General features: G+C 38.1%; 1 long non-coding RNA gene across 2 annotated transcripts; it reads right to left on the bottom strand.

The window, feature by feature from the left end:
• Positions 1–32556: 32556 nt before the first annotated feature.
• LOC144379678 (uncharacterized) lies at positions 32557–111753 on the bottom strand. 2 transcript variants are annotated; one of them, XR_013443008.1, is made up of 3 exons: positions 111672–111753; positions 39646–39753; positions 32557–33089 (listed from the first exon to the last, which is right to left on the bottom strand). It is a non-coding gene; the product is annotated as an uncharacterized LOC144379678 (long non-coding RNA). The 2 variants fall into 2 exon arrangements; XR_013443007.1 differs by lacking the exon at positions 111672–111753 and adding an exon at positions 46926–47100.
• Positions 111754–144179: the final 32426 nt, after the last annotated feature.

Raw genomic sequence — 144179 nt, forward strand, 5'->3', positions numbered from 1 at the left:
GGACAACACAACATAAAACAGATTTAACTAAACTGAATCAACTTCTTTGAAGACTTCAGTAAATTTTATTTGATATATGAATACCAAATACCTTATCTGTTTCTCAAGCTGGGACTAAACTCCAATTTGTTAATTCTAAGACTTATTAAGACCAATATCTGGAAGAAGTTTCCATTGAACACCGACCCAGTCCCATATTTAAGACTCCTTTCATTCTGGTACCGAAAGCCACCCAACTTGCTAACCTGAGTCTGGTATTTAATCGCCAAATGCCATCTTTCCAATTCTATCACTAACTCAACCTTTGACAAAACAAAGCTTATTATTTATTGTGGTGAGAGAAAGAATACCACTTTGATAGAGTTTTGGCTGTGTTTCAAAAGGCAAAATCAAAATCTACCATTAACTGAAAACTGAAGTTTGGTTTAAAGTGAGTCTTTCAATGTGGAAGTCTGATTAGGATGGATAAGGATCATGATACAACAATATGCTCATTGTCTGTGAACTCTTTTGTACCTTTTTGTAAATTGCAGGTAACTGATGCAAATGCAAACTCTGTCTTGTGTTTATTTGAGATTTAACTGACTTCTTTCCCCACTTGGAAAAACTGTTACCTACTTTAAAGTGGACTGGATGCTGTTAGCTTGCACAAATGGTCAACCCTTACCAAATATGCAATTCTTCCAGTCACTTCACTATTTGGCTATAGCCCTCTAATTAATGTTTCCAATTTTTCTCCCTCCCTCCTGACTTGGCATCACTGAGAACAAAAACCTGACTGCGCAGATCCTTATGGAGACTCTAGGTTGCCTTCTTGCTGGCTCTTTCTCTCAGGATCTGAAGAAGCACTGTGAGCTAAAACCTAATGACATGGTATCAACCTTGAAGGACTCATTACCACAGCAGATCATGATTTCTCCATGGACAAGTCTGTCTGAGTCACTGAGGAAGTCCAGTGAAATGCTTGGGTCATGCTAGTCCTTATGCGAGAAGTAGCCAAGACTGGACAATATCACCAAGAGCATTGATGTCTTAACCTCAATGAGCAGTGATGCATAATCTAAAGATTTCTAACCACCAACTCTTGGAATCCACTGGACCGAGTCTTCTCAGGCTTTAACTCCTCGTTCTTCACTTTAACCTTTTATGTCAATATTTCTGTTTTTCATTTAAGGCATCCCTCTTTTAAGACAACTGACCTCCACAATTCTAAAAGAACTGACATGTGCTACTACCTCTCAAAAAATGATCCAATTAATTTTGCAAGTACAACTCCAGCGAGAGTCCTCACAAGAGTATTTCTTAGTCCCTGGTTCACCTTACTCGGGAGATTTATAGTCACCTCTGAGTTGTTCAGCAATTAATGATATTCATTTGTCTTGAACGAAGAGGAGAGAGGGAACTGACAATGTTTAATTTTACCTGACTGAACCTTGTGCTTCTAGAAAATAGTGATGGTTGAGAAATCTCCGCAACTTTTTGTTTTCTAAAATCCCTCATCATTTTTGTTCTAGGAAAACAACTTACCGAGAAGAATCCCCCTCCATATGTGACTTAGATAAGGTTTGCTGTCCACTCTTTCTCATGACTCCAATAAGACTCAAAGATGATTCCCTTGTTTGCCTGTGACAAAGCCAAACAGACTTTTCCCTCTTGCCTGAGACTGCTGATAAAGCCAGACACGTGCCTCCCCTTTAACCTGTACCCAACTTCCTGTTCTTTGACTCATAAGTGATTAGCTAATATTAGAATGGTTTGTCCTCCTGAAACTAGCCAGACACAGAGACAAACATTTCCTGGTCAGCTAATGATTGACTGTTCCCCTTATTGCAAACCAATCCCAACTGTAAATCTCCTCACCTCTACCATGTCTGCCCCTCCCTATAAAAGCCTAAGGCCAAACCTCCCTTCTAAGTCACTCGGATCTTCTCATCTGGGGGGCTTTCCCTATTGCAATAGCTTGAATGAAATCATCTCATTAACTGTCTCGTTCGTTTTGTCTTACACAGTATGGAGGGGATTCCCTGTGTGGCTTGGGGGGGACGGGTGCCACTGCCATTTGCATTCTCTGTCCTTTTCACTTTCCAGACAAGTAAAAGAAATAAAGGCAAAAAGCTATCAGCTTACAGTGCCTTCCTATAAGACTATGAGAGATATTGATATATTCTGTTTGCATAATTTCTACTTTTGAGATATGGATAGCAGGCAGTTATATGTTTTTAAAGAAATTTACATTGTTAAATTTGTAAAATAACATTTACAAAGTTAGAATGAATCTACCCATTGACAAAATAAAGACTGGTGTGTTATTTTTAAAAACAGCTGATTCTAGCAGGAGGGAAAGAATGAAGGGGGGGAACTCGGAGTGGGAGACGAACCATGAGAGACAATGGACTCTGAAGAATAAACTGAGGGTTCTAGAGGGGAGGGGGGTGGGAGAATGGGTTAGCCTGGTGATGGGTATTAAAGAGGGCACGTTCTGCATGGAGCACTGGGTGTTATGCACAAACAATGAATCATGGAACACTACATCAAAAACTAATGATGTAATGTATGGTGATTAACATAACAATAAAAAATTTTAAAAAATAAATACAGCTGATTCAGTGCATGCCTGCTAATTTTAAAAAACATCTCATCACGGAGTAGGGGAGTTGGGGGAAGGGAGAAAATCATATCGGCTGAGCATCCAATAAGAGCCAATCTGGGCTAGACATCTAAATTCACTTAATCCTTTTAATAACCTATGTAAGTTAAGAATTATCCTTATTTTAGAGACACAGAATCAAGGCCCCTAGGTGTTAATATCCCACTCAGGATCACACATCTAGTAACCAACAGAGTTTCAGGTTTTCTCAGTATCTGATATACCTTCAGAGCTAATTCTTCAGAAATCAGTAAACAATCTCTGAATCTAGAACTCACTCCTTAAGACCTACCTGTGCTTTCTATCTACATGGTAGATATTGGTAAGACTTATTAAGTATCCCAAAAGATGTCCATTCATTTGCCTTTTTGTCCCAAAATGGCAAATTTTTTTTCAGAAGTCAAACTTATTGCATACAACCTATTAAAAAAAAAAACTTTTCACTATTTTGAATATTCTTTGCACAAACCAGCATTCAGATTATTAAGTAAATATAAATGAGCAGTTGAATCAAAACAAAAATCTTCGATTGATAACAAAACTAAGGTTTTAATTATTTGACTTATTTTATCAGAAAATATCTTCTTCCAGAACAGCTCTGTGCAAAACAAATAAAAACATACTTGTGTACAAAGAATTTGGCTTTAAAGCATTGCAAAAACCCTGTGGTCAACTATGAGAGATCATCTGGTATAACTGTCTTCAAGAGACATTTTTTACTGTCTTCTTGAACATCCTTCTGGGCTTGACTGGGTGTGTCTCTGTGTTCCTCTCTCCTGTCCCCACCTCAGTCCCATCCTGCTGCCTGTACCAAAGGAGAGCCCATGCCAGCCCTGTGAACACTAGTCCTTCACATTCCCTTTATCCGTAACTTTGACACTTTAATTAAATAATAAATGAGCAGGAAAAAAAATCTGTCCTATATTCTAGTGGTAGTTATATACTCACAAACTTCAACTGTTTCATGGCAGGTCAGCAGTTTGGAAATTAGAAACTTTTCCAACATCAGCAAAAAGAAGGATTCCACTCTATTTGTTTGAGGCCATAATTTTCCAACCCACTTCCATTGCTTGCTTCACGCAATAAGTCTTAGAGTTAGAAAAACTATAATTTAATGATTCCTGATTATGTAGGCTGAAAAGCTGAGTTCAGTGTGACCATTAGCTTGTTTATCTGACTTTAGATAGGCACTTTACCTTCCATCAACCACTATTTCTAATTTTCTTGTAGACATTTATACATTCTGAAAAAATAAGCTTTTAAGGTACTACAAGTGCAGCCTTAGCAGCTTGGCAGAATGCTACTGAGTACAGTAATCATCATAAATGGTCCATAAGCAAAGAAGGAAAACCAGTTCTGGAGAAAAAAAAAAAAAAGTCAATGCTTAAATAGGTAAAAAAAAAAATGCACAATTTCCAGTGCTCTGTGATTTTTTTTAACATTGAAAGAAAAGCATTTGGTTAGGTATACAAAATGTGCAAAGTAATTTTAAAAATAGTTTTTCTTTCAGAAATGGAATATTCTACAATTTTAGGAAATGCTGAAATAAAATATCTTAGGATGCTAGTTTGTGGTACTGATATTTTAGATGCTTCTGGCGCCATCTAGTGACAGATATAAGCAATATCACCAACGTCTAGCCCACATGCTTGGTCCATCCAGGAGACCTTACTCTGAAGAGGACGACATAACCCCTACTTACATGATCAAGTATCTGAGACACTAAGAAAAATCATTGTGTAATTTTGATGAACATTTAGCGTCCTTTGAATAGGGAAGATAGAGAACTCACTGAACATTTCAATTGTACCTTTATCCTTGAAATATTTATCAGCCTCTGGTACAATTTTCTCTTGAAATCCATTTTGTATACATTTCCCACTGAAGCTATGGGAGGCTAGAATACATATTTGAGATTAGAAGTTGAACCAGAGTACATGTTGTAACATGGAAAATAGGAAGAAATTATTTTATTTAACTCTTTAGGACTATCATGCTGCAATACTTTCTGGTGGGAGAAAAAGGATGTTTTCTTTCAGAAAGCAGCCTGTTGGTATGTGTAAATGACATTTCTGTTAGAGGACAAGCAAAGTAAAAAGGAAGAAGTTGGCTTTGAGAACATGAGGGTCCGAGAAGAGGTGCTGGATGTAAAAACATCTTGTGTTTTGATTTCTAGTATCACAAACACCTTTTCTCAAGGACATACAGATGATACACAATATGTAAGACAAAAATAAACAGAGGTGTAAAATGCCTTCAGTTCTTTCTAGATCAGCTCTGTCTGTCACAAAGCAGCGTCAATGTATGGGTGGCCCTGCGCTGTTGGAACAGTAGCGAATCGCCTGAGCATCAAACACCTTCCATTTGTTCCATCTTCCAGAATAGGCTGTCAGCAACGTGCTATCTAACACATTTAGGCATTTATTGATGGTTTACTAATTTAACACAAATATAGTATTTTTTCTGGTGAAAGTTTGATCAGATAGGGACATTATGCCAACAGCTATACTATAAATTTAGACACATCTCCCCTTGTGTTAGAGGTACCCGTGAGTGGAGTCAAGTAAACCGATGTGAATTGGATAAAGCAATCCATCAGAGACAGATATGTGTAATCCAACCCTTGCAATACTCATGGTTTATAAAAACAAACAAACAAATGAAACTTCTGAAGAAAAAAATCCAGAACTTTGGAAATCAGAGAATAATTTTTCTATTAAATAAAGTCAAACTATACTACTAACATGAATTCAGCTACCCTTTGTAGCTTACAAAATTTTGGATTTAAAATAATCAGGGCAAATATCCCTTTGGAAAAGGCTTGCCATCCAGTAAATAGGTCATTTAATAGGAGGCTGCACCTTACCAACATGCAAAATGTTAGCGGCTTCAGGACAGTCTATTTGTCATTTTCAGATCTGGTGTTTATAATTTCTTTATTGGGGAGGATGTTGCATTCCAAAATTAGAAGTGAATTAACAAAATAAAAATATTTCAGAATGAGCTACTAATTGATGAAAATGTATTGCAAGGTGACAATGACATGGAAGACGGTATTGTGAGAACAGATTTGAAGTGGGAGGGACTGAGTTCCTGCTGGGAAGCCCCTGGGGATAAGTGGCAGAAAGGGAAGTGGAGGATTCCAAGATGCACTTCACCTGACTCACCATCTTCTCCATCAGCAGAGATTTTAGTCACATCATTACTAAAGTGAGTGAATTGGGCTCATGCCCTTTGATTGGGTCCTTTCATAATGCATGGTTGGCCAGAGTCCTATTCATATTTAAGTTTGTAACATTACAGCAATGACAAACTACATACGATTCACATTGCAAGCTTAACAAGTTGATGATCAAAAAATATGACACGACTTTATTTAATAAACATTTACTCTCACTCTTCTGACAGACTAATGTTGTAGATCAACACAGAAAAGCTAAAATACCCATCGTAGGGGCCGAGGGCAGGCCTCCACAAGATGGGTCACTTTGGCATGAAGATTATTCCGAGCTGACAGCAATCAAGACCCTATCGGCTCAAGAGAAACTTTTGCCCCTTACTTAACTACATCCACGAATCTAAATTGGGGGTCTTTCCTAGAATCAGGGTTATTAGCAAGATCTGGCCCACGCGTGGTCTGCTGTGGTGATGAGTCCTTCAAGGTTGATATCATGTCATTAGGCTTTAGGTCACAGTGCTTCTTCAGATCCTGAGGGAAAGAGCCAGCAACAAGGCAACCTCCATAAGGATCTGTGCAGTCAGGTTTTTATTCTCAGTGATGCCAAGTTAGGAGGGAGGGAGAAAAGCTGGAAACATTAATTGGAGGCCTGTAGTGAGATAGTGAAGAAGACTGAAAGTATTGCAAGCTTGGTAAGGGTTGACCTTTTGTGCAAATGAATAGCATCCAGTCCAGTTTACAGATAGGTAATAGAACTAGTTTTTCCACAATGGAGAAGGGAGTCAATTAAGTCTCAAACAAACACAAGACAGAGTTTGCATATTCATCAGTTACCTGCAATTTATAAAGAGGTACAAATAGTGCAAAGACAATGAGCATGACCAGAAGCTGATGACCCAGCAAGGTGTGTATAGTTTTCTACTGAGATAAATTTAAAAAAAATTTTTTTTAAAGATTTTATTTATTTATTTGACAGAGAGAGACAGCAAGAGAGGGAACACAAGCAGGGGGAGTGGGAGAGGGAGAAGCAGGCTTCCTGCTGAGCAGGGAGCCTGATGTGGGGCTTGATCCCAGGACCCTGGGATCATGACCTGAGCTGAAGGCAGACGCTTAACGACTGAGCCACACAGGTGCCCCCTGAGATAAAATTTTTATCTACAGTCACCAACCCTTGGTCAAAGGTAATCTCAAAAAAAAAAAAAAAGATTATTCTTATTCAAAATAATAGTGATCTCAGCTTTATTATATTTGGCCTGTTTATTCACATAGGTAGAATAGGATGGTAATTTACCATATAGATCTTCTTAAATATGCTTTGCTAGAAGTTACCATTAGGAACTCTAGATTTGACTTTTAATTAGGTTCTAGTTAGTGACATCAACTCTCTTCTCACTTTTAAAAAGTAGTCTTGGGCACCTGGGTGGCTCAGTTGGTTAAGTGACTGCCTTCGGCTCAGGTCATGATCCTGGAGTCCCGGGATCGAGTCCCACATCGGGCTCCCTGCTCAGCGGGGGGTCTGCTTCTCCCTCTGATCCTCTTCCCTCTCGTGCTCTCTGTCTCTCATTCTCTTTCTCAAATAAATAAATAAAATCTTAAAAAAAATAAAAAAAAAAAATAAAAAGTAGTCTTTATTTTAGAGAATGTTTTATATTTAAGAAGATAATACAGAACTACCACATACTGTGCACCCAGTTTCCCCTGTTGTTAGCATTTTACATTACTATGGTATGTTTGTTACAATTAATTAACCAATTACTTGAAGTCCACACTTTATTCAGATTTCCTTAGTTTTTACCTAATGTCCTTCTTCTCTCCAAGGATCCCAGTGAGGACACCATATTATATTAAGGCATCATTTCTCCTTGGGCTCCTTTTGGCTGCAACAGTTGCTCAGATTTCCCTGTTTTGATAACCTTGACAGTTCTTGAGAAGTCCTGGCCAGGTATTTTTGTAGGGTAGTCTCTATTGGAATTTGCCTGATGATTTTCTCATGATTAGACTGGGGTTATGTGTTTCGGGGAGGAAAACCACAGAGGTAAAGTGCCATATTCACTACATCATATCAAAGTACATGTCAAGGGTACAACATAATTTATTTCTATTGATGTTGACCTTGATCACCTGGCTAAGTTAGTGTTTGTGAGCTTTCCGCACTATAAATTTTATGTTTTTTCCCCCTTTCATATTGTACTCTTTAGAAGCAAGTTACTAGGTGCAGCCCAGACTTAAAGAGTGAAGAGTTATGTTCCTTCCTTGAGGGTCAGGTATCTACATAGATTATTTGGAATTCTTCTGTATGGGAAATTTGCCTCTTCATCCCCATTTATTAATTTATTCAATCATTTATGCATCTCTATTTGGACTCACTGATACTTATCTTGTATTTTGGGTTACAATTCAATGATTTTTAAAAATGCATTTTGTTCCTCAAATTTTTCCAGTTTTGGTCACTGGGAGCTCTTTCAGTTGGCTCCTTTGCCCCTTTTGCATCCCTCATCAGTGTGGTTTTTTTTCTTTTTGTTTTTGTATATTTTTGCACTTTCTGGAACTACATGATCCTCCACGGATCTCTCCCTGGCTGGGAAAGATCCTTCTTACTGCTCCACAAGCGGCTTCCACTAGCCCAGGAGGAGGGGAGTAATGGGGCAAGTCCTGACTTTCCATTCCTCTGACCCAGCCCAGTGGGAAGAGGGAGGCACTTCATCACTTCCGATGGGAATGCAAGTCTAGGCTCCCCTGTTGGCCTTTGTCAGCATAGATGGTGATGGAGTCAAAGTTTTTTCTGTGGCGTCTGACTGAAGTCAAGTGGTTGTTGTCTAAAAATTTTCTGTTTTTCTAGGATATTCCTTTCCTGGTCTTTTGGCTGGAAAGAACATGCTTCTGATTGTTATTTATTTATCTAGTCTGAACCTATTGGCATTTTCAGGTAACTAGCTTCTTCACCTATAAGTCCAGGGATATATGAGGCACTCCCCCCCTCCCCCCAAAAAAACATCCAGAAAACAGAAAAACCCAAAGGAAGTCATCACCATATTATTCTTTTTATCCTGAGGTGCCTATCTGGTCTACCTTCTCTCAAACTTTCAGAGTTTTCTTACATTTGTTTTCCAACTAATGAACAGGAGTTTTAGTTGTTTTTAGCAGGAGGAATATGTACACTTCATCTTCTAAGACGTGCAAGTCCCATACTTGCTTCCTAAAAGTCCTTTTTGGAAGCAATAATCAAATTCAGTGTCACTTCAGGAAGTTACTTTGTTGTAAGTGGCACTGTCTGGTTTTTCCACAAGTCACTAAATATTTCTCATCTTCCTTTATAAAACATATGAAAATCTCTGTTATATTTCATATGTAAACTTTAAAGATGAACAAAAGGAAATTAATCTGCCATGGAAGAGGAGTTTTCACTTAGATCTGCTTAGATTATAGTTTGGAGTTCTGTTTTGTTTCATTTTCTGAAGGTCTAGCTTTGGGACATCAGTATAGTTCTGGGTTGAAATCAACAATACCAATCACTGCACAGATCAAATTGGTTTCTGTCCTGATCAGAGAGTAAGAAATGTACTATACGAGACAGTGATGCCCAAGGAGTCACATTTCCAGGAAATGAAACATGAAGCTTTTGTTTTCTTGCAGCAGTGGAGTAATGCACAACTCACGAGAAGCTGTTCGTGAGCGTTCTGAAAGCAGTACCCAACATCTGGTAGAACTTGAAACTTGCCAAGGACAGTTACAAGTGCCAACTAATCTAGAATCAATTATCACCTTGCCAACTAAGTAAAGATGACTTGAATGCCCCAAATTCACTCATTCCTGTGGGTTCTCTGGAACAGTTAACCAAAACCTCAATTTCATAAAATATACATACCCCTTTCATAAGCATAATAGTCATACTCAGTCATATGATCATTTTGACCCTACTGAAAACACACTTTTTCCTCATGCAATGACTTTCAAGTTTTGTTTTATCTATTGAACCAAAAAGATTTTAAAGGTCTTATACAAACTCTTGAGAATGTTGAACATGGGCATAATTTTTCATTTGCATTGCTCAGAATTCAAATATGTACACATTGAGGTCAGAAATTAATTGATATAGCACAACATGTGGTGGTAAACATCTTCTAATGACAAGGATTTCTATATAAGAAAGCAAAGGGTAGGGCGCCTGGGTGGCTCAGTTGGTTAAGGGTCTGCCTTTGGCTCAGGTCATGATCTCAGGGTCCTGGGATGGAGCCCGCATCGGGCTCCCTGCTCAGCAGGGAGTCTGCTTCTCCCTCTCCCTCTGTTGCTCCCCCTGCTTGTGCTCTCTCTCTCTCTCAAATGAATAAATAAAAAATCTTCAAAAAACAAACAGAAAAGAAAGCAAAGAGTAAATAAACAGAAATGATCAGAATATTATCACTATTAATGTAAGACAATATTTATTGGTAGCCACTTGTTTTTTATTTTTTATTTTTAGATTTTATTTATTTATTTATTTGAGAGAGAGAATGAGAGAGAGAGAGCATGAGAGGGGGGAGGATCAGAGGGAGAAGCAGAGTCCCTGCTGAGCAGGGAGCCCGGGCGGGACTCGATCCCGGGACTCCAGGATCATGACCTGAGCCAAAGGCAGTCGCCCAACCGACTGAGCCACTCAGGCGCCCCGCCACTTGTTTTTTAAAGTACGGAATAGGCTACTAAGTTATGTGGGGGGTTTTTTCAGGCTACTAAGTTTGTTACAACAAAGGCAAAAGGAAAAAAGGAAGAAACTAAGATAATTATCTAAAAAATATCAGTGGTTCTCTGTGACCCCTGAATCAACAGCATCAGCATTACCAGGAACTAATTAGAAATGCAAATTATCCCTTCCCCCTCTACCACCCAGAGCTGCAGATTCAGAATCTCTGGGGGTGGGACCCAGCAATCTGTATTTTAAAAAGCCCTACAGTTGATTTTACATGTATATACATTCATTGATAGCAATATTTCATGTCGGGCGAGGAAGAATTTTAAATATTTTCTCAATGTGTTCATATAATTTGCTCCTCTTCATTATCTGGATTATCAAAATATCCAAGAGTCTATTCATTACTTTTCTTGTAAATGTATCTCTTTTTCTTAATGAATTATTGGTTTTGGTACAATCTGAATTTTTGGTTACAATTCACCTTTCAATGACAGATTAATCACTCTTGATCTCACCACTACTTATCTTTATGGCCTCTGCTTTATATTTTATTAATTTAATTTTTTTCTCATTTATTTAATTTAAATAAATAAGTTTAAAGATGTGTAAGGAAGTTATTCCTCGTATATAAGAAAATTAAGAATCTGTCATTTATAATGAGATTTACTAAAGCATTCTAGAATGCATTTTCAGATTGCGGTTGAAACGGCATACTCCCAATTCAACCTCTGCCTAGTTGAACCTAAAAAATGCCACAGCCTCTCCAGCATCTTGAGCAGGAAGGTGAGTAATGGTAGAGAGGAGGTCCCAGTAAAAAGAGATGGTCCTGGGCGCCTGGGTGGCTCAGTTGGTTAAGCGACTGCCTTCGGCTCAGGTCATGATCCTGGAGTCCCTGGATCGAGTCCCGCATCGGGCTCCCTGCTCGGCAGGGAGCCTGCTTCTCCCTCTGACCCTCCCCCATCTCATGTGCTCTCTCTCTCTGTCTCAAATAAATAAATAAAATCTTTAAAAAAAAAAAAAAAAAAAAAGAGATGGTCCTATTAAACCATCTATTAAGTTGCAGGTAAATATTTTACTTCAGCAAATTTTACATACAACCATGGGACCACATTCCTGGATTCATCTCCCTTCAGGCCCATTATAGCCTTCATGGGAAGCCTTCATGGAGGGAAGTGAATCAGATGAGGGGTCTCCACAGCTGAGGAAAGCAGCTCCTAGGTGTCAAACTCCAGTCAGACCGACCTAGAGGAACCACTAAGTCATGTTCTCTCTGGCAGCGGGAATCTTGCTCAACAACCTATTTTATATTCTAAAAGTATTTTAAGATATTCAACCGAAGAACAATCTAACTACATTTAGGCATATTCTGTTGATCCAGAAAATTCAACTTGTTGAGTGGTTAAATGACACCAAACAACTATACAGTTTTAATCCAGGAAGACATTCAATTATATTTTTGACACTGCTTTTTTTTTTTTTAATGAGGGAAAGAACATCTGAAATACCAAAGTACTGTAAAACAAATACATTTCATAAATCAGAAAAAAATGTCAAGAATTAAAATATGGAATAAAGACTATCATTTCACTAATATAAGTGCTGTATTTTCCTCTACATATGGCTTGCAGAATCATCAACTCTTAAAATTCAATGGAGACCAGGGAATTTTGAACAGAGTTTTGATCTTGGGGTGGTATGGAAAGCTAAAAAGTGGAGGACAGAAGGCAGGGAGGTTTACTAAATAATTTCCTAGGGGAAGCCACAGGACCAAGTGTAGCCGAGCAAAAAGTCATTTTCCAGGGCCAGATGCCTAGGTCACAAGGGAATCTTGTTTAGGGCCCTGTCATGCCTCTGAGTCACAAGACCAAAGAGTATTCGGAAAGAAATGTGGATGCCTCCGTTGTTCTTTACCTGGAAGGAAGGGAAGGGGAAAGGAGATGTCAACACCTCCTTTGGAAGCCTATACCTAGCCTACCACATGATTTTCACCTTCAGAAAAGAAATCTCTGACAGGAACGTATATTGTTGGTTCATAGGCTCCTCATTAAGGGAGGTTTTAGGGCATCCTTCTGGAATAGAGGAAGGATGGAGGCAATTGATATGTTAATGCACAAAATCTAACTATAGTTGGAAACTGAAGGAACTACATGTTTGGTTTGTTTGTTTTAACCAATCCATCCATCAACCAATTTTTTAAAAGAATATTTATTTATTTGAGAGAGAGAGAGAGAGAGAAAGCATGGGAGGGGTTGGTCAGAGGGAGAAGCAGACTGCCCGCTGAGTGGGGATCCCCATGTGGGACTTGATCCTGGGACTCCGGGATCATGACCTGAGCTGAAGGCAGATACTTAACTGACTGAGTCACCCAGGCTCCCCATCAACTGATTTTTTAACACACATTTATTGAGCATCTACTATGTGCCATGCATTTGTGCTAAGTTCTGGGGAAAAAAGAGTGCTGCACCTTAAGAAACTTCTAGCCCAGTAGAGAGAGTCTATATATAAACAAATAAATGCTAAAATTGGTTAGGTGATTAGGCAGTTGCAGTTGTCTGTACAAGGTACTAGGGGAATACAAAGGAGTGGTCAAATCTGTGTGGGGGTTGGGGGAGAAAGGGAATGTAGTCATTTAAAATAGAGCTTTCATTTCTTTGATAGTCTTCCCTTTGAGAGGTGGGATCTATATCTCTCCCCTTGAATCTGGGCAGGTTTGTGCCTGTTTGACCCACAGAGTTTGGGGAAGATGAAGTTATGTATCTTCTGAGTCTAGTCTTAAAAAGCCAGGAAGCTTCCTCCTGGTTCTTTTGTAATGTCTCCAGACACTCCCTTTTGCTACATTTCCCCTCAGAACCCCACTGCCATTTAGTGAGAAGCCAAAACCACTTGGAGAGGCCATATGCAGACTTTCTGTTTCCTAGTAAACCCAGCCTCAGGCTCATCCAGTCCCATCACCGGACACGCACATGAGCAGCCTTCAGATGGTCCAGCCTGAGCCACTTGTATCTCTCTTAGATGAGCCTCAGTCTTCAACAGAAACAAACCACCTGTGCCACGTGAGCCCTGTCAAAATATTCTGCAATACGTGACAGCAAGGATGAACCTGGAGGACATTATGCTAAGTGAAATAAGCCAGTCATCAAAGGACAAATACTGTATGATTCCACCTACAGGAGGCATCTGATCTAGTCAGATGCACAGAATCAGAGACTGGAATGGTGGTTACCAAGGGCTGGAAGGAGGAGGATCTGGGGAGTTACTAATCAATGGGCATAAAGGGTCAGTTAAGTAGAGTGAGCAAGCCCTAGAGATCTGCTGTACAACGTCAGAATGTATAGTTAACAATAATGCATTGTACACTTAGCAATTTTGTTAAGAGGGTAGATCTAATTTTAAATGCTCTTACTGCGATAAAATAAAATATATTTAAAAAATAAAGTATGAGGCACCTGCATGGCTCAGTCAGTTAAGCATCTGGCTCTTGATTTCAGCTCAGGTCATGATCTCAGGGTCATGAGATTGAGCCCTGCGTCAGGCCCTGTGCTGGGCATGGAGTCTGCTTCAGAGTCTCTCTCTCTCCCTCCCCCTCCCCTGCTCTTACTCTCTCAAAAAATTAAATAAACAAACAAAATAATTAATTAATTAAAGTATATTAAAGAAAAAAATATATTTCTGACTTACAGAATCCAGAAGCATAATAAAACTGTGGTTGTTTTATGCCACTAAGTTTTTGGTGGTTTGTTAGGCAGCAATGGATAATCAGAACAGGAGAATTTCAGGGAAGGCTTTACAGAATCTATAACATTTGAATGAAACATAATCACCCCTAAGAGCACAGACTTTGGTATTAAAGCAGGGTAAAAATCTCAATTCTACAATGAACTAGCTGTGCCATTTAGGTAACCTCTAATAGATCTGTTGTAAGTATTATGAGATAATAACTGACAGCGTTTCTTACACCGTTGGCACAAAGTAAGCAATCGGTGCTTAAATTAAATATGAGTAGAAGTAATAAAAGCAAAAACATTTAGTTGCACTGGTATGGTATCTACCATTCTAGTTAGGGTAAACTCATGACATGGTTTGCCCAGAACATTTCTCATTTATTCCATTGTCCTGGTATCCTTTCTATTTTAGCATAGATCTTGCCTTGTGGGGGTTTATTTATTTATTTTTAAAATGAAGTATCGACATTAATTTTTGCATTAAAACAAGCTGAGGTGGATTTGATAGACCTTCGCATGTACTTCCAGGTTCTGCTGTGCAGTGATCAGAACTCTCACTTCAACTTGGGCTTAAATCAAAAGATTTCTTTGCCCATCTCTTTCCAGAAAAACACAACGATCGCCTTCCTTTCAAGGACAACATGAAAAACACACTAATAAAATAAAGTGCATTAGCGGGTAAGCAACAAGGAGCAGGTAACTCCTTCCAGGGTAGAGTGGCATGGAAAAATATTCAAATCTTCTGCCTCTGCTGGCCACTTGGCAAATGAGCCCGTGGGCCAGAGCCTCTGCTTTGGCCTTTGAGATCTACAAACCCATGAAGCTGCTCATCTGCGGCATTACTGGGAACCACTGGAAACTATAAATTAGATGTGACTGAAGTAATTGGGAGAAATAGAGCCTGGGCAGTCATTCTATGGGGTGTATAAAAGTGGTCTGAATGCTTTTGCTATAGTGGTTTAGTCTTTTATTATGTAGGGTATTTTAGGATTTATTTATAATACTTTATAATATATATAATAGAATAAATGTAATCTTGTATTTTGGGATTAGTCTCTTTTATTTTGCACAAACCCTTTTGACAGCAATGCACTCAAAAAAAATTGATGATGTTTACGTCTAACCATGGAAACTTTGACAGCAATGCACTCAAAAAAAATTGATGATGTTTACGTCTAACCATGGAAATTGTAGTGATATCACTGAAAAATAAAAATATCCTTCAGATACATTAGCATCTACTTCAGAAGTAGGGGTGGGTAGTTATTTTAGGAAGACTGCGAATAACTTTTCATTAAAGATCACATGAGTCTTTTAATTCATTTCACTCATTTCTGATTTACATTATTTTAAAACATGTACAAAAAGTAAAACAATAGCAATTAATGTGTTGGCCCTGTCGGAACGTTTCAAACACTTAAATAAAGCCTCTTTATCGGTGACATCAGATGCTTCAAATAGAAAGTCAGGTAAACTAATTCCAATGGTTCAATTTTTTTTTAAGTTTTATTTATTTAAGTAACCTCTACAGCCCACATAGGGTTCAAACTCACAACCCCAAGATCAAGAGTCTCATGCTTTTCTGACTGAGCCAACCAGGCACCCCCTAGTGGTTCAATTTTTTAATTCAACTCAAGGAACCAAGGAAATGCTTCAAAAATTTCATTTAGTTGAAAGTGACATATCTGATGCTCTCATGACTGGTGAGATAGTGTTTGTTTACTAAAGAAGATTCATAGGTCCAAAAATGTCAAAGCTTATGGCTTTATGGTTTATTGCAGGGAAAAGATGCAATAAGGCAATAGCATTAAATAAGGCCATGCATCTGAACCAAAGGCAGCCTCATGGCAAGGTATTTGGAGAGACTGGGAACAAGTTTCAGTTGTCCTTCCTCTGCAAGTCTGTACCACAATGTACTTTTTTGCAATCCCTATCAAAATAACACCAGCACTTTTCACTGAGCTAGAACAAAATATTCTAAAATTTATATGGAACCAGAAAAGACCCTGAATAGCCAAAGTAATGTCAAAAAAGAAAACCAAAGTTGGAGGCATCACAATTCCGGACTTCAAGCTCTATTACAAAGCTGTCATCATCAAGACAGCATGGTACTGGCACAAAAACAGACACATAGATCAATGGAACAGAATAGAGAGCCCAGAAATGGAACCCTCAACTCTATGGTCAACTAATCTTCAACAAAGCAGGCAAGAATATCCAATGGAAAAAAGACAGTTGCTTCAACAAATGGCATTGGGAAAATTGGACAGCCACATGCAGAAGAATGAAACTGGACCATTTTCTTACACCATACACTAAAATAAATTCAAAATGGATGAAAGACCTAAATGGGAGACAGGAATCCATCAAAATCCTAGAGGAGAACACAGGCAGCAACCTCTTTGGCCTCAGCCTCACCAACTTCTTACTAGACACGTCTCTGGAGGCAAGGGAAACAAAAGCAAAAATGAACTATTGGGACTTCATCAAGATAAAAAGCTTCTGCATAACAAAAGAAAAATCAACAAAACTAAAAGGCAATCAACAGAATGAGAGAAGATATTTGCAAATGATATGCTGGATAAAGGGCTAGTATCCAAAATATATAAAGAACTTAACAAACTCAACACCCAAAAAATAAAAAATCCAGTTAAGAAATGGGCAGAAGACATGAACAGACATTTCTCCAAAGAAGACATACAAATGGCTAACAGACATATGAGAAAATGCTCAACATCACACATCATCAGGGAAATACAAATCAAAACCACAATGAGATACCACCTCACACCAGTCAGAATGGCAAAAATTACCAACTTTGGAAACAATAGATATTGGCGAGGATGCAGAGAAAGGGGAACCCTCTTACACTGTTGGTGGGAATGCAAACTGGTGTAGCCACTCTGGAAAATAGTATGGAGGTTCCCCAAAAAGTTAAAAATGGAACTACCCTATGATCCAGCAATTACATTACTAGATATTTATCCAAAGGATAAAGAAATAGTGAATTGAAGGGGCACATGCACCCCAATGTTTGTAGCTGCACTATCCACAATAGCCAAAATATTGAAAGAGCCCAGATGTGTGTGTTTATATATATATATATTCTTTTTGATCACTAATATTCCACTATATATATATATATATATATATATATATATATATATATATACATATCAAAAAGAATGAACTCTTGCCATTTGTAACAATGTGGATGGAACTAGAGGGTATTATGCTAAATGAAATAAGTCAGTCAGAGAAAGACAAATACCATATGATTTCACTCATATGTGGAATTTAAGAAACAAAACAGATGAAGGGATAGGGGAAGGGAAGGAAAAGTAAAATAAGATGAAAACAGAGATGGAGGCAACCCATAAGAAACTAACTATAGAGAACAAACTGGGGATTGCTGGAGGGGAAGTGGGTGGGGGATGGGGTAAATGGGTGAGGAGCATTAAGGAGGGCACTTATTGTAATGAGTACTGGGTATTATATACAACTGATGAATCACAAAATTCTACCCCTGAAACTAATAATACATTATATGTTAACTAACTAGAATTTAAATAAAATCTTGAAAGAAAAAAAAATGTACCTTTTCTTTCTGATCAGGAATGACCAATATGTGCATTTTGTACCTCGAAACCAGGAGACCAAATGGGGTCTAGGCTGGTCACATAGACAGCATTTTTCTGTGTAATCAATTACAGAGCCTTTTGGGAGGTCTCAACAAGAACAGGCATAAATCAGGGGCGCCTGGGTGGCTCAGTCATTAAGCGTCTGCCTTAGGCTCAGGTCATGATCCTAGTGTCCTGGGATCAAGCCCCGCATCGGGCTCCTTGTTCTGCGGGGAGCCTGCTTCTCCCTCTCCCACTCCCCCTGCTTGTGTTCCCTCTCTTGCTGTTTCTCTCTGTCAAATAAATAAATAAAAAATCTTAAAAAAAAAAAGAATAGGCACAAATCACCAATTTCACTATTTATCAAAAAATGATATGGATAAGTTTGTACACACTTTCCTCAGACTCATGATCACAAAGCAACACTATTAATCAGTACAATGCATGCCTTGCCTGGGGGTCAGTGATGTGAAGGTAATTGGGTAAAACAGCTCAACAGAACCTTTGGGAAACCTACTTAAGATAGTAGATGACTGTCTGAAGGCTTCAAGTAACCTCAGCACTGTTTACCCACACCCACCCCTCCCCAGCCTCGTTCCATCAAGCAGAGCAGAAACTACCAAGATGCTTGGACAGGGATGGTAATAGATGGCAGCAGATGTCATCAAGATATCAGTACCAGTAGTGTGTTAAGAGAGTAAGGCTAACCAGAGTGGTCAGCCTACAGTCAGCTTGTGTCTGAGGCTCAAGTCTTGCTCATATATCATCATTATGCTTGTTGTCTACAGCCACTTCTGCTTTTGCTCAGCTTCCACTTTCTTCAAATATAAAAAATACTTATGTTTTCCCAAGGTGCAGGTTTTTTTTTTTTTTAATCTGATACTTGTGTATTTATTGGAAGGAATGTTTACATAAAAGTCATGCCTAGCTCAAACTTGAGAAACAGGGAAACCATGTTCTGTTTAATCTTGGAAAAACTTATGTAAGCATTTTATAGTTAATGTTTGTTGCAGTTCCTTTTATTACCCCATATTACTTAAGAGTAAAATAGGAATTAGAGAAGTTAAATGATACACAACTAGTAAGGAGCAGATCTAGCTGTGTGATTTCAGAGCATGAGATCTTTTCCATTCACATGGTGCCTGGTGGAGGACATACTTAGCACAGGAAGCAACATGAAATTACATGGAAATACAGAGGGATTTCCAGGAATTCCAGATATTTCTTCGTGACTGGAGCTTAGGATATATATGGGATATATATGTGGGATAGGGAACCCAAAAGAAAGGATTAGTGGGGAAAAGTGGAAACTGGGGGCCTCATAATTGATTATTCAGGTAAAAAGTGGTCATTGAGAGTCTTACAAAATAAGTAACATACTCAGATTTGAATTTCCAGAAAAACTTTATGAATTCTCTAGGACCCCTATGGAGAATAGCGTCAAGGATAAGAGCTGAATAAAAGAATTTTTTGGTTATGAAAGTGATGATGAACATAAACTAAGCCATTAGTAGTAAATGTAGAGAACCTGGGGAACTTTGAGAGATGTTAAGGAGTGAATATGCATGAGACTTGGTCCTGATTGACCCTGGTGGGAGTGGGGTGAGGAAAAGGGAGAAATCAGGTGTGTCTCCATGGTTTTCTGCTTGGGTAGCTTGCCGGTTGGGTGGTTGGATGATGTGATAGTGATTTTCTGGATTGGAAATAGAGAGAAAGGACAGGTATGGAAGAAAAAAATGAGTTCAAAATGTCTTGTATATATTGTAAGTGTCTGTGGGACGGAAGGTAGAAATGCTCAGGAGGCATTTAGATAGATAGCTCTAAATTTCAGTAAAGTGTGTCCTAGAGATATAGATGTGTGCCTAGACCCTACCCTAGACCAACCAAATCAGTTTCTGGAGATGGGTCTATATGTCTCCCATTGAATCAGTCTTATATTGGACCACTTGAGAGAGATATATCAAGGACTATCTAAGAGAGAAGAGGCAGTATATGGCAATGGGGAGGAGAAGACTAATGATTTAAGGCTACACATAGGCTAATCAAATTCTTACATTCTTCAGGTTAAAAATATTCTATTGTGATTTAGTATTTAACTTTGTACATTTTTATTTCATTTTATATTTTACTAAAGAGGCATATTCAATCGATTAAAACATATTTTTGGAATTTTTTGCTAGATACAATGTGATCTCCAAAATGAAAATAACTTCTTTAATTCTATAACAAGTATTCAAATCTCTAATATAAGCAATCTAGGAGAGTTGAAAGAGTTGGTAGAATTTCAACTCTGTATATTTGAAAGAAGATTTGGTTGGTGTCAAGAGATTTGGCTCTGCTACTTCTTGTTTTGGTCAAATTACTTGATTGCCTTAGAGTGCAATTTGGTAAGTTTACTGAGTAACTACCATGTACATAGCACTTTGCTAGCAGTGTAGGGAATCCTGAGATATATGCAATACAACCTCTTCTCCTACAAAGCTTATACTCCAATAGTATACTCTTACACTCTAAGCTCTTAAGGAGCTTATTTCTGCATACCTTAGAGATGTAAATAACTTGGGCACAATCATATGACAAAGCAGAGTAGAATAAGTGTAAAAAAAGGGAAACAGAGTGTTACAAAATTTTAAAGAAGAGAAAAGGGAAGGGAACATTTATTGAGTACATACTACATGCTGCGCTTCTTTTTAAATCATATACTAGAATTTTGGAACATTCCATCTAAAAGCAGCACTGTCTGATATGTTTAATTTTAACTAATTATTTAACTTAAATAGGGCCATCTGGTATGAGACCTAAAATTAAGGCTCAATATTTTGTACTGTCTTAACATCTAGTGGAACCAGGATGACTTTGAACGGTCTAACAGCAAGTTCTCCTCCTCACTATACTATTGTGAATAAGGTCCCCTACTCAAAGAACCATCCTTATCAAGAGGACTAGGTGCCCTTTTTGCTTTTCTTTGAGTAGGGATTTCAGTTCTCTGCCAACCCATGGAAGCATTCAAATAAGCCAATCACATCCTCCCACCAGAACCACTTGGTATCAGTTTTGATACTACAAAGGTTGCCAGTCACAGCCTCTGCTTGTTCACCCTCTTCCTGAATGCAACCTGGCCCTGTGTGGTGTATGATTCTCTGCTCCCCCAGGCTGTGAGTATGCATGATAAATAAACTGCTGTTGATCTCATCTGTCCGGTGTTTGGTGTCATGTATCTGGCTATCTCATAACCATAGGGTGGGAGTCCTTTCCTCATCAACAGGGTGATTGGTCATAGGGGTAATTAAAAACAGGTCATGAGTAATTAAAAATAATAGATAATCTAACATAAACTTGACAATTTAGCAATTGCTTAAAAATCTGTAGAATTTCCTTAATTAAAAAACAAAAACAGGGGCACCTGGGTGGCTCAGTCAGTTAAGCATCTGCTTTTGGCTCAAATCATGATCCCAGAGTCCTGGGATTGAGCCCTGTATCAGGCTTCCTGCCCAGCAGGGAGTCTGCCTTTCTCTCTACCCCTCCCTCCAGGTTGTGTGCTCTCTCTCGCTCTCTCTCTCTGTCAAATAAATAAATAAAATCTTTAAAAACTAAAAATAAAGCAAAACAAAACAGAAAATCCAACACAAACAAAAAACAAAGGGTGAACTCCTTAAATATGTAAGAAATTCCATAGTCTTAGTTTGTGCCTACCTCTCTAATATTATTTTCCACAGCAAGAGTCTATCTCCATCCATTCTAAAGCATTTACTGTTTTTTTTAACTCTCTTTGTGGTGATAAATATCTGTGATTTTACTTTTTTGCTGTGTCTTCTGTCTGGTAAAATGTCTCTCTCATCTCCTGTTCAACTTGTAAAAAAACAACTCCACATCTTCTCTACAATGAGGCTTTTCTATATACCCCACCAAAAAGCTATCTTTATGCCTTCCTCACTGCACCGTTTACACATCACTGAAAACCCATATTACTTCATAATGCAATTATTTATTTATATACTTTTCTCTTTTATCAGCTGAAACCAGCTTGAGGACAGGATTGGTCATTTTCTTATTATTGCTTATGCTTCCTCGAACTTAACCGTAGTCGCTAGCATCAGATGAAATCAGTGTTCCAAAATGCTAGTTCAATAAATGCTGTTGAATGAATGGATCATTGTGCAATTGTGTCTAGCCAACATGGATTTTATAGCCACAAAACTCACTATGTAAAGAAATAGTTCAATTTCTGCTTCTCTTTCTTTCCTTAACCCTTCTAATGATCTGAGTGATGGGAGGCTTAAGTGTCATCCAGGTAAAGAAAACTCAGATCTTCAATCATCTCATGGTATCTGATGATCACCAGTGAGTCGTAATGGATCCTGTGGTCTTTGGGCATTGGCCTTAATACCTGATATACTGAGACAATTGCATTCCCAATATAGCTTCACATATGTCTGGTGAATTACTCTGCATTTTCTTCATCCTCTAATTAGACTCCTCTGCTATCTGCATCTTTTGTGCCTTTTTGGGAGAAAAGAAATCTTTGACTGTTCTCCCTGCCCACCTCTATGTTATGCAGACTGAGCCTTTCATTGGGTACCTCACTCATCATCCCTAGAGACTGCTGTTCTGACACCATGTTTCTACACTCCCTGGGTTAAACCCAGGAAACAGAACACACTTTCTCTCTGTTTTGGGTTCTCTCTACCATTCTGATCATTCATTTTAAAGTCCCAATCAATTCCACCTTTTTAGGTAAACTTTTCCTAGAGGGAAGATAACACTGTTCCCACCTGAATGTGAAGGGATCTCTTCTTCTGAACGTCTATTTTATTATCTGGCCATCTAGTTGGCATTTATCACATACAGCTGTGAAACAGCATATATAGGTATATATTTGTCCCAACTACATCATATATTATATCTTTGTTTTAGCTTTTCAACTACAGCCTAAGCTTCCCCTCCTCATTTTGGAAAGATTTTTTAAAAATAAGTGAAAACTGGGGCGCCTGGGTGGCTCAGTCATTAAGCGTCTGCCTTTGGCTCAGGTCATGATCCCAGGGTCCTGGGATCAAGCCCCGCATGGGGCTCCCTGCTCCGCGGGGAGCCTGCTTCTCCCTCTCCCACTCCCCCTGCTTGTGTTCCCTCTCTTGCTGTGTCTCTTTCTGTCAAATAAATAAATAAAATCTTTAAAAAAAATAAGTGAAAACTGCCCAACAAATGCTATTATTCTTTTAAAAATTACATATACTCTGATTATGGTATATTATTTCTGTGATCTCTATTGACCTGCCACTGTAAATTTAATATAGTGGCTGTTTAATGAATGGTTTCCTGGCTAACAAAAAACAGCAAACTTTACACAAAATCATATTTTTATTGTAAGTTAAACTCCACTAGAGCAACGAAAATTTCCAAATACCAAAAACTGTTCTTCAACTCTAGCTATGGCCCACTTATTTCAAACAATACTTAATATAATAGCATTCTAGTATGACAATAGAATTGAGACAATCCCTTAGAGTTAATGCTAATTAGGTTTGCAGATGGCTTTAAATCTTTTCAATTTTTTTCTTATTTAAATTTAAACACAACGGGGAAATGGATTAGATATTGCATGCCAGTTAACTCAGCTACATTGTAAAACAAGTATAATATCAAATTATATATGTCATCTATCCATGGGCTTACTCAACTGTCGGAAAGTGGTCTTATGTTTTGTCAAACAAGATCAAACTAAAAGATTTAATCCAACCAATTCAATATTTGATGAGTGATAAAAAGTGACATATGTTTGTTTAAAGAAAGACCTAAATGCCTGGACAAACAGATATGCCTCTAGGAATAGAAAGGTTTTATTTTTCTTTTGTTTAGACTGTGCCAAGTAGGAATATTGTCTCCATTACTGTGAACATTTTATTATCATGTCTCAACAGGAGTGCTCTGGTTGAGAAGGCCCTTTCATTCTAAGTTTCTTGTCCCCCACGGGCTCTAAGTTTCTTATTCTTACTTTCAGTGCAGAACTGATTTTTTTTCCCCTCTTGGAATGTTTGATAAAATTTCTATGTGGCCAATTTTGAGTTATTGGAGCATAAAAATGATAATTTTTTTCATCAGATAGGCAATTTTCCAGGTGCTTTGGAGACAGTTCACTTAAGAATTTATTTTAAAAAGTGAAACATTCTTCAGAATATAATTATTCAAGAGAAACAAATCTATCAGAAGTAAGACCAATGAAATAAATGAGTGGTAGATTGAAAGTTGGAAGATGTATAGAATCTGAAACCTGAAAAATAGCTTTGTTATAAATAGTTGAATCAATGAGTTCTCTTCTTTAGTGTGTGGGAGAGGATTAGCAATAGGTGGCTCTGTGGCTGGGCTGTTATTCCACTTCTGATAGGTGCTTTTCTACAGCCTCAATATCCTTGGGACCAAGTCCTGTCTTTGTGCAAACTCTCATGTCAGAAAAGACAGTAAAATAGGGTATAAGGATTTAAGAATGTTCCTCAAGACTCCGTCTCCCCTCCTCTACTCCCTTTCTGTATGTCTCAGAAAGTCCCAAGTACAATGGCACTGTTCATGGAGATTTGTCACTGCCCCATGTCACAGCAGGATCTCAGTTCGTTGCCCTACCTTTCCTTCACTAGTTCTGTTTTTGCCGAGATTCCAACAACTGAGATTATCCAAAAGAGTAACTTCTTTTTTAAACCATTCTACAGAGGTAGGATTGACATGCTGAGACATGCTGTACATAGACAATTCTTTCTGCCTTTTAGAAAGAAGCATAGATGCATCACTTTGTCCCTGAAGTTAAGACCTGGTGTCATGGAAGGAGAAGCAATCTAGCATATTGTAGAAAGCATTTAAGACTTGGGCTTGAATCCTGGCTCTGCTAGTTTCAGCTATATGATTTTAGGCAAATTGCTGAAGTCTCTCAAAAAGCTAGTCTCCTCATCAGCACAATGAGAATTTTGAACTTTGAAGGCTGTTTTGAAGATTAAAGATGATGTATGTAAAATGTGGCAGTCAGTAGCCATTTCACAAATACTGCTATTAATGTCCCTGTGACCTTGAGCTTCAAAGAGAACTCTGGTAAAAGGGCTCTGGCTTTCTTGGGAGGGAAGTTTGCCCCATGCCCTTGCATTGTTTGAAGTCCTTGCCTTACAAAGAATTTACTGATTCATTTGAGACAATGTGTGGTATAATGAAAGGAGTACCCAATTTGGAATCAAGGGACTTAAATCTTCACCCTCCTCTCTTGCTAATTAATCTCTGTAACCCTGGGCGGGTCCCTTAAATTTTGTGGGCTACAGTTTCCTCGTCTATAATAAAATGAGGGCAGTTGGATTGAGGATCCAAAGGTCCCTTTTAAAATTTTGTAATCCAGAGATTCTTTTTTGAAGAGCTCCCGCCAGACTTGGGGAGTCAGTGAAAGCAGATGAGAGTAACACAGGGGAGCAGCGCCCTGAGGTATATATTCCAGGACAATCTGAGAGCGAGAAAGGGAGAGAGAGAGAGAGACAGAGAGAGGGAGAAAATCCCATGATTAAAACTAAGCTCAACAAGAGAAACATAGTCATTGCTCTTTTAATGTATTTTGGAAATTTGGGTCCTCACATGATATTTTATAGAGCTCATTGGCATTAAAACCCTTGATGCATGTAAATTACATGTTTCTAAGATTGCTTCTAATGGCACTTAGAGCCCCAAATCTTTGAACCAGACAGCATTAGGTTGAAAGAAGGAAGAAAAGATGTTATGAGGGTAAGAGGGATTCGATTGGTTGGGGTCAAGGTGGTTAATGACACTATTTTTTTTTTCCTTTTGTACTTATGACCTCTACATTAGAGGCATCTATTTTCCAGGAGAGAGATTATTTTCATTATGATTCTGAGACATGTGCAAAGAGTTACTTCCAGCTGAGACAGACTTACCAGAGCCCCTGTTGGGAGACACAGCATTAAGATACATGCTGTGATTTCACCCCTGTGGAACTAAGAAAGTACGGAGAGATGACTGGCTTCAGACCAGCCCGCTGCTGTGTCTGTTGCCGGCCAGAAGAGCTGCTGCTACCTCAGTGAAAATGGATCCCGTTTTCATCTTTCATCTTCAACAGTAAAGGACATCGTACCTATGATGCACCGAACCTCAGCAATCTGGCTATGAATGCAACTATCTCCTTTATTTTCTATTTTATAGCAAATTCCAGAGAATTTGAGAACTATGCTATTTTTAAGAAAGGTACATTGGCATAACAGTTATTGTAAACATTTTGGTCAATTTTTATTGTTGAAATACATTTTCTATTAATGGGGAAACATAGGAAGCATAAGCAAGAAAATAAAAGCCACCTATAACAGAATCTTCCTAAAATAGCCTATTGATAATATTTTATGTACACCCTTTCAGCCTTTTTTATGTGCATGTATGGTCTCCCAAATTGGGATAACATGCCTATTATTTGACATTGAAAAAATAATTAAGATAATATCATGAAAATTTTCCATGACATTAAGTGTTCTTTGGGAATACGGTTGTGGGGATGAGTTAAGGGTGGAGGGGACAAAGAGAAAACATGGAAGTGGTGAGAGAAGAATTGGGAAGTCTTCTTGGGCTGGTTTATAAAGTAGCAAGGTCTTGCAGGTCATGCTCCAGCAGAGTAGGATGTGGGAAGCACTGATCCCACCTCTCTAAAACAGAGTGAATGAGATAGTTGAGCGGGATAACCTGAGATACTCGAGATTCATTTATCCATCCTAAAGGGAGTGCAGTGGAGAAGAACAAGCATGGACTTTGGACTCAGCCATTTGGGATTTGATTCCGCCTCCCGAACTTAACCGAGAATGCCACCAAGACAAGTTATGTCACACCTTGGTTTCCTCATCTGTAGAATGAAGACAATCATATACAGCCTATATGGAAGATTAAATGAGATAATACTTGTAAAACTTGTGTTTTTGTGCTGGCGTGTATTAGGTGCTCATTAAATTGTTCCATTCTTATTTTCAAAGTCAGGTTGTAGAGGGAAAGATCATCTGTTTTCCCAGAAAAGAAATTCAGTCATGTTAATGGGTCTGTCAAGGATACTATTTCTTAGAAGTGAGAACAACTTTTTGTGTATTTATTATTTCCCTTATATAGAGTTTTTCACAGAATTGGGGGGTTGAGATTGTTTCCATCAGTTTTAGCCATGAATCAAATATAAAGTAACAAGTATGAGAACTTAGTTTAGAGGGGAAAATATGGATTTAGTGAAGCCAATGTCCCTCGAAGATCTTTCCTCAAGATGATAGCCCTCAATGCATCCATCCTCTCCAGGGCTTTCTGCCCATTTTTCTTTGTTCTTCCTCTTCCTCACTCAGCTCACTGTTGCCTGCCTCCTGACCACGAAGCTCCATTGTTAACACACTCTCCTCTAGTCTCATCCTCCTCACCTATGATAAGATCCCCTAACTCCTGCAAAGGTAGAGTGCCTGGGTTCGCCTTTGGCTCTGCCCATGGCGAGCTGTGTGACCTGGTAAAATGAGGATGATAATAATAGTACCTATTATATACATATATGTATACATATACGCATATGTTACTTATATAATATCTTATACTATATAATTTAGGGTTGTTGTATAGAGTCACTAAATTAAGACTATCAAGCACTTATAAAAAAACTGATAGATAGTAAGCACTTATATATTAGCTATGATTTTTCTTATTTTGTATAAAAATAAAAATAATAACTGTGAATCAAACCTGTATCGAATGAGATATTATACTAAAAGCACTTAATCTTGGGACGCCTGGGTGGCTCAATGGGTTAAGCATCTGCCTTCAGCTCAGGTCATGATCTCAGGATCCTGGGATCAAGTCCCGCATCTGGCTCCCTGCTCAGCGGGGAGCCTGCTTCTCCCTCTCCCTCTGCCTGCCACTCCCCCTGCTTGTGCTCTCTCTCTGACAAATAAATAAAATTTTAAAAAAATAAATAAAAGCACTTAATCTTGAGCATGACCCCAAGTAGCCCTCAATGATAGTTATTAATATCTGTGTCCTAGCTGCAGTGAAACTGTTTCACTTTCTCGAATGAGTGATGCTCTCTTTCCTCCAGATCTCTGCATACTCTGTTCCCTTTGTCTGCAACACTGTTCCACTGTGGGTAATTCCTAATCATTCTTGAGGTTTTTCCTTACACATTGCTTCTCAGGGAAACCATCTTTGTCAACAGCACAGAAGGGCTAGATGCCCTTGCTATGTCTCCCCATCCAGCTCTAGCACCCTGTACTTCTCCATTCATGATACAATAATGTGCCACCCCCCACCCCCTGCCTTATCCATGGTTTTGCTTTCCGGGGTCTCAGTTACCCACAGTCAACTTCAGTCTAGAAGCAAATGATCTTCCTTCTGACTTATCGCCAGAAGACCAATACCAGACTAACACTACATCACAGTGCCTACGTCATTCACCTTACCTCATCTCATCATATAGGCATTTTATCACCTCACATCAACACAAGAAGCAGCATGAGTAGAATACAGTAACATATTGAGATATTTTGAGAGAGAGAGAGACCACATTCACATAACTTTTATTAGAGTATATTGTTATATTTGTATATTTGTATATTGTTATTTTATTATTACTTATTATTGTAAATCTCTTACTGTGCCTTACCTTAATATTATTATTAAATAATAATTTAATTTATAAATTAAACTTTATCATTTTTTGTGCATGTATGGAAAAAAACATAGTATATATAGGGTTCAGCACTATCTGTGGCTTCAGGCATCTGCTGGGGGTCTTGGAATGTATCCCCCGTGGATAAGCGTGGGGACTGCTGTATTTATTACCCTTTACAGTATTGCCATAGTTGCTGATTTTATTCTCTTTCCTCCCTACTTGTCAGTAGGCCCTGTGAGATAAGATGCATAGTTCCTGATATATAATATGCATTAAATAAATAGTAATAACAATAATAAAATTGTTTTTAAAAAATAAGGAGTAGTCTTAAAGTCATAAAAATAAGAGAAAAACCAGGACAGGGTAATTCCATGAAATTCAACAGACAAATGTGTTTCAACAAGGGATAATGAAACAGTGTCAAATGCTGGAAGAGAGGTCAGGGAAGCAAAGGATTGAAAGGTAAACACGGAGTTTGGCCATTAGGAAATTAGTGGTGACCTGAGAGAGTGTAATTTAATGATGTGGTGGAGCAGGGAGCAGATTGCAGAGGGAGGAGGAATGAAAGGGAGATGAGAAATTTGAGCAGCAAGTGCAGACTCCTTTTTCAAAAAGCTTGGCTGTGAAGCACAAGAGACGCCAGGGAGAATAGAGCACCTAGAGACGGAGTATGTGCGTGTGAGACCGTAACTCCGGGTGCTATCCCAGAGCACGTACGTGTGCGTGACCATGTGTGTAGGAGACACGATGTGCGTGTGCCTGACTACCTGTATCTGTATGTGGCCGTGTGTAAATGCACGTCTGTGTGTCTCTCTGGGAGTGCTGCGTAGGTGTGTGTTTGTGAGAGTGTAGGGTGTGTAAGATGGAAGAGACTCGAACGTGTTTCTGAGTTGAGGAGAAAGAGTCAGTGGGAAAGGAGAGGTTACCAGAAAACCTGTTAACCCCCAGGACGCGATTGGAGAAGGAGAAGCTCAGAGGACTGAGGTTTCTGTGATTTTTGCCTGTGAAGACCAGAATTAAGATGGCTTCTTTTTACTGTGTTTTATTTTTATTTTTAAATTTTTTTAAAAAATTTATGTTATGTTAATTACCATACGTTACATCATTAGTTTTTGATGTAGTGTTCCATGATTCATTGTTTGCGTAAAACACCCAGTGCTCCATGCAGTACTTGCCCTCTTTAATACCCATCACCAGGCTAACCCATCCTCCCACCCCCTCCCCTCTAGAACCCTCAGTTTGTTTCTCAGAGTCCATAGTCTCTCATGGTTCGTCTCCCCTTCCAATTTCCCCCCCTTCATTCTTCTCCTCCTGCTATCTTCTTTTTTTTAACATATAATGTATTATTTGTTTCAGAGGTACAGGTCTGTGATTCAACAGTCTTACACAATTCACAGCTCTCACCATAGTACACACCATCCCCAATGTCTATCACCCAGCCACCCCATCCCTCCCACCCCCTACCACCCCCTCAGTTTGTTTCCTGAGATTAAGAATTCCTCATACTGTGTTTTATTATTACCCACACACTTGGATTGTATATATTATTCCCTAATTCCTGTCCTTATGTCCCCCTCCTGTCACCCTTTTCCAGTTGATATGGATCTGGGAAACCCCAGTTACATTCCCCGTCAGTGAAAATATCTGAGTGTTCTAAAGACAACAAATCCTGGTCTCTGTTTTTACTTATAAAACACTTTTTGTGCTGTCATGTAGTCAGAGCCTGAGAGCAAAGTAACAAGTATTCACTGAAAGTATTAGCACACTCTAGATATGCTATACATAAATTTAGAACTGCTCAATTAAAAATGTACGAGGTGGGGCACCTGGGGGGCTCAGTCACTTAAGGATCCGACTCATGATTTTGGCTCAGGTCATGATCTCAGTCTTGTGAGAATGAGCCCCTTGTCGGGCTCCTCGCTGGGCACGGAGCCTGCTTAAGATTCTCTCTCTCTCCCTCTCCCTCTGCCCCTCCTCACCCACCTCCTCTCCCACTCTTAAAAAAAATGTGGGAGATAATACTGTTGAAGTCTCTGCTTCTCATTTTGAAACTTTGATATTTGTTCATTTAAAAGGACATTGGCAGGATTCAGCAGGGGATGTTGAATTTATATTACAAAGAATACTAAGAACAAGTAAATGAGTCAGCCACTGTTTGCAATTTGTCACCGTCTAAATTCCTGGATGAGACTGACTGAAAAAATGTATATTTTCTTAGAACACTGGAAAAGAGGGAAAACTTTGGGGCAATGGTTTTTAGAAAAAAATGTTTTTACTTTGAAAAATGTAATCACACACAGAAAAGGAAAAGGTTTTTATCTTTTGCTTTCATTGCAAATCCTTTTTCAATGGTGCTATTAGAAATATTCTGACCATAATTTTAAAAAAAATACTTGAAATTGAAAGAAAATATTTTTCCTGAGTATTCTTTAAAACTTCATTTTGATTAGGGAAGAACATACACATATAAAATACTCAAAAGGTACAAAATGAAATCGAGTAAAAAGTAAGTCTTCTGATTCCCCTTCACCGAGTTCCCCCCCAGAGGCAACCACTGTTATTAGTTCCTTGCGTTCTTCTGGATACGTTCTTTGCCTTTATACTTGTACATGTTTACATGTTCCCCTCCATTAGTAGCAGGTTATATACATGGTCATCTACTTTGCTTTTTTTCTGAATGGTCCTTGAACCATTCAGAATCATATCGGACATCCTCAGCAGCAGAGCATTGGCCCATAAGTTACTAGTGAGATTCCCTCCCAGGCAGTAATATGCATGGAGGCTTCTGTTTTGGACCGAGGCATGAGGGAAGAGAAGGAACGAATTTTTTGAGGGGGTGGGGGGAGTGTCTGTGGCTGGTGCAGAGCTAAGGATGAGGGCTATTTTATACCCTTAGACTGGGTTATATGCCCAAGGTCAGAAAAGCAGAGGATTTGTGGGAAGTAGGAGATGGTCAAAAGTTAATTTCTGGGAAGAAGAGCCATTTCGAGTCCTGGGGACCAAATGTGGCACACAATTGGAGAGGAGACCATTTCCCCCCACTTCCCCTTGGAAACTAGCAATAATCTGGCACTCCTCAAATCTGCAGGCAGAGAATGTGGAAAATTATAAGCCAGAGTAGCAAAGGAAGGAAAAAGTGGACACCATGTAGTTACAGACTGGTTTGTGGGCCTGTGTGTGGCATCCTTTTGGGGAACTCCCAAAAATAACTTGGGGACACTTGGAGATGTGCTAATTACTAGTCATCAAACCAGTTGGAACTCTTACCATCATAGTTTGGGCGTAAAAATAGACTGCACCTTGATTTTACACTCCCAATCTCATGGGGCTTAGAAGACTTGGATTATATGTAAAACTGGAAAAAACTAAATATATAATATATGCAATACCTTGTCACAGGATGGTGGGATGGAAATCTCGATTGCAAAACAACAGATACCTACTCCAAGTTGAAGTGCTGAACCAGGATTGAAAAAGAGACTGAGAACTAGTAGGTAATTTTTACACTCCTCACTCTTATCAGGAATATAGAAAGGTGGAGAAGAGTTTGAAATATAACTTCTTTTTAAATTAAGTTTGTATTTTAATTCCAGTATAGTTAACAGAGTGTTATATTAGTTTCAGATGTACAATATAGTGATTCAACACTTCCCTACATCACCCAGTGCTCATCACAAGTGCCTCCTTAATCCCCATCACCTATTTCACCCATCCCCCCACCCACCTCCCTTTTAGTAACCATCAGTTTGTTTTTTATAGGTAAGAATCTATTTCTTGGTTTCTCTCTCTCTCTCTCTCTTTCCTTTGCTCATTTGTTTTGTTTCTTAAATTCCACATATGAGTGAAATCATATGGTATTTGTCATTCTCTGACTTATTCAACTTAGCATTATACTCTCTAACTCCATCCATGTTGTTGCAAGTGACCATATTTCATTCTTTTTATGGCTGAATAATATTCCATTGTATATATACATATATATACCATCTATTCTTTATCCATTCAGCTATCAATGGATATTTGGACTGCTTCCATACCTTGGCTATTGTAAATAATGCTGCTATAAACATAGAGATGCATGTATCCCTTTGAATCAGTGTTTTTGTATCCTTTGGGTTAATACCCAGTAGTGCGATTGCTGGGTCACAGGGTAGTTCCATCTTTAACTTTTTGAGGAAACTCCATACTGTTTTTCACAGTGGCTGCACCAGTTTGCATTCCTACCCACAGTGCACGAGGGTGCCTTTTTCTCCACATCCTCACCAACACTTGTTTCTTGTGTTGTTGATTTTAGCCATTCTAACAGGTGTGAGGTGATATCTCATTGTAGTTTTGATTTGTAGTTCCCAGATGATGAGTGATGTTGAGCATCTTTTCATGTATCTGTTGGCCATTGAAATACAACTTCTTAGGAGGAATTCTCAGGAAAGCTCTACTGAGAGTCCATGCCATCTACAAGGGCAGGTTTAAAGGATGCCTGCCCCTCATCTTAAGCCAGGCCTTTAATTGGATCAGCAGGAGTCTGATATGTGTTCCCCAAGGTTGAAGGACACAGTGGACTGGCATCTAACTCTCCCAAGACTGGATGATAGGTTGGCTGGGTTTCTGCAACAGACAAGAGGAAGAAGTGGTGTACCAGGAGCCACCAGCACTCCTGGAGTTCACTGGGTTTAACAACAGGTGCATATTTCTTGTGAGTGTGCTTTTCTCACCATAGGTGAGAAAGCTTGAGCCTGGAGGCATCCTAGATTCTTTTCAAAGGGGCTGCAGAGAGAAATTGGAGGGGGGTATTGCCAGATTGCTAGGGGCTAAGGAAAGCATAAGAAACTAGGCAACACAGAAAAACCCAGGTCCAGAGAACTTCAGGTGGCTGTTTCCAAACAATTGGGTGGGTTTTCAAAATAACCCATAAACGTGTTCCCCAACAGAATCAGCTTTAAGCAGCAACCAAGCCTGGGTAGTGCTATTACTACATGCCTAGTGAGAGAACTCTCCACTCTCCCCTTCTCTCCCACAACATCCACTCCACCCTTGGACAAGCGAGGGGGGGTGTGTTTGTGGTAGGTAACACTCACCTGTAGAAATGGGGGGGGAACACAGAAGAAATCCTTGACTTCCCCTGAATTTTCTCTTCTTATCCCATTTCTCCCTTCCTCTCTTCCTACATTCTCTTCCTATAACCTCTCTCCCAGAGGTTCTTCAATTTTCACTTCCATTTAATGAATTTCTTTCTTGCAAAGGCACTAACACCTTCCTGTCACGGCTTTGGTATCATTTCTTTCCTTCTTTTATTCTCTCAGGCTTTCTTTTATTACCTTGGGCACTAGCCTGAGAGTCATTTGTTCTCTTCTCAGGATGATTTGTTCACCCCCTGCAGTGACAGTTGTCATCACTTTGGCATTTTCGTCCCCTTTCTGTAGAGGGAACATCCCAAGGACATTGCCCTTCAGCCCCTGTGGGCACTCAAGAGCTAGGGTCGCTGCACAATGACTGCCAGAGACAGCTCAACGCCTCACAATTCACTGGAGTGAATCGGCTACTTGTTGAAAAATGAAATACTCTTAGTTGTGTCTAACAGCAATCACTGTGGGTCCTTCCAACAATTTAAATCAGGCCATCAGTTTGGCAGATTTAAGGCTCCAGCTTATAAACACCTGCAGACTTATAAACACCAGGCCACTGACCCTGGAGGCAGGGTACTGCGCTTCCGCTTCTGTCTCCACTGCAATATATATTTATGCAGGCCTGAGATGACTGCCTCTCTGAATAAGGACAGTGACACCACCCTCTGTTAGATGAGATGAGAAGCATGGTGTGCTCAGCAAAATGCTTGTGATAAGGAAGCTTTCGCTAAGTATTAACTATTATTATGTTTGTAATCCTGACTCATTTTAATCCCAAATTTATCCCTCTTGGATTCCCAGGCTATTAGTTACTTCTTCCTCTTCTACTTTCTTTCTTTTCTTTCCTTCCTCTTCCTTCCTTCCTTCCTTCCTTCCTTCCTCCCTCCCTCCCTTCCTTTCCCTTCCTCTTTGTTTCCTTTTTGGTCAATGGCACTTTGATTTACACACATTTTTCTTTCTAGGACAGGGACGTCTTCTTAATGATCTGTACAGGAAGTTTAAATGGCTTGCAAATAATAATCCAGAAAACTATGTCCCTGATGCACATAAGATTGAGTTCCCTTCCAACCTACCTTAAGGCTAAAGCTATGAGATAGGAAAGAACATGGTTGAGTTATAGAATATTGGGTCAATAGGATTCCTTAAAACTTCTGCCTCTCTTGGTTGATGTTTCCCATTTTGTCCTCCTTTCTCATTGGTTCACTTCTGAGCACATGGAGAGGTTTAAAAAATACTGCTTGACATGACAGCTGCTTTGGACTTTCATTTCTAAGTCTTCATTGAATCCTTAATGTACTCCCTTCTCAAAGTCATGTAGCACTAGAATTTTTTTGGCTCCTGGGAAGACTACATTTCTCTTCATTCTAGGTAGAGTCAGTATCCCAATTTGCATATTATTGATATTTTTTGCTCCCTAGTAACTGGTGGAGGAAGAAAAAAACAGCATTTGGAAGAAGAATTAAGGTCTTCTGGGGAGGACCTTCACTGTGGGCATGGTGGATGGAAAGAAGAAGGTAGACCATGTACCTCAAGAGGATTCAAGAACAGACACCTTCCCAGAGATGCGAGCTGTACGATCATCAATATTTCTGAATGCTAACTGGCTCTATAATCATGTTGTCGGTTATTTGACTTCACAGTGTTAAAGTAGAATTTCTTATAAAGCAAAAATAGACCTATTAGGATTTGTAAGCCCTTTACTTTTTAAATGAGATATATCTCAAGGCAGGGGGGTTAGGCTGTCTGCTTGATGAATGGATGAAAATAATCACTTTGATGAGCAGCGGTCAGAGAAATTGTAGGCAGATGGAGAAATCATTACAATGTTGTGAGGTTTCTTTGCATTAGTCCAAGGCACTGTGTCTTTCTTAGCCCATAGTTTAAGTTTAAATTCTACTTTGGAGGGGCGCCTGGGTGGCTCAGTTGGTTAAGCATCTGTCTTTGACTCGGGTCATGATTTCAGGGTCCGGATTGAGCCCCAAGTCACATCAGGCTCCCTGCTCAGCGGGGAGTCTGCTTCTCTTTCTCCCTCTGCTCCTTCCCCCCACTCATGTTCTCTCTCTCTCTCTCACAAATAAATAAATAAAATCTTTGAAAATTTTTAAAAAATAAATTCTACTTTGGAGGAAAAAAATCATAAATTTAACAAATATAGATTAATGACAATAAAAGTTAAAAAAGCTCCCATACTTAATATTTTATTCAAATAGTTTTGCGTTAATTGACTTGCAGTTTTTGTTACTATTTCTCATCTGCCACACTTTGCAGCAAGAAAACTCATTAATATGCAATGTTCCTGTCCCTTTGATTGCATCCTCCTACTCTCCAAAATATAATCAGTTCAAAATCTGTTTAGTCAAGCAGACATGAGGAAGAAAGAGAATTTCTATGGTGTTTTTAAAAGCCGATTTGTGGCAAAATCATTTTATTTTTTTTGTTCACGCCCCAAAAAGGAGAGTGTAGAGAAAATTTCCCAGGGCCATGAGAGTCTCCCTGGGGAATTAGGGAGGTGAGCAGAGGGTGGCCTCAGAGCAGCTCCTCACAGACCCCCCTCTCCTGTCACAGGAGGGTCAAAAAATATTCCACCCAGACTCAGGTAAGCTGAGGCTCAAGCCTTCCCCTACAAAGACACCTCTGAGGTCGCCAGGGTGTTGTCATGGAGCCTCTCCCCTGCAACCTTCTTAGTAAACAAGCTAGGTAGAAGCTTCTTTCAGTATGACAGGATACATAGGTTAAATAAATTTTAATGAAACTGGGCCTTAGGTCCTCCTACTAGTGCTTTTTATGTTGTTTATAACTATGGTAACTGGTAATAAAATATTATCCATTCCTCCATCCTGACTCCAGTGTCATGACCAGATCAGTACTTGGAACTCTCCTATTCCCTATTCAAGTTTTCACATTAGTTATCATTGGGATTTTAAAATCTATGCTTTTTAAACATTTTAACCAAGATTAAGTTCACATAATTTTAAGTTCATAATATGTATTTCTACACATGCTACACCAGGTCAAATGTCAATATTCAAATGAAAAACGAAGAGTTGAAAGCACTTTAAATACAAGCAAAACCAAGTTCCAAGGTTCACAGTTTTTAACAGTTTACAGAACCAACCAATCTTTCTTTCCTTTGTAAACTGTTTCTTCCAAACCTTGATACCATAAGACAGTTAACCTGCAGACTAGTTTACATTTGAAGACACTACTACTATCCTTTTGTCATAGGATCACCTGATGAAGTAAGAATGTGTATTCCTTAACTGGCCAGAGCTGTTCATGTAGGGTGATTTGTATCCCTATTTTTTGGCTGTTGTTATACCCATTCTTAAATTAAACTTTTTAATGTTATCAACATTTAGAAACATGTACATAATTTGTAAAGCCCAATAAGGCATATTAGAAATAAGCAATGCCTGGCTACCTCTTTCCCCCAATCTGATTTTGTTCACCAATGAAGCAAACCCAAGACCACATCTTGACAACAGAAGGAATGGCTGCTTATTTAATCACAGCGTTAGGGGTGCTGAAGTAGACAAGAGTCCATTGGTCTCTTTCCTCTAAGTAGGTCATCAGTGAAATTACCAGACTTCTATTTTTTCCCTTCTATTTTTTCTTAAGTTTCTCATGGAAATTCTAAAATCTCTTTCTACATTTTTTGCAGTATTTTATTACCTGTAGAAGGAAAAAGAAGCTTTACAAAATAGTAATTGTTAACATGTTGTATTTGTAAAATCCATGATGGGTAGAGTCGGCAGGAGATGGCGGGCTACACTTTGAGATGGCCATGAGAATGGAGGAACTGCTAATTCTTCGTAATTGTTATAAATTTCCTGGCCCACATGGGTAATTCTGTCTTTAGTCATCAGTGCCCATACCACCCATTGAGAAGCCCTGCTCCAGGGCAGACACCCCTTAAGTCTGTTTTGAATAACAGTGGACTTCAGAGAATGGATGGAACATGATTTGAAGGGCCAACTGAGAACCAGAACTTCGGGAAACCACGGTGAATTATCTGGCAATTAAACGTATCCCATTGATAGAGCCTGAATCCAGAGCAGCCTCAGGCCTTTGCTTTCGGATTGGCAAAATAGCCCCTGGAAGCCCAAACAGTTTTGTTCTAGGGCCGTGGTTCCCACCTACTGCCTTTTCTATAATCCCCTCTCAATGGGAGGCGGTATCAGAAATGCCATTTCCGCTACCAGGCATTAGAAAGCAATAGAGTTCACGATGTTTATCCTGTGTCTTCTGAAACCATTCTAAGACTTTCACACAAAATTCAAAACAGTGGCCTTGGAGCAGAATTTCAAGGGAGGCCCCTACAAAGCCCGCCAACTCCATGGTTTCCAGTAAAAGGAACTCCTCTCCAGTCTTTTGAAACCTGGTTCAAGTAAAATACCATTCTCATACCAGAGTTTGAATCACATTTCCTCTGTCCACACAGCTTCTATATAGTCTTGCCAGAGAGAGCATTTACCCCTCTACTTCCTGATTAAAAAAAAAAAAAATCTGGCTGGCCTATTTTTAATATGCTAATTATCTCCATCTGTAAGTACTTCCTAGCCTCTTTGGCTTTTCTTGGCCCAACCTCAAATCCCAACATCTCTTCCAAGGGAAAAAAAAATGGGTATCCGCCTTACGGCCAGAAGCCAAGGTGCATAAAGAGAGAACTGAACTCTTCAAAAACTAAACATAAATATGGTGCAAACTGGCAATCAGAGTTTTAGCACTAAACCTTTTTAAAGATAATAAACTTTCCATGAACTTACTCTCTTTCACTTGGTTCCTATGAAGAGCAGTTCCCCAGGATACTGAAATCATAGAGACTCTTTCATATACTTCCCCAGATACATAAGAGAATCAGTAATCAGCCCATTTAAGTGAAGTGGTAGATGCCATGATGTTAAGTCTCCAGGCTTTCTGTGGACCATGACTGTTTTGTTCGCAAGTGGTATGTTTAGCTCTAAAAATTACATGGACTACCACATGAAACCTCATACTGTGTGATGAGGGAAATAATAATATCTTTGAAAAATGAAGTACACTTTCAAAATAATATGTTTTCTTTGGCCCCTGGGAATTTGTCTTTAAAATTGAGAGAGGAGGGATTAAAGCAACGCTCCACCAACGTTAGCAGAACTATCAAGTCATGCTTTCTGTTTGCGTAGGAAGTGGTTGGATCAAGGTCAAAACTTATATAATTTCCTGACATATGTGTAAGGACAATCATTTCAAAACACGTATTTTTAACCACTTCATGAGAAGTGTGATTTTGTTTTCCTCCAAATATTTTAGAAGTCAGAGAACATTTTTTTGAATGTTTTAACTGTTCAAAAATCTTCCAAAATCCACAAAACCCTTTTAAAATCTTCCATACCTTACCATTCTCACTCTCCCCACCAAAGACCGGTTTTGGCACTTAGCCAGAACAAATTCCTGGGGGGCAGATGCTATTGGTTGGAAGAAGAAAGTAAAACAAAACAGAAAATGGAGCCCAAAGTGACAGACTCGCTCCCTGACCGAACTACAGTCAGGCCCCTCTGAGACTGCTTCTTGGCTAGGCCTCGCCCTTGGCCTGCCTTTAGCAAGAATCTCGCTGAATCAGTTTAGTGAGAACCCCTCCCCTTGATATTTGATCAAATCCCGCATCCCTTTTCCTTGGCATTTAAGTATACATGGTGTCCTTGTAGCAACAGTCCTGTTAAGCCAGTCTAACAAGAATTCCCCACCTTAACTTCTCTCTGAGTGATTTTCTATCTCTTGCTAGCTGCCTTTGCTGTATTCAGAGTTGAACTCAACTTCTCTCCCTATTGTAATAGTCTTGCACAAAGTCTTCCTTACCATTTTTAACAAGTGTCAGAATAATTTTTCTTTAACAAGGGATATGAGTAGGAATTAAGACTGGCATAAACATCAGGAATTTAAAGGTCCCCAAACTACAAATTCTCACCCAAATAAATATTCACTAAGTAACCTTTAAAGTACAGTCTACTCCTTAAAATTACTGTTTTCTAGTATTTACTGTTTAAATAATCACTTACCTATGATATCTTCTTATCTCTGCACATTCTACCGCCATCCCGAATATAACAGCACTTGCTGGTATAACTTTCCCATACTTTTCGCAATTAACCATTTTCACGTCTGGCCTAAAAATATAACCAAAAAGTTATATTCAGTTATATGTATGCAGAAATATGTGTGCATGATTACCAGAAAGAAAATTAACAAGAAAAAAACCTTTAAAAGCAATAGGTAAGGATAAACAAGTTAAGGCATTTTTTTCTTTGAAAAGTTTCTTTTGTTAACTAGACTTATTGTAGTGATCATTTCACAATATATAAAGTTTTTAATCATTCTGTTGTATACCTGAAACTAATATAATGTTACATGTCAATCATACCTCAATAAAAAAACTTTATTTGTGTATGTGTGTGTGTGTGTGTGTGTGTATGTGTATGTGTGTGTGTATATACATATACAAACAAACAATAGATATGAGTAGCTTATGACTTGGGCAATTAAGCCCCTCCAAGCTTTCAATACTTGACTATGGAGTAAATCTACCATGTTTATTTTGTGTCTTAGAGAGAGCACTCTGGCACACCACTACCTACCACAATTTGAAAAGCGGGACACGAGATACATGCTGTAATGAAACAACATGCAACACCTGCTCTCTTGCAAAAATGTTATTCACTTTCAAGTTACATAAGAAATACATGAATATATACTTACTGCAGAAGCTCCAGTTAGCTGCTTTTTACTCCACCCCCCTTCCCAGAGGCAACCACTGTAAACAATTCAGTATTACTCTAGAGGTTTTAAAATTAATTATATATGTATACAGAATTTACTTTCTCATGCAAATAGCAGATTGAACACTATCTACTGGCTAATACAAAGTATTTTTTTCTTAGTCTTTCTGAAAGAATGGTCTACTGTAATACAGTGTCTTTCTAAAATCTAAACTGCCTTAACTTACTTTGATTTTCAATCCACATTTATGACCAAAAATTCACATTCAGAAGTAATAGGCAGATGAATTTAAGGAGTAAACGTTAACCCTGGCAGAACTTGTACACTTATTTCTAAGTATGCTGTGGTATCTAAATTTGAAAATATGAATGCCACCGTATTTCTGCTTTTATTTGACATTGTAATGAGAAACTTAAATGGATCTTTTCGAAATGAGCTCTTAATTGCCTTTGTTGCTTCCCCTTGCTCTTGGTAATAACAAATCCATTATTCTAAAGGCAGCAAAGATCATGGAGCTAGAATTGGAGTCCTGCTTTAAAACTGCTTGAAATTCTGTCCTGGGATATCTGTTTCCGTTTTTCCTTACGGCTATATTTTAAAATATTTATTGGACTTAAAAATTGGCTACATTGCCTGGGAAATCTGGAACCCAGAGATATCAGCCACCAAAGGAAGGAGGAAATAAGCAGCTGGCTGAGAAGCAGTGTACATGAACTGGGGGCCTCTGTTGTGTAAATAGTGGTCTTGCCTGACTAGACTTATATTCAGATTTATCCTGTCCTTTTTATTGTTCCTTGAATTTAGCAAAACAAAAGTTTCCCCTAGCTATAACCTGAATCATATTGAGCAGGTCAATTCGATTTGAGGCCATTAAAGACAGTGCAGCCATAATAGGTTTTTGCAAATGTACTGGATTATGTTTTTGTGACCATTGAGGGTTCTCAGACCAGTTAATTCATTGCATTTGTCATTGAGCTGAAAGAATTCTTTAGGAGCTCTACAATGTTTAGGAGCATTTTTTTTTTTTAAATATTAGCATACTTATTTACTTTTTTTTTAAAGATTTTATTTATTTATTTATTTAATTTATTTATTAGAGAGCGAACGAGAAACAGCATGAGAGGGGAGAGGGTCAGAGGGAGAAGCAGGCTCCCCGCTGAGCCGGGAGCTCAATGTGGGACTCGATCCCAGGACTCCGGGATCATGACCTGAGCCGAAGGCAGTCGCTTAACCAACTGAGCCACCCAGGCGCCCGTTTAGGAGCATTTTTTAAGAAAAAAAATATTTTTATTATAAAGTAATGCATGCTTATTGTATAAAATTTGAAAATAGAGAGAGAGAGAGAGAGAGAAAGTAAAAATCAGCTATAATTCTGCTATTTAGTGATAATTCTTCTTGGAAGATGTTGTTGATAACCTATCCAGTGGCCATTTCTATTTTTTTTCTCATCAAAAATAAACCAGATTAGAAGTAACAATATGCCCGGCCTCAAGGGATTACTATATTAGTCTACAGTAAGCATGAGCAATACCATTATTTTCCCCATGCTTAAGCATGTGACTCATTTCTGACCTAGGAGTTGCAGGGGAAGCATTATGAGGGCTGTGGCAAAATTTTGCTTCCTGAAAGACCACATTTTAGGGGAAAGCCTCTTTTGTTAGTGCCATTTTACTTCCTTTTTTGAATGTAGTCTTGGGAGTATGTAAGGCTTGGAGCTGCAGCAGCCATTTTGCAACCATGAGGCAACAACTCAAAGGCCAAAACTAACATGCCAAGAGCAACATAATAGAAGCCTAGAAAGAACTTTGATCATTGATAATAAAGTTGAGCTGTTGAACAAATACATTATAGCTTACCTCCAGACTTTATGTTAAATTAATAATAAATATTCTTCTGTTTTTAGCAGCTATTAACTGAGTACTCTTGATTAACCCTAACTCATTCAAACTCATGTACCTATTATAGCATTTTTGATGTATTTCCTTTCATATTGCTAAAGTAAAATAAAATGGAGACCAGGATAACAGACAACCCAAGGAGACAAAATCATTTAAGATACATAAGCAAAATATATTTTAGTGTATTTCATAGATATAAGTGAAACTTAGATTATTTCTTATAAATGCTTCTGATAATCATAAATGAAACTAAAGTCATTTTCCTAAAATGGGATAAGAGAATCACTTTTAACTAAACCCCTGCCATCTGGAAACCTCCATTGTAATAACCAATAATTATGAGTGTTAAACAACTTCCTCCTTTTTCACTCAAATAGCCATCCTGAAATATCAGGCCTCTGAACTTTATGCCACTTTTGGGTTTGAAGTCTCTCTGTTTGCAAACAGTTTTTTTTTCCCTGCTCAATAAAATATTCATATCAAAGCTCTCTGAATTTTCTTTAGACAGTATATAAGTACTTTTAAAATATGGAGTCATATGAAGCACAGTTTTTGTATTCTGCTTTTCCCCCCTGAATAGTATCCTAAGTCAATAAATATTCCTTAAAAACATAATTTTTAAAAATTTGATTACAATATTCCATCCTATTGGTATATACTTATGTTTAACCATACCTTTATTGTTGGAAATCTTGGTTGTTCTTTTAAAATATACATAATAAATATTCTGATCAGAAAATTCTTGCACCTATTTTTTTAAAAAATCAGACTCTAAATTTTTGCTTTACAACATATTCCTAGAAGTGAATGCTCTGCTCTTTGTTATGTAAGACCCTATTGCATTTATGATGTTTGAGAGGAAGAGTCTAAGTAGTAGATTGATTTGTCTTTTCTCTTGCTGAAACACTACCTGCTCATACTCTCCTCTCTGAAGTCACATTCATTGCCAACCTCTGCAGTGGCACAGCCCACAAACCTGCATTTGTCCTCATGGAAAGTTGCCTTTTGTTTCTAGAACACAAAGCAAGAGATATAGATAATTGTGTCTCAGAGGCCCGGATGGTGTTTATCATTAAAACAGGTGTTTAGAGTCACAGGTTGTGCTGTAGTGACACTGAACAATTCCCAGTGACAGTGGCACCCGGCTGTTCTTTTTTTTTTTTTTTTTTAAAGATTTTATTTATTTATTTGACAGAGAGAGGGAGCAGGAACACAAGCAAGGGGAGTGGGAGAGGGAGAAGCAGGCTTCCCATGGAGCGGGGAGCCTGATGTGGGGCTCGATCCCAGGACCCTGGGATCATGACCTGAGCCGAAGGCAGACGCTTAACGACTGAGCCACCCAGGCGCCCCCCAGCTATTCTTTAGTACGTCTACTTTTTTGTTTGTGTCTGTGTGATGCAGGACCACCTAAAGGACAGGATCCAGGGAAATATGCATGTAAGGATGCTTTGGATTAAAGGCCACTCATTGTTCAAAAGAAAGAAAAATGACATTTTAAGTTATAGTATTCAAGCAATATTTAATTGTAAGGAATTTTGTCAATGACCGTATGTGTGTGGAGGCACACGGAGATTGAATTCTTCGCTTTTTTATTTGTGATGATTGATGCCTCCTGTATATGTTCACCCTTTTGAAATGAATATCAGGAATTCATAATGGGTTCTCTTGATAGAAATAGATGTATGATAATTTATGCACACATATGAGTAAACATAAAAGAGAAAGGCATTGTGAATTCAAGCACCAGATGGATTCTATATGAAACCTCAGCCCATAACTGATTGATTTTGGAATGATACAATTACCAAAAGCATAGTGACACATTCCAATTTCTTTGCTAGAGCTTCAGTTTTCATAGGATTTGTTGTAGTCTTTGGTGCCATTACTCAGTACACATGATCTCATTATCTGTTAAATTGATCAAAACATTAAGACTAGTGTTTTGTATTACTACACATTTTTATGGAAATAGAATAAATTTAAATAACATCATGGTTATATATGGCCTGTGTTGATGGCATTTGTGGTTGGCTTGTAGAAAAATTCGTACTCAGTGCAAAATCAACTCCTTCTCTGTTAATATATTCCTGCTTGTTGATCTTGTGGAAAGTTTGTCATATTCACTCAGAGCAGGGAAGCTGAGTGTCAATGAATGGATATGGGGATCTAAGAATCAGAGAACTTGATTTTTAGTTCTGGTTCTGCCACCAGTTATGATTTGGCCCGAGTCTCTTCGTCTGTCTCATGAACTGCTCTAGTAAAGTAGTTTTCTGGAGTATGCCCCCGCGTAACCTGAATAACCAGGTTGTGTGGGAAGGAATTTGAGGGGTATGCAATCAAGTTGAGTAATAAGGAAATAAAAGTAATAAAAAACTCCTGGGTGATGTGCTGAGGGGCTGGGAAATCAGTCACAGTTTAGCAGGGGAGGTCCACCATAATCTGCCATCGTTATCAGATGTTCTTGTCCATAAAAGCAGAAAAAAAATTCAACCTTCTTCAATTCAGAAAGGTAGTATCTATTACCTGTGACAATGCTGCTAAGCATCCAACCTGGAAATTTATTTTCTATATGTGGAGCTGTCCTTGAACGTGCAAGCCAGTTGTTTCTTTTCACATCTTATTATAATTACCTCCACTGGGTGTAGGATGGATGTAGCATTATCTGGTTGGAAGATAGACTGAAAATTGGTAGAAAAATGTTCACCTATTGGAAATGATATAGGAAAATAAAATGGCAACTGTAACCTCTGGCACTTCAGGAATTATACACTTCATTTTGTTAGAGACAGACAGTAAAAATGACTTAGGAGCACCCCCAGGAAAATAAGTTAACAAGAAACAATGTGGGTCTACTGACCACTAGAGAAATGCAGAGGGATATAAGATGAGATCCAGGCACTTTGCTTCTAATCTGTTTGTTAGAGCCACATAGGTAATCATGGCACCATGATAGCTGAAGAAGCTTCCTTGTGTTAGCACAGATACACAACACAAATACTCTAAAACACACACAGTTTTAAATGTCAGATAATGAGAATGAACAATTATGGAGCACTGTTGCATACCAAGCATTGGGCTAAGCACTCAGACCAGCCTTTTGAAGGTTCCCTTATCCCCACTTCACAGATTAGGGCACTAAAGTTAGGAAGACAAAATGACCTGCCTAGGAACACAATGCGAATGAATTGTCAAATTGGGATTAAAAATCCAAGTCTGTTTGCCTCTAGATCTCTAGCCCTTAACATTTATAGGATACTGGTTCTAGATTTGCTTTCCAGAGAACCTGTATCTAAAATGCCATTTCCAGGGGCGCCTGGGTGGTACAGTCGGTTAAGCATCTGACTCTTTGTTTCAGCTCAGGTCATGATCTCGGGGTCGTGGGATAGACAGAGCCCGGAGTCAGGGTCCACGCTCAGTGTGGAGTCTGCTTCAGGTTCTTTCTCTACCTCTCTCTCTGCCTCTCCTGCTCATGGTCTCTCTCTCTCTAAGATACATAAATAAATCTTTTTTTAAAATGTCATTTCCATCACTTGCCATCCTCCTTAGCTTTATTTTCCTTCACTGCATTTCCCATTATTATATGATTTATGTTATTAGATACCATATGCTTTACATTATTATATATATTATTATATACAATTTACTATTACTGTATACCTATCGTTAATTCCCACCTCTTCTACTCTGTCTGCCTCCATGTTTTGTCCCCTGCTGACCTCCTGTGCTTTGAACGGCGCCTGGCACAGTGTAATTGCAAATACATATTTGTTGGGATACATCTGCACATAGCAACTTGTTAATATGAGTGTCACTATTTTCTTTCTATTTTTTTTCATAATTGGGGATTTTTTTCTTTATCTGTTATTTGCATTACTTTTAGCTATTGCAGTTATTTTTTTAACTTATTAACTTTACTTTTAATGTTAATAGAAGATTAGACAATTGACACCTAGAGAAAAAATGTCAGATAAAATACGTAAAACGTATTTTAAAAACAGAGGTTGAAAAATTTTGCCCTAAGTAGAAGCTAATAGGCTGACATTAGTTCAAAACATTTCACAGAATGAGCAAGAAAATGAGTAACTGGGCTTTGACCAGAGACACGGAAGGTCACTTTCCAAGAAAATGCTTTGCAAAACTTTTATCAGAAAATCGCTTTATCATTTTGAAATTTGAGGTGTTACACCTTAGCTTCTATGTTCCACTTCAGAAATAACTATCTCATCTTGCCATTCAGCAAAGATATTTGCTTTACAGCTTTCATTTATGTTGCCAGAAATATTTTTTTTAATGCTTTGTTCTGTGGCATCTGCACTCTTCAAGGTGATGAAACCAAAAAAGCACCTTTTTGTGTTTTCAACAGTATTGGAATTAGCCTCAAGAAAATTTAATAATTCAGGTACAATATAAATGCAACAATAATAATTTTTTTTCATTTACTGCTGTCTGCCCTGGTCCTGAACTTTTAAACCAGTCTGACTCATGTACCCCCAAGTCCTGTGGGAAATAAAAGCCGCTCTGTTTGCAGCAGATGCCTTGGATCCTGTCTCTCGGCCCCTCCTTTCTCTACACCCTATCTCCTGCCTACCGCCCCCACTGAGCATCAGTTCTGCTGACCTCTTTGCTTTGTCGAAAAGCAAATCTTTTTCTGGTTCCATGCTCACCTTTGGTTTTGAAGACTGCGTGACTTAAAGGAATCTGGACTTTGGGTGCTGTCTGCAGACTTGGCTCATATTCAAGATCAGGCTCCTCCTATGTTTAGTACTCTGAGCACAATACAGCGCCCCTTGTTGGTTCAGCTCCCAAGATCCAGACTTCTCACGGTGTCCAAGCAGAGCCCATTTGGTTCCTCTCTAAGGAGTGTTAGGTAACTACTCAGCTGGTAGGTTTGTATTTTTACACCAGGTACAGAGCTGTTTATCTGGAAAATGCCAGGCAGGAGTCTTCCTGATGTGAAAAAAGTTCAAGCCATAAAACAAGTCAGCTGCTGCAAGAATGTAATATCTGTGATCACACAGAGGGCTGTTTAGAGACAGAGAATGTGACTCATTTTCTAATCCTGTGAAATGCGTAGGCCAGTATGCTGCATGGCCAAGCAGGGACAAGGATTTGCAGAATTGAATTCATCAGAGCAGATACTCAATATTGCCAAGAGATGGCAGATGTGAGCATATCTCTTTAGTTCAAACCTTATTTACATAGTTCAGCTATGACATAGTCCTTGAGTTCTCTCTGCTCTAGTTCAGGCATAAAATTCAGCTCCGTTAACATTCATTCTCTGCATGTAATTCAGAGAGAATAAATAGTTAAGAAGAACCAATCCTGGTGTCTGTCAAGGGTATGCCATCTCACCACATGACACGTTAGAGCAAGGTGGGTCTTTTCTTGGTTCCCACTTGTATTGCAACCAGGCTTGAGATGAATTCCCCAATATCACGCACTGTCTGAGAAGGAACAGATTTTCAAAACTTACTTTTCAAAAGTATGCTCATCCAAAAGAGAGGGCATGCAACAATCTATCTTTTATTTTCCCCAGAGAGAGCCTGATTAGGTCATAGCTCTGCGGGACCGCCATAAGGATGTGTAACAGGGAAGAAACGCTGCCCCTCTGTATCTTGCTCTCCTGAAAGGGTGAATATGAGAGCCGTCTTGCCAGTGCGAGGACAGAGAGTCCACGTGGGTGGGAGGCAAGAGGGTTTAGGTGCTGGTTGTTTCTAAGTGTTGTCTGGGAGAGCCAGTTGCCTGGTGCTGGAAGAGCTTGGGCCTTACAGAGAGGTACAGTACCCCCTCCCGGAAGGAGGAAGCCCTACCAATCACATAGAAAGCTGAGTTTGGATTCATTGTTTGCACCAACAGCCTGAGACAGTTTATTGCCCAAGGAACCCAAAAGTGTCTCAGTAATTGCCAGACAATCCTGAGTGTTACATCAGACCACCTGTTTTGAAACATTAGTGATCATGCTATGTTTAATACATGTAAGAGCTGATTAGCAGGATGGTCAGACGTATAGGAGATCGTACAACAGAGGTAAATGGTTTTTTTGGGGGGGCATAAGGGGTAGTTCTGTATTTTCTATCGTATGCCATGTACGGAAGCCAAGACAGGGAAATCACTGTGTGAATTTGGTTTGAGCTATTCTGTGAACTAAATGTGGCTATAGATGGGAAGATGGTAACTGGGGTATAAACGTAATATGTCATTACTGCCGCAGTAGATGGAGTAACTGTGTGGGTCACAAATGATAAAGTACATGGAAGGTGAATATAGCACATATTTTTGGATATGTATTTATTTTCTCTGACCAAACTGTGGCAGGCTCCAATCAGTCATCACCACACACAAAGAATATCGCTCAGCACTTCTGGATCACAAATAACTAACACAAACTAGCTTGACTCAAAAGGAGAAATTTTTGTCAGGCAGCCAAATTAAAGGCAGGACTTCTGAGAAAACAGGAATCCAGGACTGACCGTCACATGGACTCTCTCTCTCTCTCTCTTTCTCTCTCTCTTCTCTGTGGTTTATGTTCATTTTCTCCGCAGCCTTCTTGACACATGAAGGCACGGCTGCCCACAGATTTAGAACTCACATCTTCCCAGATTTCCCACCACGGCGAAAGTATTTCGCTTTTCCTAGTTCTAATTTTTAAAACATCAGGGAAGGATTCTAACTGATGTCGCTTGAGTTTTGTGTGCATGTGGCTCGCGCAAGGTCATTAATGGTAGTAGCAGCCACGGCATAAACACAGGTTTGGAGTAAGGTGGGGGGGTGGGGGATAGAACAGAGTGGGTGCTCTCAGCAGGAGAGAGGAGGGGGGCTCCACACACAAAAAAAAAAACCCTAGAGAAGCCTGTGCAAGGTATTTACTGAGCACTTACCTGTGAATTCAGACTCAAGGGTAATGTCATTTAGTCCACCCAAGTCCATAAACGAAAGATTAATCTGCACAGAGTAGAAAGCCCCTGCAGAGGGGTGTTTCCAATGCAGGCCTTCCTTCTGTCGAGAGGGCTTTTTCTCCTCTCCTGTTTTAATCAACACATCTTTAGGGGTTAAATTTTTCTGTATGGTTTTGCTTTTCTAATTTTGTCATTCTGCTGGGTTGCCACTACTTTAATTGTATTTCCTGGGAATTCATCTAAATGTACATGAGTTCAATTTATGCTTTTCAAAAAAATGTTTCAAAACAAACTTCAATCATATTTTTACACGTAGACAGTCTTCTTAGCAGTTCTTGAAGTTAGGCAAGATCTTTCCACAAAAGAATTAAATTGTAGATTAATTTATGTCCCAAGTTTTTGGAATGAGAGGCTTTAAAAAAATAACTTGCGCAAGTGTTTTTAAATATGATGTTGTGTTAATTAATAAGATGGAACACACAGACCATGTCCAACACTGTCACATCCAGTTATTTTAATGGTAAGAGGAATAGGTGCTGCATGATTTTAAATGAGCTATACATTAGGGAAAAATCATTGTAGACTGCTAAAATCTGTCTAGACAAGGCAATATTTGCACCAGTTACTAAAATTCTGGACAAAGCAATATTTACACCAGTTACTCATACATTTTGGAGACTATGAGCATAGTCTAGTGTCAGGAGTGTTTGATATTATTTAGACACATGTCATAGCTTTTCCAATAAACTCTGGACAACCTGCCTAAATTCTGAATGGTGTGAATTTATCTCATAAGATCCAGGAATAAGCTTGGTATTCGCAACGTGAAGGCTAAGTTCATGAACACTTAAACTCAAAACAAAATGGATTCCATCAATTAAAACCACCATAACCCATTGTTTCCAAAACAACTGACTCCTGGTTTCTGTCTCTACTTCTGTCTCTTCTTCCCCCCTCCCCACGTCTCTTTCTTGAATTTTAGTGAATGTGCACTATAATTCATTTAATGCATTTGATATATTTCACCTGGGCATTTGGTCAACACTTTGTGTAACATTCCATTGCACTTTCTTGTTAGCAATATGTGTCAGTTAGAAAAGGCAGATGCCATGTCCATTGCTCTGTGGTCCCTGCTGTTGGGAGTTGGCTGTGTGAATGTGTGAGCCAGGCTTCCTTTATCAGAACTGGGACAGGGAGCTGGGCGTTTGTCTACTAGCCCATCTGCCAACCCCTAGCAAAATCACACAAGTATTTCCGAGGCTAATGCTGAGGCCAGTACTAAGATAATGAGCTCAGATAACGAGGCACCACTTCCTCTCAGATATCTTAGTTTTACAAAAGTGTTATGAGAAAGTACTATTTTGGCCGAATGGAAATATTGCTTATAAAATTTAACACAGAGACAATTCCCCTCAAAGAAAATACGTTCTTAAGCTAGAATTTTCTCATAGAAAGATACAATCTCCAATTTGGAAGAGAAGATTAATGGTCATTTGATTCAATTCCTCTGATATATAAATCACTTCTAGAACATTCCTGACAAGTGTTCTCTAGTCTCCGTTTGAAACTCTCCAGTGATAGAAACACAAGCAGTCATTCTTTTTTGTTAGGGGTATATTTGGAAAGGGAAGTAATCATGATGGCAATAACCACTTCAAATAAATGCTCCAGGAGAAAGAGGGTAACAGGAAATCCATCACCAACCCCCTTTCACCCTCCATGATTTAGGAGAAGCTCCTCTTTCCTTGACGTGGATGTTCTGACGAAAGTTTGGCACAGAGTTGGTTTTGGGGTTTTCTGAAAGCTTAAGGAGTCTAAGATATCCAACAGCTTCATCCTAAGATTTAAAATTAGGGAAATTTTTAAAATGTGGATTCAAATGGCTCAGATGAAGACCTAGGGATAGAATTTGGTAATAATCCTCCTGAAAAAAATTACCATAATGAAAAGAGCCAACCTGTGCATATGGTTTGGTAGCTGGGAGCTGGAATGTCTGTCCTGGGTCTGGGAGCTGTTTATTCCAGAACTTGCTTCTGATGAGCTTTAGAGCCAAAAGGAAAGCACTAATCTGGGCAGTAAGGGATTTGAGTACATTATGGGATACATCTGGCGATGGAGGGTAGGAAGGGTGGGGTGGGAGACACAGCGCACCCCAACTGGAGATATCTAAACTCTGGTTTCATTTACTTTAAGTCCTTGTTTTATATATTTTTTTGAGTCCACAAAGATCTGTCTGTACAGTGACAGTCATTCATGAATTTGATAATGGCTCTACACTGACTTCTATTCATTCCGAACTTTCTCCACTCCTTGATCAAGGACATTCTTTCCATTAAGTTGTCTTCTCAGTAAAATAGACCTTTTCCTCTCAATCCTTTTCTTAAATACCCTTATTTCAGCACTCAACATCCTTACTTGAACATTGTTCTACAGTCCAAATCACAACATGTGAAAATTATCTTTTGGTCATTTGGAACATTTGGAATGTGATTGGAGAACATGCTGTTTTATTTATATTCTAGCTTACTTAGCGTGGCAGATGCTGTCACTGCCCCCACTCATGTCCCTTGGCACTCACTTTTAGAGTTCATGTCCAAGAAGGCTTCCTTCTGCAAGCCCCTACAACTTTTACCCCAGGGCTTTGTCTCAGTGCAGGTGTGAGCAGGCCAGCAATGCCAGAACATGAATATCTCTGGGAGTAGTCCTCAGGTGATAATGAAGGGAACTGGAGGTTAAATATTCCAGCTTCCCCCAACTGAGGATGCAATTCTGGGTCAGGTGTCACATTTTCTTCCAAAGCTGCCCAGCAGGGCTAAGCCTCAGATGCCCACATGGTAAAACATGCTATAGGACACACCCTTTATCAGATTCCTTCCCTTCCCTGTCTCACTGCTCACACCCCTCCAATGTTCCTGGGTTACCTCCAAATTAATCAACATGTACTTAAATCCTCATTTCCAGGGCCTGCTTCTGGGGGAATCCAAACTAAGATACCTGAAGTAGTGCCTTAAAAAGTAAGGGAATGTGGATATTCATCAGGAAACCCATTTTCTCTCCTGTAATAAGAAGGAATTATGGTAATGTGTTTGAAGGGAAAGCACCCTCACCTCTCCCGACCTTGGGAGCAGGAAGAGATTCTGCTAACACACATCTTTCTCAATATTCAGAGTCTTCTAACTTTCTATACAACCTTGATAAGAGTGAGGGGTTAAGAGTCACTTATGACTTTTAGAACCCTCCTCTTTGCAATTCCTATATCATAACCTTGCACTTCACTTTGAAATAAAGTTTTCATTGAATTCATGTCTCAACTGACACTGAAACCGTTTTAATATCCTACTGTATAAGGCACACGTTCTCTCTGCTCTAGATTCCTCAAACTTTTGGAGGTCCTATGTTCACACTTTTCCAGTGTAAGTGGACATCCTAAGCACTCTCTGAAGTTATTAACAATATCTGAGAAATGCAAGCTGGGAGGGAAGGAATAACATAGGATCTGCCAACTGGCTAAGCTGAAGGCGGCATCAGCTTCAGGCAGAAATCCCGCAATGTTACAAATGCCCTTGTCAAACCAAATATTGATCAGACATTGAGAAACAATAAAAGGTAGAACATATCCCCTCTTGATTTTTAGGGCCTTCCTCAAGCACAAACTCTTCTCCATTTTCTCTCTGAAGCACTTCCCCTCTGTGGTGTAGGTAGGCAGTGTGAATGGAACAGCAAATAGCTTCTTTTAAAAAAAAACAACAAAAAAACAGGTGCAATAATGACAGTAATTGCCTTCCACAGATCACTGTAAGATTATTTAAATGTAGTACGGAAAATTTTAAGTTTCATGTTTTACTTCATATTTTGGATTAATTCTAATTCTTCACATTAGAGTCATAACATTTTAGAAAAGAGGGCACTGTGAAGGTCATTTACTCCAGTGTCCTACACAGTGTCTTATTGCACTTCGGCCTTGGCCCTGCAGCCTCTGCTTGGACACTATCACTGTGAGGGAAATCGTCATCTTCCCAGCCACCAACTCATGTCATGGATAGAAGGAATTCAGTCATCCGATGAATGATTGGACTGGCTGGCTTTTGGGGTGCTCTACTGCCCTGGAGTGTCTTTTCATATCTTTTGCATTTCCTGTAGGAACTTTACTAACTGAAAGATTATCTGGCATCTGCTGGACTTATTTTTACATTACTAATGATGGAATTCTGCTGTGCTACATACTCCCAAAGAAAATGTCACCGAAACATTCACATTCATTGAGGTCTGAAGCTTTGGGATATTCAATAACAAAGGACATCTTATAAGATACTCCCAATAGAAATTTTCTTCATTAATGGAAAACATTGCAATGTAAATACGTCACCTTCAACAATTGCACACATTCCAATATCCAAGTTTTGACCTTTAATTACAAACTTTGAAGTTCATAGTAAGCAAATCTGTCCTTGTGTCTCCTTCAGATATTTCATAAGGTAATAAATAAGTTTTAAAGATTTTATTTACTTAATTGAGAGAGAGAGAGAGCACAAGTGGGGGGGAGGGGGCAGGAAGAGGGAGAAGTAGGCTCCCCACTGAGCAGGAAACCTGACATGGGGCTTGATCCCAGGACCCCAGGATCATGACCTGAGCCAAAGGCAGATGCTTAACCGACTGAGCCACCCAGCGCCCCTATCTTTCTTTTAATCTGAATATTAACTAAGCTCCAAGATAACATCTAGGGCACAGAGAAAGACCAGAAAAGAGTCGCCAGTGTGATTAGGAGGTCAGGTGAGGAGTAGAAGAATGTTTTCCTGGTTATTCTCATTTAATCATTTTCCAATTGGCTATATCAGCATTTTCTCCACTGTGTTCTGTAGAACTCAGTTACTCCTCGAGTCATTTTTCTAGATGTTAACAGATACTTTATGAGAAAAGAATTCTATTGTTTATTTTGAAACAAATATGCATATCGTATCCTCACACCGAGGCAAAATGTCCGTGGCATATTAAAAACATTGGAAAGTCCTGCAGCAAAGAAATCTGTCTAATCCACTGGTTGACCACAGACTCTCTCCCCTCCGCCATAGCTATTAATGACACATGTTCCAATGGAATACCGTATAGGAACCCTGGCCTGCATCTTCTTTTAAGAACATAAATTGTGATGACTAGAGTAAACAGAATACAACAGATATAACCTAACCAGTAAAGACAAGAGTGGATTATTTAAGACACTGTTCTATGAATGTAATAAAATAACATATTCACTTTTTCAAGGCTGCGGTTGACCTGAACTAAGCGTGTTGTCTAATACAACTTCTAGGTCTTTTCCTTCACAGGTTGTACTGTGTGGTTCTTGTTAAATATTCGTAAATATATGAGCAGAAAATGTGACATCCATTCCTATTAAATTCCGGTTTACTGAACTTAGTGGATTCTTTACTTCAGCCACAGACACACACATTAAACTAAAGATGAAAAACACATTTATAGCATGATAGGTAATTTAATTATTTAATTATGAAAACTGTTCCATTTAATTTGTGCAGTCACATAATATTTATTTTTTAAAAGTGCCATGAAATGATATAAAACATTTAAAGATGAAATACTTTTCTTATTAAAAGAAAGAAATTATGTCCCAGAAAATTACCATAGTTAAGAACTTTATAGTTGGCAGTTACTCTCATAAAAGATGAAAGTCAGGCTCCCAGACTGAATTTGAGGAACAGCAGAAGTGGAAACGATAGCATTGGCTTATTGATAAACTGACTCTTTAATTTTCAGAATGTAACCAAACAGAAAATTCCAATTAACCCTAACTGCTATCTAAGAGCCACACACTGTTAAAGCTAAGACAGAGTTGACATTTCTCATTTGGAAAGTGACATGGAAATTAGGACATAAAACAAGAAGGTGAAAGACATTCAAATAGGCTGAAAAAAACTCAAGAAAAATGATTCATAATAATTAATTTACTTTTTTGCCACATATTGCAGATATAAGCAAAAGGATGTGGTGAGTAGGAAGTCTTTATGTTTAAATATATTAAATATTGGATGAATATAGAACAGAATTCTTAAGTTTGAGAAAATATTAGCAAATTATTTCCATATTGAGGATCCTTTTAAAACTTAATCCTCTGAGGACCTGGGTGGCTCAGTTGGTTAAGTGACTGCCTTAGGCTCAGGTCATGATCCTGGAGTCCCAGGATCGAGCCCTACATCGGGCTCCCGGCTCAGCAAGGAGCCTGCTTCTCCCTCTGACCCTCTCCCCTCTCATGCTCTCTCACTCTCAAATAAATAAATAAAATCTTAAGAAAAAGAATTTTAAAAATAAAACTTACTCATCTGAATTTGTACAACTTGACCTGTCTTTAGTGAAGAAATTACCTTCTACTGCTAGTTACCAAAATTTCCTCAAATTCCCCAATGATTGGGGCACCTAGGTAGCTCAGTGGGTTAAGCGTCTGCCTTTGGCTCAGGTCATGATCCCAGAGTCCTGGAATCGAGCCCCACATTGGACTCCCTGCTCAGTGGGGAACCTGCTTCTCCCTCTTCTGCCCCCACCCCCTGTCTGTGCTCTCTCTCTGTCAAATAAATAAATAAAATCCTAAAAAAATGTTTAAAAAACAAATAAATAAAAATTCTCCAATGATCTTTAATGGGGAAAGAGATAGTTTGTTGTTGCATCAGTACCAGTAAACTGCTCTAAGCTTTTAACCAAGGTGAGTTTACAATCACATTTTATATAAATGAAATGAAATTTTAAAAATCAGTTAATTTACGGGTGCCTGGGTGGTTCAGTTGGTTAAATGTCTGACTCTTGATTTTGGCTCAGGTCATGATCTCGGGGTCGTAGATTGAGCCCTGCACTGGGCTCCACGCTCGGTGTGGAGGCTGCCTAAGATTCTCTCTCTCCTCTCCCTCTGCACCTCCCCCTCTGCTTGCACACATGCACTCTCTCTCTCTAACAACAAAAAAATTAAATTAGATTTTAAGAAGCAGTTAATTTGATAAGCTCTATTTTAGTATTATTTTCTAGCTTAGTTGTCTGCATTTTAAAAATATGAACCTATTATGGTAAAAACAATCGGGTTATTTTGCACCCACAACTATTTAAATGTATGTCCTTTTGGTAGCAGTAGAGCTTGGTTTTTAGGTAAGCTTCTTATCTTAAATTATTATACTCAGAGCTCTCCATACAAAAATGTGTTACATGCACATTAAATAGGAATCTATGATTACTGTGATGCACAATGAAAATATGGAATTAAAGAAGAATAAGTTCAATGTACACTTGACCGAAAATATAGGGGGTGTTTATTTCCTTTTTCTGCAATAACCAAAGTAATGCTGTCATTAACACAATTATGTTTTCTTTTATTTTTTATTTTTTTTAAAGATTTTATTTATTTGACAGAGATAGTGAGAGAGGGAACACAAGCAGGGAGAGTGTGAGAGGGAGAAGCAGGCTTCCCGCTGAGCAGAGAGCCCGATGTGGGGCTTGATCCCAGGACCCTGGGATCAGACCTGAGCTGAAGGCAGACGCTTAACGGCTGAGCCACCCAGGCGCCCCTAACACAATTATATTTTCAATCTGAGCAGATAAAATTTATTTTTTAAAGATATACTTCAATTACTTGGAATTGCTGAAAAAGAACATGAGCAAAATTACTTTGTGGGAGAAAAGAGAAAAAAAGAATCTTTGCTTAATGGCAAAATGGGAAACGGAGAAAATAGGGGAAAGGATTAGAATTAAGGACATTCTATTTTCAGGTCATATGCTTCTGGTGTGGAAAAGACTGTGGAAAACAGAATGGGATTGTTAGGTTTGGGAACAGCATTATTGTTTAAAAGGCTAGCTATAAATATCTGCAGCCAGTATGCAAAGATAGAATACAAGTTACACATTAGCCCATTCATTCCCATTTAAGCACACAGGAAGTGAGACAAAAATTCTTCAACAGACAGTATCTTTAAATATTAGAAAAATGCATTTGATTGATTGAAAAAAATCTACTCACTTTCTGTGTTGCTAAATATCTGATACTCCATGTCCAGAAAGTACTTTATATAGGAAACAAAACTATATATTTTGGGGTGGAGGGTGGGGTATGGGGTAATACAAGACAGGGAGAAAGGAAGATCATTTTTAACTTTTACTCTTGCCTTTAGAGTGATAAGAAATGAAGAGAGAAAACAATTTTCAGGGCATTCTAGAACAATGAAGCAAAATGTCAAATTTTCCCAAATTTTTCATGCTGTCCTAGGAAAACAAATTCTTTACTGCAATGTCCTATTCAGAAATGTTATCCTCAGGAATGCAGCATTCTCCAAAAGCACTTCGCTAGGTTTATTGAAATCTTGTTGCATCCTTAGAAGACCTCAATTGATGGCTACTGTTTACCTCTGAAGTCTAGATTTGTTTCTCAGCTTTGAAGCCTCAGAAACTCCACTCTGTTTTAGCACTCCTGCCCATATCTCTGGGTAGACCTGTATTAAACTTCAAAACCAACATATAAACCTGATTATTAATTTTTTTAAATTTTTGGAGAGAAATAACTCATACAGGGGTCAAAAAGATTTTAAATGTATATGGCAAACACATTCTTTTCTTGCAGGAAGAATTTTATGGAAAGCTAAATAATAAGTCTGCTTAGTAAATATAGATCAAAGCCAAAGAAGCTGGCTAGGTGAAATGGATATTCAACAGAATCAGGGGCAAGTGGTCTCATGCTCTTAGCCCCACAGTAGAGATGATCTTGGGAATGACACCAAAATCCTTGGGGTCCTTTGGCTATGACACCTCCATTGGACAATGGTTAGATAGATAGCCAATGTCTGACTCAGTGCCTCTCTGACTGGTTATTCTGCTTTAAGATAAAGCCTCAAAGGCAGTAATGATTTAGAGCAGGTCTTTGATGAATTGAATGTAATATTTCTAGGGAGATCAGAAGAGGGCCAATAATCCCAGAAGGCAAGAAAGAAAAAAATTTTTTGGCTGATGACCAATTCCGTGACCTGCCAGAACTAATGAATTGAAATAAAAAATTGTAATAAGTGTGCAGTTGAACATCTACAATATGTCAGTCACTGTGTGCAAGGTGCTCTAGTTATATAGAGTATTAAAAATAAACATTAACCTTAATTCCCACAGTCTAAGAAGGAGACAGATCATTTCAACAAAAAGCTCAATAGAGGTAAGTACAAAGAGAAATTGAAATAGCAATAGTCTAGGGGCCCCTGGGTGGCTCAGTGAGTTAAGCATTTGACTTCAGCTCAGGTCATGATCTCAGGGTACTAGGGTCGAGGCCCGCATCAGGCTCCCTGCTCAGTGTGGAATCTGTTTGTCCCTCTTCCTCTGCCCCTAACCCGGGCTGGTGCTCACTCCCTCTCTCTTAAACAAATGAAAAAAATCTTTAAAAAAAGAAAGAAATAGCAATAGTCTATTATAAGAAGAAAATTCTTACTTTTTGTATCTATTAAATCCAAAATCCTCTCCACATGACACCAAGTTTGGGTTTTCTGAGTTTATCTTCACAATATTCCAAGTTTATGCTCTGCTAATTTTCAAGTTTAACAATTGAGGAAAGAGGACAGTACTGGGTAAACCCATTAGCTGTGTCTATAATAAACCAGTCTTAGAGGAGGATGAAGTCTTGTGGTGCTAGCATTCTGCCTCTCATCCACTTCTTTTTTTTTTTTTTTAAGATTTTTTTTTAAGTAATCTCTACACCCAATGTGGGGCTCAAACTCACAACCCGGAGATCGAGAGTCACATGTTCTTCTGATTGAGTCAGCCAGGCACCCCCCACTTCTTCCTTTTGAGCTTAATCGAGTTCTAACAAGGCACGCCTTCACGGTAAATGATGTTCTGGGCCCCATCACCTGACTTATTAAACTCCTGCTTTGGGATCTAAATAACTGAGTCAGAATAAGGTTGATCTAAAAGAAAACAGAGAAATCTATTTCTACTGAAAAATGTATTATGCAGGGATTCTTTAATTAGAGAAAAGTCTATGGCAGTGCTAGACAGACTCAGTGTGATTCACTTATGTATTCTGTGGACAGAAGGGACAAAGTTGCTCTCCCACCCCCCACCTTTTCCCCACTTTGTGGGAATATTGCTCAGAAGGCACAGCCATGACCTGCTGCCTCGGAAAACTGCCCAGTGGACTGACATCATGGGAATGTGCTGAGCCTGTTTTGTGGAGGTCATCTAATTCTCGGCATAAGGGTTCCGGGCAGGAAACCTTCTATATTTCTTTGATAATGAACCCAAAATCACCAGCCCAAGAAATTGAGACTGCATTTCATTAACACAGCTTCCCAGAAAATAGCCCGATGCCAGGCAACCGCTAGTATTGCCTTTATAGTCTAAGCTGGCTCGTATAACCTTTATGAAGTCCTGTCCCACGTGTGTCATTATCGAAAGCATACAGCCCTTCACTTGCAGTTTCAAGCAGTTTTCAAATTCTTCCCTAGAAAAATGTTGCTGTTTCTATATCTGTTATATATCACCTCTAAAGCCCTGAAATCAGGAAAACAGAGTTACTAGTCCTGTGAGAAAAAGCCAAATATTTAATGGAGGTAAAATGAAAATTGTGACATATTGTGAAAAATGTATTATTAGGGATGCCTGGGTGGCTTAGTCAGTTAAGCAGCTGCCTTCGGCTCAGGTCATGATCCCAGGGTCCTGGGATCGAGTCCCGCATTGGGCTCCTTACTCAGCAGGGAGCCTGCTGCTTCCTCTGCCCCTCCCCCCTGCTCGTGCGTGCGCTCTCTCTCTCTCTCGCTCTCACTCTCTCTGACAAATAAATAAATAAAATCTTACAAATGTGTATACATATATATATAATTAGCCATGAGTTTTGAATATGTTATTAATATTATTGTCATTACTATTGCTGTATTAATGTTATATTGTGGGTATATTTAGAACAACTCAAAATCCTTTTTGTAACGAGGCTGACTATATTATTTATTTATCAATAAATACATACCAGTCAATACTTTAACACTTTATATATATTAACTCATTTTATTCTTACTTTTTATAAATGAGGACACTGAAGAACAGATTGGTGAGGTAATCTGCCTACATCAAACAGACAGTTTGTAGCAGAACGAATTGGAACAAAGATAATCTAGTTATGGATTCTGTACCCTTAATCTCTGTTGTGATACTAGTCAAAGTTCAGCAAACACAGACTATACAACAGAAAGAAAGTAGTAAGTATTTATATGAGAAGTACAAATGAATTTAAATAATACTGATGATACCGACATCTTCTTTAATAGTTTCTTTTGATGTTGATATTTGAATATTTTTCCCTTTTTTAATTTGAGTATAGTCGACACACAATGTTACATTAGTTTCAGGTGTACAATTTAGTGATATGACAAGTTTATACATTATGCTATGTTTACCACAAGTGTAGCTACCATATGTCTCGTTACATCACTATTAAAATACCACTGACTCTATTCCTTATGCTGTGCCTTTTATTCCTGTGATTTATTCATTCTATAACTGGAAGGCTGTATCTCCCACTCTCCTTCCCCCATTTTGCCCAACGCCCCCCCCCCCACTTCCCCTCTGGCAACCATCAAATTTTTATTTTGAACCAATCACAAGGTTACAGAATAATTGCAAGTCTAGTACAAAGAGCTTTTATTTTTTACCCCTGAACCATTTGAGTTGGGATCTGATATCCTACCATCCTTGAACAATTTAGTGTCTACTTCCTTCATTCTCCACCATATGTACAATACAGCCATCAAAATAAGTAAAACAGTTGGATGCAGAAATGCACTAGTACTACATTTCCCAGACCCCATTCAAATTCTGCCAATAGTCCCAGTAAAGTCCTTCAGAGCAAAAGAGCCTGGTTCAGGATCATGTATTTATTTTAGTTGTCATATTTCTTTTTTATAGGACTTTTTTGTACCTATATTCACAAGTGATATTGGTTTAGATTTTTCTTTTCTTTACTTGGCTGGTTTGGGTGTTAAGGATTAAACTTAAATAAATCTGGTTGCTGGCCCTCTTGTCTAGTCTTTGAGATTTTAAATTTAATAAAAGGATGATTTGTTCCATGAAAGTTGGTAAAATTTATCTATAAAAACATCTTGGCCTTGTGTCTTTTGTGGTAAAAGACTTTGATTTCTTTCTTTTTTTTTTTTCTTTTTTTAATTTATTTGACAGAGAGAGAGACAGTGAGAGAGGGAACACAAGCAGGGGGAGTGGGAGAGGGAGAAGCAGGCTTCCCGCGGAGCAGGGAGCCCGATGCGGGGCTCGATCCCAGGACCCTGGGATCATGACCTGAGCTGAAGGCAGACACTCAACGACTGAGCCACCAAGGTGCCCCAAAAGACTTTGATTTCTACAAAGTGCTAGCTTTTTATTCTGTTGGCCAATTTTTCCTGTTTCTACAGCATTGATTTGTGCACTTTTATTACTTTCTTCCACTTTATTACTTTTTTGTTTTGTTAGCTTACTGAATAGAATGCTTTGCTTAGTTCAAACTGTGTTTTTGCTTTTGAGTATATCTTGCAATTTTTTCTTGATAGTTGGACATGATATACAGCCAGAAGGAAGTGCTATAAGGAGGCCTTTGTAATGTGATGGAAAGGCACGTGTGTGGGGAGAAGCGTTCTATAGTCTCATGATCATGTCTCAGTCTTTCTGAGCCTATGCCCCAGGCTCAGGAAATCACAGGCTGTCAGCTAGAAAGACAGAGATTTAATTTAATGCAATCATTCTGTCCACTAGGAGATATAGATTTAAACATTTGGTGTCTTCAGAGTTTATTTCTATAAGCTTGAAAAATATCATTTTAGAAAAAAATCAGAGGCAAATATTAATACCTGCTGTGCTAAAAATGCATGTCAGCCAGATTTAAGTGTTAACAAAAAAACTAGACATCTGAGAAGCAGTTGAAATTTTACATAATGAAGTAGACATGAAGAGACATAAAAGCAAGGCTGAATTCGATGAAAATATATCCTATAGACTTCAGAACTATATACCTCCACTTCAGTGCTATATGATAGGTTGGCAATTCTCTATAGTTTGATATTTGTAGTTAACATACAGGTTAAGTTGATTTAACAGAGGCCTAAAAATGAAGGAGCTTAAATAAAATAGATGTTGAGTTCTTTTTTATGTACCATCTCTGCTCCATGAGGCCCCCCAGGACAGATGGGATGTTCACCTTTGCCCCTCCTCCGCATGTGGCTCCTATCTCAGAAAGTGGCTCTTGCCGTGGTGCCCACACTCCAGTGCATAGGAAAAGGAAGAAAGGGAGAGCATGCAGGTGCCGGAAGTACCACGGCAGGACACAGATTCCTGCTGCTTACGTTCCTTTGGTGGGAATCTGGCAATAATGCCACGGCTAAATGCAAGTGAGGCCAGGGAATGCAGGCTAGCTGGGTGGCCTCGTGCCGGCTCAAACTTCTGCAAGGACTGTGTGTGATTGATTAATAAAAGGAAGAGCAGAGAATGGTTCGGGGGTCCAACTGATGGTGTTTGTTATAATAGTAGTACAGAACTGAGGAGTTAAGAATACATGCACGTAGGCGTAGGCACATGCATACACACACCCACACAAATAAATTCGGGGCTTGTTTCTACTGATTATTAGTAAGAGGAAGTATGGTGCTAAGCCTTGGAGATGATATAACTTTTAAAGGAACATAGATGGGGCGCCTGGGTGGCTCAGTTGGTTAAGTGTCTGACTCTTGATTTCATGAGATCCAGCCCCGAGCTGGGTTCTCTCCTGAGCATGGAGCCTGTATTAAGATTCGTGCTCTCTCTCTCTCTGTGTAAAAAAAAAAAAAAAAGGAACATAGAGAACATGTTGACATACAGCTTGAGGTGGAATAAAACAAAAAACAAAAATGGAAAGAAACAAAAATGACTTAGCCTCTCCTCTCTTCTTCCTGTTTTCCACATTCACTCCCCATCTCCAGCTCAATACAGAAACAAAACTAGGTCAGCAAAAATGTTTCCATGGTATCTGAATTTTCTCCTTTAAAGTAATACTGACCACTTTTGATGGTCAAGATATCCCCTACTTTAAGCAGAAATGGTGTCAGATTTAAATTTACTGACATGTTGGTAGAGGGGTCCTTTGATAATTAATTCTCCCCCCCATGTGTGTGTGCATATGTATGTGTGCATATGTGTGTGTGTCCTACAATCCATTTTATTGGATCAACTAAGTATCTTTGCATACAATCTACATATGTTTATGAATAATCCATTTCCCCCAGTCTTCGTGTTTCTTAGATACAGTAAAGTATTTCTCTGGCTCCTCTCTTATGTGCCTTTTTTTTTTTAATCACCAGTCTACCTTACATTTTTTTTCCAGGTAGTTCTAGGAGTTTTTAAAGCATTGGCAATGCATCTAAGTCTTTGTTTAATGGAAGTTTTTGAAGCGTGCCCTCTCCTAAGGGATTGTTCCCATCCTGTTACAACCAGTCTGCAGGTAGTACCAATTATTTTCCTCCCTGTAAGCTGAGGTTTGCAGTGGCAAGTGTATCTTTCCTAGACTATCACTAAGGAAAGATGAATCTGGAAGACCCTGGGTGCTCATTTTCTCCCCCATTCTAATAGCCTAGAAAAAAAGCTGGCTCAGCAGGTATGAGTTAGCTCAACTGATAAACAGGCTGAAATCAGCTACTGAACTCCAGAGATTTTCTTTTTCTAACAAGCCCTTTTCTTGGGTCAAAAAGCTTCTGTTGTAATATACTGGTCCAGATATGTTCTGCTCCTATAAACATGTAGTGTTTGATTGGGGTAGGTCCCTCAAGGAGACTTTTTCATGGTGTTCATCCAATTATGCCTGACTTAAGCACAGCGCTGTATGGGAACGTGATGGCTGAGGGGGTCATGTGTGCTCTGCTAGTTGCTGTTTTTAAGATCCTCCAGTAAGATCCTCTTCTATTTACACAAACTGGTATCAGTGGGATGTGTTTCTAAAGCTCCTTTGTGTGATAACCATCAACATGCGCACTATCTGCCAATGCCCATTAAGCACACTACCAATTTTCCTGGAAACTCCGGTCCAGGGCACTTTCCCTAGTGCAGAGGATCCTAAAAGCACCACCATTGTGCTGATGTACTTTTATCACAAAGAATGTCCCTGGAGACTACTGCTAATGCCTTCTACTCTCATATTGACTGAAGTTATGGAGGGGAAGCACATTTAGATTTTATTCATTGTTTTTAAATAACCTTTTACCCAAGAACACAGACTGGGTTCCTGAAAGGGCTGAACCAGAAGGATAATTGGGTAGACTCTTCGTGAAAGTTTTCTAACAACAACAAAAAAATCCCTGATTTGCTTAGCCTCTTCATTCAAGTGTTCACCAGGACTTGTCTATTCTACCTCCTAAATATCCTCCCTACATTCCCTCATTTCCAGTCTCCAACTGCCAATGTTCTAGTTTAGGATATCACCATCTTTCTAATTCTTATATAAACATATTTGACAAAATAACAAAAGATTATACTTTTTAATACTGTGTTATTTTGTTTGGGGCTAGACATCAAGAGCTGAGAGGCATGTTGGAACAAAGAAGACCCAAGCCAAGGGGAAGGGGTTGATTAAGACAGCAATAGGAAGACTGAGCAAATAGGAGGTGACCAGCTATCAGAGATCAAGTCCAGGGACCCTATTTCTCATTTATGGCTTATCTTTGGCTCATAAGATAATACCTGTCGTATGATGAGTGATCAATAAATATTTCTTGGTTGAGTTAATAAATTAATGAATAAATGGTCAAGAAATTAGGAAAGTCATTTCTATAAGGTCCTTTAATAAAACTAAATTTCAATATTCCAGGCTTGGCTATTGTACCAGTTATTAACATATTGCCTGTGAGCTCCCAACCCACCCTTCTTTCCCCTGCTCTGTGATACTGAAACTCAAGCTTGCAAATATTTCTTTGCTAGCAAGCCTACAGTTGGCATGCAAAGAGAGCCCTGGAGGGACATTGTAGGAGGTAGGGCACTTCTTGTCCTGGATATGGTGAGGTGTTTTTTTTGGTTTTTTTTTGTTTTTTTTCTGTATCATTCAGTGTGCCCCTGCAAGTGGTACTCACTCCCACCCCAACGAACCTTCCCACCATCCCAGCCAGTGGCCATCCAGTGCGTCAGAAATGCACCCAGTACTTGGCTTTCCCTTTGGAAAGCTTCATGAGCACCCCAGAGGGTGGCTTCTTTGCAAAACTCCCCATCACCCCAGTAAGTGGCTTACAAGCAAATTTTCAATCCTTGCAGTTCCCCAGCTGACTTTCTGGTCTAATTAATGTTCCAGTGGCAGCTTATTAGTGAGTGGCAGCCCAGGCGCCAGGCCCATCCTGAGGGAGCTCAGCAAAATTCTCTGCCATCTAGTGGGCCACATGGGCACCTTTTCCAATGAGGTCTGAATCGCCACCACGGGTAGGGACCTTTTCTCAGTTTGTTCCTTCCTGGGTGTTGTGTCTCCACCCTAAAGTGGTAGCTGCTCCCTATATCTGTTACCCCTGTAATCTTTAGAGTTCTCCTTGCCTCTGTAAGTAGTTAATATCCTGTTACTAGTTCACGATTCTTTGTATTAAATTTCCCTGTTCAGATAACTAGTGTATTTTTTTCTTTCCTGGATGGATGCCAATGGATATAGCTATGGAAGGAGAATCTCCCACTGAGAAAGGTTACCTATGCCCCATAGTCCTGGCTCTTATTCCTTGCAGCATATCTGCTCTGTAGAGTCTCTTCCAATCACCCCAGTCAATATCATGTCAGCCTCAAGGAGGTAGAGATCCATCATTAAAAATTAGTTTCAGATTTTGCTGATCGGAGGGGTAAATGTCATTGATAAACTGCCTGGCTGATGCTCCAATGATTGCAGAAGAGAGGCAGTGCAGCCTATAAATAAATGGTTAGAGCCCCACCCCCCACAACTGGGATAGAGCTAGAATGGAGAGGCTTCATCATCTCTCCATGCAAGGGCTACTTAAACACATAGAAGAGGAGTGTCATTGCAGAAACAAAGTAACAGTGCAATTTAAGGAAATAGAAAACAGTCATACTACTGCAAATCTTGTTGCAGGGATTAAAGATAATTTCATTGATAACTTCCATTTTGTGCATTTAATTTATAAAGTGCTTACAGGAGAACAACCAACTTTTAATACTAAAATAATAGAAACAGACCTTGCTATGCCCTTTGAATCATCTGAAATAATAATTAGGTCATGCTAATGAGCAAAATTCACGATGCTACCAAAGCAATCAATATAGTACTATGTGCACTGAATTACTTTATTAATAATCTAACAGAATTTGTTTCCCATGCAGACAAAATGCAGAAGGACTGTATTTTGTGTTACATTTTCTTGATGGCTTTTAAATTAAGCTTTATAGCATGTCACAGCTGTCAGCATCCTCACCGTTACCATTACCCTCAAACATTCAGTGCACCCCCGCTGTGTACACAGCACTGTGGGGTTCATTAAAGAGAAAGAGCAATAATTCTCTGCCCTTGAAATAGTAGAGCGGTAATTACTTACTCTGAATACTCCAGTTCATTTAGCAGTGAATGAATGAGCAGGAGGTCTTGGAACTAAATGCCTTGACATCCTTATACAATTTCATCACCATTAGAGCAATAACATTAAAATTTCTGGATTTGGTCTCCTTTATTTTAGATTATAAAGTAACGAATTGGTGTGTTGTACAAGAGTTGAACAAAACAGCAGTTACAGAGTAAAAGCTAAAATTCTCTTTTTATATATAATTCTTAATTATACTGATGAACATTTGTTTCATGATTGCTAATTTATATAATGTTGATTATGTGCCAACTCTGTTCAATACTCACATGCATTCATACTCTCTATAGATGAAGAAACTGAAAGATCTAGAGAGGATGTACAGTAAGTGGCCAAGATCTGAACTTAGGAGGTCTGGCACCAAAGTCTATACAGCAGTCTCCCCATTACCCACAGTGTCAGTTACCCTTGGTCAACCGCCATCCAGAAGCAGATGATCCTCCTGCTGCCATATGGTCAGCAGGTCAATGGTAGCTTACTGCTGTGTCATTCACTTCCCTAGATCTCATCACGGGAGCATTTTATCATCTCACATCATCACAAGAAGAAGAGTGAGTACAGTGCATAAGGTATTTTGAGAGAGAGACAAAATTCACAGAATCTTTGTTGCAGTATATGGGTATAAATGTTCTATTTTATTATTACTTATTGCTGTTAATCTCTACTGTGCCTAACGTATAAATTAAACTTTATCATAGGTGGGTACATATAGGAAGAAACATAATATATATAGGGTTTGATACTCCTCATAGTTTCAGGCACCCATGGGGGTCTTGGAACGGATTCCTTGTGGATAAGTAGGGGCTACTCTTCCCTTAACCACTACTCCATATGGCCCTTTCCAAATAAGCCTCCCAGAGGTAACCACTACCAACAAGGGGTGCTTATTCTTCTAGGGACCATTCTATGCATTGAAATGCATGTGTACATACATGCATATCTTTTAAAAATACAAATGGGATCATCGTAACATTTAAAAATTGCTTTAAAAAGGGGCACCTGGGTGGCTCAGTCACTAAGCGTCTGCCTTTGGCTCAGGTCATGATCCCAGGGTCCTGGGATCGAGCCCCGCATCGGGTTCCCTGCTCAGCGGGAAGCCTGCTTCTTCCTCTCCCACTCCCCCTGTTTGTGTTCCCTCTCTGGCTGTCTCTCTCTCTCTCTCTGTCAAATAAATAATAAAAAAATTTTTTTAATTGCTTTAAAAAATAAAAAACAAAATAAAAACTGTTTTCACTAAAAATATCTTGGCTGTATTACCATATATATGTTCTAGATTGTGTGTGTATATACATACATATACATATATATACATATGTATATATACATACATATACATATATGTATGTATACATACATATACGTATATACATGTGTATATACACACATACATATATATACACATATAGATATACATACTTATACACACATATATATGTGTATATATATTTAGACGGATTTTTAATATTCCACAATTCAGATGTACCATTTGGAGATTCTAAAATTAATAGACATTTTAAATGTTTCCCTGTTTTTGCTCATATATAGTACTGCAGGGTCCATCCTTGTGAATATATCTTTGTACATATGTGGGATTTGGGAGAAAAGACTCCTAGTGGTGAACTTGTTGGATCAAAAGGTATGCATAGCGATGTTTTCGTGCTTATTTCTACCCCCCTGACATGCTGTATTCTGATCACATAGAATATAAATACAACACTGTCGATAATCTGTGTTACTCCATGGTTTGCCTGAGATTCCCTTTCACTCTCTCACCCCAGGATGTGTGTCAGATTACAAATGAGAGAGAATAGTGACATTTTTTAGTGCGTATGTCAGTGTATTGAAAAATCATGTTCTTGAAGTATTCCTGATACTTATAATGGCTTCTTACGTAAGGCGAGAATCCTACCTGCCTTTGATTATGTTTCAGTGCACTGAACAAGATCCCCGCTGATACAGAGTCTCAGTGTCTTAGTCCATTCAGACGGCTCTAACAAATACCATGGACTGTGTGGCTTACATACAACAGAAATCTCTCACAGTTCTGGAGCCTGGAAGTCCAAGATCAACATGCCAGCATGATCAGGTGAGGACCCTCTTCTGGGTAGCAGACTTTTCATTGTATCCTCACAGGGAGGAAGGCAGGATCTGGGTGGGATCTCTGTGGGCACTACTCCCATTCATGAGGGCTCCCCATCATCACCTAACCACCTCCCAAAGGTCCCATCTCCTAACTCCATTTGGTTACATTTGGTATCAGATTCCAACGTGTTAAGTTGGGGGACACACACACTCAGACCATAGCACTCAGTGAATTTGCTGCAAGAATTCTGGAAGTCATCTTTGACTTTCTTTGCCTAAACTTATTACCACCCCTTTGCCAAAAATTGATTGTTTTTATGACATATACTTTTGCCTTGCCAGGTACAGAATTTTTGCAGCTTGATTTCAGGCTAAACAAATGATTCTGAAGACAAACTTTTTATTTGTGGCGCCTGGGTGGCTCAGTCGGTTAAGCATCTGCCTTTGGTTCAGGTCATGATCCCAGGGTCCTGGGATGGGGTCCCAAGTCAGGTTCCTTGCTCAGTGGGGAGCCTGCTTCTCCCTCTCCCTCTGTTCCCTGCTCAGCGGGGAGTCTGCTTCTCCCTCTCCCTCTGTTCCCTGCTCAGCGGGGAGTCTGCTTCTCCTTCTCCCCCTGCTCCTCCCCGCTGCTCATGCTCCCTCGTTCTCTCTCTCTCTCTATCTCAAATAAATAAAATCTTTTTTAAAAAGCCCTTTTTATTTGTAGCGCAAATGTTTCATAGACTGACCAGTGACAATAAATAGTGAAGGTCATGTCTTCATTGGGTTCCTAGTGGATTTTTAGGCCAGCTACTCTTATTCATTATCTCATTATCTTCACTTCCATATGTTTCCCTCCTCCCCGACCCCCAGATAGCTTCCAGAATAAAAAGATTTTAATAGGTAGAGGTTTTGGAATTACAGCATCATTACACTAGATATTTATATAGTTAGTTTGTGACCTTCAGCATCTCTTGGGGACATCAAAGCCTTGGTACTTTTCTCTCCTGCAGCTCGCTGGATTATTAATATCTGTCACCTGAAAATTTCCCACATATATATAACTATTTAGAAATGAATTTTAAATCCATTATAGCTAGCTAGCATCATACTTCAAGTTCCTAAAATTCAATAATCCCTTTAAAGTAGTTAAGAATGATGAAGAAAAAAATATCAGTAGGCTTTTCCCCTTATTAGAAAGAATAGGCTATGTCAGGAATAAAGCAAATGACAGGGCGCCTGGGTGGCTCAGTTGTTAAACATCTGCCTTCAGCTCAGGTCATGATCCCAGGGTCCTGGGATTGAGCCCCGCATCAGGCTCCCTGATCAGCGGGAAGCCTGCTTCTCCCTCTCCCACTTCCCCTGCTTGTGTTCCCTCTCTTGCTGTGTTTCTCTCTGTCAAATAAATAAATAAAATCTTAATAAATAAATAAATAAAATCTTAAAAAATAAAGACTAAAGCAAATGACAAATTAACAGCATGGATATTGCAGAGTTTCTTTTTTTGTCTTTTGTTAAATTATTGTTTTTGTCAAAGTTACACACAGACATAGGTTAAGGGTCCAATAATTTGCAAGTTTTATAAGAAAAAATAACAGAATCCCCCTAAACCCAAACACGCCCATCTCTCCCTTTTACCAATTTAAATAATTATTTTGGTATTTACCTTTATGTCCCTAAATAACATGCTTGCTTTGTCATTTCATGGTGTTTTAGTTTTAGGCTGTGCTTATTGACTTCTGTTTTGGAAAAAAAGGTTTTAGCTCTCTTTGTTTGCCTTGCCCTTACCTCCTAATGGTAGGTATCCTGTTTACTCCCATTCCTCAATATAATTTTATTTTAATTTTGGATAGATAAGTATTTTGTGTTAATATGAGCATAATAATGCAACTACAATTTCGTTAAAGCCATGTAGTAAACCGTGATAATTTTTTTCTTCCCTGTACATTTTTGTTTTCTGGTATTTATTATTTTGTTGTTTTTGCTGCTGCTATCTTTTTGCTTGGTTTTCTGTGTACTTTTCACTATTTCAACCCCAATCTCCTTGGCAAGTGTTTCACTCTGCTCTAAATACATTCAGTATCAGGTATTCTGTCAATTTTATCTTCCTGAAGACATCACTTCAGGAATCTTCTGACACACTCCAGATGAGACTGGTCGCCCCCGTGTTCAATGTGCATTTCTTATCCTCGACCCCTCTTCACATCTTGTGGGTTGGTTCTCCTGTTCTCTGCATTGATTCCTTCCTCTGTCTTTGTTTACTCTCTCATTGTGGCTCAGCTCCTGAGATAGAATGCATGGGAGGTAAATTGTTTGAAACTTGCTTTCCTGAAAACATCTTTATTCTATCCTGACCATGCTTTGGTGCCTTCTAGCTTCTGATGTTGATGCTGAGAAGTTTAATGATACTCTGATTCCCAGTCCTTCCCATGTATTCATTTTCCTCTTCAAAAGCTTGGCTCCTATCTTTGTCTGAAGTTCTCTGAAATTTTCAAACGATATGCCCTCATGTAGGTCTGTTTTCATCCATGTAGCTCAACCAGTGGGCTCTAGCAGTCTGGAAAGTTACATGGACCACATATCTGGAAATTTGTTTGAATTATTGCATTGCTAATTTATTTCCTTTTCAATCTTGTTCTCTCTGTTGGGTCTTCCTATTATTTAAATGTTTGATTTTCTGAACTGGTTGTCAGATTTTCTTATCATTTTTCTTATATTTCATAGTCCTATTTTTTAGCACTATTTCCTAAAATATTTTCTAAATTTTTATATCCCAACCTTTCTATTGAGTTTTTAGTTATTGATCAAAAAATTATACAGGTACATTTAAAATTCCTCTTTATTTATCTGAGTATTACTTTTAAAAATACTATTATTGTTTCATGATTAAAATATCTTCTGTTACCTATTGATGGATAGGTAATAAATGGGTAGTGGAGATTATTTTGACTCCGTATGTCTGCAAGACCTTTCTTTTCTCCTAATTGATTTTTTAAATTATTTTTAAAATTTTTGCTTATTTGGTTCTCAAATTTCAATTTTAGCAGTTTTTCTCATGCCTGATAATCCTCATTTATTTGCTTATATTTACCAGTAGGGTACTAAGGAGTTTATTGGAGACCCTGAGCTCATGGTGGGAAACAGTGAGTTTTACTATAGGTGACTGGCTGGGCCATGTAGTTGGGAAAATCCTGATGTCAATAACTCTTAAGTTTTTTCTACTGCATCTATCAGGTCCCCCAGAGAAGAGTCTTTCCATCTCCTGTCTAGAGGGCAAAGCCTTGGCTGCATTATTTTTGAGTCTTAGAGATGAAAGAGGGTTGGGTGGGGAGGGGGCATATGTCTCAGCATCTAGTATGTTGACAGTGACCTATTACTCCTCTTTTTGATTCTGTGTGCATCAGTAATTTGGGGATGATTACGTATTTATCATAGGGCTAGGGTAAGGATGAAATGAATCAATAAATGTAAATGCTTAGAAAATACCAGGTACACAGTAAGTTCTACGCAAGTATAGCTATTATTTTTTCTCATGTTTAGCAGTCTAAAGAGCCTATATTTGAGAATAAAATTCAATTATCTATTTGTTTATTTATTTACTTTGCTGGAGATGATGGATGTGAAGACCTATTTATTGCTCACATAGACTTCTAAACATTTTCCACTTTCAGAAGATGGTATCACCAATTCCTTAAACTTTAAAGGATTTAAAGACTGTTCTTAACTCCCCTTATAGCCAGTTTAGAATCCATTTTTGGAGGGTATGCTAAATCTATTTATTCATCTTCTTTAGGCCTTCCAAAATTTTGTTGCTGTTCTCTTTTCTTCTGTGCTTCACATCCTTATGAGTGTATATCTTTTTAAAGTCTGTTTATTATTGTTTTCATAGTATTCGGAGGAAATAAAAGTAGATACCTGTATTCAGTCACGTTTTTATCCAACAGTCCCTGAATAGCTTCTCTTTTTATTATTTTTTTATTATCATTTTAAGAGAGAGAGAGAACACTTGTACATGCATAAGCTGGCGGGGGAGGGGCGGAGGGAGAGGGAGAGAGAGAAACTTGAGCCCTAAAGAGGAGGGGGTCTCAACCTTTCAACCCTGAGATCATGATCTGAGCCAAAATCAAGAGTCAGGCCCTTAACCAACTGAGCCACCCAGACACCCCCCTGAATAGCTTCTCTTAATGAAAGAACTGACACCAATCTGAGTGATTTGGGTCTAGCCATTCTTTTTCAGACATTTTCAGATTATAGAACCTAAGGATATATATGTACTGTATATTATACTATGTATTATATAATATATATGTATTATGTGAACATAAATAAATAACATAAATGTTGATACTGTTTGAGGTATAACAAAACAAGCTGATCTACAGATAGATATAGACAGAGATAGATACAGATAAAATAAGGATGTATAGCTGTTACTGCCGTAAACAGCATTCTGCTGGGGTACCTTTGTGATAATCCTTCTCTTGCTTTCTCTTCAATTTCTAAGAAACCATGACAATTTGGAAGTTTGAGGAGGATCAGTAGAAGAAACAAGGAAAACATATTCTATCATCTCTGAACTATTCCAACATTTGTTTATACCACATTACAGCTCTGATCACACTGTAAAGCAAATTATCTTTGCCATGTCTGTTTCTAGTTGGATGAGAGCTTCTCCAAGGTTGGGGGACTTTTTCTTCCAATTCCACATCTCCTGACTCTTGTGCATTACTTAGCAGGAGGTTGGAACACACCGAATAATGTTGATTGAAAAAGACTAAATACTTAACTATAGAGAACCAGCTTATGGTTACCACAGGGGAGGTGGGTGGGGTGATGGGTGAACTAAGTGATGGGGATTAAGGGAGGCACTTGTGGACTTGCTGTGATGAGCACCAGGTGTTGTATGGAAGTGCTAAATCACTGTATCATACACCTGAAACTAATATCACAATGTATATTAATTAACTAACTGGAACTTAAATAAAAACTTTAAAAAAAAGAAAAAGAACAAATATCTAGCATCCCGAAGATACTACTTGCAGGACTGGATAGTTGTCATTTTTTAAAAAGTTCTTGATGGCAATTGATTTTGTCAGTGCCAATATATGCTGAAGTACATCAACTTCATTTTAACCAAGTCATTCACTTCAGGTCATTTAAAATTTGATATGACTCACATGGCTGAATCAGATGTGGTGATCATGATTTATTTTTATGAGTAGTAAAAAATGAATGGATTAAATGATTCTATTTGGAATCTCAGTGAAAGACATTTATGTGAGGAAGTAGCGGATGGGGAAAAATTCTCCAAACATGACCCTGAATGCCTGGTCATGTGATAATTTTCCTTTCCAAAAAAGGGGTGTTATTAGAAGAGAAAAGCTAGAAAAGGTACAATAGAGGAGGGGAAAAGTCAAATGACACAAAGTGAAACATTCTGAGAAATTGTAAGAGTGTTAATATGCTTTTTGAGAAACGGATGAATGGAATTCCTACTGCAAAAAAAGCATAAACACTCCCCAACTCTTTCCTCTTTGTGTGCTCACAGAGGCTTGAATAGAACAATATCTAAAATCTAAAATGACGCCAAAGGTTAACCTTGGATAAACTCATGAGAAAGGATGTTTCCCTATGTAGTTAGAGCAGATGCTAGTGTGTGAGTTGGGAGCATTGATTACTCAGTGGTTCAGCAAATGTGTCCTGGACATATGGAAGATTCTTAGAAAGGAGAAGGTGGTCTAGATTCAATATATTAACTACTATTTTTGTTCTCAAGAAGTTCAACATTTTCTAGTAAGATGAGAAAAGTAGACAACTAGTATGTAAATATAGGGATAAATGTAATAAATCTAAGCCAGAATTAAGGACAAAAATTGGTTTAGGGATTTTCTCAGGCAATCTCTTCCGAATAAAGGAGTTCCTTAGGGAATTTTAGAGGGAGAACTTAGCAATCTATTTTTCTGTTTCTTCTTTTTTTCCCCACCACTTTTAACAGCTTTATGGAGCTATTTACACACTAAACAATTCACCCATTATAAATATGCATATTTGATAATTTGGGGTAAGATTTATACAATAATCACAATCACATTTCAGAACACTTTCATCACCGCTTAAAAGATCTTTTGTACTTGTTTACAATCAATGGCAGTTCCCATTCCCAGCCAAACACTGACTGTTTTTCTTTCTATAGAGTTTAGATTTGACTTTTCTAGAAATTTTATGTAAATGGAATCATGCAGTATATAGATTTTGGGGTCTGCCTTTTTTCACTTAACATGATTTTTGAGGTTCATTCTTGTGGCTGTAGGTCAGTTTATTCTTTTCACTGGTATTATTCCTCTTTATAATGGTTACAATGCAATTGTGATATTGTATTGTGTTTATCCATTCACATTTGATGGACATCTGGATTTTTCCCCAGTTTTTGCTATTATGAATAATGCAGTTATGAACATTTGTGCACAAGTCTTTATAGGGACATGCTGCTCTTTGGTAGATACCTAAGGGTGGAATTGCTGTAACTATCAAACTTTTCCCAAAACGACTGTACCATTTTATATTCCCATTAAAAATTGGAAATGGGAATTAGAAATTCCCATTCGAAATTACTTTTACCACATGTGTTTTAGTTTCCTATTACAGCTATAACAAATTACCATAACCTTAGTGGCTTTCAGCAACACAGATGTATTATAGTACAGTTCTGGAGGTCAGAAGTTGAAATGAATCTAATGAGGCTAGAATCAAGGTGTCAGCAAAGCTGCCTTCCTTCTGTAGGCTCTCGGGGAAAATGCGTTCCTTGTCAGGGTGCCAGCATTCCTTGGCTCCTGGACTCACACCATTCCAACCTCTCTCTGTTATCACACCTCTTTCTCTGACTCCAACCCTTCTGCTTCCCTCTTTTAAGGACTTTGGTGATTATACTGGGCCCACCCTGACCCAGGATAATTTTCCCATTGTAAGATCCTTAACGTACCATATCTGCAAAGTCCCTTTTGCCATACAATGTAACATATATGCAAGTTCTGGGGATCAGATATGAACATCTCTGGGTGTGGGGAGGTCATTATTCTGCCTATCACAACATCCTCTTAACACTTGGTATTGTCAGTCTTTTTGAATGAATGCCAGAGCCATTCTCTGACTTCATTGTCATGTTCTCATTTCCCCCATGATTAATGATGTTGAACATATTTTCATGAGTTTATTAGCCACATGTGTATCTTTTTTGGTAAAATATCTATTTAAAAATCTTGTTTTTATTATTTTTTATTATTAATTGATGTATTCTTTATATATTTCAGATATAATTTGTATCAAATACGTGATCTGCAAATAATTTCTCCCAGACTCTGACGTGTCTTTTTTTTAAATTTTTTTATTGTTATGTTAATCCCCATACATTACATCATTAGTTTTAGATGTAGTGTTCCATGATTCATTGTTTGTGCACAACACCCAGTGCTCCATGCAGAACGTGCCCTCCTCAATACCCATCACCAGGCTAACCCATCCTCCCACCCCCCTCCCCTCTAGAACCCTCAGTTTGTTTTTCAGAGTCCATCGTCTCTCATGGTTCGTCTACCCCTCCGATTTCCCCCCCTTCATTCTTCCCCTCCTGCTATCTTCTTCTTTTTTTTTTTTCCCTAACATATATTGCATTATTTGTTTCAGAGGTACAGATCTGAGATTCAACAGTCTTGCACAATTCACAGCGCTTACCAGAGCACATACCCTCCCCAGTGTCTATCACCCAGTCACCCCATCCCTCCCACCCCACCCCCCACTCCAGCAACCCTCAGTTTGTTTCCTGAGATTAAGAATTCTTCATATCAGTGAGGTCATATGATACATGTCTTTCTCTGTTTGACTTATTTCGCTCAGCATAATACCCTCCAGTTCCATCCATGTCGTTGCAAATGGCAAGATCTCATTCCTTTTGATGGCTGCATAATATTCCATTGTATATATATACCACATCTTCTTTATCCATTCATCTGTCAATGGACATCTTGGCTCTTTCCACAGTTTGGCTATTGTGGACATTGCTGCTATAAACATCGGGTTCCACGTACCCTTTCAGATCCCTACTTTTGTATCTTTGGGGTAAATACCCAGTAGTGCAATTGCTGGATCATATGGTAGCTCTATTTTCAACTTTTTGAGGAACCTCCATACTGTTTTCCAGAGTGGCTGCACCAGCTTGCATTCCCACCAACAGTGTAGGAGGGTTCCCCTTTCTCCACATCCCCGCCAACATCTGTCATTTCCTGACTTGTTAATTTTAGCCATTCTGACTGGTGTGAGGTGGTATCTCATTGAGGTTTTGATTTGGATTTCCCTGATGCCGAGCGATATTGAGCACTTTTTCATGTGTCTGTTGGCCATTTGGATGTTCTGACGTGTCTTTTTATTTTCTTAATAAAGTCTTTAGAACAGCAAACATTTTAACTTTTGGTGAAGTCTAACTCATCAATTTTGTCTTCTATGGGCCATGTTTTTGGTGTCCTATCTAAAGAGTCTTTAGCCCAAGGTCAAAAGTTTTTCTCCAATGTTTCCTTCTAGGAGTTTTATAGTCTTAACTAATGTCTATGATCCATTTTGAGTAAAAATTTTGGTATGGTACTTGAAATGTACTAAATCACTTTTCACAATGGATATCTAATTGTTCTAGCATGTTTTGTTGAAAAAAAATAATCCTTTCCCTATTGAATCAGCTTGGCACCTGTATCAAAATTCAATTGATCATGACCATATATATTTATTTCTAGATTTTCTATTCTGTTACAATGATCTGCATGCTTACCCTCAAGACGATACCAATCTGCTGTAGCTTTTTTTTAAGATTATTTATTTATTTATTTATTTGAGAAAGAAAGAGAGAGGGCATGGGTGAGTGGGGGGAGAAGCAGAGGGAGGGGCACAAGCAGACTCCATGCTAAGCACAGAGCTTGATGTGGGGCCCTGAGATCATGACCTGAGCCGAAACCAAAAGTTGGATGTTCAACCAACTGAGCCACCCAGATGCCCCTAATTGCTGTAGCTTTATAGTAAGTTTTGAAGTTAGGTAGCATGAGTTCTTTATCTTTGTTCTACTTTTTGAAAATTGCTTTGTCTATTTTAAGTACTTTGAATGTCCATATAAATTTTAATTTTAACTTCAGCATTTATCAAAAAAAATTGTATGGGACTTTGATAAGGATTAATTGAATCTTTATATCCCTTTGAAAGGAACTGCCATATTACCATTATTGAGACTTCCAATCTATGAGTTTTCTGCATTTATTTAATTATTCTTTAAATTCATTTAGCAATATTTTGTAGTTTCAAAATACAGATCTTGTAAATCTTTTGTTAAATTTATTCATTAATATTTATTACTTTTGATGCTATTGTGTATTATTTTCTTAATGTCATTTTTGGACTGTTGCTCATATAAATAGTAATAGATTTGTGTATGTGTATACTGATCTTGTATCCTGTGACCTTGCTAAACCCACTTCTTTGTTCTAATAATTTTTGTGGTTTTGTTCCTTAGGTTTTTTCTTTTCAAAGACCTTGTCATCTGAATAAAGATCTTGTCATGTGAATAAAGACTGATTTTTTTTGTCTTATTTCATTGACTAGAATCTCATGCACAATATTGAGTAGAAATGGTGAGAGCACATATCCTTGTATTATTTCCAATCTTAGGAAGAAAATATTCAATCTTTCACAATTAAGTATAATGTTAGCTGTAAGGTTTTTTTTTTTATAGTTGTCCTTTGTCAAATTAAGGAAGTTTCCTTCTATTCTTAATTTGTTGAGGGATATTTTTTTTTTATCAGTAATGGCTGTTGGATTTTGTCAAATGCTTTTCCTGCATCTATTGTGAAGGCCACAGGTTTTTTTTTTTGTTCTTTATTTTATTAATATTGTATATTATATGAAGTGACTTTTAGATGTTAAGCCATCTTGAATTCCTGGGATAAATACCACTTACTCATATATAATCATTTTTAAATAAATTCCTGGGCGCCTGGGTGGCTCAGTCGTTAAGCGTCTGCCTTCGGCTCAGGTCATGATCCCAGGGTCCTGGGATCGAGTCCCACATCGGGCTCCCTGCTCCGCGGGAAGCCTGCTTCTCCCTCTCCCACTCCCCCTGCTTGTGTTCCCTCTCTCGCTGTGTTTCTCTCTGTCAAATAAATAAATAAAAAATCTTTAAAAAAAAAAAAAAAAAAAAAAAAAAAATAAATTCCTGATTCAGTTAGCTAATATTTTTTAAATGATTTTAGCATCTTTTCATGAGGGATATTGAGTTGTAATTTTCCTTTCTGAGACATCTTTGGTATCAGGGTAATATGAAACCCATAAAATAAGATAGTAAGTGTTCCCACCTCCTTTGTTTCTGAAAGAGGCTTTGTATATTAACATTATTTCTTCTTCAACAGTAAAGTCTTCTGGGCCTAGGAGATATATATATATATTTATATTTATTATATTTATATTATGTATAATATAAATATAATATATATTTAAAATAGATATTTTTATTGGAAGATTTTGAATTCTAGTTCTGTCTTTATTTGATATATTTATTCAGTTTTCTGTTTCCTATTTCTCTTTGAGAAATTTTTGGTAATTTGTGTCTTTCTAATATTTTTTAAATTTCATCTAATTTTTCTAATTTGTGGCATACAATTAATGATATTTCCTTAATATTTCTTTTCAATTTCAGTAAGGTCTATGGTGATGTTCCATTTTTCATTCCTGATTTCCATAATTTATGTTTTCATGTTTTTCTTGATCAGTCTAAATAAAGATTTATCAATTTTGTGATTTAAAAAAAGAATCGCTGTGAATTGTGTAAGACTGATGAATCACAGACCTGTACCTCTGAAACAAATAATACATTATATGTTTAAAAAAAAGAAGATAGTAGGAAGGGAAAAATGAAGGGGGAGAAATTGGAGAGGGAGACGAACCATGAGAGACTATGGACTCTGAGAAACAAACCGAGGGTTCTAGAGGGCAGGGGGGTGGGGGGATGGGTTAGCCTGATGTTGGGTATTAAAGAGGGCACGTACTGAATGGAGCACTGGGTGTTATATGCAAACAATGAATCATGGAACACTTCATCAAAAACTAATGATGTAATGTATGGTGATTAACATAACATAATAAAATAAAATTTAAAAAATCATCTTTTGCTATCACTGATTTTTGCTATTGTTTTTCTTAATATTTCATTGATTTCCAGCCTAACTTTATTATATAATTCCTTCTACTTACTTTGAGTCTATTTTCTTTTTTCTCTAGCTTCCTGTGATGAAAGTTTACATTATTGACTTTTTATCTTTCTTTTCTAATACTAAATATTAAAGCTAAATACTGCTTCTGTTGAATGCATACATTTTGACATGTTATTTTTATTATCTAGTAGAAAATAGATATTTTTAAAATTTCTCTAGTGATTTCTTCTTTGACGAAAGGGTTATTTTGAGGTATGTTGTTTAATTTCCAAATATTTGGGAATTTCCCCAATTTCTCTCTCTTATTATCTAATTTAAATCTGTTGTGTGTGAAGTGCATACTTTGTAGGATTTCAATCATTTTGTTTTTGTTTTTGTTTTTTTAGGGGGGTGCAGAGGGAGAGGGAGAGAGAGCATCTTAAGCAGACTCCACGCCCATCACAGAGCCTGACATGGGGCTTGATCTCACAACTCTGAGATCATGACCTGAACTGAGATCAAGAGTTGGATGCTTAACCAACTGAGCCACCTAGGTGCCCTGGATTTCAATCTTTTTAAATTTGTTAATAAATCATTTTAAATTTGTCATAAATTTGTTGTTTTATGGTCTAGCATATGGTCTACCCTGGAGATTGTTCCATGTGCACTGGGAAAAATGTATTTTAATGTTGGTGAGTTGAGTGTTCTATAAGTTAGATACATAGATCATATTTGTTGATAGTGTTTTTCAATTCTTTTATATCCTTCCTGGCTTTCTGCTTAGTTATTTTATTAATTACTGAACGAGTAGTATTAAAATATGCAGGTATAACTGTTGAATTTTCTGTTTTTCCTTTCTGTTCTGTTTTTTTGTTTTGTTTTGTTTTGTTTTACACTTGGGACTGCGTTAAGTGCGCATACATTTATAATTTTCATATTTTTCAGATGTTATTGACCCTTTTAAGAAATGTCCCTCTTTGTTTCTAGTAATATTTCTTGTCTTAGACTCAATTTTGTCTGATAGTAATATAGTCACTTCAATACCACTCTTATGGCTATTGTTTGCGTAATGTATCTTTTTCCATCCTTTTACTTTCAACTAATTTGTGTCTTTGAATCTGCTGTGTATCTCTTGTTGTAGGCAAGGTCTACAGGCAATGAATTCATCAGTTTTTACTTGTAAATGTCTGTATTTCACCCTCATTTTTGAAGAAAAGTTTAGCTGATTATGGAGGTCTTCAGTGACAAGTTTGTCTTTTTTAAACACTTCACCTATGTCATTTTCTGCCTTCTGATTTCTGTTGTTTCTGATGGGAAGTCAGCTGTTAATCATATTGTTGTTCCCTTGTACATGATGAGTTATTTTATTCTTGCTGCCTTCAAGATTTCTTTTTTGTGTCTAGCTTTCAGTAGTTTTACTATGATGTGTGGATCTCTTTGTGTCTATATAACTTAGAGTTTGATGAGCTTCTTGGATGTGCACATTAATGGTTTCCAATAAATTAGGGATGTTTTCAAGAATCACTTCTTCAAATATTGATTCTGCATTTTTTTTTTAAGTCTCCCTCCTCCTGGAGTTGTGCTTACAGATATGTTTATGTCCTTCATGGAATCCAATAGATTTCTGAGACTGTGTTCATTTTTCTTCAATCTTTTCTAACTGTTCTTTAAATTGGATAATTTGAGGGGCACCTGGGTGGCTCAGTCATTAAGCGTCTGCCTTCGGCTCAGGTCATGATCCCGGGATCGTGGGATCGAGCCCCGCATTGGGCTCCCTGCTCGGTGGGAAGCCTGCTTGTCCCTCTCCCACTCCCCCTGCTTGTGTTCCCTCTCTCACAGTGTCTCTCTCTGTCAAATAAATAAATAAAATCTTAAATAAATAAATAAATAAATAAATTGGATAATTTGATCTACTTTCCACTCCTGTTTTTATCTTGTCCTATATTCTCTTATCTATTAAGCCTATCTTATTAATTTTTTATTTCAATTTTACTTTTTAAATCTAAATTTCAGTTTGATTTTTTCATATTTTTTATTTCACTATTGGAAGTCCTTATATATTAATTTTTATTTTTTAATACAATTGCCTTTAATTGTTTGCACATATTTCTAATGGCTTCTTTGAAATCTTGTGCTATTCTTACTTAAAGCTCTAGCAGTTTGTCAAGAATAAATACTTCTCAATTTATCTGCCTTTGATTGCTTTCAAGACCTTTGGTTATTTTTGTCAGATTTTTTTTACAGTTTTATTCTTATTTTTTTATGGAGAGGTTTGGTGACTTCTTCATGCTACATAACAGAAATTCTCATTTATTCCTGTTGATTAATGGAACCCATGACTTTCTCCCTTATAACTGATTTGATTCTTTTCTGGGCCAGCCTGGTACTTTAGTTTACCTTATAAGCCTAAGGAGGGAATGTTCTTCCCTGTGATCCTACTTTACTAGCGGTGACATTGGCTAGGGAATGGTAAGCTCTAGCCATATTAGTCTTCCAACATCTCTATAACATTGCCTGAGTCTTTTCCTTTGCACCAAAGAATTATATATATATATATTTATATATTTAATATAAAATATTAAATATATTTATATATTTAATATAAAATATTATATATATTTAATATAATAAATTTAATTTATTATATATATTTAATATAAAATATTAAATATATTTTAAATTCTGCGACCACTAACTAGGAGATAAACTTTCCAAAACCATGAGAAAAGAGGAAGAGAAACATAGTGAGGATAATGATCGGCAGTATGGCAGATTTAGGAACCCATTGCAAAGTTCTTTTTCATTATTCTGCTATGAATCACTGTCCTCATAAAAACATTGATAGATACATTTAATAAATTCCTTGAAATAGGATGAAACCGAATCATCATCCATCATCTTTGGTGGGCCCTACTAAAGCCCTTAGACTATAAATATAACAAATTACTCCCCTCAACTAATGTAGAATCTTATTTTAAATTATGTGTGCCTGTATCTCCTTTTTATATCATAAAATAACTTCCTGAAGGACAGGAACCTATGCTGTCAAATTTACTTTTTCCAAAGCATCTAATAGTGCCATAGTCTTTTCTGATGAGTGCCTAGTCTTTTCTGATGATAGATTTAACAATACTTTTTAATAGAAACTCAAGTACATATGGAAATGAGATACTTTATCAACAACCGTGTCATTATGGAGCATACAAAGAATTCTGGGCAAAAGGAAAAATAGACATTGTTTCTAACCAGCAATCAAGAGCTTATGCCTGGGACTCAGCCTGAGGGATATTAAATCAAAGATTTGGGTAGTATAAATATGGGGAAAAAAGCTGAGACCTTTTTTGAGTCATGGGTGAGGGTGGGATGGGGACACGGGCAAGAAGAATGAAACTGGGATGCAATGAGTGACACACAGGCAAAACTAAATCCAGGAGTCAGACCATCTACACATGTGGGACAAATGTAGGCCATCAGCAAGTAAAGGATGGAAGTGGAGATCCAGGCAATGGATGGCCTAGAACATCAGACAACATGTGCCAAAGTCACCCGGTAACTGAGATTTAGTGTCAGGAATACCAGTCACTGGGGATATTCTTCTGGTGCAGGGATTGGAATCAGTCAGGAGCTTCATTAATTGAAGAATTATGGAACAAGATGAGTGAGTTTTGTGACAAGAGTGATTTGATGCTGAGTATCACAGAAATACTTTTAAGTTCAGTCTAAGCAGCTGCAAAGATGAATTTATTAGCTCAATCAACTGGACAGGTTACAACTACTAGAATCCAATTTTCTCCACATTTGTTAAGTTTGGTCCAGTCCATAGTATTAATTCCATCTTTCCAGCTAGTGTTATATATATTGTGTTTCAAGAAGTATTTTTGGCATAACTCAATCTCATCATACCAGGACCTCCCAAAAATAGAGTTTCAGTCATTTATCCCCACTTTTTGGCATTAATGGTGATGTCCAGTCATTTCTTTGAGGGGTAAGAGGGACCATGAGAAAATGTATGTGAAGCTAAATCTTATTACCTAAATGTTCTGCAAAAGATTTGAATTGATTTGTCTTACTTAAATGCGAAATTGTACTCCTTTAGGAAGTATTTTTCATTTCTCCTAGTTTAGGCTTAAAAATTGGTACAATTTTAAAGGCATCCTATATCTTATCTAAAACTTTAAAAGGCTAAAGTAACATTAATTAAAATATTTAATTTCTAGTTTTGAACATGTTAGCATATGTTTCAAGGTTCTAGTTTAAACTACTAATAATTTAACATATTTTGAGACAAATGAAATAAAATTGGGATTGAAATTTCAATAATGACAACACCATCTGTTCTGGGTTGCCTTCCTTACCCTTTTGTATGCCAATGTTTGAGGCTTTTTCTTTATGCTTGAGAAGCTGTTTGAGGCTCTAAAGAATATGGTCCTTTCATGAAGATTAATAAATGTGGCTTACACCAGGGAACCAGGGGTTTACTGGCACCATTAATAGGGTTAAGATTCATCCATTTAATCTGTTCATAGAGGGGCGCCTGGGTGGCTCAGTCATTAGGCGTCTGCCTTCGGCTCAGGTCATGATCCCAGGGTCCTGGGATTGAGCCCTGCATCGGGCTCCCCGCTCAGCGGAAAGCCTGCTTCTCCCTCTCCCACTCCCCCTGCTTGTGTTCCCTCTCTTGCTGTGTCTCTCTCTGTCAAATACATAAATAAAATCTTTTTAAAAAAATCTGTTCAGAGAATTGGGGCAAATTTAGCAGAATTATATACCCTTATGAAGAGGATCACATAATGACCACGAGAGTGGTACAGCTTCCTCAAAGACAGACTAAAAAGACTGGAGTTTGTAACCAGGAAAGATAAAACTCAGGTGTCATATTATCAAGATTCTGATTTTTTTAAAAAGATTTTATTTATTTATTTGACAGAGAGAGACAGCGAGAGAGGGAACACAAGCAGTGGGGAGTGGGAGAGGGAGAAGCAGACTTCCCGCCGAGCAGGGAGCCCGATGTGGGGCTCGATCCCAGGACCCTGGGACCATGACCTGAGCCGAAGGCAGACGCTTAACGACTGAGCCACCCAGGCACCCCAAGATTCTGATTTTTGATAGACTTCCTTCCTAAGAAAAGGGATCTTCTAAGGACAGAGAGAAAATGTTCATCTTCCCTCCTCCCCACCATCCTGTGAGACCCTCTAAGAATGAAACATTCTTCCGGTGTCCTGATCAGGCCAGAAACTGTGGGTTTCTGGGAATAAGGACAAAGAGACAGTTCCCAGCTCCACATGAGGAAAAACTAAGAGTAAAACGGAATTTTAGCCAAATGGGGTTCCATCTCAGAGGAGAAAAGCCCTCAGGCCATTCATTCTCAGCATCTCTTGTGGCTGAACGAACGATCGCTGGCCTTCTACCTGCTCTTCTCTCTGCAGTATACCAGTCACTTTCCTCTGTCCTCCCTATGACAGTTGCCAGTCTTGGATGGGTTTTAGTTGTTCCTGGCAGCAGTCACCTTACCATTTCATGTTCCGCCTGGTGTCACCTAAACTCTAAGCAAGCCTCCTGACTTGAGCAGTTTTTAAACACTTCTCATCACCACCTACACCTGTTACCCACACTGACAGTGTCAGCTAGGAAGTCTGGTAGTGCCCAGCTAGTTCATACAGGATAAGAACAAAATATATAAATTTATAAATGGTGTGGAGTTATATTTTCATACTAAAATACAGAACACAGGCATTCTTGAAGCCCATAGTAGAAAACACATACAGTGGTAACACCACCACTAACAATGATTCTATAACAAATAAAATAATCACTATTTTCCCAGTGGATAGTCAATGTATGAAGCTATTGCTTCAATAATTTGTCCAAGAGGAGCTTTTATTTACATACACATTCAAGAAGAGTTTTGGCCTGACTTATGGATAAAAGACACATAAAGGATCAATAAAGGAAAAGGAAAGATTTCCAAAAGTATTTCTCACCTCTGAAAGTTGAATTCATGAAAGAGGATTGCCATAATCTCTATAAGCCTTCCCTTAGCCTCAAGTGAGATGGAAAGCTGATATGAATTCAATACTAGTCTTGCTCACATGGAATGTTTCATTTCTCATGAGTCCAAATATGTATCAAACCATGCCAGAACTAACAACTTAGGCTTCTAGTAGAACAGACCATCACATGAACAGACACACTTATCAGCATGGCATTGCTGAGGACCGGGCCCTGGGTGTGTTCATGCCACTGGGTTTTTTTTTTTTTTTTTAAAGATTTTATTTATTTATTTGACAGAGAGAGAGAGACAGTGAGAGAGGGAACACAAGCAGGGGGAGTGGGAGAGGGAGAAGCAGGCTTCCCGCAGAGCAAGGAGCCCGATGCGGGACTCGATCCCAGGGTCCTGGGATCATGACCTGAGCCGAAGGCAGACGCTTAACGACTGAGCCACCCAGGCGCCCCCATGCCACTGGGTTTTTAAGAAGAGTCTTCAGACTAGAACAAAACATCTGTTATTCACCTGGCCTCTCAAAACATAATAGGAGTTAGATGCACTCATTTCTGTAAACAGGTGAAATTGCCTCATCATTTTGAGCCTTGGTTCAATTATTTTCCTTGAGCAGAAGCATCAGTGCCATTTCACAATGTAACACCTTGGTTTGGCAGGAAACACAAGAGAGAAAGTAGAAAGTTTTGAGTTCCAAGCTTTGAATCAAATAGTAATCGGAACTACGTTACTAGTCTCTAGACTAGTACTCAAAATCTTATGTAGTGTATAAAGATATAATTTATAGTGTATGCTACATAAGAACATTAGAGGGAATCACAATTCTAATTATTATAACTGATTAATAGATTGCAAGCCTTTTAAACTACTAGCATAGGCATTTAAGAATAATACCAATTTGACTGTTGAATCACAGACCTGTACCTCTGAAACAAATAATACATTAGATATTAAAAAGAAAGAAAGAAAGAAAGAAGATAGCAGGAAGGGAAAAATGAAGGGGGGGTGGAATTGGAAGGGGAGACGAACCATGAGAGACTACGGACTCTGAGAAACAAACTGACGGTTCTAGAGGGGCAGGGGGTGGGAGGAGGGGTTGGCCTGGTGATGGGTATTAAAGAGGGCACGTTCTGCATGGAGCACTGGGTGTTATATGCAAACAATGAATCATGGAACATTACATCAAAAACTAATGATGTAATGTATGGTGATTAACATAACATAATGATAATAAAAAAAAAGAATAATACCAATTTACTTTTTCCAAGGTTCACTATGTCTGTATATATTGTAGAGAGACCTTTTATTAAGAATATTAGATAGGGGCGCCTGGGTGGCTCAGTCGTTAAGTGTCTGCCTTCGGCTCGGGTCATGATCCCAGGGTCCTGGGATAGAGCCCCACATCAAGCCCCGCATCGAGCCCCACATCGGGCTCCCTGCTCTGGGCTCCCTGCTCTGTGGGAAGCCTGCTTCTCCCTCTCCCACTCCCCCTGCTTGTGTTCCCTCTCTGTCTCTCTCTGTCTGTCAAATAAAAAAAAACAATAAAAAAAAAAAAGAATATTAGATAACTTTTATTTATTTGGAGTATTTTTATTAAATGTAAACTATGCTGAGGAATTCACTTTTGACTTCATATGACTGTAAATGTTAAGATGATTATGTGACTTTTGTTATCAGCAAAACAGATTTCCATTTTAAAAGTGACAACCACTGTATTCCTACAAACCAGATAGGGCAGAATTTGACATGCCCTTGTCAGGAAGCATATCTAATCTAAATTGGATGTGGGAAACAGAAGGACAAAATGTTAAGAGTTAAAATACCTCAGTTTGTGAGAGTCAAAATGTGTCCAAAAAAAGCGTCTGCTCTTCCTGATGGTTGATTTCTTGGCAGTGCATATAGTAATTTTTTTTCCTTATGATATCATTCCTTAGCTTTCAGAAGATAATGACTCATGCAGAAACTATTCTTTTAGTCAAGATTTATAAATCACTGGACTGTGGCTCTAAGAGATGAGATGAAAAGATGACCAAGGGCTTAAGTATAAATAACTATGTCTTTTCCACCAATCACAACTTTTGTAATTAAATGATAAAATTCAGAGTAATAAGAGGAGGGAATGTCTCCTGGCTATATATACTTAAATCATTTAAAACATGTTTCTTAAGATTTAAAAGGCTTTGAAGTAGAAGAAAAATTAGATTGTGAAGGATATGTAAGCTATTAAATTCCTTTCGAAGCGTGTTTCTTAATATAAAGTACATGTTAAATATTTGCCTTCTTAGAATTTTAAGAATTAATCAGTTCCTTTGGAATTAGTCAAATGGTTACGATATAGGACTAATGATAATTTTTGACTGCATGTAGAAATCTGTGTATTCGTAAGCATCCATATCATTTTGGGGAAATTCAAAAATTATCAACAGATTTAAATAGTACTTAAAATCTTACATTCTAGAAAACAGAGAAAAGATTCAACTAGATCAAAACATGGAGGCATGTTGGTTTGAAGAAATTTGTTTTGATGTTTTTAGAAAGGCATTAGGATCAGGTTTCAGTAAGGAAGGATATTTTTTGCTTGGTTATGTTGTGTTCTTGTATTTGTTTGCTTGCTTAACCCAAGTCAGATCTGTAGGCCTGGAAGAAAATACAGAGTTGTATGCATTTGGGGAAGGACACAAAATGTAGTATTTCTTATTCAGTTGTGTATGCTTAAGTGAGATTGCTCAGCTTTGAAATTTGTATCTTAAGAAATACAAGGTCGGGGTGCCTGGGTGGCTCAGTCGTTAAGCTTCTGCCTTCGGCTCAAGTCATGATCCTAGGGTCCTGGGATGGAGCCCCGAGTCGAGCTCCCTGCTCAGCAGGCAGCCTGCTTCTCTCTCCCTCTCCCACTCCCCCTGTTTGTGTTCCCTCTCTAGCTGTGTCTTCTCTGTCAAATAAATAAATAAAATCTTAAAAAAAAAAAAAGAAAGAAATACAGGGGAAATAAAATTTAATTCACCAGTGTTAACATTTCCCACGTTGATTCTCTACTCCTATTCCTTCCTATACATTAAGCTGCTTCACAAAATAGTGTTCATTAATAACTTTTATGAGAATAATATTCAATCCTTTGAAACTTTTTTCCTATAAATGGCATAGAGCATTTAGCTTATAAATTACAACACATACATCCTTATAACATCTATTAAAACAATACCTTTTAAGAGGTAGTAAATAGCTTTAAGAAGAAACTGAAGTTCTATATTAAAAAATGGTATTTTTTACTCAGGAGACAAATTTATTTCTAGTGATTCTAAGCATTTGTATGGATGTTACTTCATATTTTTGTAGATACTATTGATTAGTGGTTATTATTTTAGTTCATATTTTACCCAGTAGGAAACAAGAAAACCCCCATACTAAGGACAACACATCCAGGCTGAGAAAAAGATTGACTTGCTGAAGAGTTTAATCAAAAACTCATTCTTGGGAGCTTTCTTTCTTTCTTTTTTTTTTTCAAGATTTTATTTATTTACCTGTCAGAGAGAGAGAGAGCACACAAGCAGGAGGAGTGACAGCAGAGGGAGAAGCAGATTCCCTGCTGAGCAAGGAGCCTGATGTGGGACTCAATTCCAAGACCCCGGGATCATTCCTGAGCTGAAGGCAGATGCTGAACCGACTGAGCCACCCAGGTGTCCCTCCTGGGAGCTCTCTTAACCACTTCTGGTTTGGTGCTCCCTGATTCAAATAGATTTTCCCTCAAACAATCTCTTAAAAATTTTAATATGCCTCAGTTTATCTTTTAACAGTTCTGCTGGCAGAAGAGAGCACAAAGAGGATCCCCAACAGCCCTCAGAAGAATGAGTAAGCAGGTGTGGGTACCTGTTGAGCCCCTTGAGCTCCCTGCTTTTTGGCTGCCTCTGGAGGTCATAAGTAAGTCCGTTTTGGATCCTGGATACTAGCTCCACAGCTTTTGTATTATGAACTTTCAGACTTCATTTGAACATTTCTTTTTCTAGACTGGGTGTGAAAACTGGCCGGAATCAGACTGGATCCAACTTAAAAACCAGACTAGGTCCAAGAATGGGTCCAGCTTATACTAGATTGTGTCCAATGTGAGGCCTCAGGTGAACAAAATTTTGTTTTAAGGTTGACAAGTAGATTAAACTTTTAGAAGACAACCCTGAATTATAGGGGCCACAGTGGAGAACACTAAACCATTTTAGATAAGCTTATCCATTTACGAGGTGGCCTAGAGGGAAAGGGGTCTCAGCCAAGTACTTGGTATAAAGTGTAGAGGGGAAATTATTTTTTCTTCTCCACAGTTTCTGGTGACCAGGATGAGACCCACTGGGATACCACCCCACTCACTCCAGAGCCCACAAACAGCATCTTGGGGAAATTGGCAGAAGCCAGTAAAGGGTACGAATTCTTACTAAAGTCAGCTCTCCCAGATCTCAATCTATGGTGCCTGGTCCAGACAGGAAGGTAAAATTTCACATTGTCCTTTCCTTTCCAAATTCAGATATGCAGGAAAAAAATATTGGTTATTATCCTTTCTCTCCCAGGGATAGCTAGTGGCTTCTTATTTGTCTCATTTTATGTCCTCAGAACTTTGTTTGGAAACTATCAGGTTGGGGGCCCCAAAAATTTGGCTGGACAGAAATGTGGGTTGCACCCCATTTGTGACTAGATATAGTTGAACAGATGGGGGTTGCATTCCATTTGCAGCTAGGGTCCTACCAACTCTTGCCAGCTCTCAGGGAGAATTGTCTACGTCCTTTTTTTTTTTTTTTTTTAATTTTTGGGAATGGCCCTGGATCTTGGGAGGATAATTTCTTTTGCACCTTCTTTGGGGACCCCTCTTATGTCCACAGGGTTGTTCAATATTGGCAGGAATATTTACTGTTTGTCCCAGCTGAAACCTAACAAGATATTCCAAAGGATCCCCTACCCAGTTTTACTGAGGTATAATTGACATGCATCCCTGTATAAGCTTAAGGTGTACAGCATAATAGTTCAAATATATATTGTGAAATAATTACCACCATAATTTTAGGTAGCATCCATCATCTCATCCAAATAACAATAAAAAGAGAAAGCAAAAAAAGAAAAACATTTTTTTTCATAATGAGAACTCTTAGGATTTACTCTCTCAACAACTTTCCTATATATCCTACAGCAGTGTTAACTATAGTCATCACGCTGTACACAACATCCCTAGTACTTCTTTCTCTCGTGACTGGAAGTTTGTACTTTGACCGCATCCTTCCAATTCCCTTTACCTCCAGCCCACCTTTTGGTATTATCCTCCGAATAGTTACTGCAGTGTCCCAGGTGCACTATATTCTCTCAAAGGTCTTAAATGCATATTCACAGCCATTAGCAATACGTCAGAGAGTCTCGCTGTGCTTGGAGGAACAGAAACAAGATGAACAAGATGAACAACAAGATGAACAGCCAAAGCAATTCTTGCAGGAATGTGACATCATAACCTATGAGTTTTACAGTGAAACAAGAGCACCCTCACTCTGATAGTGACAAAGAGCAGTGCTGATACCAAATTTTTGGTCACTCTGTCATGTATGAGAGAGGATGACCAAAAGGGGGGTATTGTTAATTAAACAGGGACACCGCTAACTGATGGGGCGCTAATGCTGAGGTGGCCTATGTCAGCAAACCAAAATCTCAAGCCTGTAAATGCCTCAGGGTTACAAAATCCAAACACTAAGGGCCATTAACCACAAACAGCCAACTAGGCTTTACACTTCCGCCATTCATTAATTGCCTTGCTTTGCTTCCGCCTGTTGGTGAAGCACTCCTAACCACTTCTAGTTTGATGCTGCCTGACTGGAACTCATTTTTGCAAATAAACTCTTAAAATTTAACGACAACAACAAAAATCTCATTATTAAAACAATATTTCCCATTGAACTGGTAACTATCCAAACAAAATGTTTCCTGATTTAAAAAAAAGCAGCCTCTAAGTACACAAGGAAGTAAACTGAATGAAGAAAAATGGCAGACAAAACCCACAACGTACATCATATACCTGTTCAGTATGGCCTCTGGCTGTTGAGAATTAGGGGTTGCAGAACTTCATTTAAAATATTTGTTAAGAAAATATTTAAAATATTTGTCCTTTTCCCCCTAAGAATCATAGAACTAAATTACATGATTTTATAAATGTAACAAATATTTATAGAACAATTATCATGAATGAGGAACTACTTTAAGTGCTTTCTTAGTAATACTAATACCCTGGTTATTTTTCAAATTTTTATTATTTTTTTTAAAGATTTTATTTATTTGAGAGCAAGAGAGAGAGAGAGCACGATTGGAGATGATGAGGGGCAAAGGGAGATGGAGAAACAGACTCTTCGCTGAGCAGGGTTGATCCCAGGACTCTGAGATCAGGATCTGAGACGAAGGCAGAGGCTTACTGACTGAGCCACCCAGGTGCCCCACCCTGGTTATTTTTTTTTTTTTTAAGATTTTATTTATTTATTTGAGAGAGAGAATGAGATAGAGACAGAGAGAGCATGAGAGGGGGGAGCATCAGAGGGAGAAGCAGACTTCCTGCTGAGCAGGGAGCCCGATGTGGGACTCGATCCCGGGACTCCAGGATCATGACCTGAGCTGAAGGCAGTCGCTTAACCAACTGAGCCACCCAGGCGCCCCCTGGTTATTTTTTTTAAAGAGTAAAAAGTGTCTATGAATAATATATGACATAATACCCATTATCACTGTGAATATCATATTATTTCTTAAAATTTCCCACATTTTTTGTTGTTTATTGGGTCCTTACTTAATTTTCAAAGGCTATTCATCTAGAATTCTTGACTCATTTCCCCCGTCTCCTTAATAGTAATACTAAGACTTATTAAGTCCTTCCCCTGTTTCAGTCTAGGATTGACACTTTTCATTTCCTTACCTTTATATTGGCACTCTCTATGTTTTCGTGTGGATTTGAGTTATTTTCTGGTGTTGCTTGCTTTAAGTCTGAACAAATTCTTTTTGTATTTGTTCTAAGACATGTCTTATATCAACAAACTCTTTTTGTTTGGTTGGGTTTTTTAATCTGTCAATGTCTTTATTTGCCTTCTTTTATAAAAGATGGTTTTGTTAGACATAAGATTCTTAGTTGACAGCTATTTTCCTTTTGGCCCTTTGAGTATATTATCCCACTGCCTCTGTCTTCACTGCTTCTGATAGAAAGTCAACTTAATCTTACCCATTCCCCTGTATGTGCTTTCAAGATTTACTCTCTGTCATTGTCTTTCAGCATTCTATGACGGGTCTTGATGTGGACTCTGTGGACTTCATACACTTGGAGTTTGTTTCACTTTTGGAATGTATATATTAATGTTTTTCATCAAGTTTGGAAACCTTTCAGCCCTTAGTTTTTGAATATTTTTTCTGTCCATTTCTTCTCTTGGTACTTCCATTTATATACTATGGTGCACTTAATGGTTTCTTCCATTTCTCTGACAGTCTGTTCCTTTTTCTTCATTCTTCTTTCTCACTATTCTGTAGATTACAATCTCTATATATTTTCTTGACCTATTTTTAAGTTCACTGATTATTTTTACTGCCAGCTCAAGTCTGGGACTATTGAGTCCCTTTAGTGATTTTTTCATTTTGATTATTGTTCTTTTCAACTGTTTCAACAGAATTTTTACTTGGTTCTTTTAAATAATTTCCCTTTATTGATATTCTCTATTTAATGAGACATTGTAATCTTCCTTCAAGTTTTTAGGCATAGTTTCTTTTGGTTCTTTGAATATATCTTTAATAGTTAGTTTAAAGTTATTGTTTTTTGGATTGATCATCTGGGCTCTTTTAAATGCAGTTCCTGTTGCCTGCTTTTTTCTGTATGTAGGTAACATTTTCCCATTTATTTGCACGTCTCATAATTTTTTTATTGAAAATGGACACTGTAGAAAATATATTTTAGAAACTCTGGATGCTGATTCCTACCACCCCCACCCCAGGGTTGTTTTTGTCATTGTTTAGTTCATTGTTTATTTGCTGAGTGACTTGGCTGAACTAATTCTGTGAAGTCTATTTCCCCTGCTGTGTGCAATCTTTAATGCCCCTGCTCAGATTTTTTTTTCTTGTTTTTATCTTTTAGTCTGGTAAACTAGGGTTTGCCCCTGGGCTGGCATGAGCCGCTCATTGGCTAAAGGTTGTGCTTAAGCTCCCTTTAGTTTGTTATATTTTTACCCTTTAACATTAGATGTATATGTATGGCTTGGAAGTTGTTATTACAGTTCAGGGATTTTATGTGGGTTTGCCCCATGTTCTTCCAGGACCTTCCAGGAAGCATTCCTTAGAGGCCACAGCCTTAGGTATGCAAACATTCTCCCAGAGTGCCACGGATGACTGATTTAATTTTTAAGCCTGGCTTCCTAGGAGTTACTCTTGGGGCAGAGTGACTTAGTTTTCAGCCAGTGTTTAGTCTGAGGTTGTACTGAAGCCCTTTGTGCCAGTGAGGCTTATGTCCTGTGTTGATGGGAACTATGGGACTGGAATGGCTTTTTGGGACTGCACTGAATTGAAGCCTTTGTATGGTATCATTAGTCAAACCATGGCTATGTATCAGCCCCTGATGCATAATGGTAACTGACACTATCGAACCACCTGAATCTGAAATTTATTGCAGCATCTGGCTCTGTGCTTGCCCACACATTGATATAACATTTCCATCTTATGATGAATTCCTGCTGGATCCACATAAGTCTCATGACTTGGTGTATCTGAATGAACCCAGATCTTTTTTTTTTTTTAAGAGTTTATTTATTTGACAGAGAGAGAGAGAGAGAGCGAGAGAGAGCAGAGGGAGAAGCAGGCGAGCAGGGAGCCCGATGCAGGACTCGATCCCAGGACCCTGGGATCATGACCTGAGCCGAAGGCAGACGCTTAACCAACGGAGCTGCCCAGGCGACCCTGAATGAACCCAGATCTTTACCTTTGATTTTGGTCCCTGAGTTTTCCTTACTAATGTCAGGTCACCAATGGAATTAAGAACATGTTTAAAAATATTTTATCCAGCACTTTTAGTTTTTAGGAGAAACAGTGGTTGATATATCTAGTCTCCTGCCGTGAACGACAGGGAAATTTCAGACATGGGTTTAAGATAGGGCACTGAAATGATAGGTACCTGTTTTAACACTACCATTAAGAGCTTTTTACTACCTTTCCTCTAAAAAAGTAAGTACTGTCAGATCATGCCCTGTGGCAGTTAAAATTCTCCAGGAAGCAGACACTAAGGCAGAACTAGAAGTGCCAGAGATTTATGTAGAAAAATGCCTACACAGAGGGAGAGCAACCAGGAGCGAGCAGGGAGGGTCTTCAGATAACAGTGCATGTCTGACACTTGTGAAAAGAGAGAGGGAAGGAAGGAAGATTTGGTAAGAAGAATCTCAGACTGCACTGCAGCTCTTAGAAAGTCTCAGCCAGGCCGGGTGGAAGGGGGCACTAAGATGATTTTCCACTAGAGGAGTGCTGCATTGGACAGAAGTGGCCACCATACTCAGCCATTGTCTGGGACCGTCTGCGGAGAGCATGTCCTCAGCACTTGTGGTGCAGCAGACCCTGATGGTACAGAAGCTGGATGCTGTCGGCTACCTACACTTCTCACAGCAGCTTCTCCCTAAAGGGAGATATGAATGGTAGACCTTGATGATTCCAGTAACCCTGGTCTAGCCCATGCAGCTTGTACTGCTGCTTCTTTAGCTCATGTATACTAGGAGAGAATAAGTGGTTTCTACTCCAAATACCTCGTATTTAAGATTCACTGAATGATCCCCTCTTCTCTTCTCTGGGTAACCTTACCCCCTAAGTGTTCACTGCGGTATATCACAGCCAGTCATTTAAAAAAAAATTCTTACTAACATACAAGAGACTCTAGATTTAACAAACAGTCCTCACTAGGAAATGAACAAGTGTGATATCCTCTACTTCTCATTAGTGGAGTAAAGGGTTAGAATGCTGATGCATCTCTCTGACTTGGCATATTCCCCTACTCTTCTTGTTACAAACTACACAAATCTGTACTCTTAGCATGGTTGATTGCTCTTGCTGGCTCAAACGACTTCCATTCCCACATCCATCTGATCTCTCTCTTATAAAAAGATGTGAAATAAGACTTTTGCCCTTATCCTGGAACAGAGGTTAAGGCCCAAATTGGGAAGTGTGATCAGAAAACTATCCTCCCTACTGTCTTCAGTTAATATAAGAGGGAAAGGGATCAGTCCCAGTGAAACTCTAGCTCCTCCTTTCTTGTCTGGGGTCAGAGAAGGAGGACAAAAAAAAAACCCTGAAATAGCAACAGCAGAAAGAAAGTCTGACATCTCCTGATTAACAGGGGGGCAATTTCCCCTTCGCCTTATTTCATAATGACTGCAGAGTAAGGACAGCCTTCAGCTCACTGATGTTGATTTTGTGTAAAAGAAAGTAGAAAGTGATGATTCTTGCCTATCTGGAGTCTTCCTCAAATAAAATTTGCCTACAGCTACATTAGCATAACAAAACCCAGCCTATTCCCATCCTTCCTCTAGCGTTTTTCCTGAAGCATTAGTAGAATACTGGGAACTCCACCGTATACACGTTAGTCATTCTTGCCTAGAAATCTTCAGATCATTAGTAATTTATTGAAATCTGAGAAAAGAAATCCAAGGGTTTTTTTCTTCCTATGCCATGAAACAGGTTCAGAAAAGATTACTGTTTGGTGTCATGAGTCAAATAATATATCAAGATTTCAGTATCGGCTCTCTTAGTCATTGGACAGGCAGAGCTGATCACAGTTATACAGTAAATCATTCTTGGCACCAGTCCATTACTTATTCTCTCTCCATTCACGAAAACACAAAACCCAACTTCATTATGTACTATAGCCATTAGCTACTTCTAATAATTTCCAGCTAAATTAGTTCAGAAGCCTAAATTCTATTTTAATCACAGAGTGATTTAAATTCTCCTTCTTTAGAGTTTTGGTTTCAAATGTCAAGCCAATTATATGAGTCATTTTAGATAGTTGTTTCTATTCATTACTAAATAATTGTCTTTAATCTATAAGTCCTTGCAAAGTATTTTTCCTAATTACTTGCCATACAGTAGCTGTCCTGTAATCTAGCATTTTTTTTTCTAGTTGGCAGTCTTAATGTATTAAAACTACTTGCTACTCATATGTAATTTTTAAAATAAAAGACTTTTCCTCTTTTTCTTTGGCTTTTAAGCAGAGTCTGTATAGAAAATAACTTTAGGAGAGAAAAAGACCTTCATTATATTAAAATGGTGTTCTTTTCTATTGCATAATTATTTCTCTATTTATTTTCAGATGATCACTAGAATTTTTTAAGTACCAGTGTAATAGATTAATGTCTATTAAATAAATTTTTCTCTGCTTTAAACTACTTTAAAAAAATTTTAAAGGAAAAAAATTACTCATGTGGAAGTGAGTCTGCAGATATATTCCAAATGAAGAGACTTGACAAAATAATGAAAGGTACATGTTTTCTAGGAAATATTCAAATTCCACCTTCTTCATATGGAATAGGAGAATCACAAAATATGAAAAACTTCCTCATATTAACGAATCACCTTCACATTGCATGTGCCATAAGATCTGCTCAGGGTCAAGGTCCATCATCTTAGTTTCAGGTAAAAATTGCTCTTTTCCTATTTCACAAATGTAGAGAGGTGGATAATACCAAGTGATGTTGAGGGGGTGGGAAGACGGGAAGTCTCCTGCACTGCTGGGGGAGGGTAAAGTAAGAGAGAAGTTCTGACAAGCTCTGCAAGGACCAATGGTGATAATGCACTGTGGAATAAGGAGTTTGACTGCCCCAGTCTCAGCAGCCAAGTTCCACAACAAACAAAGTAATGATAATAAATATTAAAAAGTTACTGATAGAGATATATAAGGAAATTATTTTATGTTTCTCTTCCTTTGTCACTTGTCATAAAGGTGGGTATTCTAGGAGTGGTTAGAGATCACTTAGTATCTTCACTGAGCATGACAAGGGTCACGATGGCTAACGTTAATACTATTACAAGAATACAGCTTTTTCAGTGTATAGGGGAGCTGCGGGTTTCCAGGAAACTAATTTATTTTGAAAAAAATTCCCAAAGAAAAAAATGAATATTTGAGAGTACAGGTATACTTAATTATTATTTGTATTTATTATAATATATTAGAATATATATGTGATATGAGCCAAAATGCATAGTTCAAACTGTATCTTCTATTGGCTTCTCAACCATTTTTTCCATACACTGAAGCCCATTTTTAGTAGACTGTGGAGATTATAATGAGTAAAATTGGGTTAGTTAGAAGTTTACTTATTCTAGGGGCTCCTGGGTGGCTCAGTCCATTAAGCCCCTGCCTTCGGCTCAGATCCTGATCCCAGGGGCCTGAGATCGAGCCCCAAGTCAGGCTCTCTGCTCAGTGGGGAGTCTGCTTCTTCCTCAACCTCTCCCTCCCTCTCCTTATGAGCTCTCTCTCAAATAAATAAATAAAATCTTTTTTAAAAAAAGAATTTTACTTGTTCTAATTTTTCCCCATACTCTTAGCATTTGTCACAAGCAGTGATGGAATTATATTTCCATAATCCCTATCTTCCAGCAGAAGGGAGTGTATACACATATATCTTCACAAAAGGAAGAAGTGAGGCTTAATTCCTGATGTGAATCAAAGAGTGGGATGTCCGCACCACTTCAGGCTTAGATTACTTGCAGTGACTTCAGTGAAATATGACTTAGCCAAGTCATCTCTGAAATGAGCCTCTCCCAGAATATAGGACTGACAGTACATAGCTTCAGAGTACAATAAATATTTTTAGAAGTATGTATCCCTAAGGGGCCCAACATCATTCTTAGAACTGAAAGGTGTTACCTTAGACTCTTTATGAAAATTCCAAATCTGTTCCCCAACACTACTAGCAATCTGTAAGCCAAATATCCACCATCATCATTAACCAATATTTATTGTCACACCCTCCATGTATACAGGAGAACAAAAACAATTCAACTGGTTATTTACCTACTTAATATTATTCTGTGAAAATGGCTACCATTCAGTAGAAAGTTTAGTCAATAGGGAAAGCTAAAACCTTCTTACAATATGTACTAACCCCATAACAGTCTCATTCAGGATTATTTTTTCAAAGGTATTCACATAACTTTTGTTACTCCATCTGTCATAAAGATTGCCTTTGCTTTCTCAATTCAGTGACTTTTATGCATCATGTAAATTGAGGGAAATGTCTTTAGGTAATAGGCTACCTTTATATATCTATAAATATTTTATCTTCATTAAGTCCTTTTAATTAGTAATAATTTAAGAATTATTCATGAATTCAGACAAAGTTATCTATCAAGAAGTACTATGTGCCTATCAGCACATTAGTTTATGTGTAGAATGATATACTCTTGTCAAAAAGATATGACCTCTGTTAGTAAAATAAGTCAAGGACAGCACACATCATAGTACCTTGAAATAATTATAGAGCCAAGTTTTTCCTTCAAAGGTTCTAAAAGTCAAGGACTATCTTTTACATATACTTTTGTATTCAATATCTAGTATAGTGCTTGGCATGTAGTAGATGTTCTAGACAGGCTGTGGAATGAATGAATAAAACTTATAATCTGGTTGAGAAGGTAACACTGAACATTAAAGCAACAACAACAAAGAGCTCAACTTAGAAAGGTATGTTGGGGTCAAAGCATCTAAAGGCGGTGAATATAAATCCAAAGAACTTGGTTTGTATTTTCTAGGAAATAATAGTTTAGAGAAGTGGACAGAAAAAGAAATGAACATTTATTGATCACTTGTTCCAGCATTATTTTCACCTAATTTTATTTGCTCATTTTAGTTAGTAAGGGCCCAAGGCAAGGTACAGTCTGATCTTCTGCATAGAAGGGTGAAGAAGAAACCACCATTTGAAGAAGGAACCAGAGGCCAGAAGCTACAAGCAAACTGAACAGTAAGTGCTTATCTAGAAAAAAATGCATATATTTTGAAATACTGTAGACTTACTTGCTAACTGCGGTTCTATGATTCTTACCATCTGAATGGATCAAGTGTTGGGTAAAACAAATATTTGTGTTGGTACGTGTCATAGATAATAGCAAAGGCACCAGAGTCAGATGAAACTCTGGGTCCTTGTGACCCCTTATTAGCTACACAGATTTGGGTAAGGTTTTTAACATCTCTAGTCCTGGCAAAAAGAAGAAAGAGAAAGAAAGGAAAGAAAGAAAAGAAAGAAAGAAAGAAAGAAAGAGAAAAAGAAAAAGGAAACAAAGAAAAACAGCAGAGGTTAGTTTAGTTTTTAAAATATGCTACATAACTTGGATAACAAAGGAAGAGAATCAAGAGACTAGACCAGAGAGTGCCTGACAGTTTAACTTCCTAGCAAATTTTCCTATTTTCTTGGCTTGTTCCTTACTTGATATATTCTCAAAATTAAAAAGCAAGTTATTTGTTGCAACAAGGTAAACAATACAGTAAATAATGCTTAAGGCAAAAATAATCATTTCTGCCTCCCTTCCTATTCTCACCTGTCCTAAAAATCAGTATTAATAGCCTGGCATCTGTACTCTTCTATGCCTTGGTCCTTGCTCATACAACCACATGCAGGTCTCTCTCTCTCTCTCTCTCTCTCTCTCTCTCTATATATATATATATATATATAAAATACTGGTTTGTATTTTAAATATTTATTGTAAGATATAAAAACAAGACTGCATAAAACATATAGAATAAAAAATAATTGGAATAAAAAGAATAATTATAAAGTCAACACCTATTTAAAAATTATCCACATAGAAAAATGCTTTCAGAACTCAACACTCCCAGTATGTCTTTTTCTATCCTAATGGAGATACCATTATCCTAACTTTTGTGATAATCATTTCTATGCTTTTTGAAGAAGTTTTGACACCTATATTACATTCCTAAATATAGTATATTATGCATCTTTTAATATTATATTAACTACTCCAAAATATATGTAGCTTAGGTGTGTGTCTTGTATCTCCTATTCAGTCGTTTGCAAGATTCATTATTATTGTTTGTAGCTACAGATGTTCACTTTTTTTTCAAAGATTTTATTTATTTATCTGACAGAGCGAGAGAGAGCACAAGCAGGGGGAGAGCAGCAGGCAGAGAGAGAGGGAGAAACAGGCTCCCCGAGGAGCAGGGAGCCAGATGCAGGGCTCCATCCCAGGACCCTGGGATCATGACCTGAGCTGAAGGTAAACGCTTAACCGACTGAGTCACCCAGGTGCCCCTGCAGATGTTCACTTTCATTACTTTATTGCAGTGGCACTGAGTGTCGACCTTTGACCATCCACAACAGCATTATTCTAGAAACCTATTAGAAATGTAATTTTCAGTCTCTACCAAGACCTACTGATTCAGAAATTCTGGGGGTGAAGAGCAGCACTCTGTTTCAACAAGCCCTAACTTTAATTACCTCTCAAAGGCTCCATTTCCAAATACCATCACACTGAGGGTTAGGGCTCCAAAGTATGAATTTTGGAGGGACGTAATTCAGTCCATAGTACCTACCATCATGGCTTGTATTGAATGGGGTAGATTTCCAAGAGTGCAGTGGCTATGTGGAATTATCTAGTAAATCGTACCAGACTGATATCCACAGATGTAACAACTCACATTTATGCCACCTGTACATAAAAATGTATGAGTAATGTTTTCATCTCATCCCCACCAGCCCTGGAACTGGTTATTTATATCCTTTTCTACTTGTCTATTGGATTGCTTGCATTTCTTACCACTATATAGTTCTATTTATATTATGTATAGCATTATCCTTTATAATTCCTCTATGCTGGAAATAATTTTCCCCTATCATTTGACTGCCTTTGTTTACAGGATTGTTGCCATATCATTAAAAGATATATAATCAAATACGTCTATCATAATTTGGGTTCTGTAGTCTTGATTAATATAGTATCTCCTATCCTTATGTTTTCAAATCTGGAATTTATTTATGCATATATTATGTGATAGAAGTTCAACTTTTTTTCTTTTAGATCGATAGGCAATTGTACATCATTATTTAATAAATAAACTACCTTTCCCAACTAAACTGAAGTATCAACTTTGTTGCATGCATATTAACTTCTCATATATTCTGGGACTTATATATGGCTTTCCCATATTGTTTTTCTGATTTTTTTTCCAACATCAGCTTTACACTTATTTGATTTCAGTGTAATGTCTTCACTCCTTCCTGTCAACTCAATTCAGTTAAGCAGTTGAGTGCCCTCCTCCCTCTCTCCCTTCCTTAGTTTCTGTGTTTGTCTAGATTTTCTGGATGTTTGTTCTTCCATTTAAACTCTAAGATTATTAAAATTCAATACTTTTAAAAATTCTTGTTTCAAATTGAATTGCAAATGTATTAGATTTATGTAATAATTTTGGTAAAACTGCCTTTTTAATGATTTACTTGATACATTTTATTTCTTCTGTTTTTATTATTTTATTACTTGTTTTGCAGTATAGCTTTCCTTCTTCTGTTTTCTTTTTTGGGGAAGGGTTGATTGAATTGTCACTCATTCCTCTTCTTCCTTATTAAAGGCTAGAAAACTTCCCTTCCCTTTTCTGGATCTCATAGGTTCACACTCAATTCTCTGATACAAGAAAACCAGCCTCCAACTACTTTTCCAGCAAGATGTTCTACTTTTCCACTGCTTTCATCCTCCCTCCAAACAATAAGTGGTTTGAAACACTTTCATTTCCCTCAACTCTCCCCTCCCCTCTCCTCCCAAGTGTTGCTGAGATAGACTAGTATTTTTAGTTCTAGACTATTATTAGAATTTCCCTTGCAGTATTCCAAAAATTATCTTCTATTTCAAAAGTCCTTGTTTAGCAGTTACACTCCATATTTTCAGCATTCTATAAGTACCCAAGGTTTATGGCTCATTACTTTTCATCTCCTATTTGAAGATGATGTAGTGGATTAAATAGTGACCCCCAAAAAGCTGTGTCTGAGTCCTAATCCCCACTCCCTGTGAACGTGACTTTATTTGGAAATAAGGTCTTGGTAGAGGTGATTAGTTAAGAATCTAGAGACAAGATTATCCAGGATTTAAGGTGGGTCCTAAATCCAAGGACTAGTGTCCTTAAAAGAGAAAAGGAGAGGGATATTTGAGACACAAGGAAGAAGACTGTGGGTGAAGACAAAGGTAGAGACTGGAGTTATGCTGCTATGAGCCAAGCAATGTGAGGAGCCACCAGAAGCTGGAAGTGGTCCCTGGGCAGATGTGACTGCTCCCAGACTATTGCTGTGAGGGCCTGGAGGCAGATGTTAGGGCCACTTCAATATGCACAGTTGGACTGAGGTCAGTGGGTCTACCTCTGGGTACTCAGAAGGATGTATATCTTGGTGGGTCCCTTGGTGGGTCTGTGGCTGAGAGGGGCTAGAGCTGACAGGCCAATTCAGAGTCCCCAGCCAAGACTGAGGTTGGCTGGCCTGTCACAAGGCCAGTCACAGGGCACAAGCAGGCACACTCCTACTGAGTTCCTTGGCAGATGGTACTGATGGGGGCTGCAGCCAAGTCCACATGGGCTGTTTCCGGGTCTGTTGCTGAGACCGCGGGTTGGCCTGTCTGTCACCTGGACATGGGCCGGCCTTCTCAAAACAGCCCTCTTTGGTCTTTGGCTCCACTGGGGGTTCACAGTCTCTTATCTGATCTCAAAGTTCCCACAAAGGCACTTTTGTCCATGGACAGCTGCCAAATTACTGTTGCTGGCGGGGGATATGAGCAAGAGACCTCCTGTTCCACCACCTACTGATGTTACTGCAAGGTTGATTCTCTCTGAGGGCTGTGAGAGATGGTCTGTTCTCCATCTTTTTCCTAGCTTTTGATGCTTTTCTGGCCATCTCTGATCTCCCTTGGCTGATCTGTGCCCTCAGGTTCACATGGCTGTTCTCTGTATGTGTGTTTCTGTCTCCAAATTTTCCCTTTTGATGAGGACACCAGTCATGTTGGAATAGGAGCCCATTCTACTCTAGCATGACTTCGTTGTAACCACTTAGATCTGCAATGACCCTATTTACAAATAAGTTCACATGGTAAAGTCCTGGCAATTAAGACTTCAACATACGAATTTTAGGGTGATGTGACGCTTCCTGGAAAACAAGTGCAGTTCTTCCTGAAGTGTGGGAAACCACGATTTAAGATAATGAGGCTACTTCAGTTTTATGAAATCATTAGAAGTATTACAAATTAATTTCTTACTTCGATATGTGTGTATGTGCTTTATATATTCAAATCTTATGATTTAAATATACCAAATGAGTTTTATATTCTACAGCAGTTTTCAAAGTACAAAGTTATTTTGCCCTTCTTTCTAACTTCTTTTGTAGCTACTACAATGACTCAGATCTATACTGATATGTCACACAGAAAAAAGAAAATTGTAGGTATTAATCATCACCAAAAAAGCCTTTCATAGTCTGCAAACTGTAAGTTAGTCTGGTTGGTGTAACAAATCCAAATGAACATGCGAAGCCCCACACACTAATTGTAGCTGTCATTCAACAAAAGAACCAAACTTCTTTTCTAATTGCAATAGAAAGGGAAAGGAAAATGGAGAGCAGGGCTTTTCTGATGGTGTGCAGTCAGATATTGAATATTGATACTTAGGAATAGTACTGTGATTGGAAGACCGAGGGGCTGGGACAGCAGCAGAAAACTAGGATCCACGAATAAATAAAGTGAGGGAGGGTAGGATCCAAATAGTGATTGGCCTTATGCCCTAAGTATCTGCCAAGATCACATTCCTGCATAAGCTTTCTTCTAAGAATTTCTTCATTTAGTCCAACCATTTATCTTTCTAATAGCACAATTCTCTAATAAATAGAATCTATGGATCTCTGAGAAGACATTCATATAACGCATGGCCAAGGAAGGAAAATATATCTTCAGTTTTGCTGTAGGACTTAAACAAGAATATTTTCATTTCATATCTTTGCACATTTTAAATAGAAAAACTATATTAATTATTAATTTTTGAAGGCAGGCTAATAACTGTAGCAGATACCTCCTAAATCTCAATGATTTAACATAATAAATGTTTGTCACTTATGTTGTATCAGATCTGGGTCAGCAAGGAGTTGTGCCATTATTCAGGCACCTACTATCCTTTTAATCTTGTAGTTTCCCCATTTCCTAAGGCCTTGGAGTCCTCTACCAGATCCTGTTCAGCTGGGAAAACAAGAGAGTGTGCAAAAAGTATTGCCCAGGATGTTCTTATAGGTCAGGCTGGAAGTGGCAAATATCACCCCACTCACATTCATGGACCAGAAATTGGCAATATGACCCCATGTCAAGGGAGGTTAGTTTCTGAAGTCTGCCTTTTGTCTTAGGAAGAAAAAGAAGTTTAGTTGCCATATAGCAGTATCCCTGCCACACACTGGAATCACAATAATTCTAATTTGTCATTATCAAAATAGGTGAGAGGTAGATAGATACATGATAGACACACACATACACTAAAAGAGTGTGTGTGTGTGTGTGTGTGTGCACGTGTGTGTGTGTGTATAGGGACTCCTAACACATCGACAGTGAAATTGCAAACAGAATGTTTGCCTCCTTAACCTAACAAACTTTCTCAGATATCAGAAATAATTGTGTGCATACAAAAATGTAATGGAAAACTGAAAACAAAGAGGCTTGTCATTGGTTACGTTTATGCTTTGATAAGCCTATTTACTTGAAAATAATGCAGATTTTTCTTGGGAGGATTGATAATGCAGACTTTTAGTTATTTCAGGTAGATTTCTTCCCAATTACCCAGTTCACAATTAGTGAAGTTATATGAGCCTGGGCTCTATTGAGATAGTAAAAATCAAGGATTTGCTAATTCCAAGAACATTCACATTTGCACTAATAAGTAGCTTACCCTATTTTTTTCCCTTTCACAACTCTTTCAAAGTAGCTAAATAATGTATTTTTTTCCTGGGAAATATCTTTGTTAATATTTCTCTTGAGTTTCTGTTGGCTTGTAGAAAATAACAGCAACATTACAGCCTACCTGAATGCTGTTTAAAGAAATGGAAGGATTAGAAATTCTGTCCTCATGCTAGGGCCCACTATTATTTCTTGAAGGTCAACAGGAATGCTTGGCACTTTGAAGAAAGGAGTCTTGCAAGATCTTGACCGATGGAAACATTTATATGCAGAGATATGTGACCATGTGTACTCCAGGGATACACATCATATCCCACCTTGACCATAGCCAATTACCAGTAGAAAAATAATGTAATGGAAGTCTTACCACTTTTCTTGGGAGGTGTCATGCCCCTCTGAGGCATTGCTGGAGATATTACAGTGCCATAATGAGACTCATAATTCATGTCAGCCACAAGCCTTTTCATTCATTTATAAATGTTTTAGAGCCCTATGATTCATAATGCCATGAGCTGGTTTTCTTTCAGAACCGTCATGCTCCCATTAATACCAACCATTCCTGCTTCTTGCCAAGAGACAAGCCCTGCAGTAATATATCATAAAGTTCAGTGCTCTCCATGAATTGTGATAGTCAAAATTCTTTCCTAGGTACTGAGTTAGTGCAAAAGAAAAGTTTTTAGAAAAATATTGAAACTTGAGAAAGAAATCAAGAAAGCAAGGAAAGATCTCTTCACCATCTGTCATTTTAGAGTTATTCTCCATTATTAATATAATGCACATTTTCTTTGTATGCCAGCATTATTAGACTCTAAGAAAGAGGTAAACTTCAATGCTTCATTTACATAAAGCTAAAATGAAAGTAGGCATTGAAAACAATGCTTACAGTAAGAAGTTTTGGGGGTATGCACCTGATTTTTATTTTGTTTAATCTCCTTCCTAATAAATACTGTATAAATTGCATTTCTTTTTTTTAACCTCATGCAACAATACATTTTTATAGTTAATTAAAACAATTAGACATTATTCTATCAAACAAAGCAAAGCAGTTTTTAAAGTCATTTGAAATCACATAGCATAAAATACATGCTGTCAGGGTGCACGTCACCCTTTCACTGGTGAGGCCTTATCTCCATAGCTATCATCCCTCGCTGGTAATAACCTCTCCAGAGTCCATTTGCCACTCTACTCAGCATGGCTCATTTGGTATCACCTGAATCACAACGTGGCACAGCAGTACAGCACTGCAGAAAGAATCTTTGATTCTACTCTATTCAACATAATTCTTTGGACCCTCCCATTGTTTGAAAGGTGCACTGAAGGGCTCTATCCAGTTCTGGCTCCTGAGCTAATTCTGATTCAGGCAGGAAGTAACAGCTACTGATGCCCCGATGACAGGGCTACAATTAGGCTCTTCTGCCGGATCTGGAATCCCATTATCTAAAGATGACTTCTGCAAGTCTTTGTTTTTGACCTTCCCGCTGCCTCATGTTGTTAAAAGAAAGTCTGGTTCCTCTTCCTGAGTTTCCACCCATCACTCTCTCTGAATCCTGGCTTCATGGCTGAGGGCTTTTCTTCTGCCCCAGACTCTCCATGAGAGAAGAGAAGAAAAGGGAATAGGAAATCCAGAGCAAAGCAAAGGGGCGGGGTGGGGAACTTAGAGGTTTGTTCTAGTATCCCTAAATGATTTCCGAACAATTCTTTTTTCCCTTAAAAATAAATAATGAAGAATTTTTTAAAAACCTAACTCTAAGAGAAAATAAACCAATGAACAACTAGGGAGATAGATAACACTTCAGATCAGAATAATACCCTTCATTTTAAACATAACTTTATATTCTGTCTACATCACTCTCCTTATGGGTTCACATTTTAGGCTGAGCAGTAACTGCCTTCAATTCATCCCAAATCTGTCATTGTAGACCATCAGTTCATTTCCGCAGATCTCTATGACTATAATAAGTAAATGGTTGAAGGCTTATGATACTCCAGAAACTTTTCTATGAGTTTTATATGTATTAAATAATTCACTCTTCAATAATCCCCATGATGTAAATATTATCATCATTCCCATTTTACAGATAAGAAATCTGAGGTACAATGAGGTTAAGAAACTTGCCCAAGTCCACACATCCATTACATGATGGAGCCAGGACCTGAACCCAGGCAGTCTGTCATCAGAGTCCACACTCAACACTGTAGTCATGCATATGTTATATATGTACATACAGAAATTGTCTCAACCGTTCTAACACTACAAGTTGGTTATTAAAAAAAACAGAGTACATGCACTATACAACATATGCAAATATCTGCTTATAAATACTCAAAGCATGGCTGCTTTGCTTGTAGAACTTTGGCAATTCTGGCAAATAAGGCAATGTTATATTTCACATTTCATGGTAATTTTCATTCATTTTATTCTCCAAACCAGCTCCCTTTCTTGTCTTAACAGGAAATGATAAATTTGTCATACTATTAAAGCAGTGTTTTTTAAAAGTGTGTCCCATGGAATATCTGTCTCCAAATCAAATATTCAGATTCAAGGTTTTTACCCCAAACTTTCTGCATCAGAGTCTGTAGTTTCACAAACTCCTCTGGTATGTTTGATGCTTCTAGAATTTGTTTTGGAAACTACAGAGCTTCCTGGCCAGCTTTCAGTTTATCACTTCTGCCTGCTCCAAATTAGACTAATTAGTTAGAATATATTAACTTTCCACTCTCTAGTCCTAATTATATATCTAAGAAATACAACTTCTTTTAAGTCTTGACCTCCCCTATCCAGATCACAAAGAAAAATAAAGAAAACTCACAAGCTTGTCCAACCCATGATTATCCAGTCCCTAATAAGTGAAAATGTTTCCCTCACTGCCTTAGTAGACACATCATTTATAGTTCCCTCCTTTAAGCTTTTTTTTTAAATGTTAATTTACCTTGCGTTAATTCTTAGCTAAGCACCAGCTCTAAATATTTCATAGCCTGCTTTCGGCTCTCGTCTTAAATCCAGATTTCTACCCTTTAGTGTTCTTCCAAGCAAAACTTGAAAACATTTTTTTTTTGAAATGTTTAAAAGTATTTTGAGCAGAATAGCGTCCCGCCAAATTCATGTCTTCCATTGCATATGACACTACCAAAGTGATTTCATTCTCGCGCAGCCAAAGTTAAAGTTAGCTTTGAAGCCAGAGGTTATTACCATCAATGGAGTATTTTACCACAACCAGCTTAAGTTCCTCAAAGCAATGCTTCCTATGCCTTGCCCAGCTAATATGTGCAATAAGTGATGAATGCCAGGATCTCAAACAACAGCTGTGGGTCAGCTGAAGCAGATGTTATAACTACAAACTTAAAAGTAATGTTGCATGGACATACTGCGAGATAATTGTAAATGACGTAGATTATTTGTAAACTGCTAAGAATGAGCAAAAGAAGAACAGATCTCCTGGGCAGTATTCAGAGTTACGATGGTTAATTTTGGAAAAGGGCCACTGGTCAAAATCTGAGGCATGACTGAGTAAGAATAAAGTGGGGTAGGAACCCAATTCTCACAATGACTTAGAAAAGAACACAATATGAGAATATATTTTGCAAACCATAAAGCCTATAAAGGTTTTATTATCATTCTTATACATTGAAAGAACCAACAGTCAAATGTCAATCTTTTCAAGTCTCTGCTAAATTTGTATTTCAATATTGGTCATATTTCTAATTTCAAAGAATTGTTTTATGTTTTCAATTTCATTGGAATATCATGCTTACAAATATTAATTAAAATGGGGTGACCATTATCTGGCACACATGGAAATCTTTTAGTTGGAGATTTGGGCAAGTAGGTATGAAATTTATTTATACACATAGTGTTACAAGAGGCTTTTTCTTGGGTGAGGTAAGCATGGCTTTTCTCAAAAGGCTTTACCTTTTACATCAGTGGTAAATGTAAATTGTGTTACATCAACTTCAAAAAGATTTCTCCATTATACTGTTAATATTAACAGTTGACATTCAAAGCCTAGAAGCTTGTGACAAAATCACCTAAGAATTCCAATTCCACCTCCTGTATCTGAGTAAGTAAAGTATGGCTAGTAACATTAGAGTCATATTGAGTTACATCAAAACAATGTGGAATATTCTTATTAATTAAATGAATTATCTGGGTTGAGAGAGTACACAATATATGTATCTATCATAACCCATAATTTTGAAACGAATGGCTGTCATTTTAAAAAATATTTACTTCCTGGTAAACTTTGCATCCTTGGGGATCCACTCTAACACTCAAGTTCCCTAAGGGCCCGAATTTTAAAAGGTGCAGTTCTGACCTGGCTATTCAAAGCCCTCCTCCTTGTTGGAGGCTGCTTGCCTATTCTCTGATCTAAAAAGCTTCTCTGAAGTCATCAAGCTCATTCTTCCCACTCTCTGGGACTTGGGTTTAAGTAGAACATTTCTGAGTTTCTAATACTCTGGTTCCTCTTTCAGCAAACTCAGATCACCACCAATCCCAATCCTATCACAGACATTATACATACTAAACACTATTTTTTGAAGGGTCAGAATTCCACCTGCAATGACACCAACTCAAGTGTTTGGCTCCTTTACTTTGCATTGCTTAGTTCTTTGTTCTCCACTTTGTTTGGCTGAACTGTGACAAACTTCTCCCTGGTAGGGAAATCTAGGACTAATCATGGTTTATTTAGCAAAAAAGTGACTATCTTCAATGGCCAGGATTTCTGGGGGTTATGATTATGATTTCTTTAAGCCAGTTTTACTGAATTAAATAAAGAACTCAGTAATCTATAAGCATACTACTGAAAAAATGAAGCAACTCTCAATTTAGAATTTTTAAATCACTAATCTCTGTTTTTATTCCTCTCTCCCTCCCTTCTTTCTTTCCTCCCTTTCTCTATTCCTTCTCTCATTTTTACCTTCCTTCCTCCCTCCTTACCTCCCCCACTGCATTCTCTCTTTTTCTTATATTTTGCTACCTGACTTTCTAAACAACATTAATGTATGGAATAGGATATTTTCTCAAGATAATTAGCCATGAACCAAAAACAGTTCCAAACAAATCTTCCAAAGCGGCCCAGAAGGAGGAATTTCTCCCTCACTTTACTTAAAGGCTAATGGTTTGATAATGAGATTCTATGAAAACATGAAAGGCATTGTGATTTTTTTCCCTCTATGCTTTGTATACTTTGCTTTTCTGGGGTATAACACATTTTCTCTTAATTCATGTTAGAAAAACATGTAATTTTACTAGAATCTCTACCCTGCATGAGCTTGAAATAATTAGAAAGACACGAAACTTTTGATAATGCATAGTAAACACACAGAGACCAGAGTATCAGTAGATGTGTAGGGCTTCACTCAGAAGGTAAGACCTAACGTGCAGAATGAAGAGTGCTTAGAACTTGGGTGAATGGGTGGATAACTGGAGAAGATAAGGAACAGTTTTTAGGAAGGGGAACAGATAGAGGAAAGATAGCAATGAAATGTTACCTATACGTCTATTTCAGAGTATTTGTGCTTAGGGCAATTTCCATAAACGTATTAATAGAATCTTTCACCAGTGGTTGAGACATATTTAGAAATCTTGCTAGATTAACTCCCAGTATATTACTGTTTACCTACTTTTGTAGGCCATTCACTACATAGTTATGTTTAATTTGTTAGGGCACATTATGATTAATCTGATAACCCTAAATTTTAGACTTAACACAATATCAACTTATTTTTCACTCACATTGTAGGCCAATTCCAGTGTTCCTAGTTGGCAGCTCAGTGATTTTCTTTCATCTTGAGATTCAGGTACATGGATCCTTCCATCCGGCAGCTGCATCGTTCCCTTAGAGTCTCTTAACAGGTGGGAGAAGAGAAGACATAACCACCTCATCAAAATCTTGGCCAGAAATTGATCACTTCTGTTCATTGTCCATTAGGAAGAATCAGTCACATAGCCCTACTTAGATGCAAGGGAAACTTGGAAATATAATTATTGTTTGGGCAACCATCTTCCCACAACTCAAACTAGGGGAAGCACCAGTTTTGATGGACAGTTAGCTATCTCTGTCATACTTACCAAAAGCGTTAGCTTTCTATAGATATACTTAAACTCCTCCTTTGTTATTACTTCAGTGCTAAATCTTGGGTTGAACAGAAGAATATGTGAAAGTACTGTGGAAGATTTAGAGGAGAATATTTAAGAATCTTTAGAGTTTATTCATTTCTTAGAAAAGACACTTCACAATGTCTATCTCTGATTGACTTATTTCGCTCAGACATTGGAGAGGGTATGTGCTATGGTGAGCGCTGTGAATTGTGTAAGACTGTTGAATCACAGACCTGTACCTCTGAAACAAATAATACATTATATGTTAAAAAAAAAAAAAGAAGAAGAAGAAGATAGCAGGAAGGGAAAAATGAAGAGGGGGAAATCGGAGGGGGAGACAAACCATGAGAGACTATGGACTCTGAGAAACAAACTGAGGGTTCTAGAGGGGAGGGGAGTGGGGGGATGGGTTAGCCTAGTGATGGGTATTAAGGAGGGCACGTACTGCATGGAGCACTGGGTGTTATACGTAAACAATGAATCATGGAACACTACATCAAAAACTAATGATGTATTGTATGGTGATTAACATAACATAATAAAATTTAAAAAAAGAAAAGAAAAGAAAAGACACTTCAACAATTATCTTTGAAAGTACCCTATATTCTGCTTTTTAGTCCTATAATAGTAGATTTTTGTATAATAGTTTGACAACCAAACTGTAATTTGCCATTTTAATTATTCTCATATGATGCTCATCTCAGCTAGAATATGATACATGTTCTCAGCTCATTAAACATTTCCTGATTTTAAAACATTTCTCATTCAACTTCCTTCCCCAGTAGGTCCAGTCTCCATAGCTTTCATTGTGGTTGCCTGTGGATACCACACAGAATGGGCACAGGGGAAAATATATAGAATCTGAATTACTCTACAAAGAGGCCCTAATTAGGTTCTCCCCATTCATAAAAATAGATCTTTCATCAGTGACAATTTAGTGCAATTAGGGAAGGGCTCCTGTAACTTGCCATGGGTGCAGTCTGCTGATACTAATGTTTCTTTGGGAAGCACTTGGATAAATGACATCTCATCATTTTTATGTGAGAATTCCTTCTTATGAGAGTTGCCTTCCAATTCAATATCTAGGACTGAACTATTTTAGTTCCAATGGCTCTACATTTAATTCTAATTTCTTTCTTCTTCTTTTTCTTAAAAGATTTTAATTTATTTATTTGTCAGAGACAGAGAGAGAGAGAGCACAAGCAGGGGGTGAGGCAGGCAGAGGGAGAAGCAAGCTCCCTGCTGAGCAAGGAGCCCCATGCAGGACTTGATCCCAGGACACCAGGATCATGACCTGAGCCGAAGGTAGATGCCCAAGCGACTGAGCCACCCAGGTGCCCTCTTCTTCTTTTTTTTTTTTAAATATAAACTTTGCTGTGTGGTTTCTTGAGGTATATTCCACATATGTATTGGACATCTAATAGGCCTCTTCTTTATTGAACACTGTAAAGGATGTGTTTTTCTACACAGAAATAACGTATTAACAACAATAATACTGGCATTGCATTTCAAGCTTACAAAATAGCTTTCCATCTTACTCATTTACTATTTACAACAACTTTATGACAGGGCACCTGGCTGGCTCAGTCAGAAGAGCATGAGACTCTTGTTCTCGGGGTCATGAGTTTGAGCCCCATATTGGGTGTAGAGATTACGTGAGTAAATAAATAAACTTTAAAACAACTTTGTGAGCCTCAGAGGATAACTTGTCAAAGGAAACACAGCTGATCGATAGCAGAACTGATTTTAAAATTAAATCATTAGATTTGTTCCTATGTTATGATGCCCATTTAAGTTTATTATAATGCACAAACTTGAAATAATCTGAGAGTCATAAAACTATGTTATTGATAGTAAGTGCACAGAAAGGTATCAATAAAAACATAGAGCTTCATGCAAAACTATGGGTTCACATGTCATAAAGTGTAGAGAAGATGGATGGATGAGTGGGTAGAGTAGGTAGAAAAGATAAGAAAGCGTTATTCAGGAAGAGGAACTGAATTCCTGCATAAAATCAGGGAAGAGGGGGCTGTGTACAGACACTATGGGGAAACTGAAATGTATGGGGAGAGGCGATAGGGGGAAATGGGAGAAGAGCAATAAGAAAAGAGGCTAGCTAGATCAGCTAAGAAGGCCTAAGTCTGGAGAGCTTTGAAAGTCTGGCAGAGAAATTTAGACTTACTAACAGGGTGGGACTTACTAACAAATGGATTTCTTGAGATAGGAATATTAGGAGAAAGTGCTTTAAAGAAGGAGGTATTTGGCAGTGGACTGTCTCATAGCTTGGAAATAGAGAGCCTAAAGTCGGCCTATCTGTTGCTGCCAGATCAAGATGTGAAAAAAATTTGGAGCCAGTGACAATGGAGTGTGAAGCAAAAGAGAGGCCACAGCTCAGGGCTACACTGGACAAGAAGAATAAATCGTTAAAGATAAAGCCTTAAGGTTTTAAACAAGGGGAATGGAAGAATGTGGAATTCAGGAATGACCTGTTTTCAAAAACAATGTTGAGATAATCTAAGTCTAATTGTCAAATTACAACTTAGTGATGTCAAAATCCATACCTTTTTTCCAATATAAGTGCTTTTCTGTTGATTGATCTATTTCTTTTTTTTTTATTTTTTTATTGTTATGTTAATCCCCATACATTACATCATTAGTTTTAGATACAGTGTTCCATGATTCATTGTTTGTGCATAACACCCAGCGCTCCATGCAGTACGTGCCCTCTTTAATACCCATCACCATGCTAACCCATCCTCCCACCCCCCGATTGATCTATTTCTAAGCTATGCAATTTTGATTTTATTCCCCAATATTAGAAATTTCTAAGAGACTGTGTTTACTGGGTAATTAAACAGAGCCATTTTATCTCTTAAGAATAGGATTCTTTTACTGTCTTACTGTGGCTACTGAGTCAAAAATAAATAAAATACTAAATGTCTTCATAGAACAAGCCTGTATGTTGTTATATTATGAAGCTATTATTTCTGACCTTTAGAATAGCTTGCCAGTTTATACACAAAGTAGCACTTTGGCTATTAGACTTTGAACTAAACATGCTTAAGACATTGTTCTTCAAAACAGTTGGTTGTTTATAGAAACACAAAAAATTTTAGAGATTATATTTCAGCCTCCAATTTTACAGATGGTAAAACAAAATTTATTCAAAACACAGATCCAATTAGTAGCAGAGATGAGATTGAAATTCAGTTTTTTGACTCTGGATTCAGTATTCCAGAATATTCTACATGGAACATGGTTAACAATAGATGCAAGAACTTGGATGCCAGCAATAGTTCCAGATTATTTTACATCTATTACCTCAGAAATAGTGCCCCAAAGTGCAATGAACTGGATAGGACTATGACACCTCCCTTTTAGGGAGGAGCAAATGAGATGTGTACAGGTGGAGTAATGCATCTAGACAAAGTCTGAATAACTCACTCAAGATTACATACTTATGAAGCTGGCATTTGAAGGCTGGTAATCTGGTTCCAGAGGCTGTGCCATTGCTGCTTCTCAAGCCTCAGCCCCAGCTTTATTCTTTCTAAGTACCATATGTGCCAACTTTAAAACAGAATAGTAACTCTAAGGACATAAAGTAATAAAACTCCCAACTATGTTCTGTGTCTTGAACCAAAGATAATCTGTAGTTTTTGGCAAGAGGTTATTTGATCATTAAAAGCTTGAGGCAATTAATATTACGGGCTCCAGCCAATGTCAAGAGTAGTGGGGAATTCAACCAGGAAGGATAACTGAAAAAAATCCTTCTTATCCCACTGTTCCTAGGACCCAAGGGAGAGTGAATTCTGTGAAGAAGAACCTGAGCATTAGGAGGAGCCTGAGAACCAGGACTCTAGAAGACGGCAAGGTGCAAAGATGTTATGTTTCGGTAATAGAGGGAGTGGACAGCAGCATCAAACACTGCAAACGAGAGGGGGGATTGGAAAGTGGTTTATTAGATTTGGGAATTAGGAGGGCATTAGTGAGTTTTGAGAGAGCAATTTCACTGGAACTTAAATTGCAGAAGACCAAGGAATGCACAAGAAGATGTAAATTGTAAATGTATGCTGCATGCACCATTCCAGTTTACAAATCAAAATTAGATTACATTTCAAGAAAGTTCAGTTGTGCAATATTGTGTCAGACTCAATATTTATCTCAGTTTTAAAAATTGTTTATTTAATAAACTGTTATGTTTAATAAGCATGGAACAAGTATCAAAAAAATTTTTAAACAAGCAGTGGAAAGTCTTCTTCCTTTCCCCATCCACCATCTGCACGGTTCCCATATTTTCCTGAGTAACCACTCTACTGATTTCATCTTTTTTTTTTTTTAAGTAAGGAAACATACACACATATTTTGACATGATGGTCATGTACTATACTGTTATGGACTTCTTTTGTTCCCCATTAAATACATCTTGAAGACTTTTTCACTCAATACATGAGTTTCCTTATTGTTTTTTAAGGTTTAAATATGTTTGCTGTAACAGAGCTGCTCTGTTTCACATGTATATCTTTGTACATATTTCATTTATATAAATGCAAGTAAATCTCTTAGGTAAATTCCTGGAAGTGGAATTGCTGGACTGAAGAATTTAAACCATTGCAATCTTGTTATATACTGCCAAAGTGCTACTCATGGATATCGTGCCAATTTGTCATCTCTTAATCAATGCATGAGAACACCTGTTCTCTACATCTTTACCAATTCTGTGTTACCTAATTTTGAAATTTTATTTTGCAATTCTTACAGGTAAAAAATATGAGATCCCAATATATTTTTCAATTATACACTTCTTATGAGTGAAAAATATTATTTTATATGCTCAAGAACCATTTGTAGGTAGGGATTTTTGTTTTTGGTATTAAGGTCTAGTTTTAGTGCACTGGTATTATAATTGCTACTTTTGGAAGATTACTGCTGTTTTATTCATGGTGAATATTTGATAGGCATTTGAGAAAAGGGCATAATCTCCATTTTCAAGATATAGTGTTTGATATTTATCTGTTAATTGTATTATTTAGAATATATATACTAATTTTGTACTATTATAAATAATTTGTAAATTACAAATTGACAAATTATAAATAGTACATAGTTGTATTATTTATTTTTGTTTGTCTAGTTGATCTGTCATGGAAAAATAGTAAATTTGTCTCCTATTACCAGTATATTTATATTTATCCCTGGTATTTTTGCAGTTTTTGACAAATGATGAAATGATGATGCCTTGCTGTTTGGTTGGTAGATACTCATCGCTATTTTGTTTTCATTTTGAACTGCATGCTCCAGCATTATAATGTGTCTTTTCATCTTTAACTGCATGCTTTAGCATTATAACACATCTTTATTCACTTGTTTAATGTTTTTTATCCTGAATTCAACCCAGTCTGACATTAAGATTAAGACCTCTGATTTTTTTGTTTGCATTTGTGTAATATAGCTTTGCCTATCCTTTTAGTTTCAACTTTTTTTTTTTTAACTTTTTTTTTTTTTTTTAAGATTTTATTTATTTATTTGGCAGAGAGAGACACAGTGAGAAAGGGAATGCAAGCAGGGGGAGTGGGAGAGGGAGAAGCAGGCTTCCTGCAGAGCAGGGAGCCCGATGCGGAGCTCGATCCCAGGACCCTGGGATCATGACCTGAGCCAAAGGCAGACGCTTAACGCCTGAGCCACCCAAGCGCCCCTTTAGTTTCAACTTTTGTTATGTGTTCCTTATATTAGCATCATGTACTTCATCTACATTTATGATGGTTGTGTAGATCTTGGATTTCATTCACATAGACTGCTGGTATCTTTAGAGTTGTTCAGTGCACAACATACTTTTGTCGACTTGAGCCCTATTCAGAATAGAACTGAGTTTTGTTTTGTGACCTAACCTGAAATTACTTTCCTTTTAACAAGCGGATTCAGTTATCCAAAACACAGATATGTTTAGCCTTACATTTATTATATTACTTTGAGTTATGTTTCCTGAAATCATAATTACCTTCATCATCATTTTCTTTCAATATGTGCTTTGTTTTCTTTCATGGTGTGTGTGTGTGTGTGTGTGTGTGTGTGTGTGTGTGTGTGTGTGTTTCACTATTCCCTAGTAAGAAAAAATAATAATAAACTTAGCACATTTTTCCTTCCTATTCATCTTCACTCTCTCCCTGCACAACCTTATATTACTCAGTAATATTATTTGTTGTTTTTGCTTTCATGTGGTTATGATATGCATGTAATTCTATTATTTTGTCAATTTTGAATACCTTTTGACTTCCAGTGATTAGAGATGAGTCAATCAGTATACTTAATGTCTCCTTCCTTCTTTCCTCTTTCAATTTTTTTCAGTAATATTTATGATTTATTATATATTTATAGGACATATACTATTTATATTCTGATGTGTCACCATAACCCTTTAGTTCTACTGTTAAGTATATTCAATGTGCATTCTCTCACAGTGACTAAATTTATTCTCCTGTAGTTTCCCCAAGAAAGGTTCATGGGAATAAAAATTTCTGGTTTCTTGCATGTTGAAAACTATTTGTCTGTGGCCTTTATTACCTGGAAGTCAGTTTGGCCATATGAAGAATCTTTGACTCACATTTTTTTTTTTCCTTTAGAGGATTGTTTAGATCATTGTCCTCTGATATTATACATTGCAGTGGACATTGAGGAAGCATGATTTTTGCCACCATTTTAAGTGACATGATCGATTAGCCTGACTATGCAGAAAGATCTTTATCTTTGTAATCTGGTATATTTCCTAGCTTATATTTCAGTATTGACTTTTTTAGATTACTTATCCCTGGAATGTGATATGTCCTTTCAATATATATATACTCAAGTCTTTTTTTTTTAATTTCAAAAAATTTTCTTGAATTATATCTCTAAATATTTGTTTTGTAATTTTATCTTGCTTTTCTTTAGGAACTCCAATTATGTGTATGTTGTGTCACCTTTTTCTTTCTTTCTTTTTGCTTATTTTTTCTATTTAACTTTGTCTTTAGTTTTATCTCATTTTCTTTAGTTTTCTCATTTCTATTCTGTTTTTTACTACATTTTCCACAGTGTCTATTTGCTTATTCCTTTTCATATCCTTTTTATTTCTTTGCTGATTTTATTTTTCCCTTTTTAACCTAAGTTCACTGAGCACAATTTCATCTCTTCTGTTCTTTTGCCATCTTTTCCCTGGGTTCTGCATTTTTGTTTTGTGTTCCTCCATTATAGAAACAATTGCTTCAGCAAATTTTGTTGTTTACTTGTTTTGCTTTAATTCAGGGAACACTTTTGGTCCAGCTTTTCATTTGCTCCATGTCAACGTTTTTTTTCCTAGAGTGTCCATCTGTTTTTAAATTTTCTGACATTTTCTTTTTTTCTTTTAGCATCTTTACATGAATATTGTGCTAATCATTCTTTATACTTGCCTTTAAATGAGTTGCACCAGTTCTTTGCAAATTGTTATTGTGACTTGTCTTTTGATGAGTTGGAAAGCTATTTACAAGGGATTCTTACCTGCTGGGGCACAACAGAATTGTAGTATACTTGTACATCAAAACCTAAGGGCTTTCTTCTAAGCAGCCACAAAGACAAACTTCTTCTTGCAAATGTGATTTTCATGTAATAGATCTCCCCTGCTTCTCTGAATATAACTCAATCCTGAGGGACTTCTGGCATCAAGCTACTCACCACATTTCTTTCACCTGCTATTCCAGTACAGGACATAGTTTTTACACATGAGCATGTATAAAAGCATGGCCATTGCCTTTAGGAAATGCATTCTTTTGGCGGCTTTCTGGAGTCTGCAGCTGCTGGGTTCTTTCCTCAGCTTTTCTATATCTACCTGTTTAGTTCCTGCATTCAGTTGGAAGCCTTAAATACTCTTTAAAATATCTTGTAGTTTGTCTTCTAATTTCACTAAGAATTAATTTTTTACTTTTGTCATCAATTCTCCTGGTTATTTTGGGAGAAGTGGAAAGAAGGCTTAGTTTATGTAGATACATTCGTCTTGTAAATTTTTATCTCATCTATCCATCCCAAATGATAAAGGATATTAGAGCACTGCAACTTGGCTTTCTTTCTCTGAGTTTTGTGATTTTCAGAACTTAGGACAGCAATACAAAAAATAACCCCAAAAGAGTCTATTTTTAGTTTCACATCACTGTTTTTGATGATAATAACCGTTCCCTTCTCTTTTATGGTTCACGCTACATCTACACCACGGGCACAAAAGCAAATCTCACTTCCGTTTCTTTTCTGTATTACTTCCTTTCCAAGAGCCTGGATCTTTCTGACTTTCAGGGGCCCAGAGCCATAAAGCCTCTTTAGGAGCCTGGTTGTTTCTAGTCATTGCCAAGACAAACATGTTGTACCTGTGCTCTGTAGCTGATACTAGCCACTGGCTCATCTCTGCGTATAACTCGAGCTTCTGAATTTGTTATACAAAATTATGCAGGGTCTGATTCTTGGCTCCTTTAGAAATTGACTTCTGTTCCTCCATTTCATTCATGTAGGCAAAAACAGCTGAGACACCTCTGTTAACAGTCTCCAGGTCTGAACTGCAGAGTAATGGGAGCCAAGTCATCCTTAGGAGTCTGGAACACATTTTCTCCTAGGATCTCTGACACAACCCGAATAATGTTGACATTCAGGGCAGAGTGCCAGACTCATCCAAGCACATAGCCATTTCCCCAGGAAACCATCTAATACAGGACTTTTTAAAACTGCTATTTTATTGCTATTGGATGCCATTAAATACTGGTCTATGAACCAGGAAAAGAAAACATTTCAAGTGAACAAATAGAAAATTCCTCCCCAAATGGCTGAGTCTGTGGGGGGCATTTAAATATAATACATAGAAAAAACCAGTAAGTACAGAAATGACACAATGTGGTTTTACCTTATGAATTTCCTTTTAACTTTAAAAACCTTGTTATCTTTGTATCCTGATCATATTTTAATAAAATGTAAAAGCACAATTATTATCCAGTGTTCATCTAAGCCCAGGACACTGCTGTGTATGAGAGCATCTTTTAATTTTACTCTTAGGGCATTTTGATGAATGAAAAACAGAAGATGCTACTTTGCTGTACTTATTCACATACATCTGTTCAATGACAGTTTTTAGCATTAGAAAACTGTAGGCTCTCCCTCAAACCCACTACAGAAATTTGTCAATCTAATATATATATATATTTTTAAATATTTATTTATTTATTTATTTATTTATTTATTTATTTGAGGGGGAGAGAGAGAGAGCATGGGGCGGGTAGTAGGCAGAGGGAGAGGGTGAAAGAGAATCTCAAGCAGACTCCCCGCTGAGCACAGAGCCTGACTCAGGGCTCAATCTCATGACCCTGAGATCATGACCTGAGCCAAAATCAAGAGTCAGATGTTTAACTGACAGAGTACACCCTAAAATGTACTTATTTTAAAACTCATGTCTCTTTAATGAAATTAAAATTTCCCATATATGCAGAGTTTTTGTTTCATCTCCAAAATATAAATAAAATTCCAATGGGTCAGAGTCCCTGTCTCATCATTCTTATTTGTCATTCCCTTTCTTTCCAGCTACCTCAATCTGCTTTTCATATGCATCCTTTGTCTTTGTTTGTCTTTGTTTTCCATCTCCAACATGCTTGTCTTTGTTTTCCATCTCCAACATGCCAGTCTTCCCAGTGTAGCCAGACTTCAGGAGTGCATTATGTAATTTATACATATAATACTCATATCATTGTTCTGTCCTGGGGAATGTATTAATCGGCTATTAAAGGTCTAATGTTTGGGAACTTGTTTAATATTAACTTGTTTAAGATACAATTACTGTATAACTGAAGCTGATTTAGGCTGATTGAGCAGAAATTTATTAAAAGAATATTGGCTAGATCACAGAACTGTTGAAGGAACTAGAGAACAAGATTTGAATTAAGCCCTTAGGCAGAATGGCTAAGACTGTGCCCCAGAATTGACTTAATGGAAATCTGCCACAATAGTGCTGACCTGCAAAATGTCACACAAAACTGCTGCTGATGCTACTGCCCAGCAGTGCAATCTCTTCATGAGCAAACTGACCTTTCAAGCACTGGGAAACCACCACCACTTCCACCATGGCCGTCACAGATCTCACCACCACCAAGCGATGTCCCAAGTTGAGTTTCTCCTAAAATAGACTTTAACCTGCAGGATTTCCCCTGTGCAAGAGAGGGGAAAGAAGTAGGATTGGACAAGGCCAGAAGTCAGACTGTGATGTAGACCCAAAGTCAACCTCAACTGACACTAGAACAGCCTTTGGGGCTAAAGGTTATCCCTAGTTGGGCCAAGATGGCAAGACTTTTTTACCCCTGTATCAAACAGTCATTGGATATGAGCTACCCTGGGAAGAGGCATGACCTTAGGAAAGGTGGCTCTCTATTGCTGAGGCAATGCCTGAATGGACAGACAGCTGAAGGTTGTTTGCCAACAGCGTCCTCAGCATTGCGGGAACTGAGCACAGTCCACACCTTGCAGTGCTTAGATTACATCCACGGTGTAGTTTTGTGACCTCAGTTTCCTGATTTAGAACATGGGGATAATAATATCTCGCTCATTCAGGTCCCTGCAAGGCTTAATAAAATAATCCATGTGAATGTGGCAACCCTTACTACAATGCTAACTATATTGAGCACAATATTTTTCTGAATAAACAAACCCAAAGATTTGTCTTCAATGAACACTATGTGGATAAATAATACTGTAAACACGAAATATTAACAGGGGATACACCGATGTATTTTTTGTGTAAAACACACATACACACAATGCTCTTCATAATCTGGCACCAACGTACCTCTCCAATTTCATCTCCGACACCCCTATACTTTGTGACTTTGGTCATTTTATACCCTCTGTCTGGAGTCCCGTCCCAGTAACGTTAGTGCAAAATTCTACTGTCGTCTGCAACTTCCCCGACAGCCAATCTCCCACCTCCACCGAAGTTTTCTCCTGGTGATCCCTTTGCATTTTTATTTTACTCCTCTTTTAATACTTATCACGATACAGCTTTCATTAGAGGTAATCATGTACCTTCCTTGTGTCTCCAGTGGTCTATGAGGTCCTTCAAGAGTGAGATTAGACTCCACTTATTTTTTCTAGCATTTAGCATAATACCTTGTTCATAGTAGGCTCCAAAGAAGTGCTTATTCATCTACGCTGCCAAATTTCCCAAGATTTTTCTGTAAATGAACTAGATGTTTATGTATGCAGATCAACATTTTACAATCAGTTCATGTGGACGAGTTGTACTGATTTGTTAGTGCTATACTCTGATCGACTGGAGATGGAGTTTACTGGAAGAGAGAGTCTTTCGTAGGTCAGCTCCACCCCAAGCTCATTTCTGGAGTTAATGATGCTGCTCCAGGGACATTCTCAATGTTCTGACACCAAATCCATCTCACTGCGGACATTTAATGCTTTTTAAGAATAATTGGTTCTCGTGGTGTTTTCGGTGACAGGCAGTCATGCATGGTAGGTAAAAGCATGAACTTTAGAGTCAGACTCTCTAGGTTTGAGTCCTGGCTCTGCCATTTGCTAGTCACATGACCTTGGGAAACTTATTATCTGTGCCTTAACTTCTTCATTAGTAAAATAGGGATATTCATAGCACCCACCTAATTGAATTCATATGAGGATTGAATGGGTAAATGAAGGCAAACCACACTGAACATTTCCCTGCACATGGTAAACCATATGTAGGTGTTGGCTATTATTGATATTTAGCATACTTTCCTGTTTCCCTTCCCTTGAATGGTAGATTCTTTGGAAACAGCAGCCGACCATAAAACATTCTTCCACTTCCAAAAACTCTCAGAATAGCATGAAAGAATATTTCTTAAAATGTCTGAATTTTGGAAACACAAACTATTTCAACTAAAATGTCAGACTTAACAAAACTATGCAAGCCTTATAAATATAAAAAATCTATGGAAATGTAGACAAAAGGAGTATTACTATTTCACAAATATTGTTATACTCTAGTGTAATTAATACTGTCTGCTATCTAAATTATATTTTAAACTCTATAAATCCAGTTCACACCAAACAAAATCTCTTATGTGTGTGTGCCTGTGTGTCTAGTATCATACTGATCTTATAATACCTAAGTATCATAAAACCGAACTGAAATGTCAGATTAGGCAAAAAAAAAAAAAAAAAAAAAATCTCCTTTAATGAACCAGAAAGGCAATGCCAGTTACCGTATTTAAAATTTCCTGGGTAATATAGTTAGCAATTTTATTATCTCATAATTTGACGTTTCTAAGCCACAGTTCTGAATTTATTGTGCAATTATTTTACTTCATTTACCCATAAAATGCCAGTTTCTAGAGTAAGATACTTGCCTTGTGGAATTTACTAGCAACCACACATGGTAACTTTTGAACAGAATTGAATGTGTGTCATCCAATTGAAGTGAGGAGGGAAGGTGGGCAAGCTGAATGTAAATATCAAAGTTGGCATGTGCCCAGCATCCTGTAGATGACAGCCAGATGCCCTTATGAATGATGGGGTTGCTAGGCTTGTTTCTAGATGGATTGCATGCCATTGGCCTTGCCAAGTCATAAAATTATTTTCTCTTTTTCACGATGCAAACTTGTAAAGATTACTCAGGGTTTTTGAAATGAAATTAGAGCAGCTAGTGGTAGGTCATATCAAGGATGTTAGAGCAATCTGACAGTGACATCTGTCACTCCATTGTATGCCAGCTTTGATTTGAGGGATTTGGCCAGCAGGAAGACGTCCAGTGATTCCCTCACTGTGCTATATTTGTCATCCTGCCTTTGGCACTGGCCGCATCCTCAGGATGTCACTCAAGTCAAAGAGGGTGATACTCCCAGATGGAGGAGGACCATTCTGTAGTCCAAGCAATAGAATTAGCTAAACACTCCTGCTAAAACCTCAAAACAGATCTGCAAGGCTCATATTGAACTGCCAATTTAAGTTTTAGTTTGTAAAACACTGAACATATTTTAAAATGTAGTGAAATTGTTCAGTTGAAGGTAAATAGATTCAAGGAATCTGCTTGTTGATGGGCCTTTAATGTACTCTGTTCTGGGGAAAAAAAATTACTCATTTAATCATTCATTCAACAAATATTTAGCAATCTCATTCCATGCAGAGAGAACAGTATTTGAAAGGGCCTGGAAATGAGAAAGGATATGGCAATTTCAAGAAGGAAAAGAGGTCATTATGGCCAGACCAGGTTGGGACTAAGAACAATAAAAAGAAATTTACCAGTTTTAAACAAGGAATGGCTTATCATACTGCATTTTCTGATATATTATTTTGGCGCACAATGTAGAGGCATATTGGAGGGGAGGGGAGAGAAAAAATGTGGGGAGAACCACTAGGAGGTTATTACAGAAATCTAGGCAAGAGGTAATATCCTGACATAAGATGGTGGAAATGAAAATAAGTGGATAGCTTTAAACGATATTTAGGGAAAGAATAAAGTTTGTAAGGAAGTGGATATGGGTGGTGGCAAGATTGAGAGAGAAGGCACAGAAAATGCCCTGGTTGCTGATACAGGTAACTAGATAGAAGGTAGTCCTATTTATTGAGACAGGAAACTTAGATGGGAGATCGGAGGAGATGATGAGTTCAATTCACACATTCAGAATTCAAGGAAGATGTGAGATATCTAATAGAAATATCCAGTAGACAGTTGCAAATATAAGTAGAACGTCAGGAAGAAAGACTGGAGAGATCTTCATTTGAGCCTAAGATGTGCTCACCACAGCTATTACTTTTTTTAAAGATTTTATTCATTCATTCATTCATTCATTCATTTATTTATTTAAGAGAGTGAATGAGAGTGGGGGAGGAGCAGAGGAAGAAGGACAAGCAGACTTCATGCTGAGCGCAGAGCCTCATGTGGGGCTTGATCCCAGGACCCAAGCTGAAATCAAGAGTCAGACGCTTATCCGACTGAGCCACCCAGGTGCCCCTCACCCAGCTATTTTGAATAAAGGAATGAAAAACTTCCTAGGAAAATACTCAACCCAGAAAAGAAAGAGATAAGGTGAGTTTGGATAATGGATAATGAGATAAGCATTGTAGAGAAGGGATAGTTTTTTGCATAATATGTTGTCTACTTTCAACATCGCCCTTGGCTAAGCTCTCAGGAGTTTTACATTAAAAAGTCAGCATTAAAAGTGTAATAGCTAGAGGTGCCTGGGTGATAACTTGAAATCAGGGTGTCAGTAGCCTTGGTGACAGTTGAGTAGGCTATGCTGACAAATGGAAGACTTCGTGAGACCTAGCATAAATCCCTGAAACATCAGGTGTTAGCAGATCTTGCCTCACATGCCCCATAGGCATCACCAGCACAGGGGTATCTTTACAGAGAGTTTCAGGGATGCCAGAGCCTTGGTGGATATGAGTAGCTTTGACAGGAACTACTACCAAGAAAATAACAAGTGCTACAGAGTCACTAAGATGACTGGTTGGTGAAGGACATGTGAGGCTGGATATGTAGAATTAATTTAATGAGAGAGTTGGCAAGCCTTGGACATGCCAATGATAGAGCCAGAGACATTCTCTTGTTACTATTTTGGGGACCTTATTTTTAACAGCAAGCTGCGGCAACCTAAGGCAGGGGAAGTGGGGGGAGACAATCTATTTGTTGGGTATCTGTAGCACATATTGGAAAGTCATGTTTCTAAATTTGTTTTTAAAGATGAATTTTATATCTTATATTTCTATTTTAAAAACCTAGTCAATTGCTTTTTAAACAATATGGATCCTAGTTCGTTATTCCTCTAGATCAGTGGTTTTAAATGGAAAAGTGTGTCTCTGCTTCTCTGTACAGTCAAATGGAAGGAATTTTGCTAATTATAGTTATGTGATTATATTTTATATCAGGGATAATACTTGACTGAAACAAGTCTCTGCACCATGAGTGAAAAGTGAAGAATGTGCTTCTCTAATTTAGATTTTAATTTCACCTGATCATTAATTCATTTTCACACATAAACTATGTTTTGTCAAATTAATTAATTAGGGCAACTGCTTCTGGTCTCATGTGTCGAACATTATAGGAGGCTGGAGAAGTGCTATCAAATTATGTTTTTAATTTGTTAAGAAGCAGTATCTGGTGATAAAACTTGCAGAGAGAAATAAGCAGCTGCTAACGTTGAATTAAAACACTCAAAAACTTCAAGTTTCATCCTGCTATTATTCAGCTTTACAGCTGGGCTTTGAAGCTAGGCTCTGCCACTTTGCAATCAAGTTACTTTAACCTCTTTGAGCTTTAGATTTCTCTTGGGTAAAATGAATATAATACTTGGAAAATATTAAATCAATGTGCTTTTATTTCTTTCTATAAATCAAGTTCTCTTGATGCCACCTCCATTAGGAAGAAGCTACGACACTGGGGGAAATCCCTGACGTATAATAATGGGAAAGAAAAGAAAGCTTTTCTGGCCCTAGAGGAGGAAGAGGGAAAGGGAGCAGGTTGTGGGAGAAGGGATCAGGCAGTTAACTAAATTCCAAACCACTCCTCCCATGTGTACTGCCAAGTTCAATCCTCATGTATGGGAAAGTAGCTATTCATTTAACAAAAGAAGGATGGAGGGGTATATAGGGTAAAACTCCAATCCAATGTTTTTGTTCAGACTCTGGAAGGAGATGGCCTCATGCGAAACCAAAATGGGACAGTACTTCAGAACAAAAATGGTGGCTAGATGATGAAATGCCTGAAATTAATGCACTGAATGAGACTTTCATCCAAGCCATGGGGAGATTCCAGACACAGCGAAACCCAAGATTGGGCTGAGGCAGCAGAGGAGATAGACGACCAAACAACCTGAGAGCTTTGCCAACATTTCACCACCACAGACTTCAGCACCACAGCCTGTGATGCCTTAAACCTTGTAAGTGCCTACTCACCACTATGAGGTCCGTACCCATCACAAGAAGGCACATAAAACTTAACTCCCTTCTTTATCTGGAGGCCATCTTGAAAAGGATGAGATGGAAGAAACTATGCAATACAGAGTATTTATACTCTCTACCAACAGAGTGTCCTATAAGAGACTGAATTTCTTTTATTTGGTAAGTTGTCTCTATTTCCCACCCCAAAGACTGAGGCCCATAAGGAAGTTAAAATCAGTTATGGAATATTTTGAAAACTATAGACATTTTGGCACTGAATTACATGTGTAAGTTTCTAACCACTATTATTACTTTTAAAAAAGTACAAGCAGGGCCCAGCCAATATTTCAAATATTTAGAATATTTGTTAAATGACCAAAAAAGCACTTTCCATTTACATTCTTTTCAGTATTTTTGAGATATAATTGACATATAACACTGTTTAAGTTTAAGGCATACAACATAATAACTTGATACATCTACATACTGTGAGATGATTAGTTACTGTCCATCACCTCATATAGTTACATTTTTTTCTTGTGATGAAGTACTTTAAGATCTACTCTCTCAGCAAATTTCATATATACAATACAGGATTGTTAACTATTAGTTGCCATGCTGTGCATTACATCCCCAGAATTTATTTATCTTATAACTGGAAGTGTGTACCTTTTGACCATACTCCCCACCCCCATCCCATTCACATTTACCAAATATCCGTTGAATTATTGAATGTAATACAGCAGGCTCTCTGCTAAACCTAGAGACAGACAGGTGGGCCGGCAGAGCGACACATCCCGGACTAAAATAGTTGGTAATACTACAGAAGGGGAGAGTTAATTCAAGTTTTCCATCGGATTGAATTTATGCCTCTGGCTGTACTGGAAAGCCTAAAGTATATCAGTGAAGAAAAAATTATATAAAAAGAAGGGAGGTGAAGAGAGGCAAAGGTGTGGATAAGGAAGCACGTCATCAACAATTATCCCAGCCGTCATTCGAGGACATTTTATACCTCACACTGCCTATGCTCAGGCTTGACCTAATTCTGAAAAGGAGTTTAACAGGGTTGAAACCATGAATGGCAACAGCATGGCTCACAGCCTCTTCATGAGCTGACTCAATGTGCCCCAAGGAGATTTGCTTTGCTAGTGAAATCACATCCCTTGAGAACTAAGCAAATTCAAGACTTTTGCTGTTTGTAATCCTGGATACTAAAAGCTAGTCCTAGTTTTCATTTTTATTTTCTAAATTAAACACAATCTCACAATTTTATAATTCAAAAATTTTATACTTTCCAGCAATATTCTCATTCATTTATTTAAGGAGAACAGGAGGGAAGATGTTTATTTTTCTGCAATGCAACAAAACTCACTCATAAGGGCTGTTATTAACGCTTTGGGGTGTTCCACATACATAATTGCAAACCATATAGTATTACAATGAGGTTCTTAGAGATTAAGTGACCAGGGATCATTATTAATTTAATGATTGTAATTTGAATATTGCAACAGAAAAAAAAAAAAAACCCAAAGATCAAAAAAGGATCTCGATTCCATAGATTATCTCATGTTTATTCATTTCATTGAGTTTATTTAAAATTTCTAAAGGATATGTTGAGGTTTGATCCAGCAGAACATGGGGAGGGTAGTATGGAAATTCTCATACTTTAAAACAAGGAACTGGTCAAGAGAGAACTTGAAAACAAAGATATATTCTTGTTCTAACGCAAGACCTTGGGTATGTGGAGATGGTCCCTCAATTTGGATGTAGACCAGAGAATAGAAAAGTATTATTTATCTACTGAGTCGGTAAGGGCTTCAGCTAAGTGGCTCATACCTCATCCCAGGAAGACTCAGGAAAATGATTTCATGGCCAAGTTCCATATAAACTACAGCATGGGGTACAGTGATACCTAAATATTGTTATGAATGTATAATTGTAAGAAACAACATGCTATTCTCTGAATTTGCCAGGCTTTCTTATATAAACGTGTTGATTCCTTTACTTGAAATTCCTCTTTCTTCTGCCTGAAATGGTCTCCTTTCCTTCTGTCCCATGTAAAGCTTCTTCTCATCCTTCCATTTTATCTAATGTATCTCCTCTGGAGAGTGTTCCTTTCTTTGTCTATTCTCCATAGGCATCTTCTAACAAACTCCATGAAAGCCCTTTTAATGCTGTATTTCCATTGTTGGTTGGCATGTCAGTTCTAGCCTGTGAGCAATGTGAAGACAGAGACAGACCATGCTTTTGATTTTCGTAATTCCAGTGCCTCACAGAGTGACTGGCACAGAGAAGTGGACCCATACATATTTACTGAATTGATTTTTAAAATATCAAAAGTGAGTCAAACAGGTTATTCTAGTGTCAGTAGGTATCAATCACAAAAATAGTTTTGTATTTATGCACTTCCCCTCTCTCTCTATATATATATAACCACTCTATTCTGGTTAATTGCGTAACCACCATATCATTCACAGAGCAGGTTCCACACAGCAAGCAACATTCCAGCTGGTGTTGATGATGGGTAGGAGTTCACCAGCAGGACAAGGAGGCGAAGAGCAAGCTGGTGAAAAGACCACCACACCCAAAGGTAGTGGTGGAGCATGGAGCAGGAAATAGATCTGGAATTTCACTAAGTGAATTTAGATTTGACTGTGGGCACTGAGGAGCCATTGAGAAGTTGAATGGATTTTCATTTATTCGAAAAATAAAACAGCAGAGATTATAGAGGAAGAGCATGGTTAGCAGTAAAGATGATGTTCACTTTTTAAAAAGTGTTCATCTTGAATACATTACAGGAGGACCAAGCCAGAGGTAATACACTGGTGATCAGTGAGCTGCATCCAGTATTGCCCACCCTATGTTTAAAATAGTATAGGGCAAATTTAAAATTCAGAGAATTTCACATAAAAATCCAGATTTCTGAAACCTCTTTAAAATTTTGGAAATTTGGTGATGCCTTGTTCACATGTCCACATGGTGGCCCTCTTGAGGAAGCAGCAGCGTGGAGGAGTAAAGACTGGGAAGTGGAGCCAAACTACCAATGTTTATTTTATGAATTCTTAAACTTAGTACAATTTATACTAAAAGAAATGTGAGGATTTAATCCCTATGTTGAATAGCAAATAGATATTCTAGTGTTCTTGTCTCCGGGCCCCATTTGGTTTTCAAGCATTTTCCTCTCCAATTGCCATACACCAAAAATTCTACTAAAGACACATTCTTCCCTTCCCCTTACCAAATCATTTCAAGTGTAGCAATGAAAGAAAGAGTTCTCTTTGGAAGCTAAGGGGTGAATTACCTCACATAATCTCTTCTTGTTGATGATTGTGAAACCCATCCTTCATGTGAACAAATGTCATCCTAGATCTTGGATAATTAACCAGAAAATAATTCTTAGTCTTGATTCTTAATCATGACCTCTAACCACCCATCAAAAAACTGAAAGAAAGTAGGCATGAATAAAAGTCTTTCAACATCTTAGAGAGAGATTTCATGTAACTACAAGGTACTATTCATAGACACCACACCTTAAATGACTTTCTCCTTTCAATAGAAAAGAAGATGAAATAGAGCCCAACCCCCACTAAGCCTGCTGATCAACTTGACTACAAGGTGAGAGTGATTATAGACTTAAGAAGGTTAACATAGCTATCTGGAACCATTAGGATTTTGATCATTCAGTGAACAGTTTAAACAAGATTTAACTCTTGAGTTAGGCTTGTATCTACTTAAAATACAACTTTTGAGACTCTTCACTTACTGTGAATATAATAGCATCTGTGCCTACCCCTCAAGGGAGGATTAACGGCCCACCCCACCCCATACCTACTGGGAAGTAAATGCTTTGTAGTCTAGTTCTTTTCTGACTCTCAGATAAATCATCATTCAATTAAGAGTCAACTCAGGCTTGGTCAGTTGAGCACTTCTTTTAATAGAATCAAACACTTGTCTGCATAGTGACGTGAGCAAATACTGGAGTCCAGCTGCCCATGTTCATTACCAGTGCCAACCTTAAGTAGCTGTCCAAACTTGGCCAAATGACTTCACCTCTGTGACTCAATTTATTCATTTGCAAAAGGAGGAGGATAACATTACCCACCTCTTGGGACTGTGTGGATTAATCAGGTAATCTTTGTTAAAGGTCTTAGCACGTATGCATGCCAAGTGCACCTGTGCTTACATAAAATCCCTCCTGCAGAAGCAAACATCTTGTAGATTGGGACCAATGCCCAGCACTTAAATATTTGTTAAATGAATATCTGTTCTTTTTCTATGGTCTCTCTATATTTAGAAACACACATATTTATTGTATGTTAAACACTGTTTTACGTGTTATACAAATATTCACTCATTTAATTCTCAGAACCTCTCCATGATGAAGGCACTAGTATTATCCTATTTTTCAGAGTCTGAGTTTACCCTGTTCTTAACAGGGATTCAAATTCAGATGGTCTAGCCTCTGACCATCTGAATTATACTACATTATACAGAACTTCTCAAGCTTCAGTGTGTAAAAGTCTCCTGGAGTACTTGTTAAAATTACAGATTCCAGAGCCCCATCTTTGATATTCAAGCATAGAAGGTCAAAGGTCGGATCCAGGAATTACCATTTCTGCCAGCATCAGGGAGTCTCTGGTGCAGGTGATCCCTAGCTCACACTTTAATACTGGACCACAGTGGGGCGCCTGGGTGGCTCAGTCATTAAGCATCTGCCTTCAGCTCAGGTCATGATCCCAGGATCCTGGGATCGAGCCCCACATCAGGCTCCCTGCTCAGCAGGAAGCCTGCTTTTCCCTCTCTCATTCCCCTTGCTGGTATTCCTTCTCTTGCTGTGTCTCTCTCTGTCAAATAAATAGATAAAATCTTTAAAAAAAAAAAAAGTACTGGACCACAGTGATGACAAAACATTAATCTGATTAACTGGTCACTATATTAAATGAATGGCAGGAATGAGAATAAGCCAACCTTTAGATGAATGTGATATTTAAATAATACCACTGAGCCCAACATAATATTACTTCTGTTCCATTCTGGAATGAAGTCACACTTCTGATAAAATAAGAGACAAGAAAACACACCAGAGTGAAATGATGGACTGGTAACACAATACCAACACTGAAATGCTCAGCCAAGAGGCAGTGCCGGCTGTATGTGTGCAGACAGAACACCAGCCCAGCTTGGTAAGTCATGGAAGTACTGCCGTTCCTTCACTGTGGAGAAATGAAGCCTTTCATTTAGCCATATTTAGAAGCCAGCTGAAATTCTCTGTGTCCATTCTACACATTTAAATGGAAAAATGTAGAATATACTTGTATAGCAAGGACCGCATAATCAAGCTTGATTTCTGGCAGAATGAAAAAGTACATGGTATATCTTTGATTTCAAAGTGCTCATTTTTATGCATGTAATGTTCTAAAACTGGGATGTGCCTTACAATCAGTATACTCACTAAATGAGGTAGTATTTTTACCTCTCTATCCAAAAATGGGTTGTTAGAATTGAAGAAATACAGCAACTTACTTTTGAACCAGTACGTAGATGGCACAGATTATAATATATATGTGTACATATATGTGTGTTTTATGTAATAAAGTTAATTTTAAGTTGTAATCAAATAAAATGGTTTGTAGCTACTATTTTTTTTAAAAAAGCCAAATAAATCTGATATTTTTTTAACATCAAGATCAAGACTCAAATTTCAAAATAACTAGCCAAAAAGTGAGTTCTTTAATTAAAACAATTTAAATGTTTCTGGTGGTGGACATTTACAAACGATAAATAATTTCTTTCTCACATTCTCTCTCTACCCCCTGCACCTCTCCCCAAAGCTATATAGTGGATTCTCCTTGGAACAATTGGTGAAATTAATAGATACAATTCTTTTCTCTTTTTTATACTTTTTGATGTATTGGATGAGTCCCAAGATAAAGTAACTTGAAACAAAGAATGATAAGAAAGAAAAGGAAGAGATGATGAGGATAAGACATTCTCTAAATACAGTTCTGAAGACTCACCAGTTAATCACTGAGCTATGTAAGAGTTTTATTAAACAGTTGATGAATGAATGAATGCTTAAAAGTTATGTTTACAAAGGAGGAATTTAAGAATCCCTGAATTTAAGGCCATAATTATATGTAAATGGGGCAGAGCAGCAAAATTCTAAAAATTTATGAAGAAAGTACTAGTGCCAAAACATGGACAGTAAGAGTGAAATTTGTGAAATATGAAGGGGTGAGAAAACATTCCTAGTCCCATGCATTAAAAATAGGATTAATTAGTGCTCATTCATTCACTCATTTTTATTATCATTCAACAAATATTTTTAGAGGATGGAGATTACAGGCAATTTCAGTCCTCTGAGATCAGTGATAGTACCATTATTGGTGGAGTCCTGGGGTCTTGAAGGAAAAGTAACATTTACCCAGGCAGAGAGAGGCAGCGTGATGAGGAGCTAGCATCATAGGTAAAGGGAACAAAAGTACATGGACTGGAAGGGAAAAGAAAGAGTGGCTCATTATTGAGGCTGCATTTTCAGTATGGCTTGAGAACAGAAAGGAACAGCGGGGAGAGATGTTGAGGAGGAAAGTGAGGGGACTAAGCAAGCAGGAAAGTAGTTTTGATTTGGGACCACTTGGGTATAACACGGAAGCCTTTTAAGCAGGAGAAAGCAATGACAAGATATACATTTAAAAACCTCCCACTGGCTGGGCACCTGGGTGGCTCAGTCGGTTGAGTGCTGGACTCTTGATACCAGCTCAGGTCATGATCTCAGGGTCTTGGGATTGAGCCTGCGTGTGGAGGCCCAGATAGAAGCCACAGCCTGGGGTTCTGGGCTCAACGGGGATGCAGCTTGAGATTCTCCCTCTCACTCTGCCCCTCCCCCAGTGCACAATCTCTAAATAAATATATAAAATCTTTAAAAAAAAAAAAATCCCAGTGGCTTACTTTTGAATTATAGAGAAATCTGTCACTTTTACTTTTCCTAGAGTATTGTTTTTATAACATTTCAAATTTTATTATTAATGTTTAACTCTAGATGACCCCAAACGAGCCTCAATACAACTGACTTCTTATTACAAAACAAAAAAGCCTTTTATCTTGGACAAGCATGTTCTCGATAAAGAAGAAAGAGCATACTAAAACAAACAAAACAGGGTAAAAAAACTAAACAATAAAAATGATCTGCTCCCTTTTTCTATGGTTCTTTCTTGAAACAAGTAAAGAAAGCAGAACACAGTATCATAACGCACCTTGAAAAGAGTTAAGTTTTCAAGTAGGCTAAAATCTCTAAGGAGGATATCATATTTCAAAGGATAAGCAAATAATCAGAGCATTATAGAATAAAACTGATTTAACAGAGGTTTTTTAAATGCACACATGATCTTCAAAAGTAGGTTACTTACAGCTCTGGGATTTAACAAAACTATCTACCCTTCTTTTCTAATTAATTTTCATAGCTCTTTCCACCACATTTCTCTTTCCCTTCTATCTCTAGTCATGATGTCTCCTGTTGAGGGAGAACAAAAGCAGGGAGCTTAGTGCTAGAGTATAGGGGAAATGGGGAGAGGCAAAGCATTTCTTCCTGCAGGACAAGACTGAGACTATTGGAAACACTGAATATGGTTTTAGGGTCTCCAGATCCTCCCTCATGATTCGCTCCCTGATTCATACTTAGTTGTTGGGTATAATCTCCCCCTCTTATCGTAAGGAAACTCACTCAGAACAGCCAAGTGTGGTCTGAGTGCATGGACTCCAAGGCTTTGATGGTGGCGCCAGGTTATCTTGAATTTCTAAAGACACCATTCTTTCATCACTTAAAAAAAAATGTTCCTTCTAGAACTAGTATAAGAGGCATTCACTCACCCATTAACTCAACAGCTTTATTGATGCCTATACAAGTCACTATTCTGAATGCTATTCTCCTAAAATTTCATTTCTAATATCACAAGATATTTGTGCTTTTCTTATATGTTGATTAGAAGAATATCACTAGCCATAAGTGGTATGTGGAACAGCAAGAGATGCCTACAATAATTCATTCTGTCAGACATAAAATTGTCATATGAACCGTAAAATCAAATAGCTCAAATGCAAAACACTGCATATGGCCTTATTTTAACCAGAGTGAAGATGTTCTTATTTCTAAGGAAGGGATTTGTATTACAGAATGAATGTTTCTTAGCCATGTAAGCATAAAAAAAGGAGATTTCCCAAGACAAAATCATTTCTCATCCAAGCTCCATAAGTGTGGGGCATGAGGTTACCTGATGGATCGAGATGAAGAAATAGTCCCCTTGGTAGGTATATATACCTATAATGGAAACCCATCAGCCTGGCAGAATCCAATGGTACTTTTATATCATAAAACTAAACCACTCTGTTTTGGTTCCTTGTTCAATTGGAAACTTGATCATTTGATTTTTCCCAATAGCTTGAGGAGAAAATAGGGAGAAAATACACTGGTCAAATTAGTATTAGTATTAGGTCCACTTGGCAGTTGTGGTTTTCATTGCGAATTAAACTTTTCCAGTATATATCAGTCACTTGGTTGCTTACTTAGCACGAGCAGTTGCCCCTAAATTCAACCTGTTACAGAGCATTGGCAAATTCAAATTCTGACCCTCTTAGTCTAAAAGCCAGTCTCCGGTCTTCAATGAGTTCCACGTGGTAAATATTACCTGGTAAGATACAGCAGCGGCCACCACTTGTGATATCCCAGGCACATTGCTTATGTACTTTTTAAACATCAATACCAAACTTAAAGAGAGATGTGGTAAGGTGACAAATGTTTTTCCTTCCCTTTCTGGCTAGGGATAGTGGTACACATGGCTGATTAGTTGACTGAGGGTGGCAGAGGAGGGTGCTTAGGAAGATCAGTTCTGTGTTTAAAATACTATTTGAAAATAACAAAGATTTCTATTTCTGTCTCCTCCCCTACCCACACATTCAAAGCTATTATTGTTTATTCTTTTGTGTGAATAAAAATTTGAGAGCAGGTTTTAATGGCTCAGAGGAAAATGAGCATTTTGATGGAACAAAATGAAGGCTAGATGTTGAATTATCTGCATTCACTTTAAAATATTTTAAGCAATGTGATGTATATGTATGTAAGTTAATTTTATGTACTACCCTGGGGATCAGGCAGGCGGTGGTGGATTGGGGGGTGGGGGTAAGTTAGCAAACATTTTAAGGACTCTCATCAAATATATATATTTCAAGGATGGTTCATTAGTATCTAAAAAGCTCTGATCAGATTCCAAAGGCAGCTTCTAAAAGTTTCAACACTCCATACCCAAGTCTTCACTAGAGGGTTCTTAACTGCATGAAGGATATCAGGAATAATTTTTAACTGGTAAAATGAATGTGTCTGGGATTTGTGAATTGGCATGAAATACTGTATAAGCACTTCCCTTGCATAAACTACCTGAATGCATGAGGCAAGGATTTCAATATAGTGCTGGGTCTCACCACTTAAGGATATTGCAGATCTCACTCAAGTTCCTGGACCAGAATTCTGACCAAAAGGCTAGCTAAACCCTGCTTCTAGAATAGTTCATATCTATTTTGAATGAACGTTTCATACAAAATACCTGAGTATGCACAAAAGGACTGAAACCTGGAACTTCTCTGGAGTGGAAAAAACAGCATAGTTAATGTTTTGGGGTCTGCTTACTCATAAATCTTTGCACTGTTGCAGATTTGTCCTGAAACTTGCTTTGATTTGACATTCCAAGTGAAGGCATGGAAGAGGAGATCTGTAGGCTTTCCCATCTCTAAGCTTAGGTTCTTCTGATACCTCACAGTGGCAGGTAGCCAAATTGGCTTAGGTCAGTTCATAACACCATGGCTCCAAGTGAGAATGTCCCCATTTTACAATTTTAATTGCAGAGCCAGAATCTGCCCTAATTAATCACTGAAAAGACACAGGTTAGTGAACATCCAGGCATGATAATAATTTTATTTTTGCTGTTGAGATATAGAAGTTGAGTGACCTGTTAGAAGCCAGTAAGGTTTTCCTCCTCTCATTTTTTATTGCTCAGACTCTTTTCAGGAGTTACCATTTTCAAGGAATGGAAACAAAATGCCAACACTGCACTGGCTTTTACATCACATTGCTAGTGTTTCCATCTCAACCCTCAGAATTTGTGTCTTAGGTTTTCTCTCCCTCAGAGACTTCCCTCTCACTTTTAAGTAACAGCTTGGTGGGGGTGGGGGTGGGGGGGACCTTACGTTTCTTTTCAGGAAGCTCCACGTTCCTTTCATTGACCTGTCTCAAATCCCCTTCCCATGAAGAACAAGGTGGGCACGGACACATCTGCTACTCAACTCCCTTTCTTTTAAGTGCATCTAGGCACATAATGTGGCCCTTCTTCAGGGAAAGAAACCATCTAGTATATTCATTAACCAACCTTGAGAAACAGCAAGGGATTCAGCTTCTTAGCTGAAGTCCCAGAGAATCACTGGGTCTTGGGGGCTTTCTTTGTTTGCTTACACTTCAGTTCCCAAGGTAAGAAGGGTTCCAGGATAGCTTTCTAGGAAAGCCATCTTTCAGCTAGCAAGATATTTTAACGGGCTTCTCATTTCAGTACTCTACGAAAGATATAGGAAAGCAGGAGAACCCTTTTCAGAGGTTACTAGGACAAGGGGGAAGAGAAAGACGAGAGGAAAAACTGGGAAAAGGCAGGAGATAGGAAGAAGAGTAGAGTCTTGAGGAAGGCAGGAATTGAACTATGTCACACTTCCATTCCCCTCAGAGGCCAGGAAAGAGTCCCATCTGTTGGGCTCTTGTAGCTATCCTGGAAGCTACCATAATGCACCTTCTGCAAAGAGATTCCAGCCTCGATTAAGTTCATTGGTCAACTTCAAGCTACAGGTGAAAGTCTTTATATTTTTACATTTATCAGTACATTGTCTGCATTTTCTTGGCACCATTCTCTCTGAATGAAAAGAAAATGCCCCATTTAAAAAATGCCTTAGTTTTTGTACTCATTTTCTAGGGCTGCTATAACAAAGCACCAAAACATGATGGTTTAAAACAACAGAAATTTATTCTTTCACAGTTCTGGAGTCCAGAAGTCTGAAATCAAGTTGATGAGGCCATGCTTCCTGTGACTTTTCTAGGAGAGGATCTTTCTTGTCATTTCGAGCTCCTGATAGCTCCAGCATTCCTAGGCTTATGACAGCATAACCCCAATATTTGCTTCCAGTGTCACACACTTTCCTGTGTGTGTGTTGCTCTCTGTGTCTCTTCTCATAAAGCCATCAGTTATATTGGATTAGGTCCTACTCTAATGACCTCATCTTAACTTGATTACATCTGCCAAGATCCTTTTTCCAAATAAAGTCTCATTCACAAGTACTGAGGGTTAGGATTTGCACATATCTTTTGGGGGAATAATAGTCCTCCAGATATAGAAATTTAAGAAGCACAAAGCGAGGCAAGGAGGACAACAGTTGCCTAGGGCACTTAATTTATCTGACATCAAATTGCCAGCCTATGATAATAATTATAATATATACTACCTATAATACCTTTATTAATGTTATTATTATTTTATTTTGTTCTTTTCAAGAAATCTCTTATTTCATTTGATTCCTACAACAAACCATGAACTCTCACAAATGAGGGAGGCCAGTATGATCACATCTTTTATTTTCTAAGTAATAACAAAAGATCCTGCCCACCTTATTATCAGGCATCTCACTTATCAGCGTTATGTCTTTCTGTCCCATGAATTGTCAAATGCCACGCAGTTGATAATGGAAAGGAAGGGGTCAATCCAACTTTTACATGGCAGTGGGGAGAACACTGGAGACTTCAGTAAAGGCTGCTTTTTCTTCTCTCTGCCACATGGTGTCACTTTTGAGAACTGGTGCTACTCTGGTGATGCAGATCCCTCCCAGAACCTTGTGCATCTTTGTAAATGGAGGATCTCATTTGCTTAGACCAAGTTAGCCTAGAAGACTCTGCAGTTGAGCATTCAAGTTTGCATCACTGAGCCCTCATTTTCAGACCTTACACCATCATTCTTAGGTTCCCCTCTAGCCTCAAGAAGGCTGTTGAGTCTAACAGCCTCCCCTTCCCTCCATGGGGATGCCTTGCTCAGTCTTCATAGGTCACCTTGTCTCCAAGGTTAAGGTGGCTTGGACTCATCTCCTGCTACAAATCAAGGAAGGGTTTGGAGAATATGTCATAAAGGGACCCAGCAATCCAGACTTGGAATGCAAAGACAGAGGCCCAGTCCTCAGCGATAGTCCTCCTCTAGGGCTGATGCTCACGGGGCATCAGTGCCTCTCCTTGGCTTTTGGTTTACTCTCAAAGCCACATCCCGAGCCTGCCAGTGGCCTTGAGAACACTGTGTCAGAACTGGCTCAGCAGTTCTTCACTTTTAGGACCTTGAATCTCATTCCTATCTCCCCAAGGGAATCTTTCTTACTCAGATCTGGCAATTTTTTCACTTTAAATCCTGGAGAACCACCCCCTTTTTCCATACTAGATAGTTACATTCTGTAATTGCCAGCTACAAAGGGTCTCATTATATGTCCATGTTGTCAACAAAAGGACCAGTTGCCCTATCCCTGCCCTTCGGAACACAGCTATCTCAGTGATACAAAATGCTCTTTTCCTCCACATTCAAGTAGGGTGGAGGTAGCTTGCCCGGTAAATCTCAGACAGCTTCCTCCTACTTCCATTTAAAAGAAAAATGTTAATCTTTAGCAAGGCCCTGTGCTGTAAAGATAATAATGTTTCTTTATATGACAAACTGTCTGAAGCCAATCTGGCCAACTCACAACTGTTAGGTTTGGGAAATCTGAAATGGATGGAGCTATGTGTCTCCTCCCCCACAACCTCACTAAGCAATGGAAAGCAAGTCTTATACTGTATCTTGCCCTTTATGCAAATATTTATTAGCAGGCAGGCACTAAAAAAAGTCATACAGCCTGTTCTGTAAGCTAGGTGAAGTCCCAGTTCTTGTCCTTGCAGGGACTCTGACAAAACCTGGCAAAAGGAAGAAAATCCTGCCATTTGTGAAAGATGCTGGTATTCTTGCCACCATTGCCAGAGATTGTGATTCAGTAAGTCCAAGCCCATCAACAGCTGAGTTACTAGTTACAACAAAGACGTACAGCCCACAAATCCTAAAATATTTAGTACCAGACCTTTACCATAAAAAGCATGTTGACCCCTTGTCTAGAGAAGTGCTTTTCAAACTCTCTGTGTTGAAGGGCCTGTTTTTTTTTTCTTTCTTTCTTTGATTCTAATTTCCAACCTGTAGTGGACCAACACTTTTATTTAAATGCAATAAAAATGAATTTTTATAAAATAAAACAAAAAAATATATATAAGGCCTGATTTTGTTCAGTATTAGATTCAACAAACATAAAATTACTTTGTCAAATTGCTAAGAACCTTTGTCAAGTGCTTACTCTTAATGTTTGTACCTATTGCAGACCAACTCCTGTTTGCAGATGAGCTCTGGCCTGTGGACAGCACTTGGAGAAGCTCATGGGTTAGAGCAGCGTGGCCAGCTCCCGGCATATTCACAGCAGTTGTCCCAACCTGCCTTTGGACAGCTTGGTTAGTTGCACGACAATGAAACCTAGGAATTATAAATGTTTCCTATGTCTAGGATGACATCACTCTTTGGTAAGATATTTCTTTTAAGAACTTCAGCTGATGTTTTATTTACCACTCTCTCATCACAGCTGCTAGTTTCCATCTGCCTTCTTATTTCAGAAATGTATGCAGCCGCCACTGCTACTTTGCATTAAGTGGTGCTCACAAACTGACTCCTGAGCTTTCAATTTTAAATATAGTATGCTCACACTGCTGAAAGAACAGAACCACCAAAGGATATCACTCTGCATACAGGGAGAACTCACTAAATTTTGTTGTCTAATTGACATGCAGAGAAAATGAAAGACTCCAGAAAAAAAGATATAGGAACACACTTTCCAAACTCCCCCTGGAAAAATTACCTGCAGTGTAGGAAAATAAAAAGCCTCCAACTCCCCTTTATTAGCTGGTGTCATGTTGCTAGGCGACAAGCTCTCACTAGCTCTTGGCCTGTATCTGCTGCCAGGCTTTTAGAAGTCAGGCTTGTCTCGTTTAAGTCCCTAAGAGTCCCTAACTCTGACTCCTGTCTTTTCAACCTCCTGGTGAGTTGCTTTTTGGCGACTGCCTGATGCTGGGATCCTAGCAGGATCCCTCACCTACAGCCCAATAAAGCTATGTCCCTTAGGAATCACAGGTGGGAAAAAACTTAACAGGACATCTGCCCCTCTATTTGTGGCCTTGAAGAAACACTGCAGGCCATCACACTGCACTGTGGGCTGGCCAAGTGCTTTCACGCAGACCTCTTGGAATCTCGAATATGTGCATGAAGCAGAGTGAGAGTATACATAGGACAGGGACAGAAAGCACCCTGGGTCAGAGAGTGGCACCTCCTGCCAGCACACAACTGTTCTCTATTGTTCCTCTTCAAGAGCACCAATAGAGCTGCCCATCATTGTAGGGAACAAGTTCCTGAAGCCCAGAAAGTGCACATTTTTGCATTATCTGTACAGCACACACTACTAGGTAGGCACATAAATAAAAGTTAAATATTAATGTTACTTTCTAAGACATAAAAGAATAGAATAAGATCAGCTGCCAAGTAAGTTGCTGTAATAATAGTCAGTGAATTTCAATAGTATGTCCCATTTATCATCATACATAAGAACAGGAAAAATGGTCCAGCACTTTCCATCCGCACATCAAAGTTTTGACCATAAGTTGGCCCAAATGAGAAATCCAGGAGAGAGAGGGGACTGAAATCACATAATTTTCCTGATGAAGGTCAAGAAGGGAACAAGATGAAAGAAACTGTGTTCATTGCTCCGGTAAAATACAACTATTCATTGAGGGCTTACAGGGCACCAGACCACTTATTTTGAAGCCTGACAATAGTTAAATAGTAACTACCTTAAGTAGTTAAGGTAAGTAAACCTTTTCTCACTTGAAAAACAAGGACATGGATGCTCACTTAAGTATCTTGTCCAAGTTGGAGTTTTTAAACAGCAGAGGCAGGATGTGAACCTGGATCTGTTTTTGCTCATTCTCTTCCTACTAATTGTAACGTCTCTATCAGTGCTTCTTTGGTGGTGAATCCTAGTGCTCAGACAATTACAGGGTCTTAAAAATATAGCTGGAGTTAGGGAAAAAAAAAAAAACTTCTTGGGGCACCTGGGTGGCCCAGTTGGTTAAGTGTCCAACTCTTGGTTTTGGCTCAGGTCATGATCTCAAGGTTATAGGATTGAGCCTCACGTCGGGCTCCCTGCTCAGCACAGAATCTGCTTGAGATTCTCCCTCCTTCTCCTTCTGTCCATCCCACTCTTGCTCTCTCTCTCTCTATCTAAAGTAAATAAATAAAATCTTTTTAAAAACCACCAATATCTTTGACCACGATAAAGAACAAAAATAGCTGCACAGGAATCCTCAGTTAGGCTTCCAATAGAAACTGCAAAATGGAGATGGAGTGGGGGTGGGAGGGAGGACTAGGGAGACTGGAGTAAATGCATCAACAGAATCTGAAACTCCCTTTGAAGCTTTTTGTGCTTTGTTTCTCAGTCTCATCTGGCATTTAAACTGTTAAATATACTAAAATAATAGCTTCTGAGAATAGTTCAGTACATGGTGTCTTCCAGTTATGTTGTACTTGTACATCAAAGGGTAAATATTTCAAGCTAAATTATTCAGCGAGGATTTAGTATTCATCTATTGCTGCTGAATACTAATGAGAAAATGAGAACATGGTTTATTATATAGAAGAGAAAACTATTGTCAGAATTCCTGAGAAATGTCTTTCCTAGGTCACTAGCCTTTAAACATTTTGAACTATCAAGCAAGAAGCAAATGTTTATGAAGTATCAATTATGTACGATCACCACCAGGGAATGTGTGTGTCTATATATACCTAAGTGTCTCTGCAGCGTGTCTGCAGCATGTGTGTGTGACAGAGTGAATGTGGGGATTGAAAGCATGGGAATCCAAACAAGAGAATGACCTGTCATTAAAGAACTAACATTTAGCTGAAAAAATGACACATATGTATAAAAAAAAAAAACCAAACAATCCATCAAGGTAATAAAGAATTAATAGTTTTTCAGGAATGACAAGATCTTGATTGTCTCTTGTCCCCTCCAACATCTTTCTCTCCCTTTATATGGCTTCTTCCTATCAACATTTAAACTTTCTGA

Source organism: Halichoerus grypus, chromosome 12 (genome assembly GCF_964656455.1).
Source record: "Halichoerus grypus chromosome 12, mHalGry1.hap1.1, whole genome shotgun sequence".
Lineage (NCBI taxonomy): Eukaryota > Metazoa > Chordata > Mammalia > Carnivora > Phocidae > Halichoerus > Halichoerus grypus.